The sequence below is a fragment of the Amphibalanus amphitrite genome, unplaced genomic scaffold (assembly GCF_019059575.1).
Source record: "Amphibalanus amphitrite isolate SeventyFive unplaced genomic scaffold, NRLGWU_Aamphi_draft 000152F_arrow, whole genome shotgun sequence".
Lineage (NCBI taxonomy): Eukaryota > Metazoa > Arthropoda > Thecostraca > Balanomorpha > Balanidae > Amphibalanus > Amphibalanus amphitrite.
Window position 1 is genome coordinate 81334 of NW_024881647.1, and position 144179 is coordinate 225512.

Below are 144179 nucleotides of genomic sequence, written 5' to 3' on the forward strand. Positions count from 1 at the left end.
GCCAATGATATCCCTTGCCTGGCAGATAATGTGTTAGAAAGCAAGATATCGTACTAAAACCACAAAATTTGTTAATTGTCGCGCAAGAACACGCTGATAAGGTGACGTGACCTGATGGCTAATACAATTAAAAGGCAATATTCTAAACAAAATAAGATAAGGCAAAGCTAACTTTCAGCATATATAATAGATTCGTCCACGAGTTTGCCAGATTATGTATATTCATGAACTACGAGTACCCCAAGGGCTGCATCGGCCCCCTCTGTGCCGCGGTGGTCGGTATCACAGTATCGACACCTTCGTCGGTGTCACGCTGGTTTCCCGTGTACATTGGAGTTATACAATATCCTACCAATCGCCTGCTACCTTGTGCTTACAGTCAGACTTGTAAACGACTCTGAGTTGATTCGTGAATCGACTCAGAATCAAACCGTTTTTCGATGAGTCATGAGTTGATTCGAATCACTTCATCGAGGAACTTGATGAGTCATGAGTTGATTCGAATCAATTAAATTTAACATCATGAGTCATTTGATGAATCGATTCAAATTTTCAGACTCAAACAAAGAATCGACTCAAAAAAAATTGAGTCGTTTACAAGTCACCATCAACACCCTAATAATCAATGCTAGATCACCCCCTCAGCTTTAACCATCACTTAACTCCATATTTCAGACTTACAAGAGCCTCAGAGGCTCAGGCACAGGCGCCTAATGAGCCAAAAGCATTTGGCAGTTGGTAGGTACTTAGTCTTACCAAACCAAGTGCCTGCTACACTACCTAGGTACCTACATTTTACATGTCAGAAGTCAGAATTGACACCTGCGGCTGCCTTCCCTTCTCCCAGTCCCAATTTGGTCCCAATAATCAATCAACAGCATAAGAGTTTGGGCGTCTATTGAGTCAAATACGCCCAAACTACCTATAGCCTATAAACTACCTATAGGCTATGCTATAATATAAATAAACTCACGTACAAACCACAAAATTGCGATGCTCAACCTTCAATAAACCACAAAATGCACATTTTTCCATGAAATAGAAGTTTAAAAAGAAACTTGTTTTATGACATCATAGAATCTTCAGAATAATGTAAAGGAGCGGCTTTGAAATATTTTATCAGCGATCTCCATTGGCCTAAAATATGTACTATGAGTGACGTCATGAATTCGAGAATAGAATGTAAAAGTCATAGTATGTTTTAAGAAAACTACATTAATGGCGCAGATGATAACTTTCACGTCTGAACATCGTGACAAATTGGCCGGATGACGTTGCCCGAATTGCACCAATGACAATTTATTTTTACCAAAAGAGCCACTTGGTCAGTGCTCCGGTGCTCCTGATATCGATTAATATTCAATGACGTCATTTTTTAATCTAAAATTGCTCAAGATCATATCTGATTCTGAGGCCTGAGCCACTCATGCAAGGTCATGGCCTCTCCTCGTGGCCCATGGAGTCCCTGTTGATGCTGAATGTATGACAGGTGGGATTAATCCTATTTTTGAGGTTGTACTGTTTGAATAATTTTATCTGATAAGTAAGAAGTAGTAACATTTGTCTCATTATCATGTAGAAAAAGTTTGATTAAAAGAAAACATGAATGTCTCTTGGAACTTGTGCTTTTGAATTTTCAAATAAGACTTTCTAGGTAATAATAAGAGATAGGTTACTATGCTACTCCTTAGTCCTTACTTATATTATAATTGTCTCTCAGAGTTACTTACAAATTTACCTGACATTGCACTGTTGACTGTTGAGTGTTGAAGATAGGTAGGTGTAAGGCATGGTACCTATGTACCTAGTCCTACTAGGTAGCTGCTTGAATCTTTGGTCAAGGCTACTATGCTGCTTAATACAATTGTGGTATGCGGCATATTCATTTTATCATAGCTTTGAGTCAAATAATCAACAAATGCCTATAGTGAGTCATGGGTTGAATGAAATAAGTTCAATAAAAATGTCGTGTGAGTCATGAGTTGATTTGAATCGATTCATAAAAATGTGTGAGTCATGAGTTGATTCGAATCATTCCGTTGGCTAGTTGCTCGAGTCATGAGTTGATTCGAATCATTTTATCGAGGAACTTGATGAGTCATGAGTTGATTCGAATCAATTAAATTTAACATCATGAGTCGTTTGATGAATCGATTCAAATTTCCAGACTCAAACAAAGAATCGACTCAAAAAAATTTGAGTCGTTTACAAGTCTGCTTACAGTAGAAGTTACAAATAGGTACACAGAAAGAAAATCGTAAAGGGCACTGCCTGAAAAGGTGCCGGACTGCTACCGATGGATGATTATAAGGGGAGGGTAGGGGGGCCTGCACTCTGTCCGCTCGCCCCGGGCGGGTCACTGAGGACACCGGAGCTGCGGCGACCACGCCTGGGCCGGCGTCACGCACGTGACACGTGAGTGACGTGTGACACGACCATTAGGCGGCCGCTGCAGCACGGTGCTCAGAACATCCGCCTGAATGGGAAGTCGTCAGAAAATGATGGCAGTGCTCAGAGGCATGCTACCAACGGTGATTTATGCCTGGTTTTTGCACCAGCGATTCTGAGAAATTGTGATGTGTTCGGTCGATGGGGTGTTTTGTGTGAGGGAGACGTATAGTGTAAGTATAGTAGGCTAAGTATAGTGCATGTTGTGCATGTTGGTTATCGATCAACGCCTGCGTAACACATATTTAGGTAGAGATTGCGCCTGGCCGGGAGTATCACCATACTGACCTACCTTTCACATAGTTTACCAGCTTACGTAAACAGCTGATAATTACCCGCGCCCTGCTGGGGGTCCTGGATTTCCACGCCCTGCTGGGGGGGGGGTGTTTGAACACCCCCCCCTTCTAACTCGGCTCCTGGGCCACGTAGCGATACGCGGAAGGCGGCGTTCGAAAGAGCGTCAAAAATAATGACGAAATTACTTCGGTAAATTTTTTGGTCAGGGCAAAGGTCAGGTCACCAGAGGTCATTGAAGGCAAAATTTCGCCGATTTCCAGGTCGAATGTCGAAAATTTCCAGGAAGCCAACGCATAACTCGACCAATAAAGCTATAGCGCCGCGGAAAAGCGCATTCGATAGCCCTATTAACGCCCTTTCTGAGTAATTCTCTCAGATTTGACCTAACGTCAACGGTTTTGCCTGCAGGGGGCAAAAACTGCAAAAATAGCCGATTTTTTCGAAAACAGTTTTTCTGCAATAACTTTTGACCCAAGCCTTGTACGAGCTTACTTTTACCGCCATCGTGTTCCTCTCGTCAAGACGCATCGAATGAACTATAACTTGACCTTGAAGGGTCAACTTGAAAATTTGACCTCAGGTCAAGGTCATGACCTGACCGGAAAGGGTCATGTTGCATATCAGTCGATCCGTATCGTCGAGCTGAACACATCTAAGGCGTTTTCATCGCTCTAGAATGCCTCTATCAAAAGTTATTTGCGAAAAACTGTTAGATACCATTCGTGACCTGAGATGACCTCAGGGCATAAACAAGGGTCACGGACACCATTTTCAAGTTCAGTGTGTCTAAAACACTTGTAATTCGGTGTTTGGGAGTGTTTATAATGTCTTTCATTCAAAAGAGGCTCATTTCAATTTTCTCCCATTGACTTATAATGGGGAGGTCGCAAAATTGGCCTGACCTTAGGTCATCGATATCAAAATTCTGAGATATACATTTTGTACATGCTATTGCCCTTAGCAATCGCTGAAAGTTTCAAAGCGATCGGTCACTCGGTGTAGCTATGACAGACATTGAAAGTTTTTATGAGGTGAGGTCACTTCAAGTGACCTGGTGACCTGACCTTGAATGACCTTGGTCTGAAATTTTCACAACATGTGTAGAATTGATGTATGATAAGGTGTACCAAAAACGGCGGCGCACCGCGCCGCCGTTTTTGAGATATTCGCGAAAAACCACAAGGGGGGGGTGTTCAAACACCCCCCCCCCCAGCAGGGCGCGGGTTAATAACCTTCGCCCTTCCTGGCGTTTTCCACAATGGCGGACCGGGGTTAATCGGAACATAGCCGTTCAACATCTGCTCCAGCTGGAGTTTCACAAAAAAACGAGCGTATTGCTCGTGACAAGAGGAGGACGATTATGCCCAAATTTAACCCTCGCCCATATTGACGTTTTGCTTGCCGCTACCTTATAGGAGGGTTGGGGGAGGGGGAGGGGGTCCGCTGGGCTATCCAGTATCCAGCCCGCGTTGGGACCCTGATCGAGCTAGAGCTTCGATGGAAAAACGAGCGTGCTGCCCATGACGAGGGAAAGCCGATGATATCGGGTCCTATGTCATTGGCTGATCTTCCATTTCAGGCAAATGGCAAAAAAAAAAATGAAAAACTTAGAGCATGATAGAGCTTATTAAAGCGAGGTTTTGTGTTTTTCGGGGTCCTGATTTCGAATATCGTGTAAGTTTTTATCAACGATGCATTGAGTAGGTCGGGACAGGTCAGGTCGGGTCAACCAGTAAGCGTCTCGCCGACTATCAAAAGTACCTACATAAGTAGGTGTTAACCAACACTGACCACTTCCTAACATGTCGTATGTTACTCTCGCAGGCCGAGAGGGGGGGGGGGGGGCGGGTGCCGCCACCCTTAGGGTTTTTTTCGCGATAGCTCCGAACACGCTGGCGATAGAGAGCTGAAACTTGGCATACCTGACCTTTGATTCAAGTCGGATCTTTTGACGCCAACCGCATTTTCGGGTCAGGTGAGGTCACTGACCTATGAGGTCATAAGTGAACCTCTGCACGGTCTTCAGATTTCGCAGCTTCGCAACGCCCTCACTGCCAGAGGAGCTTTCACAGGGAAATAAAACTTGCAGGATCTAGTATCCATTACGAGTCTCACATCTTGTATATCTCGGATTTTTCCTCAAGGTCATATGAGGTCAGGTCTTTTTCATGACCTCACCATTAAAAGTCAATGGGGAAAAATGAAAACTGCTATTCTGGCGCCGGGAACGATCTCCAACTATCTCCAGCACACAGAATCGTGATTTGATGCACTCCTTGCAAGGTAAGATGCGTCACTTTTGCAATGCTGACCTTGCGTGACGTCATTTATGACTGCATCGAATCAATGCCCATTTTATGCAAAACTATCAACTTTAAAATCTGACCTTTTTTACCTGACCTTGACCTGACCTTCACCAGAAAGTGATCTAAGCCGTACCTGATAGTCTTATAACCAGTCTTATAACCAACACCATTGAGTTGGAAATGAAAAATTGGCCATAAAACATGCATCGCACAACCTTAGTACCTAAAGTTAGGTTCATGTGACCTGACCTGTGACCCTTGGTGACCTGACCTGTGACCTGACCTGGTAATGTCAGTGACCTCTTATAGCAACATATGTACTAGGCAACTAACGCCCTATCGCTGATTCTCGACAAAATGCGTGTTTTCTTCGGTGTTATAGCGCATTCCCTAGATGACCCGTGAACGGTGAAACATTTCATCTTTGATCTGACCTATGCCGTCATCGGTGACCCCGAGGTCAATGAAATTTGGTTTTCTTCGACAAATTTGTCAGGCCTTTCGAACGCCGTTTGAATTTTGCGGATCCGTCCAGTAGTTTCGGAGATACGAGGGGGGGGGGGCAAAAAATACCCCCCACCAGGTCGCGTTATAAACAGACCCCACCAGGGCGCGGGATAATGAATGGGACAAACATCATGTTATCACATGTTGGCACATTGTTAATCAATAGTCAGGAAACCCTCGAATCGCAACTCCGGCCTGACGGTCTCGAGGAATGGGTCACAGGCAAAGGTCGTTGGGGTCAGGGTCATGAACATGTGAGGCCATAGGCGGTGGAACGGGGGGGGGGGGGCACCGGGGCACCGTGCCCCCTTGATTTTGCCATTTTATTAGCCCTATGGGCGTTGCAAGGAAAGAATGGGACCAAAAATCGGCAGTGCCCCCCCCCCCCTAATTAAAAGTGTTCCGTCGCTACTGTAGTGTACAGAATGTTGCGTCGCCGCGTCACTCACACACACAGCGAAGACGGCACTGCGTTCGGAGCTGTATTGACGGTCCGCAATGTGTAAGGCTAAGGGAACATTTGTTTGCCATCAGCCGCTTTTTAGGCGGGTTATCCGCGAAAAGCCGAGGGGATGGCACTCATCCGACCCCCGTGTGCGAGGGCTAAGACTCTAGGTCTTTGGTTTGGTTTACCTTTCAGTTTAGGTCAATTACCAAATTTTTTAGAAAATTGAAAGCCGTTTTACTTTTCACCTCTTCGAATAAGTTTTTATATGGGTTTCTGGCAGGTACTGATTTCGAATTAGCTTATGTGTTTTTTCTCAATGGTGATGATTTCATGCAGTATGTCGTCGTATTTTGGAGAGTGGCGTGGAGTAAGTTGGCTCAGGTCAGGTCAATAGAAGAATAGAATCAGCCGTATAGAAGCGGTTGACAGCAACGTAGCTTTCAAATACATCCTCGTGTTGATCAATTTTATATCTACCATGAAAAGTGCAGGTTATTGACCCAAATGCCATTTGAAACTGCTTCTGCCGATCATGACAGGCTGGAACCTTAAGAGACCTTACTCACTTGTTCGAGCTTTACATGTTTCTAGGGTAGTTTGTGAAGCCGATCTCGAAGTTACCACCGATTTGTACATTTGACAAGAAGTTTTCGTGCCTACGTAACATGCTACGAATCTGTCAGTCTGTTAGTAGTGGCGGGCACCGATAGCTGGCAGGACGCTGGTTGACCTGACCTGACCTGACCTGACCCGACCTACACCAAATATGTGAAGTAACCATCTTTGATCAAAACTATTTTGAAAATCGATCATGGCTCCAAAAACCCTCTAAAAACCTCAGTTTACAAAGTTCTAGCAGGTCCCGCCGATTTTGCCGACTGTTGGGTCATTGACCTGGCCTGGAATGTCAACCAATGAGCTAGAACCTTAAAATTAGGTATCATCGACTTTCTCTCGTCCCAGACAATATGCTGCTTTTTTCCACGAATCTCCAGCTCGACCAGGGGCCTAACGTGCAGGAGGAATCCTGCGGACCCCCCTCCCCCCCCACCCCACCTACCCACCTATACCTTAGATGCTGTAAAAAGGCCAAGATGGGCTAGGGTATAATCTTATAAGTAGCTTTGAGAGGAATTCGACGAATGAACCTATAGCATTCATTCTGGCATGTTGGAACTTCTGTAGCCCTCGCCCGTATTGGCGTTTCCTCAGTCATTGCCGTATTAGGTATATGGGAGGAGATGTCCGTTAGACCCCCTCCCACCCGTTTGGCCCCTGATCAACCTAGAGCTTCGCAAAAGCCCGATCGTGCTGCCCGTGATGAGAGGAAGCTGATGATTCCCAATTTTAAGGTCCTTTGACATTTGTATAGCTCTTACAGGCCAGGTCTATACCCCAAAAGTCGGGAAAGTCAGGACCTACTAGAAGTTCTTAAAAGCGAGTTTGTATAGGGGTTTTCGAGCTTATGATTTCGAGTTTCATATTTAATTTGATAGGACATGACGTATTCATGCATTTGGGGTGGGTCGGGTCGGGTCAGGCCAGGTCAGGTCAAGCAGTAGGTGTCCTCTCCCGGCAATCCACAAAAAGTGTTTACCACTGCTGACAATCGTGTTAAACACCTTATGTGCACATAAGGATCCATGGATAGCCGGCGGGATGCCTGTAGTCGGCCTGACTCGACCTTACTTAACCTACCCTGAATGCATAAATACGCCATCTTGGCTCAAAACGGGTGCGAAATGTCGACCCAATACTCAGAAAACGCCCCATGACACCCTCGATTGAAGTAGTGTTCAAGAAGTACCGCTTTTCTCGACATTTAGGTCGTTGACCTGACCTGGAAGGTAAAGCAATGATCTAGGGCCCTCAAATTGGGCATCATCAGCTTCCTTATTGTCACGCGAAATACTCTCGCTTTTTCACGTACTCTGCAGCTCGATCAGGCGTCAAACGTGTGGGAAGTCCGATCGCAAAACAACCCTCCCCCCTCCCCTAAATGTTAACGGCTCTGAACAGAACACAATGGGTGGTCGAACACTGGGCAGTGGGCAACACGTCAACAAGAAATGTCGAAATTCTGCTCCAGCTCGAATATTTTGCTTTGAATATTTTTTTTTTTATAAATTTAGCTCGAATGTTTGAATGGACGGATTGACAGAGCCGGAGCCCACGCTAAGCAGAGCTTGTTGCGTAGACCCCGACCCCTACCGTCCGATCGCGCAATTCCGGGTAACGGGAGAATTTAGATGCCAAAGTTTAACGTGCCCTTCAAAGCCGGACACGGCCTGTCCCACTCAACTGACTTCAACTGGCTGCGGCTGCTCCCACCAACATTTGTAAAAAAAGTTAAGCAGTTTGCCTGCTATTCTCGCGCCAAATTTCAGCAGTTCATAGCTGCTATTTTCGGCTGCTAACAGCCCTGTAAATCGGTTCCAGCTAAAATTTTAGTAGCCTTAAGCTGCTAAATTACCTGCTAATCGTGGTGCTACTTAACGTGTTGCGTTTATGCACCCTATATATAGGGTGCGTAAATGCAACACGTGAATTAGCACCACGATTAGCAGGTAATTTAGCAGCTTAAGGCTACTAAAATTTTAGCAGGAACCGATTTACAGCGCTGTTAGCAGCCGAAAATAGCAGCTATAACTGCTGAAATTTGGCGCGAGAATAGCAGGTAAACTGCTTAAAGGTAGTGTGCCAGCTTTCTTGGACCGTATGGAGTTAATGGCCCAGATAAGGAGAACCGGATTTTTAGAACTTATTCATACCTTCAAAACTCATGGAAACGTCTTAAATTCTTCAAATTTTGAGTACCCCAGTGCAATTCGCCCCGACGGGTTGTCGGTCGTACCCCAACCACATTTCACACCACTATGAACAATAAATGCACACACTGAAATCGCTATTACCGATATGCTCATCCAATCAAGTTTCGATAAACCCGTTCATCATCAGCTCCTGCGGTTTCGAACACGCCTGTTAGGTGGTGCGGTAGACCACGCCCAAAGCCAGGGCCCCGGTAACGTGAGGTAGCCGAGTCAGGGCAGCGTGCGCTGACCCAAGCCGGAGCCGCGCGTCCTCCCGGTGTCATGTGATAGCCCGGGGCTGCCCGCGGGGATGCGGTAGACCGCGCCCAAAGCTGCGGCCCCGGCTTGGGTCAGCGCACGCTGCCCCGACTCGGCTACCTCACGTTACCGGGGCCCTGGCTTTGGACGCGGCTTCTGCTCATACTTTGTGGTGCGGTGGTGGTGTGTCATAACTTATAAGACGGCTTTTTCATATCAATTATTTTACATAAAATCATATTTCAAACCATAAATAATGTTCGACAGCCAAATAAAAGAAACAATACCAATACGGGCTTACAGTTTAAGGCTCGACATTGTGTTGTCTACGATTAGACAGCTGATAACTCATTCCCGTACGTCGTATGGTCGTAACACTATAATGACCTTTGCTTATTGTCACAAGTGCGCCGCATTCGCGATTGTTGCCCGACGCCTGTTTGCAGGTGAGCCCACTACAGTTGTTATACATATCTAAAAACCGATAAACTTTTAGGCGAAAAAGGCACTATTCCAGGCCCATTTTTGATTTTTTTGCGATATTAGGTAAAAACAGAAGCTTCTTATCCTAGGAAAAATAAAATGGGAAATCTTTCAAAAGTGCCACACTACCTTTAACTTTTTTTTTTTACAGTGAACCGCAGACCATCCCCGTCAGGAGTCTCAAATATCGAGCGCCGGAGCGTCTCGAACCCGGGCTCTCACTACCGGGAGTCCAATGCTCTACCAACTGAGCTACGGGACAGGCTTATATTGTGTCCAATGATGATTTAATTAGGTATTCAAGTTCCATTTATCACATTTGCATGCGTCGCATCGAAACATTAAACTCTTTCCGAACGGCATGCGCAGTTTTATCATCCGACTGATTATTTTTTGTTATATTTTCGTCATAAGCTATTTTCTCCACATTTTCTTAAAGAGCACTACCGAAAAGTGTCCGTTTCAAATTTTTTACCGAGATTGATCAGATGTGGACGGAGCTCAAGGCTACTGTCGGATTCGGCACCCTAGTGATAAAAGACTGCAGTGATTTGTGGTGCTGCTATCACCGCCAACGCAGGGACCAAGCTGTGGTGCCTTACATACATACCTATACCTATGTGTTTTTTGCTGGCGATTATAGATATACATATAATGCAAGTTTATCAGCCTTGAGTGACTATCATTGCGATGTCGGTTTCACATCCATATGAAGACATGAAACCTGGTTATGTGGTAGAAACTTCACAAGAGGTCATAAACCTTCAGTTTAATAATATTTCATTTTTCATATGGCTTAGAACGATCTGGAGTTGCGCTGGCCCGGCTGCTGTGCTGAGTGCTGTGTCCGGCACGCCCAAACAAGGGGCTGTTTCCCATCGGCATTAGGGGGTGACGTCATCGGACTGGCCGGGCCGTAATTTTCCAATTGCACGTAGATGACTAGTATTTGCAAGGCGGTCCTAGTTTATTATGTAATGCAGATTAATATTTTCCGTTTGGAAGCCAAGGAGATCTTTGTACATTGTTGTGCATCATGCTGTTACGGGTTGCGATTTATATCTTTCGGAATTCTCGGAATCGCCAGCTGCCTGGTCTCGTTCATCGTGACAGGCTCAAGGCGTTTAGCGTCTATTGAGGCGGTCTTCTGCGTTGTAGCTGAATGTCCCGTTGCTGAACCGGCATCCTTGAGAGCTGGCCATTTCATTTTCTTATTTCATTTCATTTCAGCTCGTGCCGCATTCCTACTGTGAAACACGTTGCACCGCACAATTCTCCTGTGCAATACTTATGTGCAAATGGTATTATGAATATGGGATATACATATTCCTAGAAACGCTATCCGAGAAATAAGGCCAATATAAACCGAATAAAAGTAATATATAGGATGGGTATTCCGGACGAGCAGAGACAGCGAAAAAAAAAACTATATTGATGCCTGCAGAGGGAGCTGACATTTGGGAAGGTACTAATTCTTAAAGCTGGTTTGTCAACTACCTCATGGAAAACTCCACATTTTTTATTATTGTTGTTTACTGTTTCGAAGGCATTTGTTCATGCTTACAATCCCTGCCACGAGAGCAATGGCCTGTCGGGCTCTGTCGTTTGTGACAAAGGGAGACAAGGTAGTTGTGTTTGGCGGAAGAGACTGGGGACGTGGACGCGTGAGCGGACCGACAAGGGCTGCACCGCGCTGGGGAGGAAATGTCGGGGCTCTCCTGTGGCGGGGCTTCGGGTGTGACTGTGGAGGCAGAAGGGGGCGCCGGGTGCCCCTGCAGCGGAGGCAGGCTGGTAATACAGGACTGAGGGAGGAGATGGGACCACGTAACTGACCTACGCAGAGGCTGGCGCTCGTGGCTGAGGTCGGTCGCTTTTCTAGGGACATTCTTCGGAAGAAACCGGAGCGAGACGCGTCCGACTTCGTGAGAACAAAGAAGTTCTTCCTCTCGAAAGTTCGACTCGCTTCTAGAAATTCCTGTTCAGCCAGTGTAGGTCGGGGACATATCCTACATGGACGGCTTGTGTTTGCTCAATACTTGTTTACGGCAAGTGAAACTATTATGAATGCCTGAGCCACTAATTTTCCCCAAAAGTTACCAAAAATGAATGTATGTAATTAGCTGCGCCCTACTTATTTGCTGACAATCATCTCAGTTAAAATGCTAAAAAGAAACCCTCGCAAATTTCCGCATTCTACCGCCAACCTTCCCGCTACACTGGAGCAATGACACCGAAAAAATCGCCGAAGGAGCACACACTCGCTCATATCGGCGTTGTGCTCAGGTATGCCGTGTGCGTGCAGAGCTCGAGCGTGCTGTCGCCGGCGATCATCTGCAGCACGAGGGATTTTAGCGGGGTCTGCGATTTACGACCGCGATCCGGCCGGAGCCGCGCTGTGCCGGCCAATCGGCGGCGCCATCCGCGCACATCCCTTCCCCTAGTTATATAATAGAACCATGACTCCCGGCTGGAGAGCCGGCATAACCAACCGGTTCGCCAACCGACAATGTCGTAAGGTGGTGATGGTATGGAGCGACTGAGTCAGACGGGTTTTCGGCAAATGCGTTGCGGGTAGTTTTCCACCTTTTAGTCGCAGTTGGGGTAGTGCAGTTGGGAGGCGCTTGTCTCAGGGGGTGAGGGGCAAAGTTGATTGTTCATGTGCGTTCCAGAACCGCTCCATAAACGGCGGCACGCAGCCTTTAGAGGATGAGTGTCTTTCGGCTGCGTCAGGAGAATGTTGCGTTTGAAATTTTTAATCTGCAGCTTCAAAAGTCGACTGACAAGATCAGTCTCCTGTCGGGGCTTTACTTGGACATCGTCTTCAATGTTCCGCCTTTCTGAGGGCTCAGACTAGCGCCTATTGGTGTTGAAAAATGAAACCTCATAGGTTGTGATAAGTGTGTTAAATAGTCGTGCAAGTGCAATGATTCATGTGCGCATAGCATATCTATTATCTCAGGTCATGTCAAATTTAAACTAATCCCATCGTAACCCATAACCACAAGCGCATGTTCTTGTTGCCTAGCCCTCGGTCTCTAGGTGGCATATTATCCACCACCCGGTTGTTCGCTACGAGCGGCTTCCATTGAAACTTTCTAAATGGCAGCAAGCTATCCTTATCCAGAGACAATGTGCCATCGTGTCTCATGAAACTTTCATAGGAGCTGAATCAACCGGCATTGACAGTGACATGATTCTGTGACGACATACATACAATGTGAGCTAGCTTTAACCTGCGCATGACTGGGCTATTTTCCATAACGCGAGTGACTGGGGGGGGGGGGGCTCTCCAGAGCCCCCCCCCCTATCTCCGAAACTACTATGCCGATCGTCAAAATTTTAACCCTCGCCGGACCTATTTGTTTTTCTACATACGAGCCGGCCGAAGGGGGGGGGGCGGGTACGACCCCCCTCGCCGTTTCGCCCCTGGTGGAGCTAGCGCGTCGCGGAAAAAAACGAGCGTGTGCGCCGTTACGAGACGCAGAGATTGATACCCGATTTTAAGGTCCTAGGTCAACTGGTGACCTCTGAGGTCAGATCAAGTGCTCCAAGGTACAGTTCCGTTTTTTGGCGAATAACATCGCAAAAAAACGGCCGCAAAGCCGCGATTTTGGCAGCATCGTGTTCGCTTCGCTCAGGCGCGTCGAATGGAATAAACTTTTTGTTTGGGTGAGGTCGACTTATGGTGTTGACCTCACGTCACGGTCAGGTCAGCGCCTCAGGTCACGAAATTGGTCGAAGTAGGTCATGTCGTATAGCATTCGATTTGGCAGGTCTTCTTGAGTCCATTGGTGGCTTTCCCGACTCGCTAGCTCAATTTGATCGGGAGTTATTGACGAAAAACTAATATGACCCTAATGACGTCATAAATGACGTAACGCAAGGTCCACATTGCAAAAGTGACGCATGTAACCTTGCAAGGAGTGCATCAAATCACGATTCTGTGTGATTGAGATAGTTGGAGATCGTTCCCAGCGCCAGAATAGCAGTTTTCATTTTCCCCATTGACTTATAATGGTGAGGTCACGAAAATGGCCTGACCTCATATGACCTTTAGGAAAAATCCAAGATATATTAGTTGGGAGACTCGTGATGCATATTAGATCCTGCAAGTTTCATTGCCCTGTGAAAGCTCCTCTGGCAGTGAGGGTGTTGCGAATTTGCGACATCTGACGATCGTGCAGAGGTTCACTTATAACGTCATAAGTCAGTGACCTGACCTGACCTGAAAATGCTGAGATCTGGCTTGAATCAAAGGCCAGATATGCTAAGTTTCAGTTCTCTATCGCCAGCGTGTTCGGAGCTATCGCGAAAAAAAAACCTATGGGGGGCGGCACCCGCCCCCCCCCCCTCGGCCGGCGAGGGTTAAAGTGCGATGTGTGTACTGCATTTCAACGCCAAAAATTTAACCGTGAAACCCAAAACGGAATACGAAATATTGCTGATTTATTAGTTTAGCCAGAGACCGGTTGCTTTATTGCTGATACTAGCGCTGGCCAAATAAACTTTTTAAGATGCAGAACTTGATTTATATTTTGGTATGTATTTAATCTGTCAGAAGACATATAAGGCAAAAATAGAGCAAGGAAACTGTTGACATTGTTTGGCAACTGTGGGAAGTCTTCTAATCAGTTTCGATCACATCCGAGCATCTGGCATGCAAACCCGATTGATAGACACAAACTTGAACATTTTTATCTAAACCTATTAGAATCCAGGTAAGCCGATTAATGCGCGCTGTTGCGGTGCTCTGTGCAGGACACCTGAGGAGGCTTTTGTCCCTGACGTTTCCATAAAGATATGAAAAGTGACTTTCGCACAACTCTCTACATTCTAGAAATGTATTGACCCTACTGCAGATAAACTTTGACCTGTTATTCGAGACAATGTCATGCTGAAATTGTGACTCAGCGCAAATCTACGCATATTACCCTTGCGTTTCCGTTTTTTTTCTACTTGAAATGTACTGACTTGTGGATTGAGGTTTGTCCATGCGTTAAGGTGGTTGGCAAGGTGACTTGAAGGTCAGGTCAAGGTTATTGAACTTTGGTGGCCTCGGATGTTTTTTCATTTTTTTCGAATTTTAGGGCAGTTATTCGAGCTGAATTCGAATTAAGCACTCATTTGAAGATTTTGAAGTACTTTTGGTGCCCATGCGACATGTTACGAAGCTGTCAGTGGTGGTTTACACCTACAATGGATAGCCGGCCGGACGCCTACCGGTTGATGTGACCTGACCTGACCCGACTTTCCCCAAATGCATGAATACATCATCTGTGATCAAAACTGACATGAAATTCTAAATCAGTGCCCCGGAAAACACCATGATAACCTCACTTTAAGAAGTACTAGAAGATCCCGGTATTCCCGACTTTTGGATCATTGGCCTGACGAAACGAATGTCCAGGGACCTTGCAATTGCGGATCATCGGCTTCCTGCCGTCCCGGGCAACACGCTCGTTTTTCCGCTCAGCCTAGCCTACATATATGTAGTGCTCGGCAGGTCCTCCGGGGTCTTGCCTTCTTTTGCTCTGCCAGGCAGGGCCAGTTTCCCACACCAGACCCCCACCCACCAGACCCCATTGTTAACATAAAAAAAATTACTGAAGTTCCACAGCTTTCCGTGACTCTATGGTATTTCTGCTTTTGAAATGTATCAAATTTGAGACGTGGCAGTTCCTCCACAAATATTCCATGCATCACATCTCTCCTACATAGGAGGAGAGCGGGTATTTTTCGTGAAAAACTCACTAAAATGCGACGGATCGCGACAGAACTGTACTCAACTGGGATGATTAATTTTGTTTTACATGTCCATCATGTCCTAAAAAGCTCATGACATTAACCCAAATAACCCCAAATTGACTTGTGAGCTCTTGAGATCATGTCAGGTTATAAAATCTCACTTCACGAAGCTAACGGGTCTCGATTTTCGCGATATTTGGTTCATTAACCTGACGAAGGCAACCTAGTGACCTAGGACCTTAAAATTATCCCTTGCACTTATGGAGGGTCGAACGGAACTCCATCGGTTTTTCGCGAATAACTTGCGTAAAAACGTCTGATCGCGACGAAACTTTCAGTAGCCGCGATGTAATCAATTTTACACCATAACCATACCCTGAAAATTTGGTGACCCTGATCCAGGTCCCGATTTTCCCGACCTCTGGGTCATTGACCTAACGTGGAAGGTCAACCAATGACCTAGGACCTTAAAATTGGGTATCATCGGCTTCCTCTCGTCACAGCAGCACGCTCGTTTTTTTCTGTGAAGCTCTAGCTCGATCAGGGGCCGAACGGCAAGAAAGGTCCAATGGACCCCCCCCCATACCTTCGCGGTTGGCAAAACGCCAATAAGGGCGGGGGTTGAAAAACACCTTTCTAAAAACATATTATTTTCTACTTTAACCCTTTCTTCATGGCAGGAAGCGATAGGATATGAGCAAAAGTTGTTCTGTTACATCGTGACGTCACTGCTGTCTGGTCTTTACCAGTTTTTGTATCCATGGGTGGAGAATGTTTGAAAAAGTTACCCCGGCCGGCGACCGATAGTCGCGGGAAGACGATATACTCACGTTGTTCTCAACGGTCATCATCAAACCCCTATTCTGACGCATGGAATAGGATGCTGTGTTTGTTCAAGGATGAGCGTTGAATCCGACACCGTATTATTCAAAACATTTTTGGAATGATCGAAAAGGCAATTTCCTTTTAAGTTATTATTTCTTTTTACTTAGACTTCCAATTTCACACCGAACCCAAACCAAACCATATGCCATTTTGAGTAGGGGAGAGTGGGGAAAGATGCCCAGGGTTTTACTATGTCATATATTATTCGAAAATGACGATGGGAAAGCAAAAACTTGGAGTTTCAACGGAAGCCGACATCATTTTTCTCCAAAAATATCACACTTTCGTGCCTGAAATATTATTACTTTTTTTGCTATTAAGCATTTTCCTGAAGAAGTGAAAGGGGGCATCTTACCCCACAGGGTGGGAAAGACGCCCCCTGACGTTGGGAAAGATGCCCCCTGCACTATAAGTGACATAAATGGGCACGTGAATCGTCTGAACGAATCAGTAGTCCTTTCGAGCCTGCAGTAGACACCAAACGTCATCATAAGGGCCCTCAAAAGTAGTCGTAAGGGGCTTCAGAGGTCATCGTTAGGGCCATCATAGTCCAGCGCGGCCAAACAAGCCTCCGTGATGGCGTTCGGAGACCACTGTGGGGCTCTTATAGGTCTTCATGATGCTTGAGGGCCCTCGAGCCCATCGTGGGGACCTCCGATGCCAGTGCGGCCCGTGGGGCCAACGTGGGAGCCCTCAAAGGATGTCGTGATGGGCCCTGGAGCCAATAATTGGGCCCACAGAGGCCGTCGTGAGGGCTCTCAGAGTCAGATGCCGCCCAAAAAGTCGCTATGTGGGCCGAGAGACCGGCATGGGGAGCACCCGACCGTACTGGACTCTCAATAGTCCCAGATCGGCTTTTGTCTACATCACAAGTATGTAATAAATGATTTGACGGGCTGTTTGAAGGACAGCCTACGGATTTAGGGGGGCGTCTTTCCCCATCAGGACAGGGGGCATCTTACCCCAAGGTACCGAAGTAACATTAAATCAGTACAATTTGTTAGCCATAAAACTACACCATGAAACAAACTGTTTGGGACACAGTACCCGCATGCTAATGTATCACGACTATAGCAAGGGACGCAAAAATTATTTACCTTCTTTGATATTTACAATGTTCTGACACCAAAATATATTTTGAAAGCAGCAAATAAAAAACATGCAGTCATCAGCCAGCCGTTGCCCAACTGAGCTTCGCAATTTTTTTGTGCCGTTAACAAGCCAGGCTTCCGCTTTACGCTAAGAACATTAAAGGGACACTCCCACCTTAACATTAGTTTTGAGTTGAGATAGCCAAATTGGTGGCCATGGCCTGCAAATACCGGTTTGGGCACTCACAACATCGAAAAATGCTTTAACCCATTAGTGCCGGAAGAAGAATTACTTGAAAAATTACGTTTTCTTCTATTAAAACGGCGTCAACTACACCTACTTAACAGACATTTCGCCTGATTGTGTTTTTATTTGTCTCAGTTCCGGAAATATGGAGCGTCTATATTTAGTACTCTCGGCATTTACAGTACACAAAAATGGACGGGTTACATCCAACGTTTATTGTTCACACAGACATGACCGATTTGATGTACTGAGATATGATGCCTCTGCGAAACAGATCAGGATTCACCATAGGGGTCTCACACGGTTGACACTGCAGTTGAGAGTTGACACAGTTGACACAGTTCAGTCAGTTGACCTTTCGCTGTGCTTTACTTTGAGTGGTATGGGCGGAAGCACTTCACGCACAACGCGACGTTGCACTTGCAGCAGGCTGTTGAAGGCCGTGACTTGCAGGCCTCGCGTTTGCAACGCCTTTGAGACTCTGCCGGGACGACGTAGTGGTGCATGCCGTCATACCGGATGTCAGGGACGGTGGACCGTGATGCTCCCGTAGGTACTGACCTTGGCGGCCCTGTTGCGCCTTCTGTGCCGGCACCGCTGACATCTCGCTGACACCGTGTCAGCAGTGTCGTGGAGATCTGCCGGCGGACGTCTAGGAGGCTGGCGTGTTCATCCTTGGTACGGTGTACGAGCCACGTGTTCTGCACTGCTGCATCCAGCATCCATGAAAATATGGCCCACCACCACTTCTTGATCCTGATGTTTGTGCGATACGCATTGATGCTCTGGTCCATGATGTCCGTTCCGCCCATCTTCTTGTTGTACTCAGATACACAATGCGGCTGAGGCACCTGCACCATCTTCTTCTCCTTCGAGGACCACCTCTTGACTGTCTGAAGAGGTCCAGAGCCCGCCATGTTTGAGGCCACCGTTACAACAGAGTTGTCCTTCCATCGCACGACTGAAATGCCATTGCTAGTGTCTCCACAGACCGAGACTGATCCTCTGACCAGCGCCTTCATCGACTTCACTGCAGCTGCTGGACATGACTTCGGCAGTCGGTTGTCTCTGATCGTGCCAGTAGCACCATATCCGCACAGGGTGAGATGCTTGATGAGAGGAAGGCTAGTGAAGTAGTTGTCGAAATACAGCTTCAGTGGTATCTTGCGGATGTGGAGTGGCAGCCTGTCAAGCGCATCTGCCAGGGCGGCGCCTCCCTTGCCGAAACGTTCTTCGTACTCGGCTCTACCACGGTACGTAGCTCCCTGATACACATCGAAGGCGATCAGATAGCCCTTTGCGCTGTTCAAACACCACGCCTTGAAGCCGAACCTGATGGGCTTTCCCCGGATGAACTGCTTGCACCCGTGTCTTCCGAAGTAGGCGATCATGCTTTCATCGAATGACAGCTCTTGCTCCACAGGGAATGCAGCCATGAACCTTCCCTCAAGATGGTCCATGATGGGACGTAGCTTAGCAAGCTTGTCCGATTTGTCCAGTCGCTGATTGTCTGCGAAGTGTAGAAACCTGAGGATTTCGTCAAACCGATCTCGACTCATAGCAGACGCGACCAGTTCCACGCCGATGTCACGTTCTCGCTTCCAGTACATGCGCCGCGCGGGTACAGTGTGATAGCCTGACAGAAGCATAATTCCGATGGCAGTTTTTAGTTCGTCCCTGCTGACAGCGAAACGTTCCCCTTTGCTTCCAGCATATCGGCGGCTTTCGTAAGCGATGTGATCTAGCAGGTCGTCATTGAAAAAATACTCAAATATCTCGGTAGGAGAACGTTGAGACAGGTCAACACTGCTCGGGGGATTTTCTTCTGATCGCAAATGCTGCCCGACCTTGATGTCCCTTTTGACCCACTTATACTCCAGCGATTCCTTCTGAGACTTGGCTCGTTTTTTACATGGCACACCTTGATCTTGATCAGCCTGCGTTGTATCTGCACCTGACCTGTTTTCACCTGCTGACCACCCGCTGTTCCCAGGACCGACTTCCAGTTCTGTAGCTGTACGTTCCTGAGACAGGGTGTCGCCGTTCGCCAAGACTACCTCCGCTGTAGCTCGTAGTTGGTTTCGATTTAGGTTGTCGAGATATCCACCGTCATCGTCATCAGCGGAATCCCCATCGGAGTCCTCTCTGACATCGGGAGGACAAATGAAGACAGCACTGACGTCTTTCTCCTCTTCCTCGAGCTTGTCAAGCGTTTCTTGAATACTCAGTCTGAGAAAAAAGCGTAAAAACGTTATTGGCTGCTAACTGAAACTTCACCGTTTTTTGTATACCGTTAGTGCCGAAAGTACTATATATAGACTCTTTCAATAAAACGTCTATAACTGCAACACAAAATTCAGGAAATGTTTCATCTTTGGATAGCAGGTAAGAAAATAAGCAGGCAACACATCAATGAAGTATCGATCGTTTCAAAATCCACTGTAATATATTTTTACACTTACCCTTTTCCCGACGCCATGATGGCACGATCACCTCTGCCGCACCTCTTCACCCTGCCACGATTCAGGCGAGACTGGCTGCAGGCAGCCTTGTCTCACTCCCGCTTGACGCACGAAAACGTTTTGAATCGGAGCAAACGTTTAGAAACGTTTCTTTACTACCACCGAAGTCCGCGTCTATATATAGTTGATCGGCATTAATGGGTTAATTCGAAGATATGGAATTTCAAACTTGCAGTTTTCGGATTCTAAGGGGCTAATGCATTTGAATGCCCCCTTAGAATTTGTGACGTCAGCGGAGATCTAACGATTTTTAAATCTTAGACTAAAACCATCGTTAACACGTGGTGGTATACGCTGCTTTGCGCGCAACGTCTGCCGCACTTTAAGGCTGCCAAATTATTGCTTCCAAATAAAGTCGCTAGTAACAGGGGAGATCCCAAAAAGTAAACAAAAGTAAAAGCCTAATATCTTGAAAACCAGTGAATATTTTTCGGTGAAATTTGGTAGATATTCGTTTTCGCTCTTTCTGAACCAAGGGACATCACTTTTATGCCAATTCATTAACTTTTTTGAAGGTGGGAGGGTCCCTTTAATTTCCAGGTCCGATTCTTTGTTTCGTCGCTAGAGGGGGTGGGGCGTCTTTCCCACCCTGGGCATCTTACCCCACTCTCCCCTACCTAAATGTTGCGTTTTCAGCTTTTTATTGTGTCTCAAAATAGCTACAAAAAGACAACTCACCATAGTAGAAGCTTTACAGAGAAATTGACAGATCGAACCATAGCAAAGCACTACAATAGGTCACTGACATCCACGGGCGTAGCCTTTTTCAATGTTGGACGGCTCTTATAATACAAACATGGAGTCGATCCAGGAATATCGACCGGTCCCGGTCTCGTAGCTCAGTTGCTAGAGCGTTGGATTCCGCGTGGCGAGAGCACGCGGCCCGGTTACAACAGTCCGAGTTCGAAGCATGATGGCCGCTCGGTGTTTATGAGCACCCTGACGGGTGCGCTCATAAACGGGTGTGGTTGCGGTTGGTGGCAGGTCAGTCGAAGGCCATGAGGTTAAGCAGTGGTTTTAAAAAAGTGCGCCGAAGGCGCGACAAAATTTCGAAACTGAACAGGATGTGAGAGCAATCTTGGCATTGGCGACCACACGCGGGTCTTAGGGTTGGAGATTATGGCAAGTTAAGTAAATGGTAAATACCTACCTGATTTGCAATATTACGCCCATGGAAGTCAACATTCGAAGAGCGTGAGTTTTCTTTTCTCGTATGGAGACAGCTTTTAGGATTTACAAGAGTAGAAAAGTTACCCCGGCCGCGCCGGGGTAGGCTGAAAGTTACCCCGGCCACGGCCGGGGTGGCCGGGGCAGGTTCTCCACCCATGTTTGTATCCGTCTCCGGTTCTCCTAAAAGTTGGTCATAACATCCGCTGTTAATTTCCCAGAAACGCACTTCGGATCCGGCCTCTTAGGAAAACCCGTTCAAAAGATAAAATCTGCGCACACAGGGGGCGGGCCAAGTCTCCTCTCCTACCGGGGGATTTGAATGGCCACCCGACTACATCTTTAAATTGATGATGGTCAAAGTTACGTAAACATGCTTGCCCGTAAAAATTCTAAGTAAGGCGCACATTCTTCTGACCTATACAGAAACACAGATACTGTGATCAGTGACGGACTTAGTCTCTATGACAGCCGTGCTCCGTTGCAAACTGCGCACGGATAAGTTTTTCGCGTTTCTGGTTATTATATAACTTAACGAAGAAGTGATAGCTGGTTGGGCTTTGCTACATGCGCTGCTGCATTTTACCAGGACTGGAAATTACGTAACGCACATGTTTCCGGCCGCTCACGGCACCGTACTTGTCCCGGAGTTATCCCCCTCGCCCCCTCCCCGCCCGTTGTGCACAAGTGACAGGCACCTGGCTGACGGCTGCACAGCGAACAGTGCACTGCACAAAGCGAACGGCTCGCCGTCCACTTCAACTCACCAGTTCTTGGCGCCGCGCAGACGATCAAGTCTGGTTTTGAGGAAAAAGTGCAGCGACGCGGGCTATGCTGGGAAGTGGTAGGTAGTATCAGAGGTCAACGTTCGGTTTAGGATATCGTTTTCCTTTCATTACATACAGTTCTCTGTCCTTGGGGCGAGTGCGTGTTTAATGACTGAGGTTACCCTTGTTTCGCGAACTTAGGAACCAGTATTCCGAAAATGTGCGCAAGACCGGGAATGTATGAACGAATGTAGCATATTAAATCAGTGACTGTGAGAATATCGTTGTTGAAAAATAAAACATCGTAGGTCATTAAACTTAAATATGATGATGAAATAACATTCTTACAGAAAGTAAAATGTGCATGCCTGTGACAGTGTTAAACGTAGAAAAAGTGAAATGATGTAATTCGGCTTTTACTTCACGGGTCTTTATGAGAAGTTTTGCAGGCTTTAGGCTTCTGCTCATATTCTGCGTTAAGCCTTCTTGTAAATGTCTTGCTGGTGCCGTTGTGGTGACAGCCACCCGAATAAATCCAGCTGGATTGCACCTCGCGCTTCTTATCTTAGCAGTTTTGATCATATGAACGATGCGCTCTACTGTTTAAATTGACTCATTACCTTGTGTGTGCGTGCATAAATATTGTGGAGTAGACACACCACGCCCTGAGCTTATTGCAGTGCATAACTGCTCAGCTACCGCAGCTCTCACTGACACACGGGACCGAATGAACAGCGAGAGCTGTTGGCTGCGGTGGGGATTTTCCGGATTGTGTAATACTAAAAACTACCATTAGCGCTCACCTTTGCCGTTCCGGGTGTCAGAAGATGGTTTACTTACGGATTGAACTTCCCTTCTAACCTGCTTTCGCGTTTTGGCGTATCACGGTCTCGACTTCTATCTCGTCCCTTTGTCGGTTCTTGCTTCCTTTCCGTATCTGCTACATGCTGAAAGACCGACCCGAAGGGCAGATAGAAGGAGACTGGAAGGACGTAGGACAGGTGGTATTGGGCAGTGGGTGGGTGGGAAATTGCTCTGGCGTGCCGTTGTCGGGCGGATGTTCAAACAACAGGCTGTTGCGGCGTTGCCGTTCCGCGAAATAACAAAGCGCATAATAATTAGTTAATATTGATTTCGTGGTGGTAGGGCAGTGTACAAGACTGGCTAAATATTCGATAAGTATTAAATAATAAAGCAATTTTCCCATAGAACTTGTTTTCAGGCTGCGCTCCCTAGATATATAATAAACTCTGGCCGCTCGACGCGCCATCTATGCTCCCGTGTACGGACACACTCCGCGCGGGGCCAGTAGGCACCCGCCCGTCGGTGTGCGTGGGCCGGCCGGTAGACACCCGTCCGTCCGGCGCTAATGTTCCGTGCTGCATCGCGTTGCACAGCACGGTGCCATTAGCGCTCACCTTTGCCGTTCCGGGTGTCAGAAGATGGTTTACTTACGGATTGAACTTCCCTTCTAACCTGCTTTCGCGTTTTGGCGTATCACGGTCTCGACTTCTATCTCGTCCCTTTGTCGGTTCTTGCTTCCTGTGGCCGATCGCGACCGGCCGGTGAGCCGCACCGGTCAGTCGGTGCCGGGACCTAATACAGGCTGTGTCGAAGGACAAGTTTCGCAGTACCTTACACACTGCCAGCGGACAGATGAATTCAGTGGGAGTGCGACGGTCACCGGACCGGTGAGAGGCAGATAGGCGCGAGTTCCGGTGTAGGTGTGACGATCAGTGGACATGCCCTTGGCGGCATGCCGGCATGCAGCATGCAGTCATTCTTGCACCCACAGAGTGGCATACGGCCAGCAGTGACCTGACTCCAGCCCAGATGGCCCGCTGCAGACCCGGTGCAAGACGACCCCCGATCAGCTGGGGACCTGCGGTCCGGGCGCCGGGCCAAAGGCCGCTACGTCACGGTCACGGTCAGCTGACGTCACGGCTAGTGAGTCACCCGGGCCGCCTCACGGCGCAGTTGACGGTTACGTAATGACACGCCCGCGCCTGCGCCACGGACGGCCACGTGGCTACCAGCAGTTGCTGTCGCGGCCGCCGCGGCGCCACCAGCGCTGGAGGTGTCCACACCTACCGCTGACGTCACGATCACGCGATCGCTGGGCAACCGGCCCGACCGGCGATCACCAGCTAATACCAGACTCCGCTGGTACGGACGGTAACTGTTCCGCAGCCGTCAGCCTGCCGCTATCGGGGGGCACCGCTACTTCAACACAATCATCGCCTGATGGCGCAGGCGCCTTCGCTAATGGCACCTGCGTGCCAGTCACATAAGTTTCCGCTGGCCGCCGCCGCGCGGCAGGACCCAGTCCAGGTTAGCAGGTCGGCGGTCGCTGGGACCGGTGACCTGAGGGCGCACCTGAGCCAAAACAGTGAGACTTGGCCGGTGACCTGAATGGCGCACCTGCGACAAAAAAAAAGAATAATAAAATAGAAAATAAAAAGGTGACTCGGCCGGTGACCTGAGGGCGCACCTGATCCGAAAGTGAGACTTGGCCGGTGACCTGAGGGCGCACCTGAGCCAAACAGTGAGACTTGACCGGTGACCTGAGGGCGCACCTGATCCGAAAGTGTGACTTGGCCGGTGACCTGAGGGCGCACCTGAGCCAAACAGTGAGACTTGACCGGTGACCTGAGGGCGCACCTGATCCGAAAGTGTGACTTGGCCGGTGACCTGAGGGCGCACCTGAGCCAAACAGTGAGACTTGACCGGTGACCTGAGGGCGCACCTGAGCCTGTGTGACTTGGCCGGTGACCTGAGGCGCACCTGAGCCAAACAATGATACTTGGTCGGTGACCTGAGGGCGACCTGAGCCAAACCGGTGTGACATGGCCGGTGACCTGAGGGCGCACCTGAGCCAAACAGTGAGACTTGACCGGTGACCTGAGGGCGCACCTGAGCCAAACCAGTGTACCCGGCTGGTGACCTGTGGGCGCACCCGAGCCAAGCTGGGGGTGCTGCGGCTGGTGGCCTGGGGGGCGCTGTTGAGCCAAATGGTGTGGCATGCCATTGACCCTGACCTGAGGGCGCGCCTGAACCAATGAGGGGAAAAGAGCCAGTGACCTGAGCGCGCAAGGTGTGAAGATGTGTTTGATCATTATTATTATTATTATTATTAGTATTATTACTATTATTATTGTTAAGATTATGATTATTATTATTATTATTATTATTATTATTATTATTATTATTATTATTATTATTATTATTATTAGTATTAGTATTATTATTATCATAATTATTATTATTATTATTATTATTATTATTATTATTATCATTATTATTATTATTATTATTATTATTATCATCATTATATGATTACGTCCTAACGTCAAGGTGGAACACCGTGTTTGACAGATTGCAAGGAAATACTATGAATATGCCAAGAGTGCGAGGTTTGGCATGTGCTAAGGCGTCAAATGTGATCTTGATTTGGGTGTTGCGAGACAGTGTTTGGGTTCGAGCACACTAGACCTGAGGGTGCAATCGAGTCAAACAGTGTGTGCTGTGGCCTGTGCCATGAGGGCGCACCCGAGACAAACAGTGTGACATGGCTGTGTGGGTGTGCAAAACGAATGCATGATTAATCCAAGGGCATACCTGGACAGGTACTATGCTGGTCTAACATTGCACGGACAGACATGAACTGGCCGAGGACGGAGCTCTACAAACAAGCTTGGATCTTTTATAGACCCTCGACCGGGGGTAATCCACTCCCTCAAGGACCTCTATTACTATGGCTTACGTTCTGATAGAATGTTATCCAAGAGGGTGAAACCGGGCCCTTAAAACACCGAGGCGCTGTCTGAAAGGTACCACCATGGCGGCGAACCGTTCGTCCCATTGTCTCACCTGGACCTTGTCTCGTTCGTCGCCTGGGCATCTTCAGAAGTGATGTGTAAGGTCGTCACTATCACTAGTTCCTTCCTGACTCACAGCTTGGGCGTAAAATCCCTATTAGACTCGTTATTTGAGAAAATTGCTCTGGCGTGCCGTTGTCGGGCGGATGTTCAAACAACAGGCTGTTGCGGCGTTGCCGTTCCGCGAAATAACAAAGCGCATAATAATTAGTTAATATTGATTTCGTGGTGGTAGGGCAGTGTACAAGACTGGCTAAATATTCGATAAGTATTAAATAATAAAGCAATTTTCCCATAGAACTTGTTTTCAGGCTGCGCTCCCTAGATATATAATAAACTCTGGCCGCTCGACGCGCCATCTATGCTCCCGTGTACGGACACACTCCGCGCGGGGCCAGTAGGCACCCGCCCGTCCGTCGGTGTGCGTGGGCCGGCCGGTAGACACCCGTCCGTCCGGCGCTAATGTTCCGTGCTGCATCGCGTTGCACAGCACGGTGCCAATACAACCATTAACCACGGCATAAGTATTTGCCATCTAATGTGCATTGTGCATAGTTTTGATTTTTATGTTCCCTCCCTCCCCTCCCCCTCGCGAAGGACGAACCGAAGAGATGCGTCTACTGCCCTGGTTTCAGAGCTCAGATGATGACAACAGGGTTTTTTTTTTTTTTCTGGGTCCGTGGCCGCCACACAAAAGCTGCTCCGTGTTTGCATATGACAAGTATTCCAGCAATTTTCCTGTTTTTGTCCTTTTGATACCCTCAGCGATTCATACATGATGGGAAGACGGACATAACTTTTCGGCAAGTCCTTGTGACATTAAACCGCACTTTAATAACCAACATGTTTTATACCGCAATCGATGAATATACCGGGTGGCCCAGAAAAAACGTTCCCAACTTTAAGTCAATATTCCTCAGAAACTGATAAAGATACAACTTTAAAACTTCGAAGAGTCAATGCGGCACATATGCTCAGTAAATGGTGCGATTTTCATGCTATTCGGTAAATTACTTTTTGAACGGTTCGTGTTTCAAGCATGCCATGTAAAAATTACTTTTTTGTTCCGATGTTTACTAAAAAATGTGAGTGAACGGGTTGCTTCGAGCAGGAAACTTTCACCTTCGCACTTTCACCCCGGCACCGCGGCCTACAGCCAGGACTGCCACTGGCAGCTAGTCTCATTGATAGTGCGGGCCTTAGGATGACACATTCCCTCAGGCAACCACGATGGCTCTGTGCCAGCGGCAACATTATCGGAAGAAGTTTCCAGTGTTCTAACCATCTTGTGGCTCAAATGCTTTCCTGGCTGACATCCCTGGGAAAAGGTAGCTTTTCATTTCAACCAGTTTTTTTTTTGTCATCTGCTGGCTTTGTTGTTTTTCATGAGTTATTCTGTGGTCTTCTGGTACAGGAACCAGTCTGCTTTAGTTTGTTATCCTTATCCGGTCGATTTACTGTTTGATCTACTGAAAGGAGGGTAATCAGCAGCAGTCCATGTACCACGCCACTCCTGCTCGAAACATGATTTGGTGTTGAAACGAATGGCATCCATGAGCACCATTTTGGCTCAGTATTTGAATATTTGGCACATAATTGATACAAAAATATTTAAAATAAGAACATACGGGCTGGTTTCATTCACGTGCTCTAATTTGCTATTCTTTTTTATAACATGTAACGTCTAACCCAATCATCACTATCGTTCGACATCGGCAAAAAAAGCAAAAACGTCTTGCTTAATTGAACTCAAGATTGTCAGCTTGAAAATGATGGTACAGTGTTATAATTTGGCATACCAATGCGCAAAGAAATGACGCAACAGTTGATGAAAATTTTGGCTCGTTATTTGCACTCGAATTTGAGATATAAGCCTCCAAAGTTCGGAACGTTTTTTCTGGGCCACCCGGTATGTAACGTTCGCCAGCGTTGGTCGTTCTGCATTCTCCGACATCACAGAGAAACCTTACTTCCTACAATAAGCTCCTTAATTATTTTAAATATGGAATTGTTGTACTGGGACATGGTAAATATTCAGAAACGAATTATTCGACACCAGTAATATGTATATGATCGGTAGCTTTCGGGGGCTGCTGCTTCCTTCATCAGCCTGCTTTTTAAATACAATAAGCTCCCCACGTTTGGCCCCTTATTGAGCGAACATCGTAAAGATAGGCAACGGGAGCGTTTGTTCGCTATGAGAAATTTCAAGCAGTACCCGATTTTAAGATCCCATCTCAACTGACGACCTCACAGATAAGGTTAATAACAAAAAAGCGGGGTTTAGGTATATATTTGAAAATCGGATCAGCTGACAGCCCCAGAGATGTTCGGCAGAATCCTTGGGAAAGTCTCATCAACCCCAATTCCACACCTTGAGCTAGCTAGGAATGTTCCAGAAACATTTCAATTTCAAACTTTCGCGCATATTTCAGCAATAGTATGAGAAAATGCGTTTTCACACAAAGCGCCAACCACACCATTCAAAAAGTGTACCTTTTCTACCAATCCCGATTTTTCTCATAGAAAACAAATACAAATACAAATTTCGACGTCATGCAGATGACGGGGTGATTATAAGGCGTCTTTTTACGGGCACGATTGGATGGCTAATTATGTTTTATTGTGAGTTAGGCATCCAAGTTTCATATAAAACGAAATTATAAGCCATCCGCAACCAGGTCTTAACATCTGGATTATTGTATTATATAACGAAGGACGTTAATTTTTAATATTATATAACCCCCTCAACCAAACCAGGGCGGCGTACACACACGCATCCCGTACCGCGACGGAGGATGTCCCCGATCCATGGCATTAGTAGCACGCACCATGCGTTTTTCCTGCAACTGCGTCATGGCGCTGACCCGATTTCATTCCATGTTTAATTAGGTACCCGATGTTTCGAATAAAACGAATTAAAATGAAACACTAGTATGAGGATAAGTTATCACCTTTGATTAGTCATTTGTTTGTTCCAGATTGAATCGACTTTGACAACATTTTATCCGACTTACGCATGATTACGTGCCACCTGACATAAGTGCGTCCATATTGAACTGTACGAACACACACAGAAATATTGAGCGATGTCAAGTTCAACATACTCGTAAATAGTTCATATAGCTTCAAAGTTCTGCTTCACTTAGTAAAATATCTTTAGTTTAAGTATTTTCGTGATAAATAAGCAAGGTATCCGTCGCACAACACCATAATAAGTAAAGGCATCAAGAAGAAGTTTGTTTTTATACGACGTTTATTGGTTAACTAACAAACATTGGCAGTTTTATTACACCACACAAGCATCTTTACGCAAAACAGAATAATGTAACGGCATAACAGATGTTCAAATACCTAACTGATATGTTTCCATGCAAAGCAAGTGTATCCATACGCGAATGAGTGTTGTGTCGCACTGGCAATTGCGGTACACATCCAGAGCACCGTTCGGTTACGTCAACCCGTGTACTCGTAAATTTAGCGAAATTTTGAGCTAAATGCTAACGGCGGCGGCGCCATTTTCGCAATCTGTCAGTTGTGCGCCGGGGACCGCGGGGGCCGGCGGGGAGTGTTGTGGCTGCAGTGCGCAGAGTGGGTTTGCCCATTCTTGTGCGATCAGTGAGTTAAACCGTGCTGTGGTGTTTATCTAGTTCGATAATAAGTTGAGTACTGAGTGAATAAGTGAATAATAAGTGAAATACTGCATTGTGGTCATCGTCTGATAACTGCAATCAAGACCGAGTCTGAAATCTGAAGCGGAGCGACATTGGAGGAGCTGCTGGAAATTATCCAGCTTTGTCGGAGTGCTAAGGTGGGCTTGTAATTTTTCAACTGAACTGCTGTCGTGTTATGAAAATAATGGATGCGCTTTCATGCTTTTCTTGGGTTAATTATGTATAGGTATGCTAATATTTTGCCAGATAGGCAACAGAGAACCGATGGCTAATTAAATGAACGATAATTTTGGCACAGTGAAGTAGTGCGTAAAGATAACATATTTTTTATTTATTAATTACGGGCAGTTGACGGGAGACGGGGTGGTGGCTGCGGCCTGTAGCGGCGCCCATGCGTTGTGAAATATCAGCTTATATACATGATAAGTGTACATACGCTAATCTAGCTTTTATTACCGTCAGATGTGATGTCGATTCTTAACAATAAACGACAAACAAACAAACGTGTTTGCAGCATGGGGTAGGCATACAATGTTTCGTTGCATTTAGCTAGGCTCGCGGCTGGCGACAACGTCCCGCCGCGTGTCGCTTGCGTTACAAATTTTGCGGGCCCAACATTAGCTTTACCAGAAAAAAATCGTTATAATAACCGTCATATTTGCGTAAATTTACCGCCATGAATTTGTGTACGATTACCACGCGAGTGTTCCTTTTGGTACTTTTTACCAAAAACACATATTTGTGCGTAAATGTAACGCGAGATCCGCGGTAAAGTTACATTGAAAGCGGTTCTACACAATAGTGAAGCACTCTGAAGCTAGCAAAACACACATATAGGTGTTCTTTTACCCAGAAAACAGAGTAATTTTACACCAAAAAAATGTTCCTTTTGGTACTTTCAATTACACCGTTTTTCCGCTCAATATTTCTGTGTGTGAGTTACTGGGCACCGTTTGCAGCTTTCTCCACGTAGCCCTGCTTTTATTGGGAATTTGTGGCCATTTTACTCCATTTTATTTGTTCCAATTCGAAGCCGCGGTGTCCACTGTCCGGATAAGAGGATAAAGTGCTGGTTACCTGACTGACCTTCCACGGGCGTTTGGTGCCTGTAAGGTTCGGTTGGCACTTGGCAGGCTCCCAATGGTAGGTATTCATCACTTTGGACCACTGCACGGGGACTCGCATCTCATTCGACGCAGGAGGTGTGAATACGAGAAGGGATATCCGCCACTGCCGGTCACTAAGCGCACTGGCGAGTACCTACTACTTTACCACCTTCGAATTCAGCGGAGGACATTCGTGAAGCTAACGCAGCGCAACATTCGTGCTTTCAGAGCAGGAGGTGATGATGTACGACCAAAAATATAATACAGTGTTTGTTTGTTTGTCTTTCGTAGATATTGTTAATTGATGCTTAATTCGTTAACCTGCGCCCCAGTGGCGGTCTCAGCCAACTTCGCCCTAGTGAGGGGGGGCATATGTTACCACCCACCTCTAACTCAAAAACTAAGAGGGCTAGAAAGACGCGGTAAAAAGCAGTCGATAGCTCTCAATGCGTACGTTTGAAAGTATTTCGGCCATTTTTTACCTTAGAGCAATATTGGGGTCACCAGAGGTCATCAAAGGTCAAAATTTGCCAATTGTCATTATATTTTTCAGAAAACATGCCGCTATCTCAGGAACTATGGTAGCTAGAAAAACGCACGGAACAGCAAACGATAGCTTTTGAACTCTTCTTTTGAAAAGGTCATTATCAATATTGACCTCAGGTCAATATTGATACTGATACAATATTGATATGACCTCAGGTTTAGCTTCCAGAGGGCAAAAACTCCAAAAATAGCTGTTTTTACGAAAAGTGTTTTTCGACAATAACTTTAGACTACAAAAAGCCACGACATTTCTATTGCCAGAATCGTGTTCCCCTCGCCGAGACGCGTCGAATGAACTATAAGTTGACCTTGAAAGGTCAACTTGAAAATTTGACCTCAGGTCAAGGTCATGACCTGACCGGAAAAGGTCATGTTGCATATCAGTCGATGCGTCTCAACAAGACAAACACAATGAGACCATTCCCAGCGTTCTATCTCTTTCCAATCGCGAGTTATTGGCAAAAAACTGTTTGTAGCCTCAAGTGACCTCGGATGACCTGTCTAGAGGCTATCAGCAAAAATGACACCTTGGTCATCACGAGTGGACTAAATCATTGTGATTCTGAAATATTTGGACTGTTCCGATGCGTACACACGGATCTAGAGGCATTTTCATTTTTCTCCATTGACTTGTAATGGAAAGGTCACGCCACTGAGCTGACCTTAGGTCACGGATATAAAAAATCCGAGATATACAAATTGTAGGCGCCCATAACAGCATGCAATCTACCAAGTTTGAAACCTTTCTGACAAATACTGCAGGCTGGACATGATTGCAAACTTTTTTAGGCTTGGTCAGTTAACTTGACCTGGTGACCTGACCTGACATGACCTGGGGTCAAAAATTTCACACATTGTCCAAAATTGATGTACCAAAAGCTACCCCAAGCGGCGCGGCGCTACGCGCCGCGGTTTTTTATTCACACGCAAAAAACGCGACAGGGTGGTAACATATGCCCCCCCCCCACTGGGGCGAAGGTTAATGCTACGATTTTTTGTAAGTATCTACGGTCTCAGGCGTTTCTAAGTTCCTTAAAAATGGTCATTTTTGTCCTTTAGGCACATTTAACCCGCGCCGGGCTGGGGGTTCATTGGTGCATCTTTTCTGCACTTGTAAAAAATTTCAGACCCAGATCGCTCAAGGTCAGGTCACCAGGTCACGCCAAGTGACTTCACCTCAGAAAAAAATTAGAATGCTCGTCATAGTCACACCGACTGAAAGATTGTCTTGAAACTTTCCAGAGATTAATTACAGTAACCGTATCTATAAAACGTATATCTCGGAATATGGGTATCGATGACCTAAGGTCAGGTCAATTTTACGACCTCTCCATTATAAGTCAATGGGAGAAAATTGAAAAGCGTCTCTTTTGCACGAACGCCATACTAGATACTCTCAAACATCGGGATGCAGGTGGCACCTGAACCGGAAAATGGCACCTGTGACCCCTCGTTATGTCCCCGAGGTCATCTCAGGTCACGAATAGTATCTAACAGTTTTTCGCTAATAACTTCTGATAGAGGCATGCTAGAGCGATGAAAACGCCTTAGATGTGTTCGGCTCGACGATGCGGATCGACTGATATGCAACAAGACCTTTTCCGGTCAGGTCATGACCTTAACCTGAGGTCAAATTGTCAAGTTGACCTTTCAAGGTCAAATAATGATTCGTTCGAAGCGTTTCGACGAGAGGAACACGATGCTGGTAAAAGTAATGTCGTGGCTCTTTTCTGTCAAAAGTTATTGCCGAAAAAAAAACACTTCGTAAAAACGGCATTTTTAGAGTTTTTGCCCTCTAGAGGCTAAAAACCGTTGACCTGAGGTCAAATCTGAAGACATGTTGGCGAAAGAGCGTCAAAAGAGCTATCGAATGCGCTTTTCTGCGGCGCTGTAGCTCTATCGGTTCCCGAGCTAGCCGTTGGCAGTTTCCAAAATGTTGAAATAGCCAACATTTTACCTTTGGTTACCTCTGGTGACCTGACCTTTGACCTGACCCAAAAAAATGACCGATATGTTTTCGTCCTTATTTTGGACGTTCTTTCGATTGCCGCTTACCGCGTGTCGCTACGTGGCCCAGGAGCCGAGTTAGAAGGGGGTGTTCAGACACCCCTGGCCCGGCGCGGAAGACTCGGAGCACCGGCCCGGCGCGGGTTAAACTTGGATTGACACTCTTTACTAGGCTTACTATTTGATTATGTATATCCTATCGCCTTGCCTTGTACTTTTTGTTCGTGGTTTATCATATAATCTAGCCCTGGACAATGTTCAGGCTCAAGATGCTTGTGTCAAAATGGTTTCAATCGTGTCCATCGTTTGTGATTTTTCCTCATTCACATTCGTTTGACGTTAGATTGTCAGTTCTATGCATGTATGTTCGAGAGAACATTGGAAAGCTGTCGATGAGCATGTTTTGTTCATATTTGTCCTCAGGTGTTGCATTCTTTGCATGTAAGCTGAATTTCATAAATTTTCATTAGGTGAATGATTTACATATGAACAAGATCAGGTAATAGGTAATAGGTACCCTAGCATTTTTGATAAAGGCTCTTGCTATTCTTGGTAGGAAAACATACCGGTCTAACGATTGTATCAGCACGTACAAGTTTTTAGTGAACGCAAATTGTCCATATTAAACTCAGTTTTGGACGATGTATTCCGCTTCTGAACTTAGAAGCGTCCTTTGCAACATCATTTAAAGACTTTCTTTGTCAATGCAGGAGAATTCATTCGCTAGAGATATGTTAAGTCTATCTAGTTACTTGATAGGCCATTAATGATTCATTTCTACTAATTCTAAATTTAAGTTTCTCGGTTCCTGTTTTTCACTGAAATGAGATCCAGTGCCCTTTGATTTCATTCATGTATGCTAATGCATCAAGACAAACTGGTGTCCATCATCATCGGTTAAATTCAGAAAATTGTGTTTCAGGTACCTAACTACGGGATCATTGCTCTGATTTATCTAGACGAATTTCACATGGAGCTCTGGAAAATTATTTATTGGATGAACATTCAATGAACGATATATCTCTTCGTCCACAGCTGCAGCCTACCTCCATTGAATTTCCATTGCCCACTCAGTACAGCCATGGGTCCAGCTGGTCAACTGGCACCACCGCTCAGTACAGACGTTGGTCACTAGGTGGCAGGGTAGGCTGATCGGGAGATGGCGCTGCCAGTGGAAAATGTGGCTCTGCTGTTGGTGGCCGTCTGTGGGTATGGGAGGAGCAATGAGCTTGGAGCAAAAGCATAAATATCTACCTAATTATGTTAATCGTCTTTGTACATACGCATAATTAAGAGCATAAGCAATATACAGTGCAAAATGTATTCCATTGAACAGAGCCCTGGACCTATAACAAAAACATCGATTTTCTACAAACTTCTAGCTGAAAGAGGGGATGGCGGTCGATTCGCCCCTCAGTGGGGGAAGCAGTGGGGGAAGCTTGCCCCCACAGTGGGGGAAGCAGTTGGGGAAGCTTGCCCCAACAGTGGGAGAAGCAGTGGGGGAAGCTTGCCCCCACAGTGGGGGAAGCAGTGGGGAAGCTTGCCCCCACAGTGGGGGAAGCAGTGGGGGAAGCTTGCCCCCACAAGTCTGCGGCCGTGCAGGGGCGGTGACCCACAACTTTTCATGAGGCCAGGAACCGTGGGCAGCTTGTCCTCCCCAAATTAGGGGTTGTGGGTCACAAAGGAAGAAAGCAGTTAAGTGAAAAATCCACCTCTTTCACTGGCTCGGCAACCCATTTGGCAGATTAGAACCTTTATTCCAGGTTGCCAAAATGGTAGTTTATTCACTCAGCTGAGATGGAATACCTCACTTTTTTGCAAATGTTTTCTTTTTTTTCGTTGAAAAGGCCAAGGTCTGAAAAATAAATAGCCTACATAAAACCGGTGAGAAAACTAGATTTGGGGGTACCCTAGGTTGATCTCTATTTTGGCTCAGTCCCCCATTCTGGAAGAAGTTCCCGCGACACTGGGGCGACAACCCAATGATCGAGGTGCGATTCTTGGTAGGTAAATAATTTTGGCAAAACTGGTCGTGGAGCAAAAGTTTCATCGCATTGGTAACACCAATTTGCGTGTTGATTGGTGACTTTTTATTTTAGAAGGTTAGTTTCAGTGCTGGTATAAATTAAGGTCAGGTCAAAGCCGGTCAGGCATGATGGTGGTCTTGAACTATAGGGAGGCGGGAGGTCATGTTGGGCAAGGACATGAAATCACGATTAGGTACATACAGGATTTCAAAAATTTACCTGTCTTTCCTAATTGCATGACCTCGAAAATGTACGAGGGAGAGAGTGCGAGAGGGGGAGGGAGAAAGGGCGGGAGGGAGGGAGGGAAGGAGGGAGGAAGGGAAGGAAGGGAAACGAGAAAGAGAGAGAGAGAGAGAGAGAGAGAGAGAGAGAGAGAGAGAGAGAGAGAGGGGGGACAGAGAGGACAGAGCGGAGAGGAGAGAGGAGAAAGCTGCTGCTTTGTGTTGATGTACTCAGCAGTTCCGCCTTTTATACCATCCAGCCTGTGCAAAGCTACGGAGCTGTGCACGTCAAAAGGTGCACACGCGGGTGCTGTCGAGACTGAGTGAACAAATATTGACTCTTCCCCGTGTGTTCTGTTCTTAGGGTCTATTTTTCAGCCGTACCGACCGGAAGCTGAGCCTTACGGCTGCCGGCCCACCTGAATGCCATATATTTGCGGTGTAAGATGAGCGAAGATGGCTCGGATGGGTGTGTTTCCCACGCTTGATTGCAGCCGTCGGGCAGGTAAGAAATAACGACGGCGCCGACGTTTGATGCATGGTGGGAGCGGCCGAGCCGACGGGACGGCGTCGGTCGGCGCGCCGCGGCTCTCAGCGCCCGTCTGAGGATCACCGACTGGCGAGCCTTAGACGGAGACCGGTGCTCTGCCGACCCGGGGAAACACCGCTCACAGCCCCGGAGGGGAGCGGGTTACCTCGGGCAGACTCGGGGCTGAGAGGGGCGCCGAGTAAAGATATTGGTTGTGCGTGGGGGCTGATTATATCATGGTACCGACTGTCGAATTATCAAGCTGTGTACGGTAATTGGGGGTAAGGATATTTCATGTAGTTACCTGACCTCATGACCAAGATATGTAGCTCACTCTTGCTCATTTCCATTCCATCGCATTTTTATTTCTTATCTACAAGCAAACGAAACGTATAGTAACGTGTATATTATTCATTTCTTTAAATATTAAAGTCGTTTCACAAGTCAAGCATGCTCATATCACACGATACATCACCTAAATATGCACATTGAATAATATCGTTCCCCGATTCACCCAGTTGAACTGGCAGCCGAAACTGACACTGGGTACGGCACACTGGTTTGTTCTCGGAGCCTGTACCGGCCCTGCTCTGAGTTCAGACTACCCCTGCTCTGGTCTGCGCCTCTGCGGTCAGCGAGCTGCTCTGACCACCTGAGGCTATCTTTACTCTGAGCGCCGGTGAGCCCTGCTCTGAGCAGAGGCTTATCTGCTCTGAGCTCAGGCTTTCTCTGCTCTGAGCCCCGATCGGCTCTTTTCTGGGCTCCGATGAGCTCTGCTGTAAGCTCCAATCAGCTCTAATCTGAGCTCTGGTCAGCTCTGTTCTTAGCTCAGATCAACCCTGTTGTGGGCTCAAGCCATCTTTGCTCCGAGCTCAGGTTATCTTTGCTTTGAGCTTCGGTCAGTCCTGCTCTGCCCTCAGTTTGGGTCGGTCTTTCTCTGGATCAGGTCCGGTCAGCTGTACTCTCAGCTCCGGTCAGCTGGGGACGCTGGTGATGACCGAGAGCAGCTGGAAGGCCAGCTGCAGGTTGGTGGCCGCGTTGGTGTGCATGTGGTTGGGGTGACACTCGGCGCTGGCGGCCGGCGGCGGCCGGCGGCAGTCAGTCAGCAGCCAGCGCAGCACCAGCGGCAGGTGGGCGGACCACAGCGGCACGCCGGCCGCTACCAGCGCCTCCGTCAGCAGACCGTTCACCACCAGCAGCGAGTCGTCCGTCCACGGCAGCTGCAGCTCGGCGTGAGCGCTGGAGCCGGCCTCCAGCATCGCCAGCGTGTCCGTGCCGAGCCGCTGCAGCCGCTGCAGCTTGGACACGATCTCCGGCAGCTGCGACTTCAGCTGCGCCACGTCCACAGCCGCCTTGGCCTGGTACAGGCCGTGAGCCAGCACCAGTCGGTCGGGAGGCCGCGCCGTCAACCGCTCCAGCAGCTCTGAGACGCCCTCACTGAGATGGCGCCAGCGGAAGTCGAGCAGGAACTGACCGCGGTCGGCGGCCATCGAGCACCAGAGCGTCTTCAGGTGCAGTTTGGGCACGGCCGCCAGGCAGACGCTGTTGTTGGCCAGCGGCGGTGCGCGAGGGTCGTCCACATCAGCCAGAGGAGGCGGCCGGTCGGATCGGCTGCGCAGCTGGGCTCCCAGCAGCGGCTGCAGCTGCTCAAACACCTGACGAAGCCGTGAGTGGCCGGCCAGCACCGCGTGCTGTCGGTGGGAGCTCAGCGCCTCCAGGACCTCCTCCAGCGAGCGGGTGGCCTGTGCCGGCTGCGAGTCGGCCAGACAGACAATGGAGAGTTCACTGCAGTGCGGCGAGTCACCGCTCTCCGTGACTATCACTGGCGTCCCGTCACTGAGCTGAGACAGTCGGTACATAACGGTCAGCAGCACGGCGGCCGTAGCGGCGTGCCACAGAGCACGGCGGCAGGGCACGCCGGCGTGCCACCGCATCACCTCACTTTGACAGCCGTGCTGGTCGGCTGGTTATGGACCCCCTACGGCAGTTCAGTGACCCTCAGCGGGGCGTGGCAGGGCTCACTGTGTCACGGCACACCGATAGTTAATTGATACGGGAAATGATCATAAACTCAACGAGACCAACCACCTGCACGGTCGCCACCCACCGCTACTGCTCACACTGCCCTCCGCTGCTCACTACATGCTGACATGCACCGCCCTGCACCGCTCACCGCCCACTGCCGTTCACTGCCCGCTGCCCGCTGCCCGCCACTGCACTGCAACCCGGAGCCGGCCCGAGATCTGCGGTGCCTCTGCACGGTCCGGCCGCGCCCCGGGGCGGCAGCCACACTCATCAGCTTGCAAGTTCAATGCACGGCAAGGTCCGTCCGCTGCTGGCTTCGTATGGACGGCATGGGAGTGTGTTCACCCGCACTGACCAATGATGGGCGCTCTCATGTGAGTGTTAGTCCATGCAGGCCAGGGGTGGGGCCCTCTAAAACGTAAACTCATTACTGAACGGTATTGGCGGACTGGGGACTTTGAGTAATGAAAATGCGTTGGTAGCTAATAACCTACATAACTCACAACATACACGGTACTCGTGCCAAAAAAGCAAATCACGAATTTTTACAACATAACTGGAAAAAATAATTGATTTATTTCATCTGACGGGCGACCGATCATTCAAGGCTTAATGATTTTACTCTGTTCTTCTGTTGTGACTGAATTTTGGTAAATGTGGGCTGCTCCGGCCCTATAAGGAGCAATAATTGTAATATAATACACATACCCACTGCGCTGTGCGCCGGCGGCGGTGCCGGGGGCTGTGCGGCGCGCACGCGTGTGCGGGGGCGGTGGGCGGTCCTCGGGCGGCGGGCGCCAGTCCTCCCCCGGCTGTCGGTGGAGGCCCACGTCCGACAGAGCTGCCGGCTGCCGACAGCGTGCAACGCCCCCGACATGGGGGGCAAGGTGGGTGTCGTGGGCCAGCACAGAGGTGGGGCGGGTGTAAGGGGTGATAGGGGGCGAATAAGGGATTAGATTTATCTGAGTTTTGTGGTTGAAATATCCATAACTTGCATCCATTCTGGATGGTTGTAAGTATGGTTAGACAGTTGGGTCGTTTTTAAACCGTGAGCTGCTTATGCTGTGTCATCTTTTCTCCACCCGCTGCTACCACCCTCTTTGAGCCGATCATCTAGTTAGCTCCTCATTGGTATCGGGGTAAAACAAGTTGACAATTATGCCAGAGCATGCAAAGCTCCTGAAGATAACATGTTTTTTAACAACAAATATATACCAAATATGTAGTTGTTGATAGCGGATTTGAACTTTCGATGTCAGGCTGAAGCTGATCGATATTTTTCAACTCTCTGTTCAAGTTGTATCTGCAGTATAAAGACAAGCGTCCATTTATGCTTGCAATATTGTGCCGGTACGCTGCGAGTGGAATGCAGCAACCGAACAATGCGACATTTGTCTTATCTGTGAATAGTTGCATTACGGAAACAATTACATTTTCTATCGAATCATTGTTGGCTTGTCAATGAAGTTGAATTTGTAACCTACGCCAATAAAAAGCACGTTGTAAAGCGACGTATTGGATGGGGTCAAGTGAGCCGCATTATAAACACTTGCAAACTCAGCAATAAAAAAGCGATTTAAGTCTCACATTTATGCTTACTGCTTAGTGCTCACTTTGTGACCTCAATCGGCTAAAACGGGTGAAGTCAATCGCAACTTATTATATCGCATACGAAGCATATTTGGCGCTTGAAAAAAAATGCAATCAAGCCTTTTGCCCCAGTTGAATGAGCAAAATTAATTTATGTTACATAACATTTTTTGTAGAAGTTCATCACCAAATCCGTTTGTAATATACCGTTTGTAGAAGCTCACGGCTCACGCATTAGCAGAACAAGGCATAACATTTACATTTACCTAATGGAGTGGAGACGCTCTCTGTGATTGTTGAGAGCTGGAGCGCAAACGAGTTCTCATTTGAACTCAGAGAAATGCAAAGAAGCAATGCAAATGGGCAGCAGTTGCCAGGGCATGCTCGCTCAGGTGTCGGTGAAACGCAAAAAGCGGCAGGTCTCTTTTACATAGAGGACGACTAAGCTAGCTTTATAGGCGAGAAGAACCAGGATAGTTCATTTGATCAACTTGGTGACACAATGTAATTGCTATGCAATCTACCTATGTATTTATAGTCACACCATTTAGTTACACTTCCTTTCGCCGTGCCGTCTCGCCTGCTTCGTAATAGAATGCTCTTTCATGTCCCACATGCCTGAGTCAATACTGTACATCAATACTGTCAATACTGTCAATACTGTACACTAAACAATCCGTTCTGCCGCATGCCGAAACTGTGCGACGCATTTTTGGACAAAAATCGCCGTACTGACGTGTGGTAGTAAGATTTTTTAAGAATCATGTGATCGCTTACCTACGTGAGCGACAAGTAGGGTGACAGGTGAGCGAAGTGAAGTGTGTGTGATTCTGTTTTTGTGATGGCGCCATTTTCGCTTTTTGTGGTGTCTAATGTAACTGTTTAATTTTATATGGATCTGTTTTAGTGTTTTGTACCAAGGCTGACGAAGAAAGCTGCATAGCTTTCGAAAGCTCCCATTAAATAAAGTAATAGCTGGTGTTCAATTATGTCTTCTATAACTATGCAACCGTCCCAGCTAAATAACAATATTTACAATTACATTGATTCTGTTTTTGCTTTTACTTTGTATGGCTATATGTTTGGTGTTGGTGTGTTAGTTTGCTAATTTTACCTAATTACGGAGCGAGCGAAGCGAGCGTATAGTTCGTTTTTTTTTTAAGTTCGACCCTCACTGTAAACATCTTTTTGGAAAAAGCACGAGAATTGCTAGCTGAATTACTGAGAAAACTGGTTAGCGCACTTTGTATTGGAGATATGAACTAATATTTTCAAAATAGGTTTCTAACACTGATGATATAGTGTTACGTTAAACGCCGTGCGATTTATTAATTAGTTCACTTATACTTCCTGACAAGTCCTCGATCCTTGTGGGGATGCAAATACCGAGCTGCGAATCTGGGAAAAGGAGCCAGGTAGAAATAATTTTGATACAATTGATCGTCTGCGAAATCATTGTGCGCCAACGAGTTTTCTCAGTAATTCAGCTACCAATTCTCGTGCTGTGTTGAAAGAGACGTTTACAGTGAGGGTCGAACTTAGAAAAAACGAACTATAGTCTTTCCTTAGATTAACGGAAATTTCTGAGTATGAGCGCCGGCCGGCCGGCTGTGGTCACGCTTTTGCGACGCTTATATCTCAGCAACCACTTGACCGATTTACACGCGGTAATTTTTGTAGGGTAGCTTCATTCCTTCTACCAAGTATTGGACTATTCCCGATGCATGTGGGTGACCCCTTATGCACGTGCCACGTGCAAAACGAAGAGGTGTCACTTTTGTAATTGTTGCAATATCTCGGTAACTACTTGGCCGATTGCGCTGAAAGTTGGCATGTAGCTAGGCACCCACTAGGCAATGCATATCCATGTGCCAGAGTTGGGGTGCTGCTGCACGTGCGCACGTGCAGGGGTCGATTCCAGATCTCGAGAACGGCTGGACCGATGGCGCTCAAATTTGGTACATGGTTAGGGACCGGTTAGTAGGGTGCAGTGCAAAAGTCAGTTGGGACCCATTTTGCACGTGCGCACGTGCAGGGTGCCGCTTCCAGATCTCGAGAACGGCTGGGCCGATTGTGCTCAAATTTGGCACATCGCTAGAGACCGGTTAGTAGGGTGCCGTGCACAAGTCAGCTGGAGGTACCCCCTCGAAATTTCGCACGTGCAAGGCTCACCCTCTCGCTCGCTCCGTTAGTCGCCCCAAAAGGCGTTATACTGGTTTTACTTAACTGACTAGTGACTTCGTCTGTAATTGGGCCACGGCTGCCCGTTGATGATAAACTGAATAAAATGAAAATGAAAATGAAACAAATGAATATATAATTGGTCACTAGCCCGCGCGGAGCTAGGGTATATCTAGCCGAGCGCTGGGCGCCTCAGGTAAATTGTGACCGATCCCTCAGATCAGAACATAGACGGTGATGATTCGTGAACTACTTTTTCAAACGAAAGTTGCTGGTTCCAGAGCAGCGTTCGTGGAACTGGGTAGGCAGCTTGGATAATTTTGGATTACAATATCATACTTACAGCGTAATTGGGGATTCGTGTGCTGCGTTGGCAATTATTAATGGCTGATTTAGATTTGGCCAGGGTTTCGTAGTCGGGCGGTCCGTGGTATCACCACTAATACTGCAGAAATGAGGGGATAAACGAGACTAAGCCGCCCAGTTTATGGTCATCGATCATATACGGCATGCTGTGGGACATAATGGCAATGAGGTCGAATAATAAAAATAAACATTATACAATAGCATTTTACAGCTGAAGAGTGCGTGTGTTACATGCGGACATCGTTTTTCTTGCCAGATCTCGCTAATATATTAATCATGATGGGCTGACATATTTGATGGTGTGATTTTGTTCAAGGTAAGAGTTGCATATACCGTGCTTTATGAACAGCTTAAAAATGTTTCATCATGGTGAATGTTTCATCGTGCTTTATGAAGAAAGAGCATAAAAAATGATTGATCATTGTGAACGATGGCTGTTTCTTATATTTACCGTGTCGTAATTATCATCACCAAATCCATCCTTATGACATTGAGCACTGTAATGCTAATGGAGAAGCAGAAGCGGCAGCAGTACCTATTATTGTCCGGTAATTCGTCTCATTTATAATGCTGCTTCTCCCAATATCTCGACATAATAAGGAAGGTTTTTATAATTGCTTTGCACTATTTTAAATGCTTTTCCAGTGACAAACATCCGTCAAAAATTGCATTTTGTCCGCAGTTTTGGGTCTACATGGTACTCTTTCCATACCAGCGGAGTCAATTTCGATTTACTGTTTTCAGTTTCTGGGACGCTTTTCTGAGGTTAAGGCTGGTCTGAAACGCTTTAGGAGATTCAATTTGATTTTATCGCTTTGTCTTAAGTTTACTACCCATTATGGTGTCTAAGCCGATGCCGAGCTATTTTTAACACATGCCAACATTTAAAGGAACCCCAGCCTTGATCAGCGATAGAAATAATGAAAATGCAATCTATTCGTGATCAACCTGATTTTTATGCATGCTTAGGTGTACGCACAAATTCTGCTATTATATGTAATGATGAAATCTAGCATACGCTTCTAAGACATTGGTATGCATAGCTTAGTTTCATTGAAAAAGTATCCCGCTTTAGAAGCATTTTTTTTTTAGAAAACGAATAAGTGTTCAAAAAGTTATATTCTTTTTATTCAGTTGTTATGATGCGTCATGTGATGAGTTGTGTAGTGCATCACGTCTGTAATACGAGTAAGTTGATGCAGATGTGAATGTTACTGTTGTTAACTCCGTTTACGCGTTTACAGGGCGTCGCGACGGTGTCCCATCACTGTCGACTATCCTCCGCCACCGTCGTACTTCTCATAGTGATCATCAACGTGCTCAGCATATCAGGTAAGAGATTCTGTCTGCAGCGCTGCAATTAGCTATGCTAATTGCTGATGTTAGAGTAGGTATTATGAAAATGAAACTGTACCGATGCCTAAATGCAGTCACGGAGAGGAACGAAATCTTTACTGATTCCAAGATAAAATATGTTTACCTATTAATTTTATCGCAACATGTTCCATATATCACAAATTTGTATGGCCAATTGACGTATTTAGTTGGCAGTGATCGTGTTTCGATACACTTTTAGAGGCGGTGTCTCTTCCTTCGCAATGTCACCAACACATAACGCCATCCATGCAGAAACTGTGCAATGTCGCACGCGCAGCATTTTGAGTAGGCTGCGTGCCCTGATGATGTTGGGTCGCACAGGGAGGCGCCAATTTGACCGGCCGTAGATACTGGGACCCTGGAGAACTATTGCTGAGTATCTCCCGGACCTAAACAGAACGTGAGATGAAAACTGCGCGACGCTTCTCAGCAGGAGACGTGGTCGGGCGACGGTCAGGCTGTTGTCGGTGCCCCAGGTCAGGGAGTTTCTGCTCTGTCACTTAAGGCCACCGCACACTAGCCATTCGGCCGGTTCATTCGGCCGTTACAGCAGCGATTTTCTCGCGCGAGTCTTTATATCGGCCGAAACAACGAACCAACGACGGTGCATTCGGCCCATATTATTCAGGCATTCGGCCCAAGCGATGTTCACGCGACGACCGAAAAAAAGTTCGACCGGTTGAACTTTTCTCGCCGAAGCAGTCATTTAGCGGCCGAAAATCAACAGCCGCCATATTGTTTTCATACAACCTTGACAAGTGTTGTTTACATTCCAATCATTTTCGATGTGAGGGGCTCGTGTGGTGTGGAGTTGTTTGCGATGGAAATGAAGTAAGTATTCGAATGAATATCTGTGTTATGTATTTTGTCAATTGCATATGTGATTCAGATTGAAATGTTGTTTAAATATTGGTTTCAACTTTCAACCATCTCTGCTCCACTATTCATTTCAATTTCAATTTCCATTTCCCCATTTTCTCCATTTGCCATGATTATACATAGTCAGTGGGCATAAATTTGTCTACTACTCAATGCCACAGTAGGTATTCTTGGAAAATGGCCATTTATTATCCATATAAGCAAATATTTTCTGCTTTTGCCAGTTAACTTGAAATGCTGGACACAATTGTTCTAGGTTTCAAGGAGCTATTCTTAAATTATTTAATCAAAATTCAAACCTTGCAAGTCAAAGTCATTGAAAGTACCTGTAATGTTCTTATATAATGTTCTTACCATGCAATCTGGGTTTTCATTTATCATTTCATTCACATTGCCTCCAACAGGCTACTGTCGCACTAATGTGTCACATATTAGATATGTAGGTACTTAATTGCATGGTTGGTGAAAGTGTTGAGCACAACTCTTTCTTATGGTACAAGAAGTGCCATAATTCAAAATCTGAGTTGTCAAAGTATAATAGAAATTCCATTTTTCAGAGTATTTTTTCCTTTTTCTGTGTTTCTGCCAGATCAAGATGTTGGTTGTGTCAAACGTAGGGCCATGAAAGAAAAGTCTGGAGGCTTTATGGGATGCACACAAACACTTGCATGCAATATTTGCATTGAAAGAGTTGTGAGATCAGCATGCTGAATGTGTTTTTTGTGTGTTTTTGTCTGCTCTGTACAGGAGCTCATTTTATGTTAAATAAAATGTAATGGCACTGAACAAATATAAAAATAGCCACCTGTCCTTTCTGTAGTAGCTATTCACCATTCAATACTGTTTTGTGTATCATTTATTCCCCAGAGATATTTCACAATAGTGATAGTTTTCTTCTCTGCCGGGTCAATGAACCAGGTAGATGTGTCCACTCCAACCAGTGCAGATCCAACTTTGTGTACAGTTGTACACATTTCAGTGTGATGAGCGGACCTTTGATAGCTGTTCCACCAACCCGCCTTTAGATGGCGCGCGCGTCTCCCAGCAGGCAGCAGAGGCGACATCTACTGTCGGCTCAGCTGGTGTGGAGGGTGCACCGAGTGTCATTACCAATATACCTATAAAGTATAAACACGCCATTGCAGTGGCCTCACTCGAGGTGGGCTGGACCCAAGAGGATGGATGACTCGGGCTAAAACGATGACGCGGGTCGTGGGCCCAGCAGCACAACAGGTGGCGTTCAAAATTAACAAAGTCCCTATGTTTTCAGTTGGGTCGGAGAAGTGGATCTCATTCAAGCGGTACACAACAAGCCAGTTTCATGAAACACGAGTCTTCCTGGACGATGAGGCACCAGCTGAACCGCAAACGGCCGGCGCACCAGCTCTGTCCCCGGGGCCGGCGCCCCGGCAAGCAGCACCAGCTCCAAGGCCGGCGCTCGGGCCAGCCCCGTCTCTGGAGCGGTCGGTGCCGGCATCACCAGTGTCCGCAAGGAGCAGCCGTGCCCAGTCGAAACGCTCGCAGCACTTCAAAGTGTACAACAGGTGGCTAAACCGTTGAATGATGCCGACCTGGCTTTCGGTCAGTGTGTAAAAGCGGTTCGAAAAAAGCCATCGCTCCCGGAACTTCCGCTCACTGGCGCGCGACGTCTCCTCCGTCGGCTCCGGCAGGTACACTGCACCGCGGACGTTCACGATCGCGCAACAGATGTACACCAACGCGCGCGTGGTCGACTCCGCGAGCCGGTAGCTCGGCGCCAGAGCGGAAAATTCAGCCCCCGACGCCAGATAGTGGAGTGTAATCGCCAGCCGCAGCGGTGCGCTCACCGGCTGGAGGAAGGTGGTGGTCGAGCGGGTGATCTGGCCCTCGATCTGTGCTAGTAGGAGGCTGAAGGCTCCCTAGCTCAGTCGGAAATACTGAACCTGTGTCGCTGGGGGTCGTTGAGCCGAAGCTCCTGCTCTCGGTTGGCGTGCTCGCCCAGCTCGTCTCGGCGCTGCAGCACGTCGCTGACCCCATGCGCCGGACCAAGGGTCTGCGTCTCTCCTGCACCCTAAGGAGTGCCAGCTTGAAGTACAGTATCGCGATGGCTAGTTGAAGTGTGTACGGGTTGTTTGGTGGCTCAGCATGCTGATAACTAAATCTTTTGGTCCCAGAGCATCAATACAATGCACATTAATGTTGCTAAGTTTGGTTAATCGCTTGCGATATGCTCAGACCATTTAGATCTCAATAGTCGGTGTACTTTGCTCAATGTTTAAACATTTCTAACAGCCAATTTGTTTTCATTATCAAGCAAGCTACCTACTCAAACTGCAATTAACCTATAATTTTGTTTCTTTTTTGAACGATGCACGAAATATATGAAGCTGGATTCTATTTGGTCTTTTCCAATATTCATTATAAAACATTCATTACTTGCGCTCTTGGAATTCGGTTACAACAGTTTAGGCGATATTTCAACGACGATATTTCTGCTCTAAGCGATTCGGCCATTCGGCCGATATAGACACTCGCGCGAGAAAATCGCCGCTGTAACGACCGAATGAACCGGCCGAATGGATAGTGTGCGGTGGCCTTTAGAGCTAATGCTAAGGCATTAATTAGGCTTCTTTCTCAGCTGGACCCAGGATATCCGCTGGAGATGATTTAACATTTAAAGCAATCCTCTTCAGGGATGCTGGTCCTACTCTCCATATTATTTTTAGTGGTACCCTCTTTGTTGTCGACTTAAAAGTATGAACACCAATTTTCGTTACCGATCGGTTATCCATTTTGTGACCAAACGTCAAAGAGAACTAAAATTGTTTTTCTCCCAACAACCGACCTAGCATTCATCAGCGATGCATTGTCTGCGCCACCGCTGGCTCTCTGGCCGGCCGGAGTCGTTGACTAACTGGCTGACCCAGTCCCCAGGTGGGTTAACCGGGTCCCATTCTGTTCTAAACGGGCCCGTTTCAGCGCAGAAACAAACGCAGAGCACTCCGAGCATAATGAACAACTCTCTTACTTTGTGTGTGTGTGTGTGTTTTTAGAAACATTAAAATGAGATTTTTTTAGTTTGATTGTGGATGAATATAGACTAGGTATTCTTTTCGTCAGGGGTGTTTTTGTTATCCTTTAAAAAGAAATGATGAATCCAATCTGTCAGTGAAGTCAACCTGTCCTTTACAAACGGTTTAGATTTTAGAACATTGACAAAGATCTGTTTTCACTTATATGTTATCTAAACTGTCGAAGAGGGAAAATTTAGTGAACGCGAACAAATGAGCAACAAAAAGCTATCAACTTCTTTCCAATTTCTTCCCAATATGATGGAATAAGGATGCCTAGGCACTGAAAATCCATTGCTAAAACCCGTGCGCCATTGTCGCCTGGAACAGCTATCATCTCTCTGCCGGCACGTCCCTGCCGCCGTTCCTGTCCCATTTCGCGTGACACACTCTCCTCTCCCCTCATTCGCTATTTCCCCGTCGCCGAACGCTCCTTGGCCTCGTCCGGGCCGATCCGATGCTGATTTGACGAGAGCACCCCTCGCGATTGAGCCGCATAACGACCGGGGGAGGCTGCCGTGGCGCCGGAGACCGGTCACAAAACTTTATAGCGCCGCGTGGCCGCGAGCAGCTGCGACCTGACCGGGCGGGCGCCGTGCTCTGTGCCGCCAGGAGCCGCAGGTGTGGTCTGGGAGCAGTGGTGGACCTACAACGGCATTTCAGGTACGTGTGTCGGCCGCGACGAACCGCCCGCGCCGGCGAGGCTGATGGCTGATTGGGGACAGGATACTGTTTGGGTGATCGTAGGTACGAGGGCTAGGGTCGGGGGAGGGAGGTTGAGTGGGGGGGGGGGAGTGGATAGGGTGGCCGGCTAGATGAGGGGAGGACTGGTGATCGCCCACGGTATCGCTGCCGCTACGGCAGATCCCCGGGGAGCGTTTCGGTGGCCGACGAGGCTCGCCGAGATCAAAGAGAAATGGCTTCGGAGTTTCCGAGACGAGCGCGACCCTTCAGGCGGCGAGCACGAATGAAGCAGAAATCATTTACTCACTTGGAACAAGGTAACTTGGCGAGCTGAAATGTTTTGATAATTATGCAAAAATGACTGAAAGAGCCTTCATCAAGATTTCAGACTTGGACGTGAAGCAGGACTAATGACTGTTGTTCCGGAACGTTTTGTTTTGGTAGTCTCCGCGACGTTCACTGAATGAGTTAACAGTCAATAGTTTGATTGTTGTTAATTCTGTTCGTGCTAGCTCGGCTAGTGGCGTGTGAAGCCGGACAAGCGTTGTTGTACCTGTTCAGGCGTCGCCTCTCCCTTCAAAACCTGCGTAATTAAAATGTCCCGGAATCGCTTTAATGCAGAGATCAGGCGAGCATTGTCACTACATGTCTGTTCTCTCGACACCAATTCGAAAGGGAGTATCTTTAGTGTTCATTGATCTATCAACGAAGAATAGATCATCTGAATTGAGATGCATTAGCTGATAATAATTGCGTTTATTGTTTATAAACTACATTACTACCAAAATCTGCCAGAATTCCGGTATCAGACGCATTGGCTTATGAGCACCTTTATTGTTTAGCGTAACATGTTTCAGTTATGTCGCTTGTTGAAAACCGGCAGAATTTCTCCTGTTTTGATTAAATAAGTGTTTAACTTGATGTTATGTCAACAATAAACTTTTAAGAGGATGTAGCTGTCTTTTATAAGTTTGTTATTCGCATCTCCAGTCCTTTTAAATCTCATTGCAACCAACAAACTTCGTATCGTTGTCTTTTAACATTGTACCAAAAATGTCTCATGCTTCAAAAATAGCCAACAATGCCAATTCATTAGCACCAAAGGCCGCCTTTTTAATGTCTAGACTTGAAACCAAACTTTTGCACTGTCTGGTTTCTTAATAACAGTCTTCTTTGTTGGTGTTCACCTCATCCTGACTGCCGCCTGCCTGTCTGACTTCCTCTGCATTTTTCTCTTTCCTTCTCTCTCCCTCTCTTTCTCTCTTCATCTCTCTCTCTGTCTCTCTCTGTCTCTCTGTCTCTGTCTCTGTCTCTCTCTCTCTGTCTCTCTCTCTCTCTCTCTCTCTCTCTCTCTCTCTCTCTCTCTCTCTCTCTCTCTCTCTCTCTCTCTCTCTCTCTCTCTCTCTCTCTCTCTCTCTCTCTCTCTCTCTCTCTCTCTCTCTCTCTCTCTCTCCCTCCCCGCAGGTACCGAGTTTTGGGGTCTGTTCAACCCCGAGTGGAGTATGTGCAGCAATGGCAGGCGGCAGTCTCCAATCAATGTGGAGCCGGATTCCCTGCTGTTCGACCCGCACCTCCGCTACGTGCACATCGACAAGGCCACGGTGAGGAACAGCTGGGGTTGGGGATACAACCAGCGGGTGAGGATGGAACAAGTGAGACACCTGGTGATAGGCTTCGCTGCCTGCAAAAAATAGCTTCATAAAATAATTTTAAAAACCTAATAGGTACTATTTTTTTCACTTCTTCGGGTAAACACTGATAAGTGATAAGGCCTTATTTTACCTTTATCTGTGGCGTTTTACCAATGTCTATTGTTGAATCAAAAGGGGACAGAATAGCTCGAAGAGATTGAGTTTTCTACTTTCCGTTTTGTATACACTTCATTGCTAACATTTTTTGGAGATTTGATGGAGCTACAAAGTAACATGAAGGATCGTGTCATTTTGCCGGTGGTAATTACACCGTCCGATCACGGACCATCTCTGAGTGTTCGGGCGTTTGTGGCTCGTCTGTCGGCGGACACTTGCTGTCGTAATAGAGACATGGTATGAAAGTGACGCAGGGGCGGGCGATGGACGGTAACAGGCCGCCGTCTGGCACACACTCATTACACGATGACACGAAAACAGGACAGACATGGACAGACCCATGCACTGTTTTCGACTGTGTGGCTTGGTTGGGAAGCTGCTGATGGTCATGTAGGAGCCATTGTGTCGCTGAGGTGTTCAGCTCAGCTGAAAGTTTCGAAGTTCATTGCTCTAGTGGCTGCGGTAGAGCAGTACTAAAATGGTTCCTGTACAAGTACATACAGATCTCTATAAAACATCTTATTATTAGTGTGTATTTTATGGCATACAAATACTTGAACGTAAGCATGAAAGAACATGGTGCAGTACAGTGTTGGAATTCTCATTTTCAGTCCTGGTCCCGGAGAATAAAATCTGGCCGGAGAACAGCAGCCCCGAAATTGGATATGCGGCCGTGACACTGGCGGATTCGGGGGGGGGGGGGGGTGCATTCGAAACATTTTCCCCTCCCGCAGTATCCGAAATTAACGAAATTTCCCTGTTTTCCTCTCAAGAAATAATTCATGTGAATTGTGAAAGCAAACGGCAGACCCCTCTCGGCACGGGCCGGCAGAGGTCATAAAAAACTTGATAACCTACTGTCAGTATGATTTCGACAGGAAATGTGTTGTTTATAGAGCACATCTTCCCTTGTTGAGCTCTGAAGCTCGACGTTTCTTTAACTTTGAACTTGAGTTGCTTATTAACCAGCTGACTGGCCTTCCGACAGGGACCTACAAATGGGTGTCTCCTAGTCCTGCCTCGCCTGATCTTCCCGGCTGTTCCTGATCCAGAGCCCACAAGGCTCACCCAGCTGACGTGGACCACCAGAAGACGCCTGTGATCCTGTTTGTGCATTCCCATGTCAATCCATATTTATTGGAACGCGTTAAAATGAAACATCTTTTTCTGACACATTGTGTGTAGAAGCTCGTTACAGTGCAGCGATGCAAATTAACTTAAATCGTTTTTGTTTTTATTGGAAGGACTGATGGCCATGCAAAGATAAGTGTTTTGATTTGTTAAGGGCAATCTCTTTCGGCTTGAAAATGTCATTGCGGAGCTGTGGGATGACGACATGATAGCTGGTGGAGCGGAGCCATTGGACCGTACGTACCATCGATGGTGCGCCACAGCGGCAGAGACCGTCAAGAGGACGAAAGTGGCTACGGTGAGCCGTATCAGGAAAGACCTTTCAGGTGGGACGGGAGTTCCCGTTTGGACAGCCCACTCTATCGCTTATAGGGCCATCCCGAAGAGGATTTAGATCGGTCGAGATCTTGTCCTCGCCACCGCGACGGTTATCTGGTGGGGGTTGAGTACCAGCCCGGAATAGATTGTGAGCGAGGGTGCGAATGAGTTGGTCTGAGGATGGGAACGATAATTTCAAAAATAATTTGAAGCTGTTCTCATAAAAATGCGAGAACCTCACCGTTGCCAACGAGACTGTTAACTTACTAGCCCTAGCGAGTGAATATGCATGTACCTACTTAGTATCTTATATCTAGGCATATTTAGGCGTGCACGGTGCAACACAAGCGATATGGCGTCAATATATCATCTACTATGGGTGATGAATGATGATATATATGACCAATATATACGACTACTGTGGGTAACTATGCCTCTGACTGACAACAAGATAAGCGAAGAGTCGGGGAGAGACTGTGATCTGAGGAAAGAGAGGGTGACACGACGCTCTTATGACACGAGAAAGGATTGAAAATTGTGCTGTGTGTTCGGTGCAGTCGAGAGTCGGAAATTAAGGGAAATATACCACTTTTCTCAAATTAGTTGTTACTACAGTTTCGCGATTTTTTAGGCTTATAATGATCAAAAAAGAAAATATTTCATATGTACAAAGTTTTTTTTTAATATTTTCATATAGGATGAACTATATTCCATCTTTGGTAGAGGCTATAAAATAGTGTTCCACGCGGAAGCTTATTACGCGTTGACCAATCATATTGCGTAGTTTAAAACCAACTGTACGCTGATTGGCTGAGCTTGGCCTCTGCGACAAGTGGCTACAATTTCCGCATTCTTACGTAAGACACCACATTCCTGCGTAAGACACTATTTTCGGAAAGATAAATGGAATATCTTTGTCTGGGGTGATCGCTCGGCTGTAAAAGCTCCTGATTTGTGCTAGTCTCAACTCAAGCTGCAAAACTGCTATTCCAGTTCAAAACCCCAAGTTAAAAGTGGTACATTTCCTCCGGCGTTTCGTTGTGTCGATGGCTGATCCCAGTCAGCATTATTACCAAGGCCCCACATGGAGCCAAGGTGGGCCACTTGGTGGGGCCGACATTAATTTGTCCCTGGGCAAATGGTGGGGCCCACCAGGGCTGGCCCACATGGACTCAAGGTGGGTACTGGGTACCATGTGGGGCACACGTGGGCCCCATATGGCTGCCCACATCCAGCCCACCTACACCCCATTACATGGGCTGCCCAACCAGTGCCCATGTTTAGTCCACCATACAGGAACACCGCGTTTATGGCTGCAAAAAATATATGTTCACCAAAATTCCTGGATACGCCCTCCTAGGTACATGGTGCAGACAATCTTATTTCCAAGCACCATGCATATCAAAAAATAGGTCAGGATCGTGCAATTTTCAGAGTAGGTGTAAAATTGATCAAATGGAGTGTACAGAAAGTTTCGTCGCGATCGAACAAGTTTTGCGCGAGTTATTCGCGAAAAAAAAAACGAAAGGGGGTCCATCCGACCACTCCACCCTCTACAAGTGCGAGGGTTAAGGGCGTTCAAAAATGAAAGATGATGCTCATAGGCAGGGCTGCGGAGTCGGAGTCGGAGTCGGTCGGAGTCGACAGTTGTGACCGGAGTCGGAGTCGGAGTCGGAGTCGATTTTAGAAACCCGAGCCGGAGTCGGAGTCGGAGTCACCGAAAATCTGTCGACTCCGCAGCCCTGCTAGGTCTGCGGGGTCGGAGTCGGGAATTGGAGTCGGTCGGAGTCGACAATTCTGCCCGGAGTCGGAGTCGGAGCTGGTTTTTGAAAGCCGGAGTCGGAGTCGCCGAAAATCCATCGACTCCACAGCCCTGCTCATAGGTACTCAAATGGTGATATCTCCATTCACAAATAATAAGACTATTGATGCATCAATTTGTAAATCCAGAGGCCCAGTTTCCCACTGTCATCTAATCCCACAGATAGTAAACGGAACATTTGGTCCATTTTCACATTTTCAACCCGCGCCCGGCTGGGGGTCCTGGATTTCCACGCCCTGCTGGGGGGGGGGGGTGTTTGAACACCCCCCCCCCTTGTAAATCGGCTCCTGGGCCACGTAGCGATACGCGGAAGGCGGCGTTCGAAAGAGCGTCAAAAATAATGACGAAATCACTTCGGTCAATTTTTTGGTCAGGTCAGAGGTCAGGTCACCAGAGGTCATTGAAGGCAAAATTTCGCCGATTTCCAGGTCAAATGTCGAAAAGTTCCAAGAAGCCAACGCATAACTCGGGAACCAATAGAGCTACAGCGCCGCGGAAAAGCGCATTCGATAGCCCTATTAACGCCCTTTCTGAGTAATTCTCTCAGATTTGACCTAACGTCAACAGTTTTGCCTGCAGGGGGCAAAAACTGCAAAAATAGCCGATTTTTTCGGAAACAGTTTTTCTGCAATAACTTTTGACCCAAGCCTTGTACGAGCTTACTTTTACCGGCATCGTGTTCCTCTCGTCAAGACGCATCGAATGAACTATAACTTGACCTTGAAAGGTCAACTTGAAAATTTGACCTCAGGTCAAGGTCATGACCTGACCGGAAAGGGTCATGTTGCATATCAGTCGATCCGTATCGTCGAGCTGAACACATATAAGGCGTTTTCATCGCTCTAGCATGCCTCTATCAAAAGTTATTTGCGAAAAACTGTAAGATACCATTCGTGACCTAAGATGACCTCAGGGCATAAACAAGGGTCACGGACACTATTTTCATGTTCAGTGTGTCTAAACCACTTGTAATTCGGTGTTTAGGAGTGTTTATAATGCCTTTCGTCCAAAAGAGACGCATTTCAATTTTCTCCCATTGACTTATAATGGGGAGGTCGCAAAATTGACCTGACCTTAGGTCATCGATATCAAAATACTGAGATATACATTTTGTACATGTTATTGCTCTTAGCAATCGCTGAAAGTTTCAAAGCGATCGGTCACTCGGTGTAGCTATGACAGACATTGAAACTTTTTATGAGGTGAGGTCACTTCAAGTGACCTGGTGACCTGACCTTGAATGACCTTGGTCTGAAATTTTCACAACATGTGTCGAATTGATGATAAAGTGTACCAAAAACGCGCGGGTTAACATATTTGGGCTAAAGATGTACCTACCTAGATTTTTTTTTTTTTTTTTGTTGAGAATTCCAGTGAGATCATCCAATAATTGAGATTGTGACATGGGATTCCTTGCAATCACTAATCAGAGAACCTGTGGTTTTCCCAATGACCCAAATTCAACGTTTAGATGCGCGTGCACATCTGACATTGAGTATCAATTAACCCGCGCCCCGTAGGGCTATCGACAGACCCTACCACCCGTAAAGGGGGGGGGGCCATTTCGACCCCCCTCCTCTAGGATCTCGAAAATTTACCGCCTGATTTTCAAAATTCAAACGGCGTTCGATAGCCCCAACGGGGAACTACCTTGTGACCCAATTTCATTGACCTCGGTCCAACCGATGACGTCACAGTTCAGGTCAAAGGTCGCAATTTCACCGTTTACGGGCATTTCAAGAAATGTGTTGTGAAATCGAGTAAATTGGTATGTTATTGTAAATCATCGGTGGATAATTGTTCGTCAAACACATATTTTGCTATCTTAGGTCACTGATACCAGGTCAGGTCACAGAGGTCAGGTCACTGAGGGTCACAATATGAAAAATGAAAATGTCGTGTGATACTTGTTTTATGGTCCATTTTACATGACAAATGCGATTATGTGGGTAAGACAACCTTTGGGGTCAGTTTAGGTTATGTTCTGGTGAAGGTCAGGTCAAGGTCAGGTCAAATAAGGTCAAATTTCAAAGTTGATATTTTTGCATAAAATTGGTATCGATCCGAAGCAGCTCGTCACGGGGAGTCTACCGGTGGTCTTTGTTTTGCGCTACGTGGTCTAGAATGGCTAAAAGTTGAGTTTGAAAATTTGACGTCATCATTTTTCAACAGTTTTCTCGATATAACCTGGCCACAAAGAGGCAACGATCTGAAATTTGGTATGTGGATAGAAGACGGTAGGTTCTATTATATATATTTCGTTTTTTCGAAATTCGAAAAACTTTTGGGATTTTTTGGCTATTATATCCAAAAATTACTTTTTATTTTGGGGGTCAAAATTTAAAAATTTCAAAAATCGGAGATAGCAGTTTTATAGCCCTGTTAATTCTTCACCTTTTATGTCAGGAACATTTTTCTGTGTTTTGAAAGCTGTAGGCCTGACAGATCTTCTCGCGAAACCTTTTTTGTGGAAAATGACAGAACATGACATCATTCTGACGCCATTTGTGGCCAACCCATCATAGCCTCTGGAAAAATTTTTGGTCACAATGTGTAAAATAGATGTCCGGAGGGGTCCTGAAAGTTTGGTGGCGATATCTGCAGCCGTTTAGGAGATATCTACGGAAAAGGACGGGGAGGGGGGCGTTTCGTTCCTCCCTACGGGGCGCGGGTTAATCATCCAACCCAGATCCGACAATGCATAGGTACCTACTCCGGATGCAACTATTGTACTTAACTTACCTTTCAATTTTGACGATCGCGCCGGTTCTCACCGAAACTATAACTCAAACTTCTGACAAGTTGGGCAGCTCACTCCAACCGCTTTCATCTTGTGCTTTGCTTAAATATTTAATTATTATGCAGTCATGTGCACTGATCAATGTTCTGTTTACCATGAGTCCGGGCAAAAAAGGGCAACCATGAATCAGATATAAACTACAACCCAACCAACCAATAGCAGACAACACCAATTGATGCACTGCCGCGTCCCGCGACCACATGGTTCGATCTGGCTCAGTCTATGATTGATCAGCTGACGCCACAGCAGAAGAAACATGGCGATGTCAGCTTCGATGGACGGACCAAAATATCGTAAAATCTTATTTATATGCAACAAAATAGCCTATAACTGATACCCAAGGTAAATAAAGCAAATTTGTGGCAAAAACTAAGTTCTGGGGGTGCTAAGTGCAATAGTTTTAAGGAGAATATAAGAGAAGTGACCACGAAATAAACAATTTTTATTCTCCGGTTGAGAAACAGGAAATTCAATATAATTTTGAACCAAGCCATGAAAGTTGCATTATTGAGCTATAAAAGTAAGCAGCATGAACTTATCTTCTTGTAGAATGCAAAAAAGTGGGAGGAAACCGTTTTGGTATCAGAAATTTTTCTGGTCCCCCAAGACCTATTTTGCGGAGAATCCTAATAATGATGTAGCCGTGTTTGGAACAAATTTGTGCGCTATTGGGATAATATCTTCTTGTGCTCTTTTAATAGAACTATGAAGGAGGTTCAGGGGAAGGTATTGATGCCCTTTATATTTATTACTTTAATTTCTAAAGCCCTTTTCTAGACGCCTCCGTGGCACCGAACAACGGCAAAATTTAACGTTTTTGAAATAAACCGTACAGAAAAACCGAGGTTACAGAGTTCCCCATAGATGCCGTCACCGGTTTGATAGAATAGAAATAGAATCATAGGGTTAGAGCTGACAGTTTTACCGCTTTGTGATGCATGCATTTTGTGGGACCGTAATATTAGGCTTTATCACAGCCTTATTTTGTCTTTTTTGTTGTTGCTGACAATGAAACAATTTATACTTACTCGTGACTTGTTGACTAGAAGTAGCTCATAATTCTGGAGAGAAAACCTGCAGAGTTTGCCTGGCGGCAGCCGCTGAATGGGGAGGAGGGGCCGGAACGGATTCCAGCCAAGCAGCACAGCGGCACAGCTCAGCACAGCTGCCCGTAGGTATGCAAGGACCGTGTGAGCCGGAGCGGAGTTTCGGAGACTGACGGTATCAGGACGGTTCGGTTGCGGTTGGTGTGTGTTTGTGGGGGGGGGGGGGAGCAAATTCAGTCTCGACTCGTTCGTATAGCATACATTTCTGCTGCTTGTGAGAGCGTCTATCCGGCACTTGCAGGGGGCGGGGTCAAAATAGCTCCTCAGTTTTTCATTAATAACCATCGTGAGGGCGGCAGACCTCGCTGAAAATTGTCACACTATCGTATTGATCAATTGTACATGTTCACTTAAATTTTCATAACCCTGACCATGGGCGTCGAAACCGGGGGGGACGGGGGGGACGCGTCCCCCCCAGTCGAGGAATCCGGGGGGGACGTCCCCCGCAAAAATATCCCCATGAATGATTTAAAAAGTGACCTACGACATTGGTGTATTGTCGTTTTGGGATAAAATTGCGGATACCTACTCGTATACAAATTGAATCTGCGAATTGCTGACACTGTACCCTTGCTTACAGGGCTGCGGAGTAGATGATTTTAGTAACTCCGGTCTCCGACTCCGGCTTAAAAAAAAAACGCTCGGAGTCCCCATTCCATCTCCGACCACGGCATCCCTCGGCCCGCATCGGAGTGAAAAAACATGTGATGTGATGCTTTTGTCTCTCTGAACGTTTCTTGGCACATTAAAAGATAACATTGCCTACGAGGTGCAGCTCTGGACTGTCTGTCCCAGGTCCTCGATAGGGAGCCAAAGCTCCAGTTGTAGGGGCGACCATATCCAACACTAGGGCTGAAGATCTGTCCCAAAGTCTCAGAGTGCAGTAGGACAACAGCTTGCAGAGACCACACATTTTACATAGGATATTCGTAATAGTCAAGACCTTCAGCTCACTCTCAAACGGCCCTCTTCCCGTTCGAGGCCATCCGACAGCAGAAGGTCTCACCATGGCCTTTGCACGCTTGATGCTTGAGGGAGAGAGGACCTCGTCCTGGCCTGAGAGAGCCCAGGAGGACGTAATGCTCAGTATGCCCCTACATTGGTCTTACCATGACCCCTACAATCACCACAGCCAACAGAATCTCCAGCTCTTATTCGACCCATCCTCGGGGATGACGTTGACTCTGACTTCAAAGTTTAAGTCTGTTACGATTTTGGTGACTCCAACTCCGTATCCGACCAAAACCGTCGACTACGACCGAAGTCGACTTCGACCCCGCAGTCCTGCAGCTACACTGCACAGAAGTTGGAAAAAAAGCTGTACCCGCTGTACCTATGGTTGACAGGCGTATTTGTAAATTCCGACCTCGACGAGCATCTGTGGTAGTTGGTGACCAGACCCTAACTGTCCTGGTATCAAACTTATTACGCGGGATGCAAAATTTATGCGTTTTGGGACTGTTTTGCCAAGAGTTTTTGCCATCTTTCGCGGCGCTTCGCGCCGCCAATTCATGCACAGGTAGAAAAGAGTGTGACTAATAACGCCTCCACGCGCAGGGGCGTAGGCAGGGGGGGCCACTGGGCCATGGCCCCCCCCCCCTTGGGCGCCGAAGGCGCCCTTTGCGATTGGAGGGCGCCGAAGGCGCCCTCCAATCGCAAATGCAATTGTGATATAATCGAATCGAAAAACAATCGCGACTGGAGGGCGCCCTCCAATCGCGAATGTGTTTACAGGGAAAATACGGATGGAGGGCGCCCTCGGAGGACGCCCATTCCAAATACGCCCTCCAAATACGGTTGGAGGGCTCCCTCGGGCGCCCTCCAACCACATTTGTAGGCTGTAGCTCTCTAAGCGTAACGGTGGTCGCCTATGTAAGCCGCTGTCCCGTAAATAAGCGCCCTCTCACCCGAAGGCGCCCTCCTGTAGGTCGCCACCCTGCTACATATTGCCGCCCTTCTGCTGATCGGCGTCCTCATAATTATTGGCGCTCTCCTACGCTATTGCGCCCTCATGTGAAATTTTCAAGGCCGCCTTTCTCCTTTTTGGCACCCTATTGTTCAGTGCCGCCCTCCTACCTATTGGTTCCCTAGTCCTTCCTGTTGAATGTTAATCGGGGCCCTTCTCTTATTGGCGCCCTCGTGTTGATCGCCGCCCTCCTAACCACTGGCACCCTCCTGTTGATCACCGCCCTCCTATCCACTGGTACCTTCCTGTTGACCAGCGCCCTCCGCACAGACGCCCTCCTGTTCGTGTCATCCTCTTGAGCAAAGGCGCCCTCCTCACCATTGCCACCCCCATTTTAATCGTCACCCTTCCGCTCATTAACGACTTCCAGTTGATGACCGCCCTCCCACCTATTGGCGACCTCTTGTTGATCGCCACCCTCCTATTGGTGCTCTCCTGTTCCTCGCCACCCACTTACCTGGTGGCGCCCTCCTGTTGATTGTTGATCGGGGCCCTCCTACCTATTGGTGCCCTCCTGTTGATCGCTGCCCTTCTATCCATTGGCGCCCTCCTGCTGCTCGCCAACTTCCTACCTATCGGTGCCCTACTATCGAAACTCGGGATGTTGATCGGGGCTCTCCTACCTATTAGCGCCCTCCTGTGGATCGCAGCCCTTCTACCTATTGGCAACATCCGTTGATCGCTGCCCTCTTATCATTTATTTACTCCTTTGGCATGTTTTTCAACTTAGTCGTTCTATTGCACATAGTTGATGTCTTGCCTGTGAAAACTGCCACAAATGAACGTGCATTCAGCACAATGAATGAAGTACCTATACCTACCAAAACTATCTACGCTCTACGATGCATAAAACACGTCTTTGGTCTTAAAGGGACCCTCCCACCTTCAAAAAAGTTAATGAATTGGCACGAAAGTGATGTCGCTCGGTTCAGAAAGAGCGAAAACGAATATCTACCAAATTTCATCGAAAAATATTCACCGGTTTTCAAGATATTAGACTTTTACTTTTGTTTACTTTTTGGGATCTCCGCTGTTCCTAGCGACTTTATTTGAAAGTGCGGCATTTGTTGCGCGCAAAGCAGCATATACCACCGCGTGCTACCAAACGTTTTAGTAAAAGATTTAAAAATCGTTAGATCTCCGCTGACGTCACAAATTCTAAGGGGGCATACCAATGCACTAGCCCCTTAGAATCCGAAAACTGCAAGTTTGAAATTCCATATCTCCAAATTAAAGCATTTGTCGATGTTGTGAGTGCCCAAACCGGTATTTGCAGGCCATGGCCACCAATTTGGCTATCTCAACTCAAAACTAATGTTAAGGTGGGAGTGTCCCTTTAACGGATTGATCCTACACCGTTCCGTGCTTCTATCCTCAGGATACTGAAATCCTTCTCCTCCACGCCGCAACCCCCCTCCGGGCTGGACAGGCAACTTTATCTCATGCGGGCTGCTCCCTTGGAGCGGCACCGCTGCTCCCGAGGGAGCGCACCCCGTAGCCGGGTGCAGTGAGTGCCTTGGGGCTGGGTGGCCTGTCCTCTGGACGGGCTCAGCCCCGGCGACTCACTAGGGTGCCTGCCCAGACCAATGTCTCCCCTTAATTCCTATCATCCTTCCGGCTCTGCAATGGTCTTGTCGACCGAAAGGGCCTAACCCAACAAAACAAACAAACAAACAAATTGATCCTACTTTACGTGCATCATGGCATCTATATGGATTACGATTAAGTATTGTCAACAGGTTCGGCCGCAACAGCAGGCATCTGAAGTTTCGGTGATTGAAACTGGTTATGTGGGTACACTGTATGCATCTGTGAGAAGGCTATGAAGGCTGGTCTGAGGTAATTTGGATGATGTTTACGCATCTCGCGCTCCGGTATCAATCCGATACGGTGATCTGGTGCGTAGATATGCCACCGCCAATAAACTTTTATACATCGACACCCATGAGCCAAGCTTTCTATACAGTTTGTGTGGCAGCGGCCCGACCAAACCTTTGGTATTTTTTACACCTTCAAATTTGGTAAAAGAGCGAGAGGAGCTTTGAACGGTGATCGTATAAAAGGCGTGCCTAAAAAGCGGAGGAAAAGGTTGTTTTCAAAAATTTCGCGCGCCTTCGGCGCAGCATTTCAAGAACACTTGACCTTTTGTGACCTGGAGTATAAAGAATACACACGATGCAAAATCAATGCAGCACGACCTATACGAGGTTACGCAAAAAAAAAAAACTGGTGGCATGGTAAAAAACGCCTCCCAACCCCCCCCCCCCCCCACCCCGCTGAGCGATTTTTTATCTCGCGACCGTATGGCGCCCTCCTTGGGCGAGGTGGCGCCCTCCAAACCCTTGGCCCCCCTTCGCGATTTTCTAAATACGCCGCTGTCCACGCGAGAACATGAGAACATGTGTATTGTGTATGCGTTACAAGTAGTGCATAGGCCTGAAATTGTACGGTAAACTAACTAACTTTTGGGTTTTTAGTCAGCCAATCCGTCCCCCCCAGTCAAAAATCCGTGGCGACGCCCCTGACCCTGACCCAAAATGACCTTTGTCCTGTGGCCTATTCTTCTCGCCCTTCTCGCAAACATGTCGAGAAAGACGATTTAACGAACATAAGCGCATCTTGCATTTCGTTTCCGGACTTGTTTGTGATAAGAAACGTGCCAACGTGTGAAATGCTGCCCGTTCCATGCATTATGGTGGGTGTCATGTCAAGATGACGTGACGGCCAGTAACCTGCATGCTAGTAGGCGGACACCGATTCACAGCTATGTTCACACCCTGTTCACTTCATTTCGGTCTACTTCGTTCACTCTTACAGAAAATAACTGAGACCAAAATTTGTCACTGCTGGTGATAGGCGATAGCATAAAAAGTGCACATTTATTAGGCACGAAGAGCATACACAACACAATATGAAGCATTGATGATGCATTCACGTCACAATTCGTGTGATGCATGGCATGTGTAAAAAATGCTGGTTTTGACATTTACAATCATAGTTTGTTCGATTTTAGGTACGTATCATAAGAATTTTGGGCGAGGCACCCACGAGGCACGCAAGTTGGATGTGCGGTGAGTCATTCAATGTAACGAATGTCTTAGTTCTGTGCACGATTTGACCAGCTAGAACACAAATTGTACATTTGAATGTGCTACAATGGATAATATGGATTGACATGAGGAGATTCACGAACAGGATCAAAGCGTCTTCGAATAGTCCACAAAGTCCGTTGGGCGCAGTGCGTAGACCGTTAAGGAGCAGGAACAGCCGGGAAGAGCAGGCCAGGGACCGGTTCCACGTAGGACTGGTCTGGGAGACTTCATTTATGGAGGATCCTGTGGGAAGACCAGTCAGTTGGTTACCATACAGCACAACAAAGGATAACTTTTAGGGATCCACCTTATCCCAAATTTGCGGATTGTGCATGAATCTCGCGGGCCCAATGACTTGATAAATCAATGAGTTATTAATTGAACAAAGCATAAAAACTCCAGAATCGGTTAACGTTCCTTAATTTGCTAGTTCGTTGATGTCTGGGCGACTTTGCGCCAGTCGCTGTTCTTTTGCTAGTCACATTTTGACACAGAGGTGCCGGAGTATAAAATTGGTAAGGAGAATAAAATCTTTTGGACCCGCCCGGGACCAGAAAAGGGGCTCATTTCCAACACTGGAGTTGCTTCAATCGGTTTAAATCACATTTTTTTACGTGTTTTGTGGGGCAATGTTCTACTTTCCAGATACCAACTATCACAACTGTATCCCAGCATATTATTTTTTTCCTCCGTCTGGTAATGTTTCAATACCAGGGGCAAATTGCCCGTGGCCTCGATACGGCCGTACTACCTCTTATCCGTGTGCGCCGTCTAAGCCCCTTCCATCGACTTCTCAGACTACCATCCAATCAGAGGCGATTTTGTCGTTTCTGGCGGCTCATTCCGCTCAGGAGACCAAACAATCCGCCGGCCAATGCAGAAAACAAACCGCGCTGACCGGCGATCAGAGGGCGGTTTGTCGGGCAGCGCCGCCGGCGGGCTCCCCCGGGGCGGCGCCGCCGGGTGTTCTCTGCGTCTCAGGCGTGCCGTCGCCGCCGCAGGAGCGCCAGTTCCGTCGCTCTACTGGCGGCGCGCTGTCCCCAGTGTGCCGGTCGGACAACGATGACCGAATCACGGCATCATCTCCGGCCGGGTCTCCGGGGAGAGGTGACTGATCAGAGCTGACGAGCCATCCCCGCGGTGTCGGCCGCCCTACCCGTGTCCCACCCGCTGCCCCAGTGTTAGGTACATATATTGGCTGTTTTGTTTCTTTGTTTCGTTGTTTTTTATCTGGGTTCTCCGTTTGCCGTTCATTTGCTTTTTGTGTGTGTGTGTGGGGGGGGGGGGAATATCGTCTTCGAATATCTCTATTTCCAGCATCCCCCCGCCAATGCTATCCAACCATCATCCATCGGGTGCCCCCCCCCCGTCCCCTTGCCTGCGCCGTCGCCGCTTTTTCACTACCTATCTTCCCCTCGAACATCCTTCCCTCGCAGCCCATACCTATGTCCTTCCGTCCCTCCTCACTCCCTCCCCTCCGTCTCGCGGTGGTCCATCCATCTGAGCGTCTCCCCAGTACCTGCTCCCGTCTACACAATGCGAACGGAGCGAGCAGCAGGGCTGATTTGTGGGTGCCGGCCGTGAGAACACGCAGCTGCCGCGACCGCCGGAGCCTAGCTGAAAATGCCGCGCGTCGTGCAAGTGGCTGACGTTTAGGTGTATGTCTGGGGTGAGGCGAGGGAGCGTGACATCGAGAGCCGACGGCCACGCGATCTGATATCGTGGATATGATTAGAGTTGCAAAATTTCCCTACCGCACTACCGGCATGCCGGTAATTTTTCACTACCGCAGGTTTTTTCGTGGTATCTGGCATGTCTTGCCGGTAGCATGCCGGTATTTTTGATTTTGCACAAAAAATTATCAGCATATGATTCAAACTTTGGACACTAAGAGGCTATTGAATTGTAATAAGTTGGACAATGGGTGGCTGTTGGGTGGCGCGGTTACCGAAATTGCCAAAATGTGGCATCTCATGTAGGGGTAAGCCAGAATCAAGAACGCAGGTTTTTTAGTATGCCGGTAATTTGGCGTTTTTTTTTTTTTTTGCTTGGGGCGTGGTAGCATGCCGGTATCCCAGAAAATGTTTGTGGGGCGGGGCGGTGCCGGTAGCAGCCCATTGGGAAAACTTTGCAACTCTAGATATGATGCTGCCGATCATTCGTGGCTAGGTGACGCTTGAGACACGATTGCTCATTGGCATCGTGGTTATTTGTTTGGGAACGCATGATGTGTTCGATTTTTTTTTAAGCAGGCGTGAATGGTTTGTCGTTTCAGGTGTCTGGTCATTTGAAGAACTCTGGCCATGGTGTTGTATTTAGTATATCAGAAGAGGACCGAGGGCGTGTTAACATTACTGGAGCGTCACTCAGTTACAGGTACGAGTAATTATAATCAACGATTGGTATATTGCAACTTTCCAGGCAAATCGTAAAAACAGTTTAGGAGAAGGGTGTTATAGCATGACGGGTTATCTACGTCAATTCGCTGAGACAAATATTGCATCAATTTCAGCCTTGCGAAGGAGGGAATGAGGGAGAAGGACAAGATTATTAGAGCTGAAAGAAGAGATATAGAAATATAAAACACAAGAGCGTGCTTGACATTGCATTCGTTTTGACATCTGACGGTGAAATAATGTGTGTGAGTTGGACTGTATGTGCAATTTTATCTTATCTGTATGTATCTCACTGTCTGTACTCTTCTGTCCGTACGTGTCTGTGTGTCCGGTGATGAATGGGCCGTGTCCGTGCGGCCGTGTCCGGGGGCCGCGCGTGTTGTCGCCCGGTGAGAAATGTCTGGGCGTCGCGTCCCGGGCCGCCGCACTAATAGAGCGGCGCCCCTCGGCGCGATCCGTTCTCAGCTACCAACTGGAGGAGGCGCACATCCATTTCGGGATGAGGAACACGGACGGCTCCGAGCACCAGATCTCGGGCCGAGCCTTCCCCGCTGAGGTGAGCCGCTGTCTGCTCCTATCAGGGGCGAGAGGGCCAGGAACTGTATGCGGCTTTGTAACTGCTGACCGTAATGTTGATGCAATAAACAAACATTGCTTTGTCTCACTTGATGTTTATCTACTCGTATCCTTGTTCGATGTCCAAAATGACAAGATATGGAAGAGATTGCTTCGCATGTTTGTTATGAGGCCTATTTGTTGGTTTGAAAGCTCGTTTGTTTTCAGATTCAGCTCGTGGGGTTTAACGCCATCTATTCAAACCTGACGGTAGCATCGTCCAAAAATCATGGGGTGGTCGTGGTTTCTATTCTTGTTCAGGTAAGAGATCTCAGGATGGATAATAATGACACTTTTAGCTTCTACGCTCAGCATATCAATGAAATGCTTGCTAGACATTTATAATTTTAATGAGTACATAACAACAATGGTTGTTATTGTGACTATCATGATATTCATCGAAAAAATTGTATTGTTTGACTATTGTTTTCGCTTCATTTCTTGTTCCCGTCTTCGCTCAGAAAGTTCAAATTTCCTGTCATTTCAGCACGGCACGACGCCGAACCCCGAACTGCTGCGATTCACAGAGGCAAGCAGCGCCATTCCGTACAGAGGTGAGAGTCATTCCGTTCAGAGGTGAAGGCCATTCCGTACATACAGAGATAATGGGTGTTCCATACAGACCTCAGGATTATTCTGTGCAAAAATAAAAGGCAACTTACTTAGAGGTGTTGGTCATTCCGCAAAGAAGCGAGAGAAATGAAATACAAAATGCAGGCCTTTTTGGCTCAGCGTCATGGTCACGAGTGATCACGAGTAACAGTCGATACGCTTGGCTCACCATATAGAGATGTTTAGGTACTATATATTTCGAGAATCCACATGTATATGAGCAAAATTATCATCAGCGATCGAGCATCAACAAAACGTAGGCACTAATTGTCTCCTAATTGTCTCCTAACTAATGTCTCCGTAGGCATTGATTTATTACATATTTATGGGTATCAAAGCCTGTTATCAAACATAAAAGGCCTTATTCTTTACTTTGGAAGATCTTGTCACACACTGAGCAACACTTACCGTGGGCTGTGAGCTAAGTGGCCATGCGCCAAGTGCTAACATCCCCCACCAAAGCCAATAGATGGCTTTTCTGGCGAATAAGCCATGTGTTCCCATTCGGAAGCATTTCACGAAGCCTGCCATATCCTACATGCAGTTACCCTCACTGAGGCTTCACTTTGCGCTGCTCCTGGGGACACTAATAAGCGGCATCTTACGACCGGCTGGCGTCAGGAGGAACGCCATCTTGTCCAGCGGCATGGGTGGCGACGGCGTGCAGGCCGTCGGCTTCAGCGTCATCTGCCTCATCAGCTCTGCCAGCGCCACCTTGGCCTCGAACAGGGCGAACCGCATGGCGAGGCAGTTGCGCGGCCCGCTGCCGAACGGCAGGTAGGCGCACGGATGGCGACGCTCCTTCTCCTCTGGCAGGAAGCGGTCCGGGTCGAACCGCAGCGGATCCGGATAGTACTCCGGGTCCCGGTGGATGGAAAGCACCGAGATCTGCACCACGGTGCCGATGGGAAGGTGAACGTCTGTGCCGGGCAGCGTGTACTCCTTGGTGGACTCACGCTCCAGCCGAGTAGCCGGCGGGTAGAGCCTCAGTGTCTCCGACATCACCCGGTCCAGGTAGGACATCTCCTGGAGGGCGGCGTAGGTGAGGTCTCCGTGCCTGGAGAGTGCCGCGTCCACCTCCTCTTGGACACGCTCCTGGACCTCCGGGTGAGTGGCGAGACAGTAGCCGGCGAACGTCAGCAGGCTGGCTGTCGTGTCGTAGCCGACAAACAGGAACAGCACAGACTGAGAGATGATGCTGCTGGTAGAAAGGACGCGGTTACCTTCTTTGTCCTTGGTGTCCATCAGGAGCTGCAAAAAGTCTGGGGCGGAATGTGTGGAGTTATCGCGACTGCGTATGGTCCTGGTGACGACATCGGCGAAGAACTGAGAAGGCTCAGCCAGCGGGTCGGGAAGGCGGCTCTTGATACATTCCGGTAGAGCGAGATCGTTGATCAGACGCATGATGGCGGCACGTTCAGTGCTGAATAACTTTGCAGCGTTGGTGGCAAAGGTGCTGTTGGGATCTGTAAAGGAATTGCAGTTGACTCCAAAAGCACACGAGGCGATGTTGTCCATAGTGAAGCGTCCAAACATGTCCTTCATGTCAACCTCCCCCTTCTTTTCCATGTCCAGGAGGACGTAATGCGTCAGATTCTTGGCGTTGCCCAGCGCCAGCTGATACATCGCCTTCAGCTTGCTTGTCGAGAAGGACGATGACATGACGGAACGAGTCTCCTTCCAATGGGCTCCTTTCAAAACGGAGACAGCGTCTTTCAGATTCTCGAAGAAACCTTGATCACGCCGATCAGTAAAGTACTCAAAGTCCTTGATGGTGATGTAACGGATTAGTTCCAGGTCTCCGACAAACAGAACCGGGCGATTAAACTCAAAATAACCACAAAACTTCCTTCCGCCATGCTGGCTGTATACCCAGGCATCGAGCTCGATCGGAGAAGTCCAGAACGGCGATCCGAATTCGGTACCCCAGGGAAAACGTGGCTTTGGTCCACTCACCCCGCGTGACTTCCAGAAGTCAAAGTTCTTCGTCAGGATGTAATAGATCCAGGTCATCAGGAGGACGAGCACAGCCAAAATCACAGGTGAAATGAGCCATCTGATCAACATTAGAGGAACCGTCACTAACCAGCCCAACATGTCTTCACGAATCACAAACCGCGGTTTTGGCCACTTCAACGGCGCCACATGAGCTCCCTAGCCAGCACAACAAGCTCCACTTCACATGAGCCCGTGGCGCTATCTGATGAAGCGTAGTAGCGACTGGCCCGGGCGGCCGGGCGGCGCGCTGGCCTGACCTTGGCGGCAGTAGGCAGTGGAGCGCCATCAATATAAACAAACCGGGTGGCTAGGGATGACTTAGAGGGGCCCGTTGCACGGTGCACTGACCCACAGTTATCTCTGGGGCCTCTGGGCTGAACTTCCAATTGGTGTGGTGTGAAGATGAGTCTGATTGTCCGTGATTACGAGCGAGCGAGCGCAGCGAGCGAAGTGAGTCTTTTCAATATAACGGAAAAATCTCAGTATGAGCGGCCCGGCCCGGCCCGGCCCGGCCCGGCCTGTAACGCTTTTGAGAGGCTTATATCTCAGCAACCGCTGGACCGATTGGCCTGCGGTCTTTTTTTGCTGGGTAGCTCCATCCCTTCTACCCCGTAATTGACTACTTTTGATACAACTCAGTGACCGTCGTGGCACGTGCCACGTGAAAAGTCAAGGGTGTTCAAGCTGTTTTGCAAAAGTAGTGATTTTGAGAGGCTCATATCTCAGCAGCTGCTTGGGCAATTGACTTGCGGTAATTTTTGTAGGATAGCAGCATCCCTTCTACCAAAAATAGGATACTCTCGATGCATGTGGGTCACCCCCAGTGCACGTGCAAAATACAACAATAAGAGGTGTCAAATTTGTTCCCATTTTAATAACTCGGTAATTACTGGGGCGTTTTCGCTGAAACTTGGCATACAGGTAGGCACCCACCAGGCAATGCATTCCCATGTGTTGCGGTTAAGGTGCTACTGCACGTGCGCACGTGCAGGGGGCGCTTCCAGATCTCGAGAACGGCTGGGCCGATTGCGCTCAAATTTGGTACACGGTTGGGGACCAGTTAGTAGGGTGCCGTGCAAAAGTCAGTTTGGAACCCGTTTGCACGTGCGCACGTGCAGAATGCCGCTTCCAGATCTCAGGAACGGCTGGGCCGATTGCGTTCAAATTTGGTACACCGCTAGAGACCGGTTAGAAGGGTGCTTTGCGCAAGCCCGTTGGAAGTACCCTCTCGCCCTTCCGCACGTGCAGGGCTCACTATCTCGCTCGCTCGTTCTTCGCCCAAAAGGCGTTTTACTGGTTTAACTTACAGACTATCGCATACTAGTACATACTGGTTAGAGATGTCAAACGGATACCAACTTTTTGGTATACCGATACCAAACCGATACCAACTTGGTATTTGGTATTTCAATCGTATTGTGTTTGGTATCTTGTTGGTTATGAACCCTCACTAATGTATGAGAGGCTAAGAAATCGGTAAAAAGCTGGCATTTCCCTCATTTTCCCAAGTTGGTTTGGTTTCGGTATTTCCCCGTGGTTTTGGTAGGTAGGTATTTGTATTGGTATCGGTATTCCGATTTTCCGTAATCTGCATCACTAAAGGCCTGGCTACACTATGCGTTTTCTGCGTGCATTTTTTGCGGGGTTGCGGGTTTTGCGTAATATCGTTCTAGAATATAAAACGTTATTACGTTTTTGTGATGTGTTTATTTTAAATTTTAGTTAATAGCTATAAGAGTTATATTAACTTTCGTACATACATAACTAATGCACAACTAATGTAAAAGTTGTATTATTTATAACTTTTTTTTTCTAGAACGATATCACGCAAAAAAACGCACGCAGAAAACGCGTAGTGTACTGTGTAGCCAGGCCTTAATTAATACTGGCACATGTGAATGCATAATAATAAACGTGCATAAATACGAAGGGTGAATCTATAACTTCGAGCGAAGCTTGCGAAGTCCTACGTAAAACAGCAGAAATATCTGAGTATCGGCGGCTGCTGGTCAACCGTGGTAACGCTTTTGCGAAGCTTATATCTCCGAAACCTTTAGACCGATTTACTTCCGGCAATTTTGTTGGGTTGGGTAGGACGTCCCTTCTACCAAGCATATATATTATTTATGAAAGCACATGCCACGTGCAAAACGAGATGGCAGTTTTATAAAAATGTTGATGTCTCTGCACGGGCCCATTGTGCTTAACTTGGCATGTACATACATTGTACATGCACCCAGCAGACAAGGCATACCTGTGTGTCACGGTTGGGGTGCTGCCGCAATGCACTCCTGCAGTGGTCACTTCCAGATCTCGGGAACGGCCGAACCGATTGCGCTGAAATGCGTTACACCGCTTGCAACCGGCTACAAGGGTGCCTTGCAGAAGTTGTTCTTGATATTGCCTGGGCCGGAATAACATAGCCGGCATAAGTGTAAAGTAAAACGGAAGATCTGGCTATAATTGCCAGCTAGTAACTTCCCCCTACCCCGACTAGGGCTGTAGCCCGTCGGGAGAAAAATTAAAAAATAAGTAAGTATCTTCTTGCACTTCCGCACAAGCAGGGCTCATTCTCGCTCGCTTGTTTGTCGACCTAGAAGGCGTTTTACTGGGTCACGTAAAATCCCAGCAAAGCATTCATCAACGAATGAGCTTTGACAAAATCTTACCGAAGGAAGTAATATATTACACAAGCCGTTATAAAACGCAAAAGGCCTCTAACCCTTTACTTTGAAAGATCTGATCACACTTGACTACAAAAAGCAACACAACTCGAGGTTCATTGGGCCAAGTGGTTGTGCGCCAATTGCCAGTAGCTCACCAAAACCACTGGCTACTATTCTGACGAATAACGGCTTATTCTCATCACGAAACATTTCACGAAACTAGCAGCATCCAAACTACTTGCGCAGAGACTTCACTCCGCGCTGCTCCTGGGGACAGCAATAAGCGGCATTTTACGACCAGCTGGCGTCAGGAGGAACGCCATCTTGTCCAGCGGCATGGGTGGCGACGGCGTGCAGGCCGTCGGCTTCAGCGTCATCTGCCTCATCAGCTCTGCCAGCGCCACCTTGGCCTCGAACAGGGCGAACCGCATGGCGAGACAGTTGCGCGGCCCGCTGCCGAACGGCAGGTAGGCGCACGGGTGGCGACGCTCCTTCGCCTCGGGCAGGAAGCGGTCCGGGTCGAACTGCAGCGGGTCCGGATAGTACTCTGGGTCCCGGTGGATGGAAAGCACCGAGATCTGCACCACGGTGCCGATGGGAAGGCGAACGTCCGTGCCGGGCAGCGTGTACTCTTTGGTGGACTCGCGCTCCAGCCGAGTAGCCGGCGGGTAGAGTCTCAGTGTCTCGGACATCACCCGGTCCAGGTAGGACATCTCCTGGAGGGCGGTATAAGTGAGGTCTCCGTGCCTGGACACTGCCTCATCCACCTCCTCTTGGACACGCTCCTGGACCTCCGGGTGAGTGGCGAGACAGTAGCCGGCGAACGTCAGCAGGCTGGCTGTCGTGTCGTAGCCGACAAACAGAAACAGCACAGACTGAGAAATGATGCTGCTGGTAGAAAGGACGCGGTTACCTTCTTTGTCCTTGGTGTCCATCAGGAGCTGCAAGAAGTCTGGGGCGGAATGTGTGGAGTTATCGCGACTGCGTATGGTCCTGGTGACAACATCGGCGAAGAACTGAGAAGACTCAACCAGCGGGTCGGGAAGACGGCTCATGATACATTCCGGTAGAGCGAGTCCCTTGAGGAAGCGCATGATGACAGCACGCTCAGTGTTGAATAACTTTGCAGCGTTGGTGGCAAAGGTGCTGTTGGGATCTGTAAACGAATTGCAGTTGACTCCAAAAGCACACGAGGCGATGTTGTCCATAGTGAAGCGTCCAAACATGTCCTTCATGTCAACCTCCCCCTTCTTTTCCATGTCCAGGAGGACGTAATGCGTCAGATTCTTGGCATTCTCCAGCGTCAGCTGATGCATCGCCTTCAGCTTGCTTGTCGAGAAGGACGGTGACATAACCGAGCGAGTCTCCTTCCAACGAGCTCCTCTCAAAATGGAGACAGCATCTTTCAGAGTCTCGTTCGAACCTTGATCACGTCGATCAGTAAAGTACTCGAAGTCCTTGATGGTGATATGACGGATCAGCTCCAGGTCCTTGACAAACAGAACCGGACGATTAAACTCAAAATAGCCACAAAACTTCTTTCTGCCATGCTGGCTGTATACCCAGTCCTCGAACTCGATCGGAGAAACCCACAAGGGTGACCCAAACTCGGTACCCCAAGGAAAACGTGGCTTTGGTCCACTCACCCCGCGTGACTTCCAGAAGTCAAACTTCTTCGTCATAAAGTAGTAGATCCAGGTCATCAGCAAGACGAACACGGTCAGGGGTATTGGCGAAAGGAGCCATCTGACCACCGTCAGAGGTACTGTCACCAGCCAGCCCAACATGTCTTCACGAATCACAAACGGCCGCTCTTTCCACTTGCAATCAACGGCACCACATGAGCTCAACAGCTGGCAGAGCAGGGTCCACTTCTTATGAGCCCTCAGCCCGTGGTGCTCTGTGATGAGGCGTAGTAGCGACTGACCCGGGCTGCCGGGCGTCGCGCTGGCCTGACCTTGGCGGGAGCAGGCAGTGGAGCGCTATCAATGTAAACAAACCGAGTGGCTAGTGACGATGTTGAGAGGCATGTTGCACCATGCATGACACTGTTATCTGTTGTTGGCTCAGGGCTGAACCCAGAACTGGTTTGGTGTGATAATATGTCTGGTAATTTGTGCCATATTATTTCATGAATGCATAAAACTAATGGCTATGGTTGTGGATGAAAATAGTTCAAAAATGCACTAAACGCCAGATTTCGATGATGTGGCGCCTGACGCGGCCCTCCTCCTCAGACGACGTCGTGTCGCTGTCAAACGTCACGCTGAGTGGACTGCTGCCCCAGACCGAGTTCTACCTCACCTACGAGGGCTCTCTGACCTGGCCGGCCTGCTTCGAGACCGTCACCTGGATCCTGATGAACAAGCCCATCTACATCACCGTTCGGCAGGTGGGTGATGGCGGTCTTGCAGTGTTACTGTGACGAATGTCAGAGTCTGACGTAAAAAAGGGCTTGATAGAGAAAATCCTGGATGGTTGGAGCTGGCACTTCTGGGATGCGTGTGATGTTGTTAGTTATTATGTTCGTCTCGGTGAATCGTTCCAAGCTGCAATGGCGGAGTGATATCACCTCCATTCACTCAGTTGGGTGGGTCCTCCCCCAACGCTCTACAATCTACATAGTTACCTACGGTTGTGATCTTTCTCTCCCTTGGCTAGAGCGTTTCCCAGCGCATTAACACCCCCCCCCCCCGCTTAGCTGGAGCAGCTCCGCACGCTGAGCCAGAGCCTGGTCTCGGAGACGCCCAAGTCGCCGCTGGGCGACAATTACCGGAAGCCGCAGCCGCTGTACCACCGGCCCGTGCGGACCAATATCGACTTCACCGGCGCAGAGGTGGGGGCTTCCATCGGTCTTGAATGCTGCTTCTTAGGAGAGAAATGATACTATTTAGTCTCATGTGTTATTCCTCTGGGTGGGTGCACCATATCGTTGCCAACCCATGTCAGTTCCCCATCAGATTCGGGTGCTGCGAAGCATGAACTTAAAATATGAAATAAATCTAGCTTTAACTGCCCTAAAGCTGGTTCGTGTGTGTTTCAGGGAGCATCGTGTCCGACAATGCACGAGGACAAACACTATGTCGGTGAGTGGACCAGCTGCGTCCCAGTCCCTCCGCTCCCCTCTCCCCACCTTCACACGGTCGTCAGTTTCAGTGTTTCCAGCGCTAGTAGAACGGAGACCCACTCTGTGGATGTCATTGGCCGGTTGGTGAGGAACATGCATTTTCATTAGTAGAGTGAGCTGTCGGAAAATGCCAGACTGAGTGGGGAGAGGTAAAGTAGCCCACCGGGGAACACCTGAGCGTCGCACCGCTGTGAGTGGCCGAGGAACGCTCAAAATTGCGGGACGACCGTCTGCACACGTCCATCCATGGGAACAGCGAGATGCAGGCTCAAAAGATTCCTCCCAATTTGGAGCCTGACTTACATGAATGTCATGGCTGGTGTTGCTATCAATTCATATTCATTATTCTCGAGAATCTTGGCAATTTCAACCTTTTCGTTGAATTCAATATAAATCTAACGCTCTTGTGCGCAATTTATTCAGACCAAGGGCATTTTCAGCATGGTAAGGACTTAGCACAATGGCATTGCACGCAAATGTGCTCAATTTTTTGCTCGAAAAAGTCATATGTGAGTGTAAAGAGGTCAAAAATAATATCGCGTGCAATTCGCTGCATATTTTATTTTTCAGTGATCAGTGCCAGTGATCAGTGATATGTTCTAGCAATCTTGATCAGTGCCATACAGAGGCCTCTTGCACCAAACTACCTAGCTAGGTAAAATAAAAAAAACGGTTTCAGAATAAGCTAATCTAACAGTGGTAAATTTGTTTACAATAGCCCAATACATTGTCCTACATGTGCTTGCTAAATTTTGCACACAAATTGTTACATTTGAGACTTGGACTGGGTATACGATGCAAAATAATCCAAGCATTGGTGCAAGAGGATTTTGGTGCAAGAGGCCTCTGATGACAAATTGGCTAGCTTGCCGGTTGTATTGTATAGTCAGTACCGACGAAATTTTGGCCTCTCACAGTTCTGGGAAGTGGTAGCCGTCAAACCTGTGCGTGAGTCTCTAACGTACGAACGCATCAAAGAGCTGGCGCACGCTGCTCGCTGCAGGTATTGAAAGCGGCTCCAGCAGCGACTGTGGCTTCCCAGGGTAACCTCAATAGGTGATATTCATCCCTGGATGGTATTCACCTCACCACTTGAGAATTGATTTGTTATAAAGTCCCATAACTGGTGATCTTGAAGAGAGAATGCAAGCAGTTCGCCGACGGAGCAGATTGTTGGAGTGGAGGAAAATTACATATGGGCAAGGATGTTTTTCTGCTTCAAATGTTCTTTTTCAATCATCCCGCTGACTGTGCATGGTATTTTTTCCGCGTTATACATATGTTGCAATGATTATGTTGTTCAATCATTTTGAGGTGACTTTGTTTGGTAAGTATCTACTACACTTCGGCTTCTTGTACCTATTCATTAACATCTGACGTTCTTTTCCAGCCAACAGATGGTTGGGTACGTAATTCGCCCACTAATCGCTTATTTGAGCCCAGGTCTAAGCTCACCTGGTGCTCCGGCGTTGTTGCCACTATCATACGTGTTGTTATCCCTTTAGACACGGTGGTGATAACCTACTAACGGGGCCGATAACTGGCTGATGTAAGCGGGGTTTGAAAATGGACGCGAATGGAGTCATTTGAAATGGATTGACAGGGATATCAGCGAACACATATCATTTGTTTGATGCTGCTAGACTGATACCACCGGTATAAATTGTGTGTGATGTGGACTTAGTGATCAACCGGCGGTGTCATTTAATCGGCTTTGACCCCGACTTACCGCGTCCTCCGGTAGCCAGCAATGGCAGCATGTTGTCTCCGTGTTAAAGCCAAAGGAATCGTGACACTTTCGCCGTTGATTGATGTTTGTGTGATATATAACATATCAATTGTGTCGATGTTTGGGTGAGATTTGTCTGTTGCTCCTTTGATGGTGAATCACCAGACGCAAATAAACGTTAAGTAGTTAGGCTCCGTCGGCGGGGATACATCGTGTGTGTTGTGTTTTATTGTGCGTTTGCAGCGGAGTTCATCGGGTTTCGAATGACACCAGTCCCATTCAGTCCTGCTTTGCATCTTCAAAATCAAGACTCGTGCGCATGTCTGAGGATTCTCGACTCCGCTAAATCAGTCTCAAGTTTCACAGTTTCACACCTTACCAGCTATCGATCTGCCGATAACTCTAAGAAGAGATAAAAGTCGGACGTTTTCTTTTCTGACATCCACCGTTGTATGTCTGTGACTGCTCCATGCCTCCTCCTGCCATCCGTCATGGGTTCGAACTAAAAAGTGAAGAGTGCTCTCAGAGTCGGACATTTCAGGGCCGCGTCACGAGCGTCGCACCGCGCCATGACCGCCCCTGTGCGCCGCCAGCGCCGCAGCGCGCTAAATCACAGACGTTGATGATTTCCCACATGTCACATTACCCGGGCTGCATGATTTTACGGCACTGGACCAATCCAACTGCCTCGAAACAGACGGACTCGTGTCGCCGACCCGTCTCATGACAATTGTGGCGCGCGAGACCTCCCGTTTGGCAGCACTCCGAGGGCAATATGGCAGCACTGCAGGCCAGCTCTGCCGCCGGACAGAGAAGTTGGCAGATAAAGCGGAAAGTTTGACAGGATTCGTCTGTCTCCGTCGCCGGGACCAATCTCTGACGACAGTAAATCGGTAAAATTTACCCCTCTCGGTGCCCGGACTCTGAGCCAATCGGTCAAACCCTGCGAGCTGACCGGGGCACCGCCAACAATGACCACAACTGGCGCAATCACGGGGTCGTCAGCGAGCGAGGCCGCCCGCCCGGGTGGCTTCCCGGTCAAATGGATATCGGACACGCGACTAGCCGGCCCACTGCGCCGGTAGACGGGGGAGGGCGAACGGGCGCTCGACGAAGCACGCAACTCGTCAATGGAGGCTCACCCCAGAGGCCCGAACGATCATCAGACGTCAGTTCACACTACGCTTAAATTTCTTCTGAGCTGTGTCGTTTTTCTATTATCCTGTTAGTAAAAAAATTATTATGAATTGAGCGTAAAAAAAATAAAGTCAGTGTCAGATGATCAGCTACCGACAGACGAAGACAGTTTCTTGTCTCAGCCTGTCATTCTTTCATCGCTGTTCAAATGAGTGGACCTCCTCTGATTTCGTTGTAGAAATATTGCTCGTGCTATTCGAACGACCCACCACCCCTCCGGACTTCCTTCCCATTCGTGCCCTGACCGTTGGCGTGCTAAACTTCCCTCTCTAGCCGAGTGTTGGCCCGATCGAAATCAATGAAGACATTTGGCCGGCGGGCCGCAGGAGACGAGCTCGACATGCGATCGCATCGTCGGCAACGGACTATCCCTCCATTACAGACGTGCGCCGCCCCCGCCCCCGCCCCCGCCCGCCGCCCCCGCCCCCGTCACCCCCGGCCGTCACCGGTGCCTGTAAAATCGGCGCTCGGGCGCGCTTCGGGCTGGGCTGGGCTCGTAAAGCTTAGCCGTCAGGTGAGGCCGGTCCCGCCGTAACGGAGACGGAATCTCTCCCAATGGCTGTCTGCCGCCGGCGCCGATGACGCCCGGGACGGATTATGGCGGCCGGCGCCGCTGACGGACGATGACGGATTTATGGAGCTGGATGATCCCGGATATTCGGTATGGGTGGATAGGAAATGAGATGACTTCTTGTGATATGTATGGAACGAAGAGCAAACACATGAAGGTGCTTTACAAAGCCTTCAGCTGATATACCATGTAAATTATGTTGTTTTGTGTTTTGGCAGAAAAAAAAAACAAATTGGCTGCATAGATTCTTCATTGTCCAGACGAAAATCAATATGAGAGAATGAAGGACTAGGAATAGGTACTGACATATTACCCGTATGAGCATACGTCAAAAGTCTGTTCAGTGACCCCAAATGGGGAGGAATAACATTACTAATTCATGTCCTTCAGTATTCTCATCTCAGAACGTCTCATCCAAATCGGTCCATCACCCGAACACAGCGTCTCAGCGGCTGGCTCATTCGGCGAGATCCACACCCTAATTTGAGGAGCAATAATATTTCATCGTAAAATGCCAGCGCCGCGAGCAATGTATTCCTCAAATTGCAGTCGCTCGTGGCTAATTTTCGCGCCTGGTTTATTGGACAGACGAGCGCAAGTGGCAGCGGCGAGCCGGGCGACCGCTTCAAAGAACGTGGCGTCTTTGATGCACCTATCTGCTGCTCTTAATGTCCCATGATAAATGCACGCCGGGAATTGCCAAATTTCTTATGTAAATTGGTCCCCGTAGACGTTTCGAGGCGCTTGCAACACGGGCGGCTGTTGAGATTAAAGGTGACACTGTCTGCCACACCTAACGAACAGACCGCTCGGTATGAAGTTTTCTCCAACAGAAACGCAGAAAGTGAACCCTAAATGCTGGCTTGTGACAAGGAAGTACTTATGTATTATCGCTCTTATGCAATGTTACTTTTTGTGATACATTTGGATTATTGCTATCATGTTTGGCCTTGCTATCATGTTTCAGGATGAGCGATACTTTCTCGGAACCAATTGTGGGAAAGAATGATGTTGACATTTGTGATATTGATACCCTGATCTAATCTGTGTTTGTTTTGCCTCTTGAAATTGCTCCGAATCGCTACTGCTAGGCAGTCCGAGTCTAGGCATATTGCATTCATGGCATGTAGGCGTGTATATGTAAATGAACAGTTCCATCATTCTTTGATGGCGAAATCCTTTGGTTAAAACAATTCGATTTTCCCAAAGCTGATCAGTTTTATGATGCATTGTTCCGTACCGTAGTACAGTAAACATTTTGAATACTTAGGTATATACAAAGTCATGATGTGTAGCGTATTGGAGGCACAGATAGCGAGAAGTGATGCTGACTGCCTTTGTTTCTCATGCTGTGCTGTTAGCAGCAGCGAATGTCGAACATATCGAGTTAACTTCAGTCGTTAGTATTTTCCGGAACGTTTTTTCGCTTTTCTCCTGAGGGGTGTGATCATTATCATCAATTCAAAATAGGTAGCTTTAAAGCTCCATATTAAATCGATTGAGCCATTCAAGATACGGTATATTGATCAACACAAGATTAGGCACGACATCGGATAAAGACACTAAAACCCGAATAAAGCTTAGTCTATTTTATTAAAGATGGTTCGAAAATAAATCACTAGGCCACAATGTCAAGCATATCTAACTACTTAGGCATCGCTTCCTCATCATGATGAGAGTTCGACTGGCATCTCATCGCTCTGCTAAAACTTCTTTAACTCTTCGATGTGCCTTACAATCAGCTCTGACAAATGATCAGGTAAGTTGATATTAGACTTGACACACACATCTATTGCCCAAATTGTCCGATCAAACCCATCGAAAACAAATCGCCCCCTTTCATCCGCAACACCATCAAAGTGTTTGCCGAGTGGCCGCTCGTCGGCGTCATGCTGGCGACGATTGCGTCGATTTGTCCTCACCGCAGGAAAACAGCCGGCCCTGAGCGCTCCCCGGTTGATCACATTTCAGCCGGGACCGAAAATACGGTGGCCAATCGTGTGTGGGGCGCCGCTGGCCGATCGGCCAGATTTGTTGTTGATCGCGCAGGTCCAGCGTCCGAGCTCTGCGGTCGGGAGGAGGAGGCGGCCGCGCCGCGGCTCTCGAGACTGGAGGAGCGTGCCGACGGAGCACCGCCGCAGGAGAGCACTCCAGTGCTCCAGTGCGCCGCCCGTGGAGATAAGCCACGTGTGTGCCATCGACGTGGCCGGTAGAGAACGTGAGCTGAAAGCGCGACCGGGGCCGCGGCGACAGCGAGTGAGCGCTAGTGTCGGCGCGATGGGCGATTGATGAATTGGTCGGCTTCTCTCCAGGTGGTGCCCGGCCTGGATCGATAGCGAATGGATGACATCGGCTTATATTCGATCATATACATGACTAATAGGTTTATTATCCAAGCCAGCATCACTAGGCATGTGTTTTTCTTTCCGTCTCCTGAAACACTTTTGGACCCAGCCGGTTACACATGCTCCAGTAAGTCTCCTTTCAATCTTCGAAGCCCCGGATCACTCTTCGCTAACTTATCTCGAGTCTCATCCTTAGAAGCACGGCCGAAATTCGCCCTTTATCTTTTTAAATAGAGTTTGCTTTTCATTACCCTAGGGATGCCTCTACTGAGCATCCTATTGTTAATTCAGCGGAACTGAGAGCAGGGAGGGACGATGGAGGCGCCACGCTTGGCAGCCGAATTTTAGCGGAATATATCAGTCGTCAAAGCTGAATCAAGGGCCAGAAAACAGCAGACCTTTTTCAGAGCTTCAAGCATGTGCATTTAGCGTATTTAATGACGACTGCATCCCAAGATGCGAGACACGTAAGTGGGTACTGAAGTGTCTACAAAACTAGCTTCTTTCATTGACAAATATCTAGCCCGGCAGTTGCTGGGGTATTTCGCCACCCACCGTTTGCTGGGGGGGGGGGGGGGCGTTAAACGCCCCCTGTCGATAACTCGAGAACCAATAGGCGCAGCGAAACGCACGAGGCGGCAAACGAAAGAACGCGACGAGACGCTTCAGATGAGTACTTTAAAGTTGAATTTTGAGGTCACAGGTGGGGTCAAGGTCAGGTCAAACACCTGAAATCGGGCTTTCAGTAGCATGGACTTCAGGACTTCGCAATTGGCGCCTCTCGTCATAAACTCTGTCAAAACGGTGCACAATCCATCATATAAGGCCTACAAGAGTGTCAGCTCCATGTAGAGGTCAGTCAAGCATAGGTCAGGGTCAAGGTCAGGTCAACCGGGTAGGCATGAATATCCCCGAAAATCAAAACTGATATTCGCAGCCTGTGACACATGTTTTATGGGTAATTTGAGGCGTAGAACACGATGGTGACATTCATTTTATCATATGTGTACGTGTTTGGCTCAAAAAGTTAAATTTAAAAAATGCATGTATCATGGTGGTGAAGTAGTCACGAGAAATTGCCGAGATTCAGTTCAAGATTTTGGAAAATGCGGAACGATAATCAATAATCGAAGATAACCATTTGATTGCTCATGGTATTGGCAGTCTAATGGTGTTTACGGCATGTCTATATGTCTATTCTGTGATTTTATATGATTTTTTGAACATATGCCGTTTTTGGTCGAAAACTCAGAAATCATGACGTCACTAAAACCTCGATATCTCAAAAAATTTTCCGATCGATTTTTTTGAAATTTTGTCACAATGAACTTCAATCAATTCTTTACAGGTACCAAAAATTTGGCGCGCCTGCGGCGCGCCGTTTTTATGCTATGGCCCGGCGAAAAAGGTGGGGGCGTTTAACGCCCCCCCCCCAGCAACTCGCGGGCTAGAAAACATCACGTAGACATAACCAACAGCGTTTCTTCTGTTTATTCTTTTACAACTCTTTTGATGATTTGTATTTCAGCTATGCTCGTATAATGATCTGGATGACGTATCTGTTGTCAACTTTATGTACTGCGGGTATAGCTTCGTATGAATGGTATGGTATTTAAATACGCTTTTAAATGCACAGTGTTGGAGGCAGAATTACGCATTAGTTGGTATCGAGCTCGTGGTAAATACATACGAATACAATGAACAATGCCAAAAAATACCACATGACGACTGACTGTATATAGTTACTGTATAGGTAAAACAGTGCCGGTAAAAAGAATGGTACTATAAAACGTTCAACAATCATTTAGAAATATTATAGTTTTACACGATAAAGGTAAAAAAGTCTTATTTTAATATTTTTCGATAAGTTTATTTTGCCTGCGAACTGTAAATTACATTTTCTATGTTATTCCATGCCAAATCAATTACATGCTGTCATTTCTTAAATGTCAACTATGAAAGGGTTAAATTTGCGAAATCAACTGTAAATGGTTTCAAAGAACCGCGTAATACACCCCGAGTGCTTATTGCTAATTGCTTTCGACCAGAAAAAGATTTTCTTTCCATGAAATGCAACGCATAATGACAAAAGTAGGAACATAGCAGAGTTGAAGTAGAGAAGGGGAGCGCAAAAAATAACCGCTCATCTTCTGTATAACCATGGATTTGGTGGCATTTCTTTACTGGCTTTCGCGCCGCATTGTGGCCTGTTCACGAGCACCGGAAGGACAGGCGCACACCACCGGCGCAGATAGGGAAAAACAGAACATCGACGTCGCGGGGAGGATCAGACAACCGCGTTTCCCACTCCCGAGCTACTGGAGGCATCCCGCTGAGCAAAAACAAGGCCTACGGCCGTGACTGAGACGAAACATGTGTTTGAGCAAACACAACATGACTGAGGTAATGTATGAGAGGCAACTGAAGTTTTGTTGAGTAGCGGCTAAGATACCTACATTTTACATTAATATGTTTCTCGATATACATTATACCTACATAGGAATGTGAGACTGAGATGGATCCAACATGTTACACTAATATAGTTGAAGATAAAAAGCGGAGAAAATATTTGATATTGCTCTTTCGTCTGCCTGGGGGGAGGGGTGGAAGTAAAATATTTTTGGTCTGAAAGTTATTACATTGCAATTTGATGATAGGATGGCGTTCAGGCATAGACTGCGCGGACCGCCGACAGTGTGCCGCAGCGGCAGAGACCGTCCCAGTGGGACGAGAGTGTCCTGATGCGACAGCCCGCTCTGCTGCCCAAACGGTCAGCCCGGAGAGAAGTGGCCCTGGTTTGGACCTGTCTTCACTACCGGTTGTCTGGTTGGGGTGGCAGTCGGCTGGTGTGGCAGCCAGGTCGGAGAGAGAAGAAAGAGAAGCGCGAGGGTGTGTGTGAATTGATTTTCTTCTGAGGAAAGTGAGGACGAATGGACATCAGAGGAGCAAATATGAATTAGATACTTGACCATTTACTTGCAAGGAACTTTAACTGCGTAATATACGAGCTTACTGTAGTTTACCGTAGGTTACGTACTCGTAGTTAACTGTGCATCAGTTGAATCTGAGTGAGGCAATAATGACATGGCTGTTATAGAGGTGCGGAAATATAAGACATTGTAGTGAGCATTTATATTTTTTCAGGTAGCTGTCATTTATTTTACCCTTCTATAGCTTAAATAAAAACACTCAGTGGTGGACGTGGTAGACTTGTAGGTGCTGTGCTGTCGTCTTCGCAAAACATTCATAAAATGGGTATGAACATTGAATACGAACAGCGTAGGCTGCTTCGACGGTAAATAAGTATTTTCCCTCCTCGCAATAAACATGCTACATCACGTTGGCAAATCAGCCGTTCCGCATGGGACGCTTGCTGAGCCACAGCTCGCTAGAAGTCGCTAGTGGTAGACGCCTGAAGTTATGCTGTACCGCACAGCACGCCTAGCTTCAGCTGCTGTCGGTAGATGTCGCTAGTGGTAGACACCTGAAGTTATGCTGTCCCGCGGGACTTGCCTAACTTCAGCTGCTGTCGCTAGATGTCGCTAGTGGTAGACGCCTGAAGTTATGCTGCACCGCACAGCACACCCAACTTCAGCTGCTGTCGGTAGATGTCGCTAGTGGTAGACGCCTGAAGTTATGCTATACCGCATGACACGCGTAATCTCAGCTTCTGTCGCTAGATGTCACCAGTAGTATGCACCTTAGTTACGCTGTTCCGCCATACACGCCCAAATACAGGGTACAGCTGCCCACGTTTACCACTATCGGCAAACACCCGAAATCAAAGGACGTAATGAAGGATGGGCTAATAGCGACATGCTTTTTCAGCCATTCACATCCGATGTTTTGTTGACAGCCAGCGGCGTATTTAGAAAATCGCGAAGGGGGGGGCCAAGGGTTTGGAGGGCGCCACCTCACCCAAGGAGGGCGCCATACGGTCGCGAGATAAAAAAATCGCTCAGCGGGGTGGGGGGGGGGGGGGGGGGTTGGGAGGCGTTTTTTACCATGCCACCAGTTTTTTTTTGCGTAACCTCGTATAGGTCGTGCTGCATTGATTTTGCATCGTGTGTATTCTTTATACTCCAGGTCACAAAAGGTCAAGTGTTCTTGAAATGCTGCGCCGAAGGCGCGCGAAATTTTTGAAAACAACCTTTTCCTCCGCTTTTTAGGCACGCCTTTTATACGATCACCGTTCAAAGCTCCTCTCGCTCTTTTACCAAATTTGAAGGTGTAAAAAATACCTAAGGTTTGGTCGGGCCGCTGCCACACAAACTGTATAGAAAGCTTGGCTCATGGGTGTCGATGTATAAAAGTTTATTGGCGGTGGCATATCTACGCACCAGATCACCGTATCGGATTGATACCGGAGCGCGAGATGCGTAAACATCATCCAAATTACCTCAGACCAGCCTTCATAGCCTTCTCACAGATGCATACAGTGTACCCACATAACCAGTTTCAATCACCGAAACTTCAGATGCCTGCTGTTGCGGCCGAACCTATTGACAATACTTAATCGTAATCCATATACATAGATGCCATGATGCACGTAAAGTAGGATCAATCCGTTAAGACCAAAGACGTGTCTTATGCATCGTAGAGCGTAGATAGTTTTGGTAGGTATAGGTACTTCATTCATTGTGCTGAATGCACGTTCATTTGTGGCAGTTTTCACAGGCAAGACATCAACTATGTGCAATAGAACGACTAAGTTGAAAAACATGCCAAAGGAGTAAATAAATGATAAGAGGGCAGCGATCAACGGATGTTGCCAATAGGTAGAAGGGCTGCGATCCACAGGAGGGCGCTAATAGGTAGGAGAGCCCCGATCAACATCCCGAGTTTCGATAGTAGGGCACCGATAGGTAGGAAGTTGGCGAGCAGCAGGAGGGCGCCAACGGATAGAAGGGCAGCGATCAACAGGAGGGCACCAATAGGTAGGAGGGCCCCGATCAACAATCAACAGGAGGGCGCCACCAGGTAAGAGGGTGGCGAGGAACAGGAGAGCACCAATAGGAGGGTGGCGATCAACAAGAGGTCGCCAATAGGTGGGAGGGCGGTCATCAACTGGAAGTCGTTAATGAGCGGAAGGGTGACGATTAAAATGGGGGTGGCAATGGTGAGGAGGGCGCCTTTGCTCAAGAGGATGACACGAACAGGAGGGCGTCTGTGCGGAGGGCGCTGGTCAACAGGCAGGTACCAGTGGATAGGAGGGCGGTGATCAACAGGAGGGTGCCAACTGCCAGTGGTTAGGAGGGCGGCGATCAACACGAGGGCGCCAATAAGAGAAGGGCCCCGATTAACATTCAACAGGAAGGACTAGGGAACCAATAGGTAGGAGGGCGGCACTGAACAATAGGGTGCCAAAAAGGAGAAAGGCGGCCTTGAAAATTTCACATGAGGGGGCAATAGGTAGGAGAGCGCCAATAATTATGAGGACGCCGATCAGCAGAAGGGCGGCAATATGTAGCAGGGTGGCGACCTACAGGAGGGCGCCTTCGGGTGAGAGGGCGCTTATTTACGGGACAGCGGCTTACATAGGCGACCACCGTTACGCTTAGAGAGCTACAGCCTACAAATGTGGTTGGAGGGCGCCCGAGGGAGCCCTCCAACCGTATTTGGAGGGCGTATTTGGAATGGGCGTCCTCCGAGGGCGCCCTCCATCCGTATTTTCCCTGTAAACACATTCGCGATTGGAGGGCGCCCTCCAGTCGCGATTGTTTTTCGATTCGATTATATCACAATTGCATTTGCGATTGGAGGGCGCCTTCGGCGCCCTCCAATCGCAAAGGGCGCCTTCGGCGCCCAAGGGGGGGGCCATGGCCCAGTGGCCCCCCCTGCCTACGCCCCTGTTGACAGCAATTGTTTCTCATAGGTAGAATCTGAGTGAACGTAGACGAATGAGGACAGCCTTAGTAAGTATGTATACCTACATGCGGGCTTAAAATATTCGTCCACCTCCCGAACTGTACTTTCCGTCTTTTATTGCTCATTTTTTGAGCCACTACGAGCGTCGAGCATATTATGCACATAATTATCTTTCCACTGCTTTTACGTACCTATGTAAGTATGACCTACGTGCTGCACACTGCCTGGTGCCTTTCGGAAAGAATGCAACCGTATGTCAAACCGCTTTTAGGGTTACCTTTTGACGTGTTCTCAAGAAAAGACCAACATTGTTATTTTACAGATTCCTATTTACGGAGCGGCATCTCACAATTGATGCAGCTATCATTCAGATGTCAGCCGTCAGCTCCTCGTGTACGAACAGAGCTGCAGCGTCATCTCCTGGTCGGATGCGGAACTAGCAGTACGGAGGCCAGTCGTCGACGGCGTGTGTTGTCCGCCGTATAGGACGGTGTTGGTGGACCGGGACGCGAGAGCAGCATGCTAGTTCATGTGCTGAAGTGCGTGAAGCGTTTGTCATCAGTGAAGTACGCATGAATGATTGAAATGAATGAACGCCAGATATGAACTTAATGACGATAGTACTGTCTAAAGCGGTTGCATTTATTGCAAGTTCATATAAGACATCGGCTTTAGCATCCCGGTACCTTGCACGAATCTATAGTAAACAGTACATCCATTGCAGACGAAAAGCAAAAATAAATTATGCAAAACGTTTGCATGGCAATGAAAGGCAGCCATAAGAAGTAGTATCGTTGGTGCTATTTCTACGCATACACATTTGCTTGTCCCTTCTTTTTACTTAAAACAAAAATATTTTATTAGCCCCATGTTGCCTTAACATCCGTCTTAACTTAGCATACAAAGTGAAGTCAGGAAACGACTGCTTGATGCCTCTTTCACTCAGGTAATTATTTACTTATATAAAGTCATAAAAGTCATATTGCTTAGCTGGAACTGCTCTTGTAAGCAGCTACAATCGCGTAGGTTGCACAATGCACATTCAGCACTCACAAGCAGCATATCGTGAGCGAAAGCACATTCAATCTTAGTTAACACTTATTTGCTTAACAGGTTGGACAGTTTTTTTTTTTTTAGAATGCCCATTGCCCACTCAGCGTTCATACGAGAATTGAGACAGAAACTCTTACGGTCCATATTGCACTGGCACATATCGCTTCATATTGCTGCCGATTTCAGCCAGAGCTTGATGGTATTGCTTTGTTCTTGCTTTCAGTATAATATCACCAATGGATGTCTTCAGACTCCCAGCCATTTGCCCGCTGGAAAAAAATGGAGCGGAATATTTTATCACGAGTCATTGCATTTCAGTTACGTGTAAATGGCCATGAAAATATGACACATTTTGGCACGATTTGTTCAATTTGCATGAATGATCGAACGTTTATTCTCACCTTTATAGCGCATATCGTGCTTCATGGGTGGACATATATTCCCATCCTGAAACAGAGGCCAGTTTTACCAACAGAAAAATAGCAGCCCGGCGCAATTTTTCTGTCAAAAACCAGCCGACGAGTTTCACCAACCAGGCGAAAAAATATCCGCCGGCGTGAAAAAATATCAGCCAGAAAAATAGCCAATGAGTTTCACCAACGGCAAATGCGGCATTAATGGAGTGTTATTTTGCGCCATTATTTGTAGAAAAACAGCCCAAAAAATAGACGGGGGACCCCGTCTATTTTTTTGATGTCGTGTTGGAACAATTGGCCTCATTTGTTACTAATTATCGTGATTTGCGCTTCCCAGTTGATATAATAGTTTAGTATCATTCATGGCCAATTTGTAAAGCATCTGGGCTTCAAGATTAGAAGAGGAATACTGATGATATTGCGTAAAGAAAGAGCCTTTGTCACCAGGCAGGACCAAAAGAAACCAACAAGACGGGTGTTTGGTGTTGTGGTGTTAGTTTTTTCGTTTAATATTATCTTTTTGCTACAAGCACCCAACAGCAAGATGATAGAGCATTAACTAGTGGTCATTAACTAGTGTTCATTAACTTCCCTTCATTGCTCGGACGGAAGTTGAAGTGGAAAATAATGATGGAAGGTCATTTTCGAAAATTGAAGGTGCTTGAAGAAATGCTGGAAGGAGAGGCAGAGAGGGTAGGCTCATTGGACTCAAGATTTTAAATAAATATGTCACTGTTTTCACATATTCAGCTACATTTGACATGGCAAGGCGCCAGCTACTGATACCACTACTACTTTTGGGTGGAACTTGCTTGAGCTGTGCGGAATAGGGAAGGTGCATTGACATTGCTAAGACCGAATTGGCAAGATTTTCAAGATAAATGACAATAAATTTTTAAAAAGAAATTGAATAGCATGAAAGAAATGTATAAAGGCTTGTTTTTGAAGCAAAACGTGCAAAGTTTGTATGGTTGCAAACTCGAACAAACTTGCTGTCACAAGATTGTGCCACTGAACTCAGCAAGTCATGCTGCCAATATTGAAGGGAAAGAAAATAATAGTAATGTTGTAAAATGTAAATGAATCCATAACTGTTGTGTGTGCACTGTGCTGATATTGAATGCATGTGTATCTTGCATGCTTGAGTCATGCAGGGATCATGTTAAAACTGGCTGTAAGTATTGTGAGTTAGTTTTGGAAAATTGTGGAGGCACCAGGCAAATTGCGGCCAAAATGTTATTTGTTCACCTCAGCGCTGACCTTTCTGCACACAGAGTTTTCAGATCATGCGCCGAAATGTTCATGCAGCCCGTCCGTTACACTGGTCATGTTGACAGTGACAAGGGTTTTTTCCCAGTCTCATGTTGAAATACAATAATAATTCACTTAGCTTGATTTAGCTTATGTTTTTCATGCCAGTTCCTAGAATAATGCAACAAATATTTTCTGTCATGTGAGAAATATAATGACAATATGCACAATTGCAGGCTGTGGCATGTTGTGAGGTTTTTCCTTGTTTATTGCTGAGGTTTTTCCAGTATCTGCTGCAAAAATGGTGGTGAATCCACCGTCGTCCGACGGTTTCGATGACGCTAATCATCGGCGAGTGTTGCTGTGATGGCCGACTGAGCGCACAGCGGCAGCCGCCGTCGCCAATAACGACAGTGAGGACACCTCTGAGTCGGACGGAGACGCCGCCGCTGACGATTTCACCGTGCTGGACGAGGTGGAGCGCTCGAGCCGACAGGCCGTGCACCGCGTGCGCTGCCCGACTGGCTGGCGCACCCGCAGCCGATTGGCGACCGGCGGCCGGCGCCGGCCAATCTGCCGGCGCTCTGCCCCGAGCTGCGCGCCCGGCTGGCCGCCGAGGGCATCGAACAGGTGTTCCTGGTGCAGGTGACCGTGCTGCCCGAGCTGCTGGCGGCTACAGAGTCGCCGCTGCCACCGGCCGACCTCTGCGTCTCGGCGCCGGCCGGCCGCGGTACGACGCTGGCGTTTGTGCTGCCGGTAGTGCAGGCGCGGCGCCGGCCGCCGGGCGCCGGGTGCGCGCGCTAGCTGTGCTACCCACACAGGCGCTGCCCGTTCAGGTGCCCGCCGTGTTCCGCCAGTACGACGCCGACACGCCGCTCTGCGTCCGGCTGCTTGGTGGAGACACAGTGGCACGAGGGGGCGCCAACTGGTGGCGGTGGGGCCGCGCGGCCCGGTCTCCCTGGCTGATCGTGGTGAGCACTCCCGGCTGGCTGATGGATCACATAACCAGCTCCGAGGGCTTCTCGCTAGCGCACCTGCGCTACCTGGTGATCGACGAAGCCGACCGGGTGATCGAGATGGCCGAGACGGGCTGGCTGAAACTGGTGGAGCGGGTGGCGGCGGCCACGGCCCGCCGCCCTGCATCGCCGGCCGGCTGACGGCCGCCGCCGTCTGCGCGCCTCACCTGCCGCTGCAGAAGCTGCCGTTCTTGGCCACCCTGTCACAGAACCCGGAGGCCGGAGAAGCTGGAGCGAATGTCGCTGTTCCAGCCGCGACTGCCGGCGGCCGGCACGGCGGCCGCCGCCGTCGCACTGCCCGGTTAGTTCGTCGGCAGGTTCACCACGCCGGCCGAGCTGAGCGAGTCGTTCAACGTGGTGGCGCCGCAGCCGCTGAAGCCGCTGGTGATGCACCATTTGCTTCGACAGCCCGACTGGCGACGCTCCCTCGTGTTGGTCAACTGGAACGAGGTGGCGCACCAGCTGGAGCTACCGCTGTCTGTGCTGGGCGCGCGCGTGACTGAGTTCTGTGGGGTAGTGCCGGCGTGCCGGCGGCGGCGCGCGCTAGGTGAGATGGCCGCGCTGGTGTGCTCGAGGCTATAGCGCGCGGTATTGACGTGGACGCCGTGGACGCGGTCGTGTCGTACGACATCCCGGCGCTGTTGAAGACGTACACTGCGTGCGTCGGACGGCGCGCATCTGCCGGGCCGGCCAGGCGGTCAAGCTAATGTTGGAGCGGCAGCGCAGCCATTTCCAGCGGCTGATGGTGCAGGCGGGCAAGGCGGGCGGCCGGGTGCGGGAGACGCTGGCGCTGCTGGACGAGCTACGAGCTGCGCCAGTACGAGGCGACCTACGTCAGTGGATTTCCACACTAGCTTCTAGTGGATCGCTGTTGTTTTTTATGCCCATTGCTCATGATTTATTTACATTTTAGAAATATTGCAATGTATAGGTGTATGCCTTGCCATCAGCCTAGAAAAGTTAAAGTAAGTAAAGCGTTTTAGTTGCATAATGTATATTTGTTCATGAACACGGATTTAACATGTCCTAACTCCCAAATATTTCGATATTAGACCCGAGTTACAAACCAATCGAAAGGCTTAGACGATCATTTGGGGCGTAGCCAGACGGCTCGGCTGGATGTGAAAGCCGGCGACCAAGGTGGTGACCACCCGATCATAATGCAGAGCGGTCTCCGTCGGACGATTGTGTCCGCGCGCAACGAATGATCTCGGCACACGCGGAGGAGTTCGGCAGGACTCTCCACTGAGCGGTACTGGGCGCAGTCGAACGACGGTCGACGACGCTAACGCAGGTATTGTTAATTTGTTACGACTTACGAGCTGGACCAGTGTAGCGGGCCCGGAGCGAATATTCTTTGCTGTGTGGCGTTCCTTCTTCTCGACCGGGCCCGGCAAACGGGGCCTGCATATCGGCTAAAACCACCTAGCCGGGCAGTCTGACATCCACCTCGCCGAAGCAGAGCGAGCGACCACCCTCAGCCCTGCGATGACCGCGGTGCAGTTAATCTGGGTAGGTATTTTCCTAAGGTAAGACACTCGCCTTGGCACAATGCTTTATATAGGCCTTGGCGAGTTCGTTAGCCCTCTTACTCCCGCTAGAAGGTGCTAATGCAGTGCACGCGAAGCCGCCTCGTAGCACCGCAGTTCAATCGCTCGGCTGCGGAACTGTCCGTCGTCCGTCCAGCTTCAGGTGGCGTCTCTGGGAGCAATGTTGACCGCTTCTTTGCCGCTCTTTTGAAAGCTAGGAAAGAGGTGCGGCTCCCGAATCTGTCGGGAACGGGACTCATAGGCGGCGGAACGGGTAGGGCACCGGGGCACCGTGCCCCCCTTTGATTTTGACATTTTAATATAAGCACTATGGGCGTTGCATGGAAGAATGGGACCAAAAGTCGGCAGTGCCCCCTTAAGTCGGCAGTGCCCCCTGTTCCGCTGCCACTGGAGTGGTCCCATCTAGTCCCCACCTCATAGGTGGAGGTCCACACATTGCGTTCTCGGTCTACACGATGATTTTCTACAAGGTGCGACTAAAAACAGACAAAAAGGTACATAGCAAGTTGAAGGTATTGTAAAAATTAATATAATAGGCTGACAGGAAAAAAGATCCATCTTAAATTTGCCTTAAATGCAAGCTTCCTTACGTCACCTTTATGAATGACGTACCTACGTTTACAATTTGGTAGTTGTCTATTGATTGGCTTTTGCTAGGCACCAGAATGTTAATATAGATATGAAAGTTTATAATGCTCTACTTTGTTGTTATTACTCTTGAAAATAATGTAATAATTTACGATTATAATATTTCGAAATGTATATAGCATTTGCATCAGAAATCACGCTTCAATTTGATTGAAAACATGCTTTAAATGATTTATTAATCTCCTTGACATATCGTAATTTGATATCGTAACAGAATATCAGCTGACTACCGGCGACAAATAATTTCCGTCCGAAGTCGGCTGGAATTTTTTGTTGGTGAAACTCGTGGCTGTGTGGCGTCTATTTTTTCGGCTGGATATTTTATTTCGGCGGCCGGCTGGTATTTTTTGGTAAAACTGGCCTCAGATATCATTTTTGGGTCAGTGACGAATAGAACGAACATGATTTATGGAACACCAATTTCCAGGTGATGGGAGGATCAATCTGACTTAACGGTGATAAGATTCAACCTACAAAATATGTCCGTGCGTGTATCCCCTATAGCCGTTTTCATGACGGGCTATCCGGCAAGTGCACCTAATTTGACCAAATCTGCACCTAATCTCTTTTACGGCAAATATCTTTATTTTATGAATTTATTTCAGTGTTTTAATCGATGATGCTCTCTGATAATATGAAAAAGCGCATATAAGCAATTAGTACAACCCTAGCTGATAGCTACTAAGAGACACACTGAACCTAATTTGACCAAATCTGCACCTAAACTGCACCAGATGTGCACCAAATGTGTACCATGTGGCCGCCGTGAAAACGGCTATTATCGCTAGCATAATAAAAGTACGTTATTTATGGCGTTGATGACTTTTGTTTGAGTATATGTACAGTGGGTCTATTTAAGATCTCCAGAGCCACCACGTGGCGCTACGGTCGGGGTAGGGCGAGTCCAAATCCCGAGGGAAGTGAGGTCACCGTTCATTGTGGGGGAAGGAGGGAGGGGGGGGGGGGGGGGGTGACGCGGTATCACGGCGCATGGGGCGTGCGTAGCGCCGGGAGTGGGCCGCCCAGGGCCGCCCGCCACTGCGCCGAGGCTGAGGGGAGGGGATGATGGTTGCGGGTGCGTTCACTCCGGTATGGTGGTATCCTGTTCATGTGGAACCGGCAAGAACGCGACTGAAGGGAATCATTATCTCAAACAAACGGGCAAGCCAGAGGCAGCGTCAGTTCCAGCCAAAATGTTGAACAATGTTAATTGAAACAATCTAGGACGTATTCATAGCCTGCAACTTCTCAGTCGATAGTTGCATGATGCTTTTCATGATGCATGATGAGGCTTCTCTAAACTGTTATTTGATGTATATTGATAGAGACAAGTAGAAAAACACGGAACAAATAGTGCATGGACGCGTTTCGATTATTAAATCTTCATCAGCATGACATAATCACAGAGAAAACATAGATATATCTTGTTTTCTCTGTGATTATGTCATGCTGATGAAGATTTAATAATCGAAACGCGTCCATGCACTATTTGTTCCGTGTTTTTCTACTGTTATTTGAGTTAGATATTTTTCATTTGGCACGTTCAGTTTTGGTGGGTTTTATCGGGTCGAAAAGAATCAGAAAAGAAAAAAAAGAGTTGAAATGACTCCAGAAAAATGACCAAAAATATTTTCCTAAAAAATTAAACTTAGCTAAACGTTTATAAGCGATAATTTTGACTTTTGGGGAAGAGATTGGGGAAAGATATTGGGGAAAGATGTCATCGTGCTTAGCTGTGTTGCAGTAGAGGGAAAGTTTTTGGTTGTGTCTAGATAAAACCAGACCCGGGAGTGGGGCTCGAACTCACGACATCGCGTTCAGCTCACAGATTACCCAACCTCAACGCTACGAGCACCTATCGCCCTGCGCAGCTTGCTCAAATGCTCAGTGTTTCGGCTAAAGTTCGGCCAAAGTGTCTGACGTCTGTCAATGTCACGAGGCGAAACCCCAAGGTAAATGTCCGTCCCGGTAGCTCGGTCGGTAGAGCGTTGGACTCCATGTGCCATGTGGTGAAGGCGCACGTCCCGGTTGCAAAAGTCCGGGTTCGAAACACGACGTGTGCTTGACGTTTTTAGCCTCCTGACGGGTATGGTTGTGGTTGGTGGCAGGCCGCTGCCAGGCGAAGTCAGCGAGGGGACTGGCCGTGCGTGGCTATGTGCGCACGTTAAAATTTGGACTCTAAACCACAGACCACTTTGCCATAGACTAAACCTCAAAACCATAGTCTGCAATAGACCAGGAATTGCTTGATCGGAGGGTAGATGGCAGGTTTCAACGCTTAACAAGCTCAGCTTAGCGGGGACTCAGTCCTTGTGATTCCTTTCATTCAAAAGGTTCGGGCCAAATTTATATTAAAAAAGGGGGAGCCGAACCAGGTTGGGCCGAGTTGAACCAGGCTGGACCGGGGTCATACATGCAATCATGGTCAGACAAAACAGAAGTTAATTTCGGGTCAAATATTTTTATTAACTGATCTTATTGTTTTTTTTAGCTTACACGTAAAATAACTTTTAGCTTTATTTAACTGGAGACTTCATGCACAGAAATGTGGCGTTCGTCCACTTTTCCTCATCGTCTCTTAGCGACTTGATTTCATGCGGATAATGAGGCATGGTGGGGTGGGGAGGGGGGCATCGGGGCACCGTGCCCCCGTTTGATTTTGGCATTTTAACATTAGCCCTATGGGCGTTGCATGGAAAGAATGGGACCAAAAGTCGGCAGTGCCCCCACTTCATTAAAGGTGTTCCGCCGCCACTGCTTGATTTGACCCTAAAGGCGTCTTACCAGAAAAAAAAATCACCTGCGTTATGCCTAAATATTTGCCCAAGGGCGCTCTACGCAAGAAACGCCAGCCGGTCAAAAAACTGGCGAACGAATACGATCTCTCTAGTGCTTGAATTATATTCAATGAAAATTTCAGGAGACATAAATAATCTTAATCCTTATAGCTAGGCGCTCGGAGCATTCGCTAGCATTCAATTGCCAGCTGCATTATCAACGCCACATTTGCATTACTCTGGGTGCATCATAAGTAACAGCAGGTGAACCGGCCACAGCAAAACCATGCCTCATTATCCTTTCCTTCCAAGCTGCCAAGCTAACCGGCCGCCCGGCCCACCACCGCGATATGGAACAACACTGGAGTGCGCCATTTGCCTACGGCAGTGCCCCACCGCGCCGGGGCTGTTTGACAGGTCACCCGCACCGTGACCTCGCCAACCGCCCCCCCCCCCCCTCCCCGCCCACCTCCCCATCGGGCCCAGCTCGCTAGTGACCTCTCCTTGAATTTGACATGGACTCGACTAAGGCTCAACGCCATCTAGTTACGTCTGGAGATCCTAATAAGATCCACTGTACAGCTTACCTTTTGCTGATGCATGATCCGGGAGCGAGTTATGGAAATGTTTCACGCCTCCCTCCGCCTCGATGTGCAACTTTGAGTGTGATAAGGCTTGAGCTAAAATGTATGATAGTGTGAACGGTCCAGCTGGCACTAATCAGTGACTTGTCTACCGACATTAATTAAGTCTGTTACCATTCAGGCCAACAGTGCTAACTTCTACGTGACACGCACCTTGGGCTCGAAGTCGATGTTTGTTCGCACGACCCGATTGTTGAGCCGCTGCACCGGTCTGTAGTTGTTCCCCAGACTGTCCTGGTCGGGCGCGTTCCTGGAGCGCTGCTTCAGCTGCTTCAGAATCGGAAGCTGTGCGTGCAAAAGAACACAGTCGCAATCTTAAATCCATAGGTAAATGGCCTATGTGGTGAAAAAGTTTGATGTAATAGGATTTATTGACTTTGTATTAAAATCTGATTGTTATGAAGCTTAAAGTTTTCAAACATGGAGCTTAACTATGTTATGAACTCTTCGAAATATGTGTATGCTCTGCAAATGCAATGTTGGTCGCGTACCTGGTGGTGCGACATGTAGATGGGCTTGTTGAAGACGATCCAGGTGACTGTCTCCTGACAGGCGGGGCTGGTGATGGAGCCCTCGTACGTTATGTACTGCTCCGTGTTGGGAAGCAGACCCACCAGAGAAACGCCCTCCAGTCGAGTCCAGTCGTCTAGAAAAACGCATTAGTATATGCCAGTAAAATCAGTACAAAAAGTGTATCATGTAACGAATGCTTGTAAGGACGTTATGCTTGGCACTGGACAACATTTTTATTCGGAATATGTATTGGTAGTTCTGAATAAAAGCGTTCACAAGCCAATTTGATGTGCTTTACACATCACCTCGTTTACCCGTTTCCACCGTCTCCCCGTTTCTCAGTCTAACTAAATAACGGCGCACACCTCGTCCCTGCTCCTCAGCCGTCTCGTCCCAGCCCGCTCGCCCCTGAGGAGCGTCGCGCCGATGCCGGGTCGCGCTCCGTCCGTGCCGGCTGCTCCCGCGCCTCTCATTACACCCATCTCCCAGGGGTGCAGCGACACGTTAGTGAAATGAGCCGGCCACAGAGGAGCTGGGGGTCCCGGCTCAGTCCGAATGGATGGCCACCTCGTCGCCAGGCACGTCGCTAATGACGGCGGCGTTTGGGCGTTTCGCGCCCATCGCTTGCCGTTTGGGGTTTGTTGAGGTGCAATTAAGCTTGAACGGAGCCGTGGGTAGAGGCGTGGTGGTAAGACAGAGGACACGGGAGGGAGGGTAGCTGATGGGATATTAAGACAGCGTAACGAGCGTATGGACAGCGTATGGACGTACGGACAGCTCATGCATAAACTTAACGATCGATGACTTGTATAACCTTTACCTTGGTATTTTGTCCGCTTCATTTCATTGATGATTGTTCCGAGCTCCGGGTTCGGTAATGAATTGACCTGGAATATAACAAAAAATATACAGCACTGAAATATTAGTTGAATGTACAAATATAATAGATTTTATGTATATTTACATAAAATCTATTTTCCCTGAGACCATGTAGGTAAATAATCCATGACCATGAACCGCACTAAAACTTTCACTATAGAATTCACACACCTCGGGTAGAGGTAGTCACTTCCTCTCTTCCTGGTTCCTCCTGAACCCTTCAGCTCCCACTCTATCGCCGGAGGCAATGCATGCGGTATGAGCTAACACCGATGACCGCCTACCTTTACGACTCTGGTCGCTTCAGGGGCCCTCTGCTCCGGTGACCTCGGCGATGGGGTTTTAGTTATTCACGTATGTGGCGCCAAGCTCTGAGGTCATTGCCAAAATATCTGTATGTACAGTGTAAGTACAGTACACCCAACGTTGTACTCTGCGTAATTTATGTGCCTTTCCTAGAGATCCATCAATACGTTTCTTCCTACTGAAAAGAGAGCAGATATTTGAGGGCACAAATGTACGCAATCATTTTGCTCATTCTTATTCTAGTCAAAGCTCATTTTGGTCAATCCAATTGTCTGAAAATTGATTTGCCGTCATTTTCGCCGAATGCGTAACCGAATGGTTGAAATAAAACTACAATTAGCTAATGATTGGCCCGGCTGATGACCAACTGTCCATTTATTGGCATCGTTAAATTACGAATGTCTTTCTCACCACAATCAGGGGAAACTGAATGTAATCAAGGAATGTTATGGGCTCCAGCTTAGACTCACCGCTGCTTGAGTTGTATTTGCACAAGACAAAATACAGGAAGTGAAAGTGATTGCAAGGGCAAACTAGCTTTTACACAATATTGAAAAACTAGCCCATATCATCTAGAAAACACATCCAATTTTACAAACTATTCGTATAGATCAGACTCACCTCGATTTGGACGAGGATGGCGATGCCGACTACGCCATGCGACTGATCCACCGCCTCGCTGTAGTTACGGTACAGGTGGCTGTTGTACCCCATTAAATGGATCTGAAACGAACCGCACACATCAGGCAACGACAATACAATAGTCTCGCTCTAAACCTCACTTGACTGGAGGCGTTTTCTGCTGGAGAAAGTCCCAGAAGTGTCTCATTAGATGCAAGCCTCGGGCTTGGCAAGGCAAATTCACGCCGCATTAAATCACCAAGAGGTAAAACACAAAGTCGAGTTTATTTGCAGCCAGCCTTGTGTTCAGGAATGCTTCACGTATCACGAGTCGACTGTCAAATTGCTGTAGAGGCGAGTTTTCAGACACAAGCCCGATCCCTTACCATATTGTCACCGTCACACTGTCCCTGGACACGCCATTTAACAGAGACGTCGTCCAATTCAAGACAATACCGCGAGCCGCTCGGGGGATAAGGGGGAGGGAGGGGCGCATGACCACTAACTACCGCCGGGGAGCTCAGGTCAAATGTCTCCAGATTGTCTCTCAGATGACCACGGATACGCTCGGATGTCGCTGAAGAGGACATCAGGCACGACTAGGAGACTGCTAACGGCGTCATTAGCAAGGAGCTACTGCTGGCAGAGCGGTGCCCATTGTCGGCCTATCCTCCGTTCCAGCCGTAATTGAGGGGGAGGAGAGACCAACGCGCTGGTTTGCCACGGCTATGAGAGAAATTGAGCCACCAACGGTTTACGAGAGGTCAAATATAGTGTTATCTCAATGGCCTCATGGATTGGCGTGAAAGCCTCACCGCTGCCTTTTTCATTGGTGCAGTCAAAATGTGCCCTTATGGCCTATTTAGAGCATATTCTTGTGCAAATGCTTGATGGCATGATATTCGTGCCTCATTATACTTCTAATATGTTTAAGGACCGAAAATACTGCAGCTGCCATTGGCTTTCGATAGCGAATTCAACTTTCAACCATCTCAAACTTTCGTTCCGATCACACCCGTGTTTTCGCCGCATCACCCACCTCAGCGGGGAAGCGTTTTCCGTTGACGACGTGCTCTGAGCCGGCCACATGCCGCGAGGAGCGTCGCCAGTCGTCGGGCACCAGGCCAAAGTGCAGCTGCAGTTTCTCAAATGTGTACTGGTAGGAGAGCGGGCCGCCACTGATGTTCACCGTCCGAGACGGGTCTGCCGTCAGAGTGACGTCATGACCCGTGTTTCGTAGGATGCCACGCACCTGCAGAGTGAGAAGAGAGGCGTCACTTGATGAGAGCCTTGGGGGTAATGAGTATTACGAAGCATGGCTGAGAACATTAGTGTTATTGGGAGCTGTTTTTTTTTTCACGAGCTCTGCTGTTACGGGTTGGTGTGCTTGCGTTCTTGTGTGCACGTTGGTGCGACAAAGTGATAAATGAATCATTCTGAAACGTTTCTAGAACACGGTTAAATCAGCATGCCTGCACATTGCACAATCGTTTTGGGGGCCGTCAGTCTGGAAGCTCGCCGTGTAGCCTCGGATGAACGGCCTGCTTCGAGAGCAGCCGAGGTCGTTGGTGTCCGGGGTTGGTGTCGGTGAGTCGGGGTTGTCAGTCTGGACTTCGGGCGGAGACCAGTCGGGCGGGTCGAGTTTGAGAGGTCGAGTCGGAGGTGGTCAGTGTGGTCGTTTGGGTGCTGGCGTCAGTCGTCTGAGAGCTGTCCGTCTCGGTCTGGGTCTGAGCAGCATCCAAAGCGTACAGGGCAGCCGTGGCTGGTTTCTATTTTGACGGACCCCCTCACCACGGATGCCGTATCTTCCTTCAGAGAATTCCTCCAACGGGTAACCACTAGCCCTACCAACATCGCTGCCTAGGAGTCGAGCTATGCCTCACGGCTACTCCTCCAGAGCCACCAAATTCCAGTCAGAGTTGTACCCCTAAGACGGGCGGAACATGACTGGGGCACCCGGGTCACACCGGCTGCCATAACCCGCTGGCTGTCTCACTCGGAAGGCCGGTTTTTATTTTGGCCGATCCCTGCGAACAGCCTGCGCAATTACACTTTCACTGTCCACATTAGAGATATAACGTAACGTAACTATTACGGGGATTTTTACTGTACTCAACAGTTTTTGCCCCTGGACTTAGGCACCAGGTTTTTTTCTAGTTAGGACTTTTCCTGGTAAATACATCCCACAACAAACATCACACATTGCAACACCTCACACCATCAGCAGCAAGATTTACAGCAGCAAGTATGAATATTCTACCCCCTTTCTGGACACCCTTGCCTTGTTAATCGGACGCCACATGAGCCGAATTAAAGTAAAGTTTGCTTCTCTCTCTTGCTTGGGTCAGAATTAAATAGCTGACAGTAAAGTAAAGTAAAACGAAAGATCTGGCTCATTGCCAGCCTTAGTAATTTCCCTTTCCCTGGCGGTTGCCTTAGGCATGCCGGGAAGACTAAATTAAAAAAAAAACATTGCACAATTCCTTAGAAATCCCTTAAGTGGCGTAGTGACCTAAATGTTTGAAAGTGCAAAGTAGTCATTACTCAATTGGTGAGAGGTCCTTTGATGTTTGCCGCCTGTTCTATACACTAGTCAACAGAATGGAAATCTAATTAGGCACCACTCGGCTCTACAAACCTAGGTTCCAGTCAGCTAATTAGCCGTGCTTTATACAGGGACGTGGGAGCTCAATGTGTTAACTCGACAACATACATACACGTGTCTCACAAGGCTCTGGTCTCAGTGGATTGCATTGATAGGACGGTGGGTCTCCAGGCTTTCAGGATTTCGCTATGGCTATGTGCAAGGGTTGAAAAATGAATATCCCATCCCCCGCCTCAAACATGCTTACACTTATTATGCCTACCTGATAGCTAATTCTGTGCCGATTGCATTCGTTTTGGCTCCTTTGCAACCTGCACCGATGCCGACCTCGCCTTTCAGAGCTCTCACTTTTATGCCTCCTCTGAATGCCCCAGTGTTCACATGTTTTTTTCCTCCCATTTCACTCACCGTGTCCTTTCCCAATATCTAGCTCACCCTGTCCTTGTCCACGTAGACGGTGCGCAGGTGTTTGTCAAACAGTAGTCGTGCTGGCTCGATGTTGATCGGGGACTGCTGTCGCCCCTCCTTGCAGATCCGCCAGGCCGGCACAAAGTCGCTCCAGTTCTCTGGACCTGTGGTGGCAGTCAGGTCACGTCAGGTCAGCGAGCGCTCTGAAACGTTATCTCAAAATCAAAAGGCTTGTTTGTTCAATCGCAGTGAGGTCACGCTAACTGATTTTCACCTTAGCCAGTGAATGACGAGTTGATAATGAAGAGGCGATTGGTCAGTGACCAATGTTCATTCACATCTTTAATTCATGCTTTTGGCTCTTTAATGCACTAGGAAATTCGAAACAGGGCTTCTCGAGAAAACTTGGAAAAAATAGTCGAAGAACTGACTACAAAATCTGTTTTACTCTCTACCGGTAACGTAATTTTGGCCACCCACAACGAAAGGAGCTCAAAGAAGGCTCATTATTTGTCACCAATGACCTCATTTACGAACTTCACAAGCTGTGTGCTGGGAAGAAAGTAAGAACATCCTATTTGTGTGCCATTAAAATTCAGCTGGTCGCGCTGGAAAGCCGATCTTCTATAGAGTCGAACGAACACTGGTTTATTGACGCTAAAAGGCGTCAGCAGACCGCCATTAGGCCAATCGTTCACGGCCGCGAGTCAACATGGAGACAGCAGGAACCTCACTGGGAGCCGTGCCTGGATCTCTCTCTCTCTCTCTCTCTCTCTCTCTCTCTCTCTCTCTCTCTCTCTCTCTCTCTCTCTCTCTCTCTCTCTCTCTCTCTCTCTCTCTCTCTCTCTCTCTCTCTCTCTCTCTTGTATTGAATTATGTATATACAGTCGTATTTTTTCACATGAAAGTTCGATTCATTTCAAAGTGTTTTTTTCTACTTGTTTCTTTAATTTCACTAACTTCACAGTTTATTATTTTATCATCCATCAGCATCGCCCACCGACAAAGGCAGGATTCTGCACCACCACGGGCTCCGTCCAGGCCGGCCTCCAAGCCTGGGAACTGCGCCAGACCGCAGCAGCCTCAGCAGGCCGGCTGTAAAGCCCAGCTCAGCGTGGGTGGGGCGCTTGGCTTTTCAGACTGGTGACACGGTGCTTTGACTATCGGCCGATAACATTCAGCCGTCCGTCGGCGGTGGTAGGGTTTGATAGTGGGGTTGTTCAACAGACTTTGGGGATATTTATGAGGTCAATGTGTTTACTGCTGCTGTTGGGCTGGATAGTTCACATACTGCCTGTAAGGAACCGATAGGGAGCTTTTGACATCAGTGGCCAGCCAGCAATCTGTACTGAATGAGCATTTTAATAGCAATAACGTGAAAGGGTGTTGGTCAATTGTTCGCTAGCCATCGGATGCTAAGCTGACCTAGTTGGGAGCCTTGTTCTGTCATTGTTGTTGTTGTTTTTTTTTTCCAAATAACCAGTGGTAATTGAAAACATGCACAAAAGCCGAGTTTTTTCTCCTTCCCCAAGTTCCGGCGAGCTTTTGTAAGAGATGGCCTTGCATGACACCCTTCCTGAGGTCGCGCTAAGCCCACTGAGACGTCAATTCAGTACCATACACTCCAGAATGACCCTTCTTCCCTTGTATTATTTATTCCCTTTCTTTCCAACTCTTCTTCATTATCCACATACTTTTGTCTCTTTCCTTACACCCTTTTTCTCGTTTACCCTATGTCTCTCCCTTTTTCTATGTCTCTCCCTATGTCTCCCGCGCTACGTGGGCTGCCTGGAGCCGTCAGCTGGCGGCGATGGATGTGTGGTGGCTGCGAGGACGGCTCGACGTGGCGGACGTGGACGTGCCAGGGGGAGACGTGCGGGCAAGCATCATCGAAGGGGACAGGGACGGACTTCGGGAAGGGTGCTCGGTGGGGCTGGGGATGGGGGTTTATGTGTTATCTCTCTTAACGTACAATCAGTGAAACCAAAAATTTTGTCATTGCGTCACGATCTCGATCATTTTAGCTGCGACATCTGCATTTTATCGGAAACCTGGCTGAAACCTGAGACTCTATCGAGATTTGTCAACTTCCCAGGCTACTCTCTAACACGGGCTGATCGCTCTGATGGAAGGGGATATGGGGGTGTCGCCGTTCTGTGTAAAGCTGGGTTAAAAGTCAAACGGCTCCGGTCGGTGTGCAACTGCGAGTCTTGCAAACTTGAAACCTTGTGGCTGTCAGTGTCAGACTCTAGAGGTAGGAAATTCAGTTTATGCGCGGCTTATAGACCACCTCGCCCCACCAGTGCTCATTTATCAGCTGACTTCGACTGCTTTGAATCTCAATTTCAGCGTGTACTTTTAATGTCATCCGATCCCATTCTTATCGCCGGTGACTTGAACTGTGACCTGCTCGCTTCGAACTCGAACTGTGGTAGGGTCAGGCTCACAGACTTCTTACACTGTTTTAGTCTCCATCAGTTTGTCAACCAGTCAACTTTTAGAACCGGATCGCTTTTAGACGTTTTCATATCAGATTGCACTACTTTAGTCCAGGATGTATGTGTTATGTCATGTCCATACAGTGATCACTCTTTTATCATAGCACGTCTTACCATACCAAAGATTCGAGCTCGACCCACCATTGTCTACTCTAGACGCCTTGACCGCATCGATACCGCTGTTTTTCATGACTCGCTCTGTCACACCGACTGGAGCCCGGTTTTCTCGCGTGTGGGATTGACGGATCAGTGGGCTGCCTTTACTGAGCTACTCTTACCTATCCTGGACTTTCATGCTCCCTTACGGTGTCTCAAAATTCGCAACCCCTCTGCACCCCCTGCCTCGGACACCACCCTGCGACTCATGGCACGGCGCCGTGGACTTCTTGCCCGAGAGGGCCGGACTCCTGCCTTCCTCGCCCTGGACAAACAAGTAAAATCTGCTATACGTCGTGACGTTAAAAACGACATTGCCAGCCGGGTGAGGAGGCAGGGTGCGGCCTCCACCTTCCGCAACCTTCGGCAGGTGATCGAGGGCAAGAGGTCCACTCAGCGAGTCGTGCCTGAGGCCACCCCCTACGAGCTGAACGAGTACTTTGTGGGGGTCGGCCCTCGGGTCGCGGCTGAGGTCCGGGACAGGGGGGAGCCCCTTCATCTTCATCTTCCTTGCAGGCTACCTAGAGTAGGCGCCTGTGCACTCACCTTACAACCTATTTCCCTTCACTCTCTCCGATGTGTCCTTTTTTCCATGAAAAATTCCTCTTCTTCCGGCTCCGACGGTGTCAGCATCCGGATCCTACGCCTCTGTTTCGACTCCATCGGTCACGTCTTTCTCTACTTTGTCAACACCTGTCTCACAACCTGTGAATTTCCCGCGTCCTGGAAGCACTCTATCGTCCACCCCATCCACAAAGCGGGCAATCCTTCTGATCCATCCAACTATCGACCTATCTCAATTGTTCCTGCCTTTGCCAAACTTGTAGAAAAAGTTGCTCAGCAGCAGCTGTACACCTACATGTCTGGCAACCATCTGTTTTCCTCATCCCAGCACGGTTTCCGCTCCTGTCTCTCCACAGAAACCGCGCTCGCCACCGTATCCGATCACATCCTCTCTGCCACCGACCGTCAGGAACTCACTCTCCTATGTCTCCTCGATCTCTCCAAATGCTTTGACGTCATCGACCACTCAAAGCTACTATCCAAACTTCAAACCTATTCTATCGATCCGACCTGGTTTTCTTCTTACCTCCGTGGCCATTCCCAATCAGTTTGCACAACTGACGGGCGAGGAAACCGAGTCCTCTCCGATCCTCTACCCAATCCTATCGGCGTGTTCCAAGGATCCTCGCTGGGCCCGCTCCTGTTCCAAATATTTGCCAATGACCTCCCTCTTTTCGCTCCCGGGGCCCACGTGGTGCAGTACGCTGATGATACCCAAATTCTACTTTCTGGCAAAAAGATTCCCTCCCTCATCTCATCGCCACTTTAGAACAAATTTTGGACTCTGTTGATGCCTGGTTTCATACCAACGGCTTAAAAGTTAACACAGCTAAAACTGAGCTCATCGTCTTTGGCTCGCGCCAAAATTGCCGCAGCCTGGATCCCATCTCGATTCGGTTCCGTGAGGACACGATCCGTGAGGGCCCCACGGTGAGGAACCTTGGCGTGGTTTTCGACAAGCACCTCACCTGGGACGCTCACGTATCGGCCCTCGTCCAAAAATGCAACGGTATCCTCATTGGGCTGTCCCACGTGCGTCACCACATCCCTTGTGAACTTCTGCCACAACCGTGGTCAGCGCCTTGGTCCTCTCGCACGTCCGATATTGTCTCTCGGTCTATGGAAACGGGTCGGACAAAAACACACAACGCCTCCAAAAAGTTCTCAATTTTGCGCTGCGCGTTGTGTCCGGCCGAAGAAAATTTGACCACATATCGGACGTGCGAGAGGAACTGGGCTGGCCTACCGCCCGTCAGTTGTACGAAATCCACTCTCTTAACTTCCTCCACAAAATACGCTGCACCGAAGAGCCGGATACTATGTCCTCCCAAATCCTGGCCAACTCTTCCCTTCGCTCACGCTCAACCCGGCGGGACACTGATCTGTCTCTCCCACGCGTGAGAACCGAAGCAGGGAGGCGGCGCCTGCTCTACAGCATAGCCCAGTTGTACAACCGTCTGCCCCATGACATTAGACATCTCCCTCTGGGAGCTTTTAAACGCTCTGTTTCCGAGTTGTATCTGCGTGTTTAAGGATGAATGTGTGATTTGAATTGTGTTCTGTTGATGTGATTGATGAGTGTATCTTAACTTGTTTTTCCTTTTAACCGTGACGCGACACTCGGAATAGCCATTTTACTGTGGAGTGTTTTAACTGTCAAATACAAATACAAATACAAATTTTGCTTTGACCTCTCCCCTTCTTCCTGCTCTCCTCATCTGTTCTCTTTCTCTCTCTCTCCTCTCTCTTCCTTTGCCCTCTCCCCTCTTCTCTGTTCTCCTCATCTGCCCTCTCCACTCCCCTGCCCTCCCCTGTCCGTTGGCCTGCGCCGGGTCGTCCATCATTGTTCACCGCTTCGTCGGCTCCGTGTCCACCGACCCGTATCGGCCCATTGGCCGGTATACATTCGCCGCCTTTGCATCCTATGGAAATGGCACCAATGGTGGCTCACCAGCCCTGGAGTTTAGGGTAAACCTACGGGTTCCAGAATCCTAACAATCAGGAATGGCTGAAATGCTGATATTTTTATAAATACCCGGCTCCAGTATTTTAGTGGTTTGGTCTTTTTTGTGCTACTCTGTCTTAGACCCACACATTACAGCACTTCGTAGCGCTGTAATATCATTAGCCTTACTCTGAATTCTGAATATTCTGGTTGCGCAGAGTCTACCATCACGTCCCTGTTTATCATACAGGATCCTCCCTCATCCCCGACGCCTGTCTCCGCCGTCTATGTGTCGCCGACTCCGCCCTCTACGTCGTCTCTTCATTAGTGTAATGGCGCTGAATCGTCGCCTGCTTTGCATGCCTCGTCGCCATCGACGGTGTCGCACCAAGGCGTCGATGTCTGGAAGCGTGCCCGCGAAAAGGCGTCGAAACACCCAGGAAACACCCTCAGGGTCGGTCTTGAATTGTGATAACGTGTTTTCACAAACTAAGAGACAAGCACGATGCGTTGAAGGATTTGGTAGCGACTGGTGTTTCATGCTAGTGAAATTGAAAAAAGAGGATAGGAATGTGTCAATTATATTCAATTAAGTGCAAGCTTGCGCGGTTATTCTTACGCAATGCTTCTCTTTTAGTGTAGCCAGTGTACGAGCCAGTGTCAGTTACTGCACGGTCGATGTGACGAGAGACGAGTCACCCTGTCCCGATGACTCATCGCGCTCTCAGAATGACTAATGCCACTGGGGAAACTGTCCAAAAGCGGGGCGCCAGAACAGATTGAACGGTCACCTCGGGATGTTGGCGAGACTGCTCTCAGTTCTGACCGATGTCCGAATGTTAATCCAGAGATGTTCCATGCCATACATACAATAAGCATTTTTAGATCAATCCGAATGTAGTGTGAAAAAAAATCGATTTAAAACATGAATTATTGGCTGACGAAATTATACGGAATGGTCTTGCCAGAAATATCCTCAAGTAAATAGTCTAGTTTCGGATGACTTTCTACCCGTTGCTTGTTAATAAAAGCATCTTCTTTAACCCTCTATCTTTTATCTTTACCCTCGCCCCGTTGGGGGGCCATTTTGGCCCCCCGGTGGTTTTTCCTGAATAGCAAGAAAAAGCGCCGCCAAATTTTCAGTACCTTCCCGGGCATCAATTTGACACCTTCACACCAAATTTCAAGTCTTAGGTCACCTTAGGTCAGGAGTTATTGAGGTCAAACTGAGGTCATGTTCGAGCAAAAATGAGCAAACAACATGCAATCTTGAAACGCTCACCAAATCTACAGACTACAGTTATCAAGCAATTTCAAAGTTCTTTATATGGTCTAATAGACAAATAGCGGCGCTACAAAACTGCCATCTCGGATTTTCAAAATTTTGGGTTTTCGACCCAAAAAACTTCAAAAAAATGATTTTTTTAGTAAAACTGAAAAAAATCCAAAATTTTTCCGAATTTCGAAAAAACCGGAATATTTGTGATACTCCCTGCGCTCTTCTATATACATACCAAATATCAGATCGATATCTCGTTTTTTGGCCAAGTTTTAGCGAAAAAAAAAAAAACTGTTCAAAAATGATGACGTCAAATTGTTGAACTCAATTTTTAGCGATTCTAGACCACGTACGGCAAAAGAAAGACCACCATTGAACTCCCCGTGACGAGCTGCATCGATTTAATACCCATTTTATGCAAAATATTAACTTTGAAATTTGACCTAATTTGACCTGACCTTGACCTGACCTTGACCTGACCTTGACCAAAACGTGACCTAAGCTGGCCCCAAAGGCTGCCTGACCCACATAATCGCATTTGTCATGTAAAATAGGCCATAAAACATGTATCACACGACACTTTCATATTGTGACCCCCCAGTGACCTGACCTCTGTGACCTGACCTGGTATCAGTGACCTCAAATAGCAAAATATGTGTTTGAAGAACATTTCCCCGTCGATGATTTTCAATGAAATGCATTTTACTCGATTTTACAACGCATTTCTTGAAATGTCTGTAAACGGTGAAAATTGGACCTTTGACCTGACCTGTGACGTCACCGGTTTGACCTGGGTCAATAAAATTGGGTCACAAGGTAGTTCCCTGATAGGGCTATCCAACACCGTTTGCCGCTTGTCGCTAGGTTGCGTGGTTCTCGAGATCTTAGGGGGGGGGGCCAAAATGCCCCCCCAACGGGGCGCGTCAGCAGAGCCCAACGGGGCGCGGGTTAATCTTATCATTTAACAATAAAAGATGAATATTATGTTTGGCAATTTTTCCCAACAACAGTGAGCCACTTGAAGAAAAAAATTACAAAAGAGGTCAGTTGAAGAGCTATTATTGCAACATACTGTCTTATGAGAATGTCACATTCAAATAGCGTTAAAAAATATATGAAATGCTTCGTTTTTAATTTGGTTGTGTTTTTCTCTACAGCTTTTTTTCTCTTGGTTGTGCTCACTGCATGTTTCAACACGAGGGATTCCAGCAATTCTACCTGAATTTCTAGAATCTCGTGATAACCACGATCATGAAACAGCACCGTTTCTTCTTTCTAGATTCCGCGAATCGACAAAACTTCGTTGCGTCGTCAACCAGCCAGAAGAAGTCTAGACATGTCACACTGCTTTGAGCACGGTGATATGTTCCGCTCTACTTTGTAGGATCGGGAGCTTAGGACGAGCTGCAGCCTGCATCAAGCGGAAACCCACAGTCATAGTCACACTTGCATGCAAGTCTTTTTCGGCGCATTATCCCTCTCAATACATACGACGAAAAAGGTCTCATTGTTGTAGGTATGTGAATCGGTGTCGACTTTATGTGTCTGAGAAAACAGGCTCGGCCATTTGTGCATCCGTCAGTGGTCCCTGCAGAGTCTTGCCATGGGCTGAGGTCATTTTGTCACGTGATTGGGTTCACAGGTCAGTTGTATTTCTTGGTGGATCCCCATGGGATACGCTACTGGCAGGCGTTACAATTACAACTTAGGGACAGCTAGAGTCGAGAAAGGGAATTGGCCACATTTGTTCCACGTGACACGACTGAACTTCGAGTCGGTCACGCTTAGCGGAACTGTCGGAGGAACACTCCGACCAAGCTCAGCCATCGGCATTGAGCTATTGCCACTTACAAAAGCAATTCTATCGTACATGGACAAACAGTATGTAGTTCTTGTTTATTCATAGCATTATCAAAACCTTGCATGCTACTTCATTGGAGCCGGCTGACTTCAGCATGCAAAAGTCCCTATTTTAAATATTTAACGCAATGATAGTTATATGTATATATGAATGACCATATGTATTGAGCAAATAAAAGATGTAAGCCGATAACTTTGAGGGTTGGATTGCTCCAAATCGCTTTGCTTTCACTGGCTGGAACTGACAGCATTATAGGTCCCCGTGGCGCCTTAAAGTTCTTATCGCCAAAAGACCCTGTTGCTGGAAAATTGGTCGCACCGTATCTAAATGGCTGGGGACGCCTTGGAAACAACGCGCACAAAACTGCTGGGAATTGTCAGAGATTTGAGCCATGCCATGCTCCTTGTATTTACATGGCCTCTTTGAATAAGAAACCCACCATCACATACCTACATATGTGCCCCTATAACTAATACAAAATTTATTAATGCTTTATAACGTATTCTTTAATTCATTATCATCTGGCATTTTAATTTTTATGGCAGTGTTGCCTATGCTTGACTAAATGTGTGTTTGGCTCGACTAGCCGCAACAGCGGCGGTCGGGCCAACGACCTTTCTCTGTATGCGAGCAAGCGCTATCCAGTGCTATATACGCAGCTGGGTGCGGCGCGAGTCAGTGTACGCGCGTCGACGAGCGCACGCGAGTGTTTTTGTTTTGCGGGGCGCACACACGTCTTGTACCGTTCTCCTGGCCTTCCGGTGAGTGGCCAATTGGCTCGGACTACGCCTAGCAGCAGAAATGACAGGCGTCTGTCTGTCGATACGCTCATGGCTCTCGTGTTGCGCCTGGAGGGTCGACGCGAATCCCCGGCTAATTTATTGCGCATTATTATAGCAGCTGCATGCGGGGTTCGGTCCTCGGCACCTAACTAGGTTATTTATTTACGCAATGCCCCTATGTTGGTCATCACGTCTTTTTCCGCTGCGCTGATTTTCAGGCATTCCGTGGTCCTTTTGCTAAGTTCTGACACGATGCTGGTGCTCCCGTTGTATTTGATTGTTATTATTATCAGCGCACGCGGATTATCAAGTACACCTCGTCTGCATGCGGCGCCCAGCTTCCCCGATGTGGCTAGTTCGGCCGCTGTGTTGTTTTCGGTGAATCCCTTTATAAGAAAAGATGACATCGACATGTCAACTGACTTATAAGCAGCGCAGTCGTATTGCCAATCTCAGCAGACTGATAACGAATGATTCTGTATGTCGGTTGAGGCAGTTGGCTATGCACGTGATTTATGAGAGTTCTATGAAGAGCTTCAAAATATTCTAAGAACGCAAAACTCGTGATTTTACGAGTAATATTTGCTGATATGCTAATCATCTCGATATATTTTAATCCATATATGCTTCGATTTTAATAAAATTGGCAACGTTGGACCATCCATATCAATTTATACTTGTACATCATAAAGTATGAGGATGACTTCAAATTTATTACCACTATTCTATGTTTGCTTTTTGACGACCTACGTTACCGAGGCTGTGCTGGATATATTCAGTCAAGACGTCAAGGCCGAATGTGATAAAGCACGACTGGGCTTGCTTTCGTCTACGGACCGGATCATGAAAAATTGGAAAGTCGGAGATGGGAAGGTTAAGAAAATGGTATTTGAAGGAGACATGATAGTAACAGCCGAGCAAAAGGCAAGGTACACCCAGACAGGTTACATCGCTGATAACACAATGGAGCTTCTTGAAACCAAATGGGCGAGTAACACGGTGACATACGAATTTGGTACGCCGGCGCCAACAGATAAGAGCATGATTACTGACGCAATGAAAGCATGGTCAGATAAGACGTGCATCAAGTTTAGCGAAGGAACGAGCAGCGCGATTAAAATTATAAAAGGTGACGGCTGCTATGCTACACTTGGCTTCCAGGCATCTGATATGCAAATGTCTGTAGCCGATATTTGTGACAAAGGCGTCGTGGTTCATTTGCTTGGCCATGTCATTGGTCTGGTGCACCAGCACTCTCGACCAGACAGAAATCTTTTCTTGAACATCCAATATCATAACACGGCTATAGAAGATGTTCTGTTTCTTAATTTCAAAGGATACGATTTATGCAAGTACGACTACCTTTCAGCGATGCAGTATGATATGTATGGACTTAGCTACAATGGTGAATCAGTATTTCTCGGCAGACCACAAGATCAGCGAAATGACGGAATAATGTTTTCCTCCGCCATCGGTAGAGATTGGACTAAGCCTTCTGACAGTGACGCTGCCCTTGTCAACAAAGAATACGGATGTGCAGAAAAGAGCTGCGGCGATCAAGACACCGATGCTATAAAACAGCCTCCTTGCAATCAAGCAGCAGTTGCAACGCAACAATCTTTTGAGAAGAATGTAGTGTTCAGCAGCATTATCAAGGATGAGGGAAGAGTCATTCAATGCATTTGGAAGATGGAGGTCCCTGAAACCCTCACCTGCTCCCGTGCCGCTTTAGCAGTCACTCTTTCAGCAAACCCCAGCCTGGATTTGAAGCGTGCTTGGTTCGCCAGTGGCTGCAGGCTGTTCCAGGTTGAGATTTTCGACCCAGTCGCGGATATGAGCTACTTTTATTGCGCGGCTCAATTCGCTCGCAAGCCCAGCAAGGTATTCGTGGGTACGTCGCGGCTGATTTACGCCATTGCTAAGATGTACCCGGCTAAGTGGAATGGTGTGACCGAAAGTGCTCTGGCTTCGGGTGCGGTGAAGTTCTTCAACATTAAAGATTTCGTCTGCGCTGGAGAAATTAATGGTAAATGCTACTAACTGGCTAAATGCGAACAAAAGTGAAACGACTTACCACTGCAGCGATTCGGTCCATTTTACGTTCAAGTAGTCTAAATAAACGCGATATGTAGAACTGCAAGATTGACTATGAACGTTGAAAAGCAAATTCGTTGTGGTTTGCGATTTGCGCATACATTACTCTTAGCAAATGGTAAGATAGTGTGTCGTGTAATGCACTTTGTTAGTCTCCTGTAATCTCTTTCCAAATAAAACTGTGAGATTGTTTACGCATAGGCATTAGATACTTCACGGTCGGAACTGTGTAAAAGAGTCATGTTCAACTTGCCCTGTTACAGCAAGCGTGAATTTGTGTGCTATAAACATTTTAGACGCCCAAAGCTTAACACTTATGTCCATTGCCAGCTTACCTGATACTCCATCAGTGTACGTCCACCAATTTTCCCACACTCCAGCTGAAAGGAATACGACGGTTAGTGTGAGTGAAGTTCACACAGCATTTGGTACGGATCATGTAACCCATACAAGCATGGTTTGACCGGAAAGGCGTGTCACTTGGTCTACTTGATGTCGGTTTTGTACCTACTTCCTTTCACTTTTGACATTTTGCCAATACATACATGCGTTGTGTGTCAATGTAGAAGTTGGCAGTTATAAACGATTTTAACAAATGTATTTGACAATTACCATTAGCATATAATTTCAAGCATATTTTTATAGTTTGCTGATCTAGAAATTTATCAATTTATTTGTTATATTTTACCCTGAAAAATGTTTTCGTTTTCTACCCCTTCAATAGGAGCTGAAGCATAAGAAGCGTGAGATGCAAGCCAAAGCGGTAAACAAACGACAAAAGAAACCCATAGGCATTTGTTACGGAGCGAGCGAAGCGAGCGGAGTCTTTCCTTAGATTAACGGAAATTTCTGAGTATGAGCGGCCGGCCGGCCGGCCGGCCGGCCGGCCGGCCGGCCGTGCGGACGCTTTTGCGAGGCTTATATCTCAGCAACCACTTGACCGATTTACACGGGGTAATTTTTGTAGGGTAGCTTCATTCCTTCTACCAAGTATTGAACTATTCCCGATGCATGTGGGTGACCCCTTATGCACGTGCCACGTGCAAAACGAAGACGTGTCAGTTTTGTAATTGTTGCAATATCTCGGTAACTACTGGGCCGATTATGCTGAAAGTTGGCATGTAGGTAGGCACCCACTAGGCACTGCATATCCATGTGCCAGAGTTGGGGTGCTGCTGCACGTGCGCACGTGCAGGGGTCGTTTCCAGATCTCGAGAACGGCTGGACCGATGGCGCTCAAATTTGGTACACGGTTAGGGACCAGTTAGTGGGGTGCCGTGCACAAGTCAGTTGGGACCCATTTTGCACGTGCGCACGTGCAGGGTGCCGCTTCCAGATCTCGAGAACGGCTGGGCCGATTGTGCTCAAATTTGGCACATCGCTAGAGACCGGTTAGTAGGGTGCCGTGCACAAGTCAGTTGGAGGTACCCCCTCGAAATTTCGCACGTGCAAGGCCCACCCTCTCGCTCGCTCCGTTAGTCGCCCCATAAGGCGTTATACTGGTTACAATATTCTGATAACACCACCCGTACACCCTGATCTTTTACCTCAGCCGTTCTCGATTATCTGACGCTCTTACCAGCCGGGTGGAGCAGAATGCAGAGCAGCACGCCGCACACCAGCATGACGTCGTGTCGGTGGGTCCGTCGTCCGTCCGTCTGTCGTCGCCAGCGTCACTCGCCGCTGCCGAGCCGGGCCGTCGGCTGCGACGCTGTCCCGTCGCCGTCGACGAGCCGGGCGTCCCAGCCAGAGAGGGCCGCTGGCTACCGTCTCGGCGGCGCGGCCCGGCCCGGCCCGGGCCACCCGAATCTGCGGTATTGATCGTGCCGAGAAGGGCCAGCGGGCCGCGCTGCCGAAATTCAGTGGCCCGCCCGGCCCGGCCCGCGGGCTCTGCAGCGCCGCCTCCCCAGACAAAGACGACACAGTCAGAGTTGGACGAGAGGAAGGCCCGACTGAAAGCTCGATAAACCAAGACAATTACATTATTTCAGATGTGATTTGTCGTACGTCTTTAAACATATTATCACATTTGCTGCTGTTGAGTCGTTTGTGCATCAAATGAAGGGATAAACTGATAAAGCATTCTGCATGTTCACACAAACAGGATAAATACATAAACCAAGCATAAACAGCATAAATCAATGTTGCATAAAAACGTCGACACATCTTATCGTGCTAGTTGTATTGCATAAGTGCTTATGAGCTAAATGTACAACACTTAGCATGCATTCGAAACTCTAGCGATCATGAGTAAAATTCGAAAACCGGAGGCATAATGAACATTCCAAGTAAGATGCACCTCCGAATAAAGTGAATAAAGTATGTTTGAAAATCTTTTTGGCTTTGGACAATTTTGATGAAGTCGCCAACACGCTTTAAATTGCATCTGAAAAAATGACATTCGGTTAAAAAATGTCACAACTTAGCAATGCTATCAATACCAGCGAATATTTCGAAGGAAGATGAAGCTTTCAGAAAGGAGCAAGCTCTCCAGTGCGAACAATTTTCATGCCTCAGATTTAAGAAAGGTCACATGAGGTCAGACCAGACGCATAACTCAACAGGGGAAATGCGGAAATCGTTTATATAGTTATGTAGGTCCGAATTTGATCCAGTCCTTTCCCAGCATTGGAAAGTTTGATGCACCAGCCTGCTTTGCACGATTAAATACTTTTTTGTCACTTTGCTGACATAATCAACTTCATCTGACATTGCCAGAGTTTTCATTATAAATTATCGGCCTTATTGGGTTAACAAGTCGGAAGGATAGCAGTGAACTCAGAATGAGCTGCTAATGATATGCAATGCATGCGACCAGGGCTGCGGAGTCGGAGTCGGAGTCGGAGTCGGAGTCGGTCGGAGTCGACAGTTGTGACCGGAGTCGGAGTCGGAGTCGGAGTCGATTTTAGAAACCCGAGCCGGAGTCGGAGTCGGAGTCACCGAAAATCTGTCGACTCCGCAGCCCTGCTAGGTCTGCGGAGTCGGAGTCGGGAGTTGGAGTCGGTCGGAGTCGACAATTCTGCCCGGAGTCGGAGTCGGAGTCGGAGCTGGTTTTTGAAAGCCGGAGTCGGAGTCGGAGTCGGAGTCGCCGAAAATCCATCGACTCCGCAGCCCTGCATGCGACCTCCAAAACCAGCTTCCTGACTTGATATTTGCTTCGAGTTGATCTTGATTTGACGCAAGTTGACGTTTCAAAAAAAAACGTACAATTTTCGATACGTCTAGAATGATACATGGGAGATACAATGGTGAGAACCGTTTATCTTAAAAAATTGCCGAAGCTGTACGCCAGAAGCCGGAACTCGGCCTTATGCCTGAAACAGACTCTTTCCGCAGTCAGGAAATCGCATGCGAGAGCCTATTCAAATACATGGAAGCACGCTCGCATCAATCGCACGCACCTCCCGGATGCGATTGATGCGGGAAGAATTACAATGTATTTGAATAGGCTCTCGCATGCGATTTCCTGAACGTGGAAAGAGTCTGTTTCAGCCTTTAGGATCGTTGTTCTGACCTCGGAGGTCACCATTTAGCCGGTCGTAGAGGAGTTATTAAGTACAGATCGTTGCGTTCTTACTTCCCTGACGGATACCACATTGTTTTTATTTGCGAAGCGTTAGCTCAATGAAGCCTGAAACAGACTTTCCGCAGTCAGGAAATCGCATGCGAGAGCCTGTTCAAATAGGTAATTACATGGAAGCACGCTCGCATCAATCGCACGCACCTCCCGCATGCGATTGATGCGGGCAGAATTATAATTTGTTTGAATAGACTCTCGCATTCGATTTCCTGAATGCGGAAATAGTTTGTTTCAGCCTTTAGAGGTGAAATAAGTGGACAGCGAGAGCTGATTTCTTACGTGAAGCATCAGCGTACGTAGATAAGGTAGGAAAAATCTACTGGGCCGGTGAGAGTTACATTGCATCGTTTATTGCCATTAACAATAATTTCGTTTCTTATTTATTACAGCTATATTAACCTTGGCTGGTGAAATTACCATCGTGCATGCAGCTTGCAGTGGTGACGTTCTCCAGCAACCTAGTCACTGAGTGTTTCCAAAGCTGCACCACAGAGGACAGCACTGAGCATAGAAGCACCGTATAGATGACGGAGCCGACGCCGTCAAGCAGCTCCATCGTCCACACCACGCACCACCGACGTCTGGTAACGATGGGGTCAATATTTTTATACACGATGCAAATTTGATGCATGATAGCTATGCCAAGTTTTACGGCGCTGGGCGCTGGGTTTAACCTATATACGTAAAGAAAGACTGGAAAGAGTGGTCAAATATGTCCCCGACCATGGCGAAGGTTAGGTACCTATAGGATGAATATTGAATAAGAACTTAAGGCATTCGGGATGACTGAATAGTTCTCGTGCCGGTGAACCAGTGCAAGTGGTCAGATAGATTCAGTCAACGACAGCTCGGCTGTTCAATTGTCCGACCACACGTTGTTGACCGATTGGCCATCACCCGAGCCCGTTGAACCGGATAGGGTAAGGTCAGACAAGATCCTGTCAGGGCAAGCCCTGGAGAGTCGCAGTTCGGTAAAGCCTGATTCAGAGAGATCAGCAGGGATCTGACCTTCTGACACGCACAGGCAAACAAACAGCACCTGATAGGGTAGGTGCGGTCACTGAGGGTCCGTATAAAACTGGCGAAGATGACAGAATGGTAGCAAATATGAACGATCAACATACGTTGTTCCCGTTTTGTAGCAAAACTTGTCATAACGCGAATTATATGCTGTTCCGTGGTTACAAAATGTGCTATGTTCGCCTTGTTTTCACATCGCTTTTTGCCTTTCCTCATGCGTGCGATTTTAACTATAAAAATATTATCAAATACCTATATATCTTTATGATATAGATAGGTATATAATGGTGGGATATAACTGCTGAGTTATGACGAAACTGGTCCGTAAATTTGACCGAAATTAGATAAAAACAATACATACAGCTATGGTACTTCTAAGCGTTGCGTAAAAATGCTGAATCTATATACCAGTGAACATTCTTGTTCATGAATTTTGCGACCTTTACCTTAACCCTCGCTCATGTAGGGGGGGGGGGGTGCAACCCCCCCCTCCCTGAGGTTTTTCATTAGCTACACGCCGAACCGTTTCAGATAGCCTGCTCAAATTTTCATTACCCTTTGGGGCATCCTTTGCGCAACTTTTGGTATTTTTTTGTCAAGGTCATGTCAGGTCACGGAGTTATGACGTCATAAAGGGAACAACCTCCGGCCTGCTGAGGTTTTTCTTAGATACACGCCGAACCGTTTCAGATAGCCTGCTCAAATTTTCAGTACCCTTTGGGGCATCCTTTGCGCAAATTTTTTTTTTTTTTGTCAAGGTCATGTTAGGTCACGGAGTTATGACGTCATAAAGGGAACAACCTCCGGCCAGATTTACGCTAAATTGGAGATTGCTTTACATTGGTATAAATGTCGACTGACCTGACACACTGATGGATTGTTTTAGAATCACAACTGGCTGATTTGACATTCGCACAATGTCCGTTCCGTTGACATTTTGGAGGTTACTAAAGGTCAAGGTAAGGTCAGTGACCTCGGTTGACCTGTAATGACTTCTTGCACTTGTATGTCTTTTCGGGGTATTTTGATGCCCTGAATTCGAATTTGCTATCCATTTCAGGCATCGTCGGTTGTTTCTTGTAGTTCATTTTGGGTCAGGGTCAGGTCAGTGACGTCACACGCCTGACGTGACCCAATGCACAAATGACCTTGCAGACTTCGATGCTCCCAACGCATCATTTGTAGAGTTATGACATCGAAATACACACCAAACGATAGAGAATCGATCAAGGATCACGATAGTGAAGGTTTCAAGTCGATATCTCTTACCGTTTTGCCGCAATCGGCGCGGAACTATGAAAAAGTTAGATTTTTCCGAAAATGTGTCCTTTGACCGGTCATAAGTAGGTCAAATGTTGACCTAGGACCAAAAAATATACCACCAATCGCGAGATCTTGTTGAGAGCAATCCGCTGGTCTTTTCCGCTAAGCTCTACGACGCTCCGTTTTCAAATGCCAGGGGGGTCGCACCAACCTCCCCCCCCTGCATGGACGAAGGTGGCAAAACACCGTTTACGGGCGAGGGTTAAATGGATAATGTGGTTAACGATAAATATTTAAGAATCAGAAGTCGTTGCATCATCGAAATAGACATTTTGGCTCTTAGGTTAGGCATCAAAGGGAGGCCGAATCGATCCTCCAGCGCGGGTGATGTTTTCCAGACCGCCCACCGTTCATAACTTAGTTAAAGGTGATTTTTGATGTAAAAAACTTCCATACCAATCTTTTGGATTAAACATTCTTGAAAAGCATTCCGAAGTATTTCCCCATGCTTGGACTCGTACTGAAATTCCAAATTTGCTTCGAAACAATAATAACGTCAGACTAGCCGTTTTCACGACGGGCTATCCGGCGAGTGCACCTAATTTAACCAGATCTGCACCTAATCTCTTTTACAGCAAATACCTTCATTTTATGGATTTATTTCAGTGTTTTAGTCGATGATGCTCTCTGATAATACGACAAAGCAGGCATATAAGCAATTAGTGTAATCCTAGCTGATAGCTACTAAGAGACACACTGAACCTGATTTGACCAAATCTACACCTGATCTGCACCAGATGTGCACCAAATGTGTACCAGATGGCCGTCGTGAAAACGGCCACTACCCCGCTTTTCCGAATCTCGGTTTCCACATGTCACTCAATTTCTTTTTCCACGTATCTCACATATCATCGCACCACATTCAAAATTGTTCAGGAAATCCCAGCTTTCACTCAACGCTTTTGACGTTGGAGCTGGACACTGGGCAGCTGTGCCTCTCCCCCGTCCCACCTTCCCCGCACCGATCCCATGTTTATAACAGCACGACACAGACGGGCCCAGAAAAATCACATTTGTCCATGTAACGTAGAAACGGCAGCATAGAACAGAACACAGGCTGGCTATAGTTCTTTAATGTCTACTCGACGAGCTTCTATCTACCGAGTACCGACCGTTGTTAAAGACAATCATTAGATGATGGGCATAATTTAATTGCAAAACAAATAGAAATATCAACAAACATGTGGGGTGGAAAAGCATTGATAATAGAGCCTGCAGATCTCTTGGGATATCGTTGGAGGGCGTTTCTCTCAATCCCTCCCCCAACCCCCACCCCTCTTCATCCGCTCGTAGTAAAACATCGGTAGTTTTTACCGTACCTACCTAAAGTGCCGTCAAACCGCCTGAAACCAGACCAATTATGTACCTAGGTACACAAATAGGCTAGGTACACATTCGCTTCCATTTTGTCAGTTGTTTCATCCTCTCTTCTTTCTACAATTACTATAATTTTTATTTTAGCCATGTTCGTGTTCACATGTCGTTTTCTGCCCCCTGTCCGTCGCCCGGCGCGGTTACCGCCCATAATTGCCGTATTGATCTGCTTGGGCGCCGGCGGCCGCACATGCTAGCGCTAGTTCCGTGTTGCACCGCCAGAGGTGCCACTGTCACTTGGGGAAGGTCATCCGACTGGGCGCAGCGGCCGCCAAATTGTTGAGCAAGTCCCTGGCGACCGGTGCCGGCGCACGCGATGGGAACGGCTCCGGTCGCGCGCGGTTGGTGTGAGATCGTCCTGTGAGAGTGTGAGTGTGCGGTGAGCGAAATCACTGAGAGCGGGAAGCTGTTTTATTCGGAGTTCCTTACACAGGTGGGTGGACTGCGGCGGCGGGAAGGCAAAGGGAAGGTTCCCGCGGCGATGATGCAGTGCGTTGCGCTGTGGGCGGACGGGCGCGGTGCCGGCAGACGCAGGCCGCAGCGGCTGGGTGGGGGAGGGGAGAGCGAGGGGATAATGTAGCGCACTGCCGGGCTTCGGCTGAAGGTCAGCTTCGGGCCAAAGGTCGCTCAACGCCAGAGGCGCGGGCACGGCGGGGATGCAAGGCAACAAGCATAGTTGGAGGTAGGCGCAAGCCTCCAAGCTTTGTTCGAAATATGCATGTGTATTTCATTGATGCTTGGCTGGGAGGAAGAGAGGTGGATGATGTCATAAACGTGAAAGGCGATAAGGTTTTCGAAAGACTCCATGATGTAGCTTTAGGTTTAGTGGATGGCTGTTAGCGGCACTTGGCAACTGGCTGAACCTCTGGCCCAGCGAGGGTTGTAGGGAAGGGGCCACGGGACCACATTCATTTACGGTTTACCTACTCATAACAAAGGCACCCATTCGGCCTCATGAGGGCGAATGGGTGCCTTTCATTCGCAATAATATAACTCGTGAGGGCGAATGGGTGCCACCCCTTTTTCTTCCAATAATATAAGTGCAGCATTGATAACATGAATCATGTTATCTATGACTGCAGTTATCTTATTGCCATGGCGCCAACGCTACTCTTCTTTGTCCACCCTTGGATCTAGTTTCGACTGAATTAGGTATCCGGTGTAACTCCCATGCCGGGAGGCTATAAATTATGGCTGAAACAATGACCCTAAACCGTACTAATTGACCTGCTCTGTTTGACATTGGAATAGACCCTATCATGGCGATCCTTCAAACGCACTCTGCGCGAGTGCCGGAAGCTCGCATTATTCATGTGTTTTATTCGCTTGAATTTTGTGTGCATACCTGATGAATTATCATATTCGTCCGGAATGACCAAATAGCCACGCCCAAAAACTTCCGCTACGCGTATGCCATGTCAAACGCAGTTGCGATAAGAGCGAAGCATTGCCCATTGGCCTCTGTATTATTTTTTTTCAATATCGACTTGCACGATTTTAAGTTATTAAAGACAGGACCAATTTCAATTTCATATTATATCTAACGGCAAAGGTTGGCTCGAATCCCCTTATATTGTCTTTTCAAGGCTAGTTTGCTGTGCCTATGATTTTCATGTTTTGTAGCGCAATAAGTGTTTGTAAATTGCGTCTATATATACACAGACACTTTGCTCGTTTGTCTCATCTTCTTGAACGGGCCACCGGCTCCATAATCATTTCGTCTTGCTAATTCCTAGTTAGTTCACGTTAAAACATCCAAATGAAAAGCACGTTTTTACTGGCGAAACGCCCGCCGTTCAATTATTACATTATCGGTTACAGTTTCGGTTCGCTCTAACACCCCTGCCATTTTACTTTCCACATTTTAAACCCACATCTTACCCCATACCAAACTAATGCCAGCGGTTTCTCGTCACTAAACACCGTCCACTTCCAATCATGGTTAGCGGCGGGGCGGCGGTGGTGCGGACTCCTAAAACGACCGGCCGGGCACGGCGGGTCACCCCGTGACCCCCGGCGCCTCGGGCGCCGGGATCGGCGGCGTAGTAGGCTGCACGATGGCCCGGCGCCGTCGTGAGTTCCCCGTGACCGGCTGGCAGTCTGGCGAGGGAAACAGATGGAACCGAATGCCGCCGAATGTCGGAACTGTGTCAGACATAAGGTGAAATGGATAGGGGACTTCCGCGGTCGAACAATGAAGGGATTGAGGAAGTGAGGCTGGGAGATCAGTGTTGAGGTTGAGTTGATGTGAAGTGAATTGGCTCGGTTGTATTTCGAAATAGAGAAGTTGCGCCCAAGTTGTGGAATGAAATGTCTGGGTTCGGTTTGATTTCGTAATTCATTTCGCTGCATAGAACAGTGCTTGAATTGTGTTGATTTGATGGCATGTTACGCAATTCACCCGCTAAATGCCGTGCGTGAGGCCATGGCACTGATAGTGGTGGACTTGAGCTGCAAGCTGCAGCGCGGGGCGCGCGCGGCTGCCAACTGCACCACTCCGCTTTGAGCAGTTGTGGCCCGGAGTGGGGGCACGGGGCCCACGGCCTCTCCATTCGCTGATTAGTTCCTGCTTTTCGCCGAGCATCGAGTCCGTCGGTCGACCACCATTATCGAAGTTGTGCGAACGGCGCCGACCAAAAATAATAAATACGCGAATTAAAAGGGACAGCGGCCGGCTATGAAGCAGCAGTGGGCCATTACGCCGCCATGAATAGCGAGCACGGCCGGTCGTGCAGAAGTCTTGTCATGAGGAAGTATCGTACCCAGTCCTGCTGAGGGGCTGACAGGTCAACTGGGGACCCCGGGGACGGTAGGTAGGGGAACACCTGTCATGGGTTAGCAGGTACAGAAGGGAGCGGTGCGCCTGAGGTCGAGGCATGAGTTGGAGGAACTGAAGTGTGGCTGGTGGTACTCGTATTATTCGTCGGTGCAACGACTCGAAACAATTCATTTTAAAATGAGCTGCCTACATGAATATCACATTTTATCAGGCTAGTCCCGGTACAAGACCCCTGTACTCATGTATTATTTGATTGCGTATGTTTATTTAATGCGCTGAGGGGCAACTTCAAATGAGTTCACCGTCGTTCTCTTCCATTGTATTGGAGTCATTCGTGATTGTCCGTTGCGCGCATGATTGACCATTGATCATGAACAATCGAAGTAGAATTCTGCATCATCCCTGAGGACACCGAATTGGCAGTTGGAAGCTTCAGGGCTCTGGGCTGAGACAAGGCAATTATTAAAGGGACCCTCAAACCTTCAAAAAAGTTAATGAATTGGCATGAAAGTGATGTCTCTTGGTTCAGAAAGAGTGAAAACGAATACTCGAGGGCAGCGCTTTTCGAGGAGCGCTGTGGCCCGAAGGTTTGGACTTTGAATTGTGAAAAACGCCCGCCCGCCGCAAAACGCAAACACCGCAAAACGCTCACAACGCACGCCCGAAACGCCAACGCAAAGGTCGCAAAAAATAAACAAACGCCCGCCCGCCGCAAACCCCAAATAAAAAAAGCGCAAAAACGCCGCAAAACAATAAAACCGCCTGCATCGCACGCCCGCTAACCGCCAACCGAAAACGCCTAAAAATCGCCCGCCCGCCCGCCGCCAAAAGCAAACACCGCAAAAAACGAAAAAGCGGCCGCCAACCGCAAACAAATTTAACACCGCAAACGACGCAAAAAAAAAAGAAAACCGCCCGCATCACCCGCCCGCCCGCCCGCCGCCAAAGACAAACACCGCAAAAAAACACAAAACGCCCGCCCGCCGCAAAACGTAAACACCGCAAAACGTGCAAAACGCACGCCCGAAGCGCCAACGCAAACTGCGAAAAAAAAATCACCCCACCGCCGCAAACCACAAAAAACGCCGAAACGCCGAAAGAAATAAAACCGCCCGCACCGCACCGACGATAGCTGCTAACCGAAAACGACTAAAAGTCGCCAGCCAGCCGTCAAACGCAAACACCGCAAATAAGCACCCAGCCGCAGCAAGATAATAATTTATCAAAGACTGGCATACCGCTATGTTGGTCATTTTCACAAATCAAAAAGATATCTGCAAAAATCTCCTAGATGAAAGCGCCCGATTAAAAAACGGATGGCACGTGCGTGTTCCTCGCCCCCAACTTCCTTCAGGTCAATCGTCATTTGGGTCAACTAACGCATTGACGACCGGCTGGGTGGAATGAGCATTGCGCCAAGAAACGTAAGTATATTGTCAAAAAGAATCCCCAGAATGGTGGATCCCAAAAGTTTGAAACTACCACTTTGACCCACTGGACGACACCTTAAACAGTTGCCGACCGGATGACATCCATTGTTTGGTCACCCACGCCATAGTATGCATCATGGGTGCGCCGAAATGACCAAAAGTCCCAATTTCCGGTGTGCAGGGTCATTTTCAACGGCACGTGGCACGTGGTTCTGGACTTTTCCGGCCACTTTGCGACATACCCATGGGTAGTGCACCGAATGGTGGTTCATCCGCATGGAAGAAAATGGGGGGTCGTTTGGATCGTTTTCGAGCAATCTGCCGTGGAACGCATTTTTTCATTTTGCCCATTGGCTTAACACGGGAATTTTCAAAGTCACGTGGCACGTGCACCAGATTGTCCGCCGAGGGGAGACCCATACCGGAACGTAGATCACCTGGCCCACTAGAAATCCTGAAAAAAATCAGAATTTTTGGAACAGCCGTTTTCTCGAGCATCAAGTTGTACTGATCTCAGGCAGCTTTTGCCAAATTGTCAGGGAACTCAGATTTGTTTTTCAATAGAAAAACACAATTCTAAAGAAAAGTGTTTTAACTATTGACAACAAACCTGCGGTTATCTACCAAATTTCACCGAAAAATATTCACTGGTTTTCAAGATATTAGGCTTTTACTTTTGTTTACTTTTTGGGATCTCCCCTGTTACTAGCGACTTTATTTGGAAGCAATAATTTGGCAGCCTTAAAGTGCGGCAGACGTTGCGCGCAAAGCAGCGTATACCACCACGTGTTAACGATGGTTTTAGTCTAAGATTTAAAAATCGTTAGATCTCCGCTGACGTCACAAATTCTAAGGGGGCATTCCAATGCATTAGCCCCTTAGAATCCGAAAACTGCAAGTTTGAAATTCCATATCTTGGAATTAAAGCATTTTTCGATGTTGTGAGTGCCCAAACCGGTATTTGCAGGCCATGGCCACCAATTTGGCTATCTCAACTCAAAACTAATGTTAAGGTCGGAGTGTCCCTTTAAGCATTCTTAATAGTTATCATTGAACCCTCAGACTGTGCCATTTCCTCTTGCACATATGCTGACACTTATCGGTTCAATGAGTAATCTGCGCTAAAACTATGGCCTTGAAACCCATTTTCCGGTTAGGGTTGTAGGGGAGGCGCACCCTGCACAACGAGCACTGACAGCGACTTGTTCATTGTAAGAAATTACAAGTCTTCGATAAACTAGTTCCTTGCTGTATCAGAATCTCTCAATGTTTACAGAAACGGGCTATGTCGCGCGACTCTCTTGGGCAAGATATTTATGCAAAAAAATAAACGGAGTTCCAGAATGGATACTGTCAACTGACAAATTATCAATATCTGCTTCAACCGCTGTTATGGATAATCTTAAAAATGTTCAAGGAACTGTGCACATCAAACGATTCTGCAAACACCTACTTAATTTGCAACGTAATATGGGATTAGACTGTCTCAAATATAGAACATGTGAGCCGGGTTCACGAGGTACATGGCGAGGTAGATGGCACAAGTGTGGCTCTACGACCATGAAATATTAATCTTATCTTACTTGCGCCGGACGCCAGCCGACGAGTTCCTAAGTGGTGGAAGGTTGTATTGACCGTCCCCGCCCCATCCCGCAAACTGAGACCGTCGCTCTGACCAGTGCGGTGATGAGCGACGAATGACACTAAGTAGGTAGTAATTGAGGAACGCGATTCAATCACTTCCAAATTGGCCAAAATCGTGGCCTGACGGTAACTAATGAACGAAAATAGCCAAAAGTTTGTTGCGTTGTAATTGAAGTAACTATTTGATGTTACATTTTGATTTTTCAACACATGGCTTTGAGGATTCTCTGCTGGCACAACTGGCTGCAGTGTTGTCATCAGCTTGGTTCTAGTACCGTTTGCTCCTCTGGCTTTGCTAGACGGTTATTGGCACCCTATTCTCGTGTTTTCGGCGCTAAAGCACTCGGCAACATTCGTATACCAAAAACGTCTGTGTGTAGTGACCCAATTGACCCAGAAACTTATTGAGACTGGGACACGTTGACGCCAAGCTATGAAGAAGGCTTTGCTAGCGTGTGGATTCATGGGGCTCAAAGTAAGTGCTCATTCGACTCGTGAATACGTCTTTTGAAACAACTGAATGGGGTCTTTGTCCGATTTTAGATCAAGCACCTCTCGCACACGGGACTGAGAAGCTCTCATGCACTCGTATCCTGCGTATAAAACAGGGTTGTGTTGTAAGGGATATTGAATGAAATATTTTAATGCAGCCTGGTATTAGAAAGTTTCCGTTGGTGCTCCACCGAGTAAAATGAAATTGCATGAAATACTCTTGAAGGGTAAAGCGATATATACGACGAACGTCTGCTTTTGATATTTTTTATCAGAAGTGTGGGAAGCTGTTTTTATGTTTTCCGGACCAGTCTCAAGGCAATCTATTTGTAAGCTACAGTCAAATATGATCGTAAAAAATGTTGTGTCTCGCAGTTTTTGGAGGAGCTGCACAGTTTCTTTATGTAAAAATTTAAACTGCTGAGTGCTGAGTGTAGTCAGATATTAGACTGGCATTGTAACCTATGGAGTTGGACTGTCTTCAGCTTAAAACATTATCATTCTTGACTTTATTTGGTGGTCAAAAGACGTGCTTTTTATCTTTCCTCGGACCAAACTACGTCCACCACTGGCATTCAGTCCTACTGGCTACTCCCTAGAAAACCAACGGTAGCTTTTCAGCCCGCCTTGGGGTGTGTTGCGATATGCGCTGATCAACCACACCCTGACACACGCTGCCGACATTCTCACAAAGTGAGATGTTTTCACGCTGGCGACTAGTCGCTACCCACACACCTGGTCAACTCCCATGACTAAACGCCGACCCTCGGCCGTTAGGCGCACAGCTCTGCTCCATTAGAGTGAAACTGCGCCCCTCAGAAGCGCGTGTGCATGTGTTCAAAACTTAGGCGGCGCCTGAGGTGGCTGTCTGGCGCGTGTGGAGCTCTGAATATCATTTTGGTGGTACATGCGTGCCGCTGAGCGAATAAAATATGCAGAATAGATATATATATATCCAAGCTACGTATATTCGTATCTCAGAATATCAGCCATGGCGTTTGTGACATGAATAAAACACTTTTATGTAAGCTGTGGGTAGTATCTCAAGCAGCGTTTGTGACTACTGCATAGTACCTCGCTAACCGTTACATGTGATGATAAGCTGCGCAACAAATGGTTGAACAAACGGCCTTATCTGGAGCCAAATCATCTGGCTGTACTATGGGCACTTCATTATGTGTATTTAGATAGATAGACAGGCTCAATGTATAGGAATGGTTGACCTCATCGAAAGTGAGCATGGTACGATCTACATGCTCAATAAAAACCTGGTTCTTGCCTATCATAAAACATTATTTACTATAAAACAATGGCTTGTTGTGCGCGGTACCATTCTCAATAAAGGCATGACCAATCATTGGTAAGGGTCATGGATGGCATGCTGGTTCTCGAGGTCCCACCACTTCTTGCCAATGTCAGGCGGTCTTTTCAGCTTTTTCCGAAATCGCCCCCGACGATGGACGTTGGGAGGCGTGCTGCTGAATTGTGTGTTCGAACTCTGACGAATTCAGTTGCCCCTGTGAACCCCACCCGTGTGAAATGGCGAAGGGTGCGGTCTGTGCGCAACACTCGCCGGAGTTAACTGTGTGAAACGTGCAAGGGCCGAGCCTAGCAAGGTGACGCCCGCAACGTTTTTACAGAGCACGTCCAGGCTTAATTGTCCAGGTGGTAAGTGCGCTTTTACTTCGGCAGAGTGACTTTTCGGTGATCCTAAAGCTTTGAACGATCAACTTCCGAATCACGGTCTATAGTAACGCCATGTGGCCTCCCAAATGTGAAGAGAGTGCGAAGATCACCTGTAACGAAACCATGGGAAAAACACTTTTAAATGGCCTCCTTACAATGAAAAACCAAAAGATGAAATAATGAAATAATTATTGATTATTTCGACCACAGGTCATTTATGTCTGACAAAAGTTCTGTCTGGCTTATTTTGATAATGACCTGTGGTCGAAATCATCAATAATTATTTGATTATTTCATCTTTTGGTTTTTCATTGTAAGGAGGCGATTTAAAAGTGTTTTTCTCATAGAACTTATACCTATGCCTTACATACAGCAAGTGCTTCAACATGTAACGAAACCAGGTTGAATGCACTTACGGTATGACCTTCCTGAACGCTTAGCCAACCTCTCGTTTTGAACATAATGATTGAAACTCAAATATAAGCATACTGTTTCAACTTTGTTCAGTATGCCCTACAAGTATTAGACTCTTTGATAGGGGTGGTTTGGTTTCAGGAATATCAACTGAGTTAGTTTTCGAATAAGCCGACTCTCAAAGGTCAGACTACATAGTTCATACCAATTTTTAAGTGTTATCGGTCAAAGCTGCCGTGGGCGACAGCGTTGGTGATGTAAGGACATGGATTTTATTGGATGCTGTATATACTGCAATCCATATGAAATTTTGTTGCCTCCCGCGTGTACAGCATATGCAAACAATTGGGTCTGATTTACGCTATTTTATCATTGTTAAATGTAGATATATCTGTGCAACTTTAACTATTTGTCAGCGCCAGTCCAAGAGTTGCTTAATTTCCGGACCAGAGGCCACCGTTGAAAGATTGATTGTGCTTAGACGTATACTCGTAAGCTTGCTAATTCGCATGTGAAATGCAAAATAATGTTGACAATATTTTGAGAGTAAATGAGCTGCTCAATATTTTCTACATTTGTTTTTACTACAAACCTACCTACAAGTTGCCAATAGTTCGCCGCCGACAATTTTGCTGCCCAAGCCCATATCATGCTCGCAATTTGAGTTACATTTTCCTAGGATAACTTACAATCTAGATTCCAGTGTTTCTGGGTTATACAACGACATGCAAGAGGCGAATAATCTATTTTCGGCTAGCACGGCAAATTTTTGCAAATTTGTGCCTTTCCTTAGCACGGATGAGCGCAACAGGACCTTGAACGCCCAAAATAGCACTTGCCGCAGTCACGAAAGGGGCCACTCGCTGAGTTGAGCCAATTTTAGGTGCAGTCCTGATCAGCCAACACGCTCTCTATTCAGTAGGACGGCTACTATCTCATAAGTTGGGGACGTCAAGCTCTCGTCATTATCTGCAGTGTCGGCGGGCTGTGGGACCGGCCGGGCTGCGGGCGTCCCGGCCCGGTCACTCTGTGTCGGACCGAGCCGTCTGAGGCCGTCAGACGTCCCGCGACACTCGGCCGAGGCCGTACCCGCCGGCCGCCGCTGTCAGAGACCGTCCCCGCCGGTGCCCTGTCAGAGGCCGTACGCCGCGGCCGGGCTGCGTTGCATGCAGGCTGGGCGGCGTTGCAGGCGGCGCGGCGGGCCGGGCTGTATTGACGGGCTGGCTGGTCCGGAGTGTCCTGCCCCCTGGCGGCGGCGCGAGCGGCCGACCGCCGCCGACGCCAGCCGCCTGTCATGGCCCAAGGTTAGTACTGCGAGACCGCCGTCGGGTCTGCACGACGCGCAGTGATCCGCGCCGACTGTGCAACTACTGAGAGTGCCGGCAGTGCGGAGGCAGCGAGCCTGAGCCGAGAGACGTGCCGAGTGCCGAGTGTTTGTGAGTGTCCGCCGTGAGTGCCCGAGGGGACGCGGTGACAATCGCAGTGTGACACCACGGAACAGCACCGAACAGAGTCAGGTAGGTCAGCACGCCGATGATTTGCAACAAACGGCGGCGGGTGAGGCGAGAGTCACGAGACTGGGCGGTATTGTGCCGCGCCGCCGGCCGGCTGGGTCACGTGGGCTCGGCTCCACCGGCCGCTGATCCCCGCTGCTAACATGCTGTTGGCGCGCTGGGCGCTGTTGAAGGACGAGCTGCTGTTTGGACGCGCTACTCGGCCGTGTCTCCGCGGCGCTGCGCCGACCCATTCCGGGCGAAGGTCGCCGCCGATGACGTGTATCTCGGAGTCTGGAGTCTGGAGTCTGGTCTGGTCGCTGCGCGGGGCCGGCGGCCCAAAACCGGTGCCACAATCACCGCCCCCCGCCCTCGGATAGCATCGGGTCCGTGCGGCAGTGCATAGGGCGGCCAACGGCAGTGGCGGTGCATGGCTTCGCTGTATTCTCAACCATCGGTCTGCCTCGCGCGGACAAACTGGGACGCACCTCTCTGGCACGCGAGAGAACTGCGAGCTCCTGCCGCCTTCCCAGTCTCACCGCCGATCTTCAGAGTGGATTCGGCGGCGGCTGAACCACCGGTCTGGCGCCATGAGCCGCGCATTTCGCCTGAGAACGCGAGCCTCTCGGGTTTCCCATCGCCACTTGTGGGCGCAGCACTGGGGTCGGCCTCTGACGTCTTCTCGTATCCTCGCATCACCGTTCGTCGCTCAACTCTCCACGCTGCGGAGTCGAGGTCAAGCTGCCCATCGGGCTCAGAGATGAGTGACCAGCTGTTGGTAGCCGACGCCGCGGTATGCATCAGCCAGAGGTGGAGGTCCGCTGTCCCCCGGATCAGCTGGGTGTCGAGGTGAAGAAGCTCAGTGGCGGGTTCCTCCGTACACGTGGAGATCCACTAGGTGGTTAGCCTTGAGCGCCAGAACTACACCTTTTGTCAGTTTATTTCGGTACGTGCGCGTCCATTTTAGACCTAGCGGATTCTTTGTAGACATACCGCAAGGCTATGTATCAGTATAGCATTGCATGTCGGCCGTTTATAGCGGTGATCGGCATTAGAGCATTTAATTTCGGCGCAGCAGCAAAAGACGCCCGGTTTCGGCGTGTCCGCATTGTATTTCGGCGATGCTGTTGGAGATTGGAGACGGCCGCACGATATTTAGAACAGCAGCAACCAAATTCGGCGATATTCATTCAATTTCGGTGGCTATTTGGAAGCAAGCAGAGACTTCTTGCTTACAAAATTAGCTTGTTGGAGCATTGTTATTCAGTCAAACGTTTTTCAAGGTGTTTACTGTTGCCACTGTCTCATTAGTCGCGTTTACATAGCATTTTTGACGAAGCTCTAGCTCGTTTATTTGGCGATAATTTCGATGCAGTGGTCTTCAAATATTTAGAGGGGATCATTTTGTGAATTGTTAAGCACCATTGGCATCTTTTGCAATATCGTGGACGGAGATATAAGCTTGCAACAAACTCTATGTAAACGCGTCTAAAACTCTATGTAAACGCGTCTATTGTCTGGACTTGAGTGCATGCCTCCAGCCCTCCACCCTCTCCGTTATGGCCGAATATTCCTCTCGCCATCGCCAGCGATGAGCATGATTTCATGTCCGTGCTTTCTGTGGGTTAAACAAAGCATTACAATGTGCCTATTAATTTCTATCAAGGAAGTACAAATAACATAAGTTTATAGGCACCTGCTTAAAACGAAGCTGGCGGAGAACAAAACCAGGCCGACGGGGTACGCGACTACTGAACTTTGACCCCGCCCGTGCGCCAGAGACGCCCGTCGCCCGGTGTCGTCGCGCGGTTGTTGAAAGGATGCGCCGAGCGCCGGATGGACAGTCAGATGCTCAGGGAGGGGGGGGGGGGGAGAAAAATACACCTGCCGCAACTACGAGTCTTGTCCATGGGACGGGTTAGAATGTTGGCGCTAAGCCTCTGGGTCTGGTGGTGTTCGTGGGGGTGGGGTGGGGTGAGGGGAGGCGTGATGATACGATACGGAATAATTAATTTATTTTCATGTCCTTCTGCACACAGTAGGTAAGGGATGTTTGATATTTCACGCAGGCAGTTGATTAATAGGAGATGATTACAGGAAGTGCAACGATAACCGATTGGTAGGACTTATTCTGGTATGGCTGAGCTAATTGTGTTATGTTTGATTGACGAGGTGATGGGTTGCTTTCAAAGTGAAGTAAAATAACAGGTCTTTTGATAAAATGGGTTCATGTTTTGGGCAAAAACTTGGCACACAGTGACAACAGCACAGACGTGCTTCAATGAAAGAGAATCGGGGCTTGCCTCGAGTCCAACAACGATTGGCGTTTGCCTTGTCGATCGTCGTCCGCCATGTGCGGACAGGAGCGGGTACTGTAATATAAAAAAGAAACCAGCCCACCACAGATGTTATCTTTTTAGGATAAATAGTACTAATTCAGTAAAGTTTATCAATTTTCACATCAGAATTCGAAACGGGAAACAGCGAAACGATCTTAGGTAGGTACTGTGACGCTAAACAAACAATGGCCTGCTTTTCTCCCCCTGAGAATATCTCAAAGCCACAAAGCTGTATGAGGATTCATTTGATGCTCAAGAAGCGTTCCTGAAAATATGAATCACCTGGGTGCCTCCGGTTACCCGCCGAAATTGAATGAACAGTGCCGAATTTGGTTGTTACTGTTGCTAAATAGCGTGCGCTACCTCTAAACCTGTGCTGGCGCAGCCGATTCTACTTGCGCTATCGCTGAAAATGGAGCGTTTTGCCGCTGTGCCGAAATTGAATGCTTTACCGCCGACTGCCTGACCTGCGCCGAGATATTATGTGATTCTTGTACATAATATTGCGGTGTGTCTACACACATTTCGTTAGTTCTAAAATGGACGATTACGCCCCGAAATAAACTGACAAAAGGTGTAGTCCCTGGCGCTGCCGCAGAGGTGTTATGCGGGCTAATGTACCCACGCGGCAGCCTCGTAACAGCTCAGGCCGGCCACAAAAGTTGCCAGCTATGCATGGCAAGGGTCGTTTTTTCATTCCAAGATCAGCAACCAGTGGTGCCTTGATTATAGTCGTAATTATGCTGGATATGGATATCAGAACCATGGGCATTATCCAGATGTCTTGGTGAGCAATTTGAGACTTATTGCAGTATGTCATATTTGATTTTCATGGATTCCAGAATTTATCGAGAAGCTCAGAGGTCCAAATGAGTTGAGCTTGCACCCATACATTTTTCTGACTAAGTTTCCAGACGGAGCATTTACTGGACTTCGAGTCCCCGGACGCCATCAGCTCTGAGCTCAAACAGATCGGGTGTCTGAGAGGCATTGAGCCTGATTCATTTGGGATGATGCTGCACCCGATGGCTTCCGCACCTGACTGGGCCCCAGCGAACCTGTGCTCAGCTGCCACTATTGTCAGCCTGGTGACACGGCGCCGATATATACGAGCGCAGCTGCTGTGAAGGCATGTGGGGAGCTTTGTGCGCAGCCGTGACAGCATCTGTGGCAGCTATATGTGACAGCCTGGCGTGGCAGCGTCCATGGCAGCTCTGTGACGGCCTAGCGGCGTCCATGGCAGCTCTGTGACGGCCTAGCGGCGTCCATGGCAGCTCTGTGACGGCGTAGCGGCGTCCATGGCAGCTATGTGACGGCCTAGCGGCATTGATGACTAATTGTGATTCGACGGCCTTCGCCCATGACACTTGTGGTTGTGTTGTGAAGGGCTCGACATTACGACGAACACTTGCGGCTCTGCAGCAATGAAATGTACAGTGAATTATTGAGAGCCGTGGGGGCAGTGGTCTTGTTCTCAGTTTGCTGATACTCTACTAGCAATGGTAAAACTATGCCTGACATCACATCAAAGACGTTCATGATGCGTCATCAACATCAAGCTAAAAACGCTTAGGTATCCGAAAAAGGCAAGATACTTTTTTCCTGCAGAAATTCGTTCCTTGAAGCGGTATTCATATGAGTTGCTCATGGCATCCTTTTCTGTAGTGGCGTGAGTTGTTGCATGCCCGCTGCTGCAATGTCCACGACTCCACAGCCACACCAACAACGTCTTTAGGGTTCTTGAAGTCCTTGAGTGGTCAATGAAGGACTCCACATGTGGCGTGTGGGTGAAGCACATACACTGCAGATAGTTTCGTGCGCGGGGAACATGTACCTACCCGTCCGTATTTGGATGCCAGGGAAAGGTTCTGAACGATTCTGAGAAATGCAGCTATGTTACCTGGGCAGCGTTAGACGTCTGCAGAGACCAAAATGGGTCCGTGCATCACAGCCAAGCCACGTGACACGTGGGCGGGGACTGGTGATTGTAAGCCATTGTGATTGCTGTCTGCTGAAGATATCGGCGAGATACATTTGTATGTGGCGTGATTTTATCAGGTGTCACATCATGGGTGGTCAGTGTCCACAGTTGCCTGCTACAAATTTACATGTATGCGATGCGATTACATGAATTAAATGTATGCAACATGCTCGATGCATGGTTAAAGCGAGCGAAGCAAGTGAAGTCATGCTGTAGTATCTACTATCCATATTGTGGTAATAATATGTAACTGAAGTATTCTTCCCCATTTATCTCGTGTGCAAAGTTTTCTCACTGTTGTCTAAGTTGTCAGTTCATTCATGAAATACATGAGGAATTTTCGTTCCACTTTAAACCTGCATATGTAACAGCTCTTACGTTGATCCTGATTACTCATGCTCAAGTACCATGGAATTTCAGTTCTCTCGGAAATATTCAGCTACAAGATCGGTACATCCCCAGACAGCGCTGTTCCGATTGCGGGAAGAATAAGCACTTGCCTTTACACCGTATTGTCATTCCATGCCATTGCACTGGTACAATCCACATTATAGCGGTGTTTTACTTCGAGAGACTGGTGAGTGATGATGTCTACATTCACCCTACCTTAGCTCTCCGTAAACTTCAGTTCTGGGCGAATACTGTGCTCACCACGCCATTAATGGCACTCACTATATTTGCCGTCCATCGGTCAGTCACCCCATGATCGATGAGTGGCATCCGGCCGTGGACGGTGACCTGAGGGGGAACGTGCGGCTACAGAGGCTAAATCCGCACCCTGCCTCCGTGACAGGGGCGTCGATTGAGCCGTCATCGTTCTCGACGATCGTCGATGGCCGGCCGGATTGGTCGGCGCGATACGTCAGCGCTGCGGAGCGACGGACGCCCGATTCGGCGTCGTATATGCATCTACGAGCGATGGGCCGAAATTGAGTGGCAGTGGGGTGAGCTGACTGTAGAGTGTAAATTTGACGCGCGTTGAAGCGCTGGCGGCCCTCGGACGCAGTGCGGAAGCTTATGGGGGATCGAGGTTGCAAATGATCCTAAGGAAGGTCACTTGCAGCAGTTCCGCTTGGCAGGGCGGAAAAAAGAGGGTTGAAATGTGCATTTTGGTGAGTACTACACTCGGTCAAGGCAGGTTCTAGGCTGAGATTGCTGCTGCATGGTCAAGGTTAGTTACGTATGATTTTAGCTTCTTATGATAATCAATGTATGGCTTTACTTGCTTGCATCCGTCTATCCGTCCACCCTCCCGATTTCCCATTCCGTCGGTCCGTCCATCTGTCCGGTTCTCTAGATCCGTTCCAACACCCGTGGGTCTGCTGACGCCGCTGCTCCGTCCAGTCTCGACCAGGCCGGGCCCTGTGACCGGAGTCGGCCGGCGGGTGTAGCCCTGCTGCCGACCTTTGGAGGCCACCCGAGTCGACCGTGCCCCAGCGCTGTTGTGGTGTCACTGATCGCGCCTCCGGTGTCGGGCGGCAGGCCGGTCCGTGTTGAGCGAGGCCGCTGGCCGATACACCGTGAACACTACTCGCCTTACGGATGGCCATGGGTGACGTCATACCCTCGTGTGACGTCATAATTTGAGGTTTTCTGGGGTGTTGAAGAGGTGTGATGCTCTCGGAAAATCCGGACTGCGGTGCCTTACGAGGCGATAACGTGCCAGGGAGGGGAGGAATGGAAGAAATGTGCGGTTTCACTCCTGAATGCATGCCGCGGTGCTGTGTGGTTACCGTGACGTCCGTAGGCGCTGAGGTGTTTGCATGCTTCCTAATTCCAAGGGGGTAATGAGCCTAACGTTTGTCGCTGGTTCCAGTTCCGTTCCCACGCCTGGTCCGTTTATTTTGGTGCATGCATTGAGCGACTCGACTTCCTTTCTTGGAGAGGCTCATCGGTCAAAGCGGGTCCTTCAAGGCTGGCACTGGCCACTGATATATCTCGGCAGAGCGTGAACTCTGTAATTTTGAGTTCTCAGTTTTCAGAACTCGTCGAGGCTGATTTCTCGACATGACTCGTATAACTTCAAATGAAATTAGCTGTCCACCGCGCCTCTTGGCTTTGTAGGACTATGGGTGGAATGGAAACTTTTCTACCAAAACCACGCACAATATGGTAGGTGACTTCTCGGCCGGCCGTTGGTCCATCGGCCGTCAGCAATTCAAAAGTCAACAATAACAAAAGAAAAAAAAACAACACCCCATTGATGACCGAATGTGTTTTTTTTTTCTGAAAAAGCATCAGAGGACTTTGTTTTGTGTCATCCAGTATATCAGCGAATGGAGAAGTTGTGGAACATTTTACGCCGCACTGAATAGATATGTGTTAGCTGTGACTGGTGTGCATAATTGAACTAATATGCTGCTTGGACAAACTATTGCATTTTTGGGCCTAACTCTCGAATAGCTCGGTGCTGTGCAAGGATGACTGAAGTTCGTTTTTTGTGTATTTTGGTCTGCTTGCCTAATTGATATTTCTAATTGCGGGATAAAAAGGAAGCTGATCTGACTTAAAGCTCTCTTCTAAATCCCTTCTGACTGGATGGTCTCTGTATCATATGCTCACAGCATTCATTTTTGAATAGGTCGCAGCGCACTTGCGACCCCATGCACTAACAATAGTCCTTTTCCCAAGTCATGCATGCCTCATGTGACTCATTACGAATGGCCTTGGCAATGGTCAATCTTTCCACGCGTGCGTGTTAATGTCCGTTCATTGTTGTTGGCGACAGCCGACATGATATGGTCAGTGGTCATCACATTGCGTTGGTTTGTCGGATTGGTGATTTGGACACTCAACTCGACGCGTCTCCATGCTCTAGCGCACCTGAGTTTTCTCTTTATTCCGCCATTTTCCATGTCATGTGCTAGGCTTACTCAGTTTCATATAGTTGCGGATATTTCTCACTCCATTCATCAGTCATTGTTACGCTATCTTGTCAGAACTGTCAATTCCAGTAAGTGGATTTATTGCACGTCCAATGCTTATCTGACAGGTTTTCTTAGCGTATTAGCGTACCTTATGCTAAGCATTAGACAACACGACATCACAAATATGTGCAATTGAATATAATACAAATAAATACCCAAAGGTAGGATGTGGTGCTACTCACTTAACATACACAACTCTGCATTGCATTGGAGGAGGCAACTCCGTGTAAATCCTAGTCTACCCATCTCGAAAGCGGTGAAAACCATGGTCGCGTCGTCCCTCGCTGTGAAGCTCCGCAGGTCGGCTCATGGCGCCAGTGGCGTGCCACCTTCAGCCTGCATATTTTTAGCGGAGATTTGCATGCTGCAGGCTAAAGCCAGCCGCCTCCAAGTGCTGTGCAGTAATCTGATATCCTGTTTTCGTTGCCATGTTAAGACAGCTCGTTATGGGGATCTCTCGACTCGGACGGAAGGGTGCGACCAGGCCCAGACGGCAAATTATGGGGTCGCTGTCAATGTGGGTCATGTGGAACGCCATTTAGCACTGCTTGGCGACAGAGGGACTATACCATTCTACATGTATACAGCCGTTTTGATCGCAATGCCGTTGAATGGCACACTAAATAAGTAACTGCTGAAACCCTAGCCCATCAAAGACTTGGTACGCAACCGAGGGACACTTGGGTTGATGCGTGGGGATTAAAACGATCGCGGACCAAAGATCGCGGGATGCCCCAATGATTCACAGCATTCAAGGCGCTGTCGCTTTTGCAGCCATGGACACAACAAAACCATTTTGATATCGATGTCTGCATTGTGCAGTAAGCCACAAGAAAAAAAAAACGTCAGGTGCTATCAAAGTCATGCATGCGTGGTAAGATAGCTCTGTTGGCATGCACTCTCGCCGGCTCTACATGATGCTATGACCTCATGGTGGCATGATGGCTACGCCTTCTGACACATTGTCTTAGCAATAGAGCCTGTTATGAACATGTGCTGGCTACCCTCCAGCCAAGGCCCGGGATGAGGGAAATATTATCGTCGAGTCCTCAGGGACAACAACCTTCCAACGTGAGTGTGTCAGCGTTTCACCCAGGGAGTTCAGCGCGGCGTTCAAACACAGTTCAGACGCTAGAACCGCCTGAGCCATAAGACATCTCACTCTAACGAAAGGTCTGGGCTGGAGCCGTTCAAAAGGCAGATTAGAATTGGACGCTTCTAAGCAGATGAGTCGCACAGACGCTGACATCTCATTCATGAATTGAAGTGGCGCAAGAGTGAGTTTTGCTGTACTTGCAAGTTTCTGGAGTGTCGAACACTATAAGTGTTTTTTAAGGTACGAAATTTTTGGCAGCAAAAATTTAAATTATGTCCAACAGACGTCGCACTTTGTGTTAGAGACAGGATAGGAACCACTTTCGTTTCACTTTTTTGGTGTTCGCCGAGGCCGCCATTGCTACAGCGGATGTCGAAATGAAGCGAAGCAATGGAACAAACTGAGTTAGTAAACTAAAATGATTGCATGCTCCCAAGCAGTGTTCGCCACGGGCCCCAAAATCCCCAGCCCAGCCCGGCCCGGGCCCATGGGTTCAGAGCCCGGCCCAGCCCGTAGCCCGCTCTTGGCAAATATTCCAAGCCCAGCCCGGCCCGGCCCGTCAAAAATAGCAATCTAGTTATTGTCTTAGTCTATTGCTATAATAAGCATGATTGATTACACTATTTTGAGAACAATTCAAATTGCATGAATATTAACATGGCAATCATGACCCCCTTCTTTTCAATGAATATAATCATTTCAAGCACCTATGGCACAAATTTTAACAGTAACAGCAAGCACCTCAGTCAATTAGGTCATGATTACACACCTATAAAAAGTTTACATGATTATATTAACTACATTCTATGAGTAAAGTTAGATGAATCTGTCTGGGATTGACCTTGCTGTTAAATTCACTCCATAGATGCTGCAATATCAAAAGCCTGAGAAAGCATACAAAATAGGTGACACTAACTTTAGCACTGTCTTCCAAAAAAAGAGAAAATCCATCCATTTATCAGCAAAACTGATTTAATCTATTTTCAATTCATGCCCACGTGTCAACCGAATCTCTGTGGACAACTATCTGCTACTTTCCTTGCTATTTTATGTTAGGCTCTTTTCAAGATATGGATATCGCTAGCAGCGTAAGCAGAAAACATGGTAAGCTTGAAATGTCATTGGGTACTTTTGCGACTTATACGCATCATCACCATCAATCGAAAATGAGCGAACACTTCTTGATTGACGCAGCTGCGGCAGGTAGCGATTCTGACCAACTGTATAATAAAACATATATGATCAAGTTTTTGTTTTGTTTTTCGTTCGAGTTTTCAGACTTCGTGATTTAGATTTTATTTTTTATTTGTTTAATTTTGTTTTTCACCTTGATACTTACTTAAAAAACGTATTTATTTGATATACTGTTGTGTATACTACCTAGATGCCGCCACATAAACATAGCGCCGCCGCCATGATTGCAAATTTTGTTGAGAAGGGGCTGGTTTGTTGTGATTTATTTTGACAAATTTATGGACATTTAAAGAAGCTTTCATCGCGAAATACTCTGTAGAGTTCCTCGTTACTTACAGTGTGTTTTGTGAGTATCCTTTTAAGGTTCTGTTCGTTAAAAAGCCGTCGGTGAAGGAAAAAAAACTGTGTTGGAATTGTCTCACTATCGCCATATATAAGTGTTAAACTTAATGTAGCCCTGTAGCTCATCATTGTTGAGTGGCTTCTTAGTTTTTTGAGTTGTAGTGCTAAGTAAGTTATTCTGATGACTACATTTTAACTTTTATTAACTAACTAATGATGCTAGAGATTCTCTGATCTTTTTGGTTGCGGAATTTTTATGAAAACCCTCCTATGTGTGACATGATGTGATATTGGATAATTCTCAAGATTCCCAAAATTCAATATCAAGTAGGTTTTCTTTCACATTGCTTAAATTTGGTTTAGTTTTTGTATTTTCCCAGTGGGTTTTGTTTGCATCAGTGATTCAGTTTCCAAATTTTCTTAAATTGACATCAGTCGCAAAACCCATAGTGCACAAAGCTCTTGGCCCGGCCCGTCCATAGCCCGTTAACTAATGATATTTGGGGGCCCGGCCCAGCCCGTAGCCCAGCCCGGCCCATGGCCCGTTGGGCTGGCCCGGCCCGTGGCGAACACTGCTCCCAAGGCATCTGTATTTCTGTATAGCGTCAGCGTCAGCCTAGCTGATGCTGAGGACGAACAGATCATTGGATCATTCCATGGCTCTAAAGACGATTTGCCTCCATTCAAACCGCCAATTTTACGTTTCCCTTGAAGCTGCCTCATTGCAACCATTCGGTAGGGCTTGTCGTGGGCGAGTTTGAGACCGTTTTCACCGTTTTCTAGTCATTTGAAGTTTATATAGACTGGCTGGTCTAGCCCTCGCATGTGTAGGGGGGGTCGGATGGACCCCCCATGGTTTTTCGCGAATAACTCGCGTAAAAAGCGGCCGATCGCGACGAAACTTTCAGTACCCTCACATTGATCAATTTTACACCTATCCTGAAAATTTCATGACCCTGACCCAAATGACCTTTGACCTGTGACCTCTTTTCCGAGACCATGTTTGGCCGGAATCGCGATTCTGCGTATGTCGGCTCGCATTAGCCGCGCGTTTGCAAGCTTTTCGTGGTTTCAAACGTTCAAACATGTGATTTGATGTTGCTTCCATGCATTAGGGTGGGTGTCAAGGTCACCTGAAGGTCAGGTCAGGTCATTGACCTTTGGTGACCTCGGGTGACCTCGGTTCACTTTTTCGAGCTGTACATGTTTCTAGGCTAGTTTTTGGAGCTGAATTCGAATTTAGCAACCATTTGAACATTTACGAAGTAGTTTTGGTGCCTTCGTAACATGTTACGAAGCTGTCAGAGGCGGTTGACACGTACTACGAATACCCGTCACGATGCCTACTGGTTGACCTGACCTGACCTGACCCGACCTGGTCTAAATGCTTAAAGACATCATCTGTGATCAAAACTAACACGAAATTCGTGATCAGCACCCCGAAAAACCCCTTAGCAGCCACACTTTACGACTTTCTAACAGGTCCCGATTTTCCCGACTTTGGGTCATTGACCTGACCTGGAAGGTCACCCAATGACCTAGGACCTTAAAATTGGGTATCATCGGCTTCCTCTCGTCACGGGCAACACGCTCGTTTTTTCCGCGAAGCTCTAGCTCGATCAGGGGCCAAACGGCAAGGGGGGGGGGGGTCCAAACGACCCCCCCCCTACACATTAGAAGCTGGCAAACGCCGCACACATGCGAGGGCTAGAGCCGACTCGGCTGCAGATGTTCAACATCTTGCCTCTCACGATCGCGCCAGGCTATCATCCTAACTGTTCTGTACTCGAGACAACTTGTCTTAATTCAGCAACCATTTATAATTTGAGCGTGTTTTCCGGCATGCAGATGATGTTCACAGCGCCACGGAGAATAGCCGACGTTCATTCCACGGACGGCTGTGGGTCGATGATGGCCGCGGCAATTCGTTTGCGGCTCTGACCTCGGTCGTGTTGCTGGCTGACCCGGTCGAGCAGTCGACTGACCCACGCTCATGACTACCCGATAAAACGAAATAATGTAATAGGAATTACGTGCTCCGCCTGAGGGCCCTGGACGCGCCAGAGCGAATGTACGGTTATACGCCGGTGATCTATCGCCTACGGCGGCAGCGTGCGCGCCGAGCTAGTCATGGGGTGGGCGCGGACCGGTCAATTCTGCCTAGCGGTCCCCTCACAACTCAGGGGAGGGTTGTCCGCTGGACAGCCAGGAGAGGGGCGACCTCGGGGTGACCGGCGGCCCGGCTGTGCTGTGCGTTAGATGGGAGGGAGTGGCTGGGCAGTACTGCGCGTCAGGATGTGGAGCCAAACGGAGAGGGGCGCTGGTCCAGTGGCGATGGTTCAACGTGTCGTGCTGCCGGTGCTTGGTATGAGTGCCTATGAGCTCCAATGCACTGTGTAGAAATATTTGTAGCATTCCTTTCCAAAAATGTTTGGACTTTCCAACAGATTACGTGACAAGATAGAAAAGCAGGTGGATGATAGTGCAAAACAATTATTTATTTTTCATATCCTATTGTGAAGCACCGAGCTTGTCAGGTGGCTAAGAGTGATTGTCCGTTGTCAACTCAAAGTATCGTTTCCACTCGTAAACAATGATTTCTAAGTAATCTAGTGTGATAATGCAATAATATATCATTGGATGAACCAAGGACACTACTCGTAAATCAGTGATGTTGACGATTCACTCCATGAATTATCATCGAACGTATGTATATCTTTCACTTTGAAGAATTTCTTATCAAAAGCATTTTGGGATAAGCTGATATTTTCTCGTCCTGCATCTATGCAAGATTGATGAGGAGCGCACAAGTATGGCTTTGTCGAAATCCACATTTCATGAAGATACAATTCGGTGCGTGTCTGGCCTAATAGGACAGTGAAAATAATACAATAGCGTTGGCACAGGACAGCTGTCTATCCTGAAAGCGACGTGGTTATTACTGTAATGGGATGCATATTTAGGCCAGTTTTCCTCAATGCTGAACGCACGCAACCGAGTAGGGCGGAACTACCTATACCCAAAAATTACCGCACGATGAGATTCGTGGCCATATTGTCCTTCAAACTAAGTCGATCAGCTCTGTATAGGAGTATCTTAAATAGCATACATCTGCGCGTTGAACTGGATATCTATGGCTGGTCCACTATCAGTAGCACGGAAAAACCTCAACTACGTCAATCAATACATCCTAGAGCAAACATCTGGTGGGCTATTGTTCTTGCATACCTGGAAGCGGCAGTGCTGTGGCTGCTTGGTTGTGCACGGATGGTTTCTACCCGAACTTTCCTTTGCTTTCGTTTTTCCGTGCAGCTTCGGTCGGATCTCCGCATCATAGGCTCACCATTCGCCCACTATAATTCCTTGCGACTGTTTCGTAGGAGCGAAACAACTAACGTGGTATTAAAGCGATACGATCGCAGCGAAAACAATAGGGATGCACTGCAAAAAGCGCCTGGCAAGGGCATTGGGTATGTCTTCAGGCAAGCTGAATTTACTTCACTGTGGCACCACCCGGAAACGAAACTAGGAAAATCGGTAACTGAGTTCCCAACTGCTTACCTACTGATCATATACTGGTGATGCTGATCGACATGTTGGTACTCTCATCCATCTAGTCCTCCTTTGAACCTGTACTGACGTTAAAACTTAAAATGCAACTGCTTGCAAAGGATCCTGTTTCTAGAACCTTCTTGTTAATATGGCACGCACTCCTGACATGTTGCATACTGCATATATACCCCGACTGATGATGACCTGACCTCTGACCTTTGACCTATGGCCCCTATGTGACGGCTGTGCTGTTGTGCGTTTCAGCATGAATGCGGCCCGTCGGTGAGGTGTCGAGCAGCAGCGGCGTCAGCGGCGGCGCCGTCAGGATGTCGTACGAGACCGATGGCTCCTCCGAGGGGTCGCCGCGCTCTCATCCGAGTCCCCCGGACGGCGGCGTCGGCTCGCCCACCCAGTCGGAAGCGTCGCCGGGGCCCTGCACCTCCTCACACCCCAAGTAAGTCGCAGGGGTGAACGCACGGACAGCTGACAGCATTAGCTGGAATTGCAGGATATCAGAACGGATATGATCATTTTTATTTTTCGATATTTTTGGACGAAGATAATCAATCATCGGCAAAAGTGAAGACGTCGAACGGCAAAGGGCCTGAACGGCTTCATCACGCTAAATCAATCGCATTTCGGGCTTCAACTGACTATCATGCGACGTGGCCGAGCTCGTTCTTCGCCGCACTTCACTCTGAATCACCAAACATTCCTTCTCCATCGCCGTCTCGGGCCGGTGGACGACTTTCCATCCTCTCGGTCCCCGACTGACCCCTATCTGTCACCGCGACGGAAGGCGACTTGTCCTCTTGCCACCCCACTACGTATCTGTATATTATATATACGTATCTGTATACGTATATTTAACACCCAACACTAGGTAACCCACTCACACCCAAGCACGCTGGCCTAGCTGCTGTCGCTCGGGCCCGGGCGCCTTGACCCGGTTCGTTTGTTGCTCGGAGGGTTGCTGGCGGGGCTAGCGTCGTCTGGCCTCAGGCAGGGCTGGGAAAAATGCTGAATCTGCTACATACCAGATAATACGAGAAACTCTTTATTAGCTACATTGCCACAAATGTTCCTCACATCATTTCTGCTAGAAAATGATTTTACAAGTAATCAAAATTCTGGACAGAGCTTTCCACTTTCATTTTCTATCTATTCTCAAATTGAGCTTTAAATGTTTTTATTTAGTTGGTTGCACAAACAAAAACAGATACAGTGTCTTGCTTATGCCCCCTGTTAATGTTCTTTTTCTTATTTTTTACTCTTTGTAGGTACTCACTACTCAGGTTTAGAAAAAGCATGCAAATATCAAAATAAGGTGCTGTAGGGCTTTCTCAGGGCAAGTTCCAGCACCACCTGAGAGCACCAGAGAGCTCCAGTGATCCCTATAATTTTCCTATCAGCATTCCAGCAGCTTCAGGATTCAGATGGTATCAGCCTACTCAGGCAGAAAGTATTTGAAAGAAATCAGATTGATTTGGCTGCTCAGTCTGGTCAACAATTTACAATCATTGTGTGCATGCCGAACCTGCTGTACAAAAGATGCCAGTTGCCACCAATCAAGGTCTAGAGTTAATACAATAATTGAACATGTAAAGAAGTAAATAAAAAATTCTTTTCTGGGCGTTACTTGATCAATATTTAAATCAGATCTCACCTTCTGCGCAAATTCGATCATAGGTATCTCCCTATATCTTCACACATCTTGCTTTGCGTGCTGGGCGGCTACCTTGCTCTTTAACTGTGTACGGCACGCCGCTTTAGGGACAGTTGTCATTGCAACACTTGAAATTAGGCCTGGAATATCCCACTTTCCTAAAATAGAGGCAAAATAAAAGCTAAAATAGCTGAAATAATTCAAAAACACCCAGAAACACTCATCAAACTCAACTGAACTACCCCACGCGAAACGACAACTAGAATTGTCTCTAATGCGCCAGAAACAATGCATCAACAAAATACACAAACAGCAATGACGTAATATGCATATTTTTGACAAAATTTCTTAATGAAACTTACAAAAAATGTTTATTAGTCCTTTCAAACTCTAAATGGTTCAAATTAGTATGATTTTAACAATAAAATACATTGAAAACTGAATAATATTGTGTATGACGTCATCAAAAAGGATTAAAGACGTTGCAGGGCACTGTATCATAAAAGATGGCTTTTTAGAGATGCCATGGGCAGAATGAGTTGATTCTTTTCGTATTTTTATTAATCATTGAACAATGCCCCTTTAAAAACAATTAGTTTTGTTTCGTAAATATGTAATTTGAATATTTCACAAATAATGAAACTCCTTTTTGCAATATTCATAAAAAAGATAGCGCATAAAAAGGCGTAGCAG

General features: G+C 47.8%; 6 protein-coding genes and 1 long non-coding RNA gene across 11 annotated transcripts in view; 3 read left to right on the plus strand and 4 right to left on the minus strand.

The window, feature by feature from the left end:
* Positions 1 to 17745: 17745 nt before the first annotated feature.
* On the minus strand, positions 17746 to 19174 carry LOC122383007 (piggyBac transposable element-derived protein 3-like). The gene is made up of 2 exons (XM_043369049.1): positions 18087 to 19174; positions 17746 to 17788 (listed from the first exon to the last, which is right to left on the minus strand). Exons 1-2 carry the CDS (start codon positions 19172 to 19174, stop codon positions 17746 to 17748), a joined length of 1131 nt encoding a protein of 376 aa, XP_043224984.1.
* Positions 19175 to 38810: 19636 nt separating this feature from the next.
* LOC122382977 (carbonic anhydrase-related protein 10-like) lies at positions 38811 to 75512 on the plus strand. Its single transcript, XM_043368984.1, has 12 exons — positions 38811 to 38881; positions 43376 to 43463; positions 48050 to 48100; positions 49586 to 49722; positions 64440 to 64540; positions 65026 to 65116; positions 65344 to 65436; positions 65663 to 65729; positions 72689 to 72843; positions 73153 to 73287; positions 73495 to 73537; positions 74969 to 75512. The coding sequence occupies exons 1-12, from the start codon at positions 38870 to 38872 to the stop codon at positions 74989 to 74991; spliced, it is 996 nt and encodes a 331-aa protein (XP_043224919.1). The 5' UTR covers positions 38811 to 38869; the 3' UTR covers positions 74992 to 75512.
* Positions 44042 to 46397, plus strand: LOC122382978. Its single transcript, XR_006256755.1, has 2 exons — positions 44042 to 44339; positions 45658 to 46397. It is a non-coding gene; the product is annotated as an uncharacterized LOC122382978 (long non-coding RNA).
* On the minus strand, positions 65951 to 68007 carry LOC122382976 (probable cytochrome P450 6a13). Its single transcript, XM_043368982.1, has one exon. It carries the CDS (start codon positions 67882 to 67884, stop codon positions 66349 to 66351), a length of 1536 nt encoding a protein of 511 aa, XP_043224917.1. The 5' UTR covers positions 67885 to 68007; the 3' UTR covers positions 65951 to 66348.
* On the minus strand, positions 70439 to 72374 carry LOC122382975 (cytochrome P450 3A11-like). Its single transcript, XM_043368981.1, has one exon. It carries the CDS (start codon positions 72236 to 72238, stop codon positions 70703 to 70705), a length of 1536 nt encoding a protein of 511 aa, XP_043224916.1. The 5' UTR covers positions 72239 to 72374; the 3' UTR covers positions 70439 to 70702.
* A 10400-nt stretch (positions 75513 to 85912) lies between the features above and the next one.
* LOC122382979 (carbonic anhydrase-related protein 10-like) lies at positions 85913 to 113264 on the minus strand. The gene is made up of 10 exons (XM_043368985.1): positions 112734 to 113264; positions 111490 to 111534; positions 100003 to 100139; positions 98002 to 98214; positions 96963 to 97064; positions 95977 to 96043; positions 95135 to 95289; positions 94797 to 94928; positions 86743 to 86788; positions 85913 to 86610 (listed from the first exon to the last, which is right to left on the minus strand). Exons 1-10 carry the CDS (start codon positions 112777 to 112779, stop codon positions 86588 to 86590), a joined length of 966 nt encoding a protein of 321 aa, XP_043224920.1. The 5' UTR covers positions 112780 to 113264; the 3' UTR covers positions 85913 to 86587.
* Positions 113265 to 118727: 5463 nt separating this feature from the next.
* Positions 118728 to 144179, plus strand: part of LOC122382980 — a 95058-nt gene continuing 69606 nt past the window's right edge. Inside the window, exons 1-2 of one of the 5 annotated variants that reach the window (XM_043368989.1) lie at positions 118728 to 118884; positions 142085 to 142274. In XM_043368989.1, the coding sequence (XP_043224924.1) occupies positions 142090 to 142274 (185 nt within the window). In that variant the 5' untranslated portion in view covers positions 118728 to 118884; positions 142085 to 142089. Of the gene's footprint in view, positions 118885 to 127916; positions 128414 to 142084; positions 142275 to 144179 lie in introns of those variants that run through there. The other 4 variants (XM_043368987.1, XM_043368986.1, XM_043368988.1 and 1 more) reach the window with 4 other exon arrangements.

Coding starts and splice junctions, on each gene's coding strand:
- LOC122383007 (XM_043369049.1), bottom strand. CDS start 19,174: ATGCTTCTGTCAGGCTATCACACTGTACCCGCGCGGCGCATGTACTGG. Junction 17,789..18,086: donor GGCGCAACAGGGCCGCCAAG/GTCAGTACCTAC, acceptor TCTGTTTCGCAG/AGGCATCATATCTCAGTACA.
- LOC122382977 (XM_043368984.1), top strand. Junction 65,437..65,662: donor TGGTTTCTATTCTTGTTCAG/GTAAGAGATCTC, acceptor CTGTCATTTCAG/CACGGCACGACGCCGAACCC. Junction 65,730..72,688: donor CAGCGCCATTCCGTACAGAG/GTGAGAGTCATT, acceptor CCTCCTCCTCAG/ACGACGTCGTGTCGCTGTCA.
- LOC122382975 (XM_043368981.1), bottom strand. CDS start 72,238: ATGTTGGGCTGGCTGGTGACAGTACCTCTGACGGTGGTCAGATGGCTC.
- LOC122382976 (XM_043368982.1), bottom strand. CDS start 67,884: ATGTTGGGCTGGTTAGTGACGGTTCCTCTAATGTTGATCAGATGGCTC.
- LOC122382979 (XM_043368985.1), bottom strand. CDS start 112,779: ATGCTGGTGTGCGGCGTGCTGCTCTGCATTCTGCTCCACCCGGCTG. Junction 96,044..96,962: donor CCATCCTCGTCCAAATCGAG/GTGAGTCTGATC, acceptor GTTATATTCCAG/GTCAATTCATTACCGAACCC. Junction 94,929..95,134: donor TCTACATGTCGCACCACCAG/GTACGCGACCAA, acceptor TTGCACGCACAG/CTTCCGATTCTGAAGCAGCT.